The sequence below is a fragment of the Salvelinus namaycush genome, chromosome 40 (genome assembly GCF_016432855.1).
Source record: "Salvelinus namaycush isolate Seneca chromosome 40, SaNama_1.0, whole genome shotgun sequence".
NCBI lineage: Eukaryota > Metazoa > Chordata > Actinopteri > Salmoniformes > Salmonidae > Salvelinus > Salvelinus namaycush.
Genome location: NC_052346.1, coordinates 11,979,083 through 12,121,340, shown reverse-complemented (window position 1 = coordinate 12,121,340; position 142,258 = coordinate 11,979,083). Strand labels below are relative to the sequence as shown.

Here is a 142,258-nt window from a genome sequence, read left to right as displayed (position 1 = left end):
TCTCTATCTCCGCGTCCACCTCCCATACCACCGGTGCCACGAGACATGAAGGAGGAAGGATGGGGGTCGGTTCGATGGACCGCTCCTCGGTATCATATAGGCGGGACAACGCGTCGGCCTTGGTATTTTGGGAGCCTGGCCGGTACGAGATGGTGAAGCGGAACCGGGTAAAGAACATGGCCCATCTAGCCTGACGCGGGTGTTTCGCACCCTCAAGCCAATGTCTCCACACCTTCAGAGCCTTGACTACAGCTAACAACTCCCTGTCCCCCACATCATAGTTTCGCTCCACCGGACCGAGCTTCTTCGAAAAAAAGGCACAAGGGCAGAGCTTTGGTGGCGCACCCAAGCGCTGGGACAGCACGGCCCCTACCCCAGCCTCGGACGCGTCCACCTCCACTATGAACGCTAAAGAGGGGTCCGGATGCGCCATCACTGGCGCATTGGTGAACAGCTCCTTCAGACGACTGAAAGCTCTGCCCACCTCTGCTGACCAGCGCAAGCGCGCCGGTCCTCCCATCAGCAGTGAGGTAATGGGAGCAGCCACCTGACCAAAACCCCGGATAAACCTCCGGTAGTAATTGGCTAACCCTAAAAACCGCTGCACCTCTTTTACCGTGGTCGGAGTCGGCCAATTACGCACGGCTGTAACGCGGTCACCCTCCATCACCACCCCGGAGGTGGAAATGCGATAACCCAGGAAGGAAACGGCTTGTTTGGAGAACACACACTTCCCAGCCTTGACATACAGGTCATGCTCCAGCAGTTGCCCAAGTACCTTACGCACCAGAGACACGTGCGCGGCGCGTGTGGCAGAATAGATCAGGATGTCATCGATGTACACTACCACTCCCTGCCCGTGCAGGTCTCGGAGAATCGCGTCTACGAAAGATTGGAAGACGGCTGGAGCATTCTTCAACCCATATGGCATGACGAGGTACTCATAATGGCCAGATGTAGTACTAAATGCGGTTTTCTACTCATCTCCTCCCCGGGTACGTACCAGGTTATACGCACTCCTCAGGTCCAGTTTTGTGAAGAAACGCGCCCCGTGAAATGATTCCACCGCCGTAGCGATGAGAGGTAGTGGGTAACTAAACGCCACTATGATTGAATTTAGACCTCTATAATCAATGCACGGACGCAGACCTCCCTCCTTCTTCTTCACAAAAAAGAAGCTTGAGGAGACGGGTGACGTGGAGGGCCGAATGTACCCCTGCCCCAGAGATTCAGTGACATATGTCTCCATAGCCACTGTCTCCTCCTGGGACAATGGGTACACTTGACTCCTAGGAAGTGCAGCGTTCTCCAGGAGGTTTATCGCGCAGTCCCCTCGACGATGGGGTGGTAATTGGGTCGCCTTCTTCTTACAGAATCGGCATATTCAGAGGGAATGCGCACGGTGGAAACCTGGTCTGGACTCTCCACCGTAGTCACACCTACGGAAACTCTTAAACACCTGCCTGAACACTCCTCTGACCACCCTCGAAGAGCCCCCTGTCTCCATGAAATCACCGGGTTGTGATGAGCTAGCCACGGAATTCCCAGCACCACTGGAAACGCAGGTGAATCAATAAGGAATAGACTAATCCGTTCCTTATGACTCCCCTGCGTTACCATGTCCAGTGGCACCGTGGCCTCCCTGACCAGCCCTGATCCTAATGGTTGGCTATCTAAGGAGTGCACGGGGAAAGGTTGGTCTAACGACACCAGGGGAATCCCTAGCCTTAGTGCGAGCCCATGATCCATAAAGTTCCCTACTGCGCCTGAATCGACTAGCGCCTTATGCTGTAGAGAGGGAGAAAACCCAGGGAAAGAGGTTAGCACAAACATATGGCCGACAGGAAGCTCTGGGTGAGTCTGGTGCGGACTCACCTGGGGTGAACGAGTAGTGCTCCGCCTGCCCTCCCGACTCCCAAACGAGCTCCTCCAGCACCGGTCGGCCGTGTGTCCTCGCCGACCACAACTGGTGCAGGAGGATACTCCTCCTCTGATCCCCCTCGATGCAGCCCCCCCTAACTCCATGGGGATGGGAGCAGGAGGGCCTGGGGGTGGAATCAACCGGGTCCGTTCTGGACGCCCGCAGGCAGCCAGCAGGTTGTCCAGATGAATGGACATGTCTATCAGTTCATCCAATGAAATAGTAGTGTCCCGACACGCTAGCTCCCTGCGGACGTCCTCCCTGAGGCTACAACGGAAGTGGTCCATCAAAGCCCTGTTGTTCCACCCCGCTCCTGCGGCCAAGGTCCGGAACTCCAGGGCAAAGTCCTGCGCGCTCCTCGTCTCCTGTCGCAGATGGAACAGCCGCTCGGCCCTCCGGTGGGTGATCGAACACAGCCCGGAATCGGCGGGTGAACTCGGGGTAGTGATCCCTCGCTGAGTCTGGGCCATTCCACACTGCATTGGCCCACTCCAGGGCCCACTCCAGAGGACGCTCACGCTCTCCTCCCCTGAGGGAGTCGGACGGACGGTAGCTAGGTATAATTCCAGTTGGAGGAGAAACCCCTGACACCCAGCCGCCGTCCCATCATACTCCCTGGGGAGCGCCAGACGCAGGGCCCCGGAGCCGGATGCTGAAGCAGGGGTAGGTGGTGCTGGTGGAGGGGGAGCTGGAGATGAGGTGAGAAGGCCACTCCTCTCCCATCGGTCCATCCTCTCCATCATCTGATCCATGGCGGACCCAATCCGGTGAAGAACGGTGGTGTGATGGAGGACCCTCTCCTCCATCGATGGGAGAGGAGGTGTGGCTGCTCCTGCTGATTCCATTGTACAGGTGCGGGGAAGTGTTCTCTTAGTTTTGCCGGTGCTAGACTAGAATTGCTCAACTTGGCATTGCAAATCATGCAGTTAGGACGCTGACTCCCATCACGTTCCGTTATACATGTGAATCCATATTGTACATATTCGTCCGACCACTTTCTTTTTTTGCTCGACATAGTAGGTATGAAGGGATTAAAATATTAAGAAAGAAATCACAAGACGTACCATCACGACAGTCACAAGTCGACTACTGAGCGCCCCAAATTCCCTGCAGCACAGATAGGCCAAGCGATGTAGCGTGATCACCTGCAGCCAATGATGGCCAAGCGGGGCGTGTCATCACGAATCATATGAGTCGGATGTGTGTCTTGACCTCCGCCGAACCCCTGAGACTGACTCACCGAACCCCTGGAGTTCGATCGAACCCAGGTTAAGAACCACTGGGCTAAGGTGTATGTAAACGTCTGCCTTCAACTGTATGTATTGAGGAGGAGGAGGGAGGGGAGGAAGAGGAGGAGGAGGAGGATGAGGAAGTCAGTGTGTTCTTACTCCCATAATTGTACAACCATCATTATTTCTTATCAAGGGAACCCAGCAACAGTGAGATAAGTTGTTTTTCTCCGTAACTAATACCGTGCACTACTGTGAATAACACTTAGAATGTGAAGCTTTCTTTGAAAAGCAGTGTGATCCCAGTAGAAATCCATTGTTGCAAGAATTCAGACCAAAATTAACCTCAGTGTCAAGTCCACCGCTTCCCCAAATGGCACTTCTTCTAACCATAGGAGCTCTTATACTTTTAGAATCATTAACATGAGCGAGCACTGTGAAATGGTTAGTGACAGTCACGTATACTTCCTCTCCGGCCTCTAGGTCATCAGGCTGCTGATTATCCCGCACACCTGTCACCATCGTCAAGCACACCAGCACCTCATGACACTCACCTGGACTCCATCACCTCCTTGATTATCTTCCCTACATCTGTCCCTCCCCTTGGTTCTTTCCTCAGGTGTTATGGACTCTGTTTCGTGTCAGTGCGTTGTTTGTGGTTTGTTTATTTATTAAAACACTCGCTCCCTGTACTTGTTTCCCGACTCTCAGTGCACTCATTACAGTGACGCATGAAGGGATATGACATATGGCACTCAGTAGAATCGTTTGGTGACATCATTTCTAAAGAACAAACAATCCAATCACTCCTCTTTTCTGAAGAAGATCTCTCACTGTTGATTGAAATGGGCTGTTCGGGTTGACTAATTTACCTTAAATATACATTGAAATGAAGACAGCCCTGAACCACATGGAGTCCTTATACTCAGTACACTTATGTCATATTCAACATATTATGTAGGATTGATGTTTGGGAATGATATATATATATTTTTAAATAGAAAAGTAGCTGTGGCCTGTAGAGACACCTGTAAAACAGTGGCTTTGTTAACTTACATTCCAGTTGACTTATATGGGAAGGGTGGGTGCTAATAGAAAGACAAGTGGTTAATCGGGAAACATGAAAATATACAGATAGAAAGGGAGGCGTGGAGGAAGGAAGAGACAGGTTTACCAGACAGGAGAGGGTTTACCAGACAGAAACAGTTACTTCCTGGTTCCCAGTCAGTGTGCAACACAGCACTAATCTGTACATCTGAACACCTCTGAATGACAGTAGATAGTATGATAGGAGAACACATGCTCCTGTTGGCATACACCTGTACATTCTCAAAATGCATTAAACACTGCTTCTAAGGAAATTCTCAACAATGTTTACTGGAACGGGAGAGGAAGAGATTGAAAGGTTGACAAGAAACAATAGCCAACAATCAATTGCAGCTAGAGACAGGAGGAAATTGTTACACGCATAGGCCTACTCGTTTATATTCATATTCAAGTTTCCATCCTAGCCTATCACTCGTCTTTATTGTTCTCATTGTGTTATGGTAGCAAGATACCATACAGAGGTCTTTTTTACTGTCAGAGAGTTCACTCAAGTGTTTCTTTGCGTTAGATGCTTTCTTTCAGCTTTGAATCTGAAGTGAGGTCTGGGCTCCCACAAGGTAGGGTGGACAGTAGACATTACCAGCCGTTGATGTGGGACTCAAATAGTACAGCCTCAAATAAACATTTAAGCACCACTAACCTGACACTAGTTTGTTAGCTATTTGATACTATCAAATGATGAAATGAGTTGAAATTAAATTGGATGAGTAATGTATTATAGTAAATAGCAGGAAATCAGGAAACTTTCCCCCCTGCCACTCCTTTATCCCCCAGCCAACCTGTTCCTTATTCCTGAGAAATGCGTACCTGAGAGAGTGCCAACACTGGGTATAGAAGTGAAAAGATTTGGTGTCTGAATCATGTTGACATGTTTCTGGTCCTGGGCCAAGTGTATCATGTTCTTGTTTCTCTAAAGTCATGCCAGAACAATGCATCAAATACCCACCGAGCTCTGAGACGGATGTTGGATTGTTAAATGTTGATTGTTAAACGTTTATTTATAATGAAGTGATATGGCAATATCAATAAGAGTATACAGTAGATATAGTATCTACTATATTTATAGAAACCACATCGATATTGTAAACCTCATATTGGCGTATAATAAAATCTGATAAAAGGTTTTCTATTTACAGGATCACAGTACAGTATATACAATATTGTAGGACAATATATTGCCATGATAGTAATGTCCACACAGAATGACACAGAACACTGTATTATATCTCATGTCCTTATTTCATGCCATATCCTTGGCTGCTGGCCTTTCGGCTGAAGCTGTGTTACTGGGCTTACTGACAGCAGCCAGGCTGAGTTTGAGGTGAGTCCTGAACTTGGTCCACCAGGGGCCCCAGGGGAACACACTGAGGAAGGCCTGCTGGAACTTGTCCCCGGCCAGGGTGTACAGAGCCAGGTTAAAGAAGGTGTTGAGCCCCGCTACGGGCCTGGACAGGATATAAGCGGCGTGGACCCAGTGCACCAACATACATGACGACTCAGGCTTCCTCCTGGTGTCTACTCTTAGGATCCTCAGGACGTGGTACGGCAAGAAGCATACCACGAACACCACCAGGATCAGTACAGTGAGGCGGCGTGCCCGTACCCGGCAAGGGTTGTGGGGCCCCTTGGCTAGTTCACGGACCACACCGGCGTAACACACCACCACCACCACCAGGGGCAGCAGGTAGCCCAGCAGGGTCAGCAGCCAACCGTACCACCACAGGACATCCGGGTCGCCGCTAGCAAAGTCCAAACACTGGGTCTTGTTGTCTTTAGTCTCCATGGTGATCATGGTGAGCATGGGCACGATCTCTGCCACGGCTATAGCCCAGACCGCAGCGCACGCCAAGATACCCCACCTCTTCTGCTGCACCTGCGCCGCCCTCAGAGGATGCGCCGCCACGACATATCGAAACACAGCCAAACAGGTGAGAAACAGTATACTACCATATAGGTTAAAGTGGAACCCGAAACGCAGAAAGCGACACATGAAGTCGCCCAGGGTCCAGGATTCACCGTTGGTGTAGTAGTAGACCATGAAAGGCAGACTCAGAACATACAGAAGATCCGTCAATGCCAGGTTGAACATGATGATACTGCTGGACTTCCAGGGTCGTAGCTTGGCCAGGTAGATGGCGATGGAGGTGACGTTACCCAGCAGCCCCACAACGAAAATGACACTGTACATGACGGGCAGGTAGTAGCGTTTCATCAGGCTGTCCACGCTGGTGCAGTTATCGTCGGATTTGTTCCCGCCGTAGATGGCGCTAGACATGACCGTGATGTGAGTGTTGTTATAGGCCTAGAAGAGGAACCCAAGTAGAGACAGACAGTTATATAATTATATACAATACCAGTCAAAAGTTTGGACACACCTACTCATTCAAGGGTGAAGACATCAACACTATTAATTAACACATGGAATTATGTAGTAACCAAAAAAGTGTTAAACAAATAAAAATAAATGTTATATTTCAGATTCTTTAAATTAGCCACACTATGACAGCTTTGCACACTCTTGACATTTTCTCAACTAGCTTCATGAGGTAGTCACCTGGAATGCATTTCAGGTGTGCCTTATTAAAAGTTAATTTGTGGTATTTCTTTCCTTCTTAATGCGTTTGAGCCAAACAGTTGTGTGTGACAAGGTAGAGGTGGTAAACAGAAGATAGCCCTATTTGGCAAAAGACAGAGTACAAGTTAATGTCAAGAACACCTCAAAAAGGCAAAGAGAAACGACAGTCCATCATTACTTTAAGAAATGAAGGTCATTCAATCGGAAAATGTCAAGAACTTTTCAAGTTTCTTCAAGTGCAGTCGCAAAAACCATCAAACACTATGATGAAACTGGCTCTCATGAGGAACGCCAGAGTAAAGGAAGACCCAGAGTTACCTCTGCTGCAGAGGATAAGTTCATTAGTTACCAGCCTCAGAAATTGCAGCCCAAATAAATACTTCAAAGAGTTCAAGTAACAGATACATCTCAACGTCATCTGTTCAGAGGAGACTGTGTGAATCAGGACTTCATGGTCAAATATGTGCAAAGAAACCACTACTAAAAGACACCAATAATAAGAAGAGACTTACTTGGGCCAAGAAACACGAGCAATGGACATTAGACCGGTGGAAATTTGTTCTTTGGTCTGATGAGTCCACATTTGAGATTTATTTTTCCAACCCCGTGTCTTTGTGAGACGCAGAAAAGGTGAACGGATGATCTCTGCGTGTATTTTTCCCACCGTGAAGCTTTGCCGGTGACACTGTTATTTATTTAGAATTCAAGGCACACTTAAAAACTTGATGAAACTATCCAGGACTGTAGAACCCACCAACAGGAACTATCTCTGCTTTTAGGCCTACTTCTACCACAGTCAAAACTATTACTACTACTATTACTACTACTACTACTACTACTACTTCTTCTACTACTACTACTACTACTACTACTACTACTACTACTACTACTACTACCACTACTATTACTACTACTACTACTACAGCTACTATTTCTAAAACAGTCACTTACGCTCACCTTTTCAACACTAGCCTCTAACAATTTCAACTTCTAAACATATTATACTACGACTAATTCAAAATGATCATTTCTAGTTCCCTCTGCTCTCATTATCACAAAAGGTGTGAGACAGTCTCAGGTTTGTTTGGCAGCTTACACGAACAAAAAAATCTACACCATGCCAGTGCAAAGTTTACACCTCAGGTCTGATTATTCCTTCTCATCTTGTTCCTTACTTTTTTACTCTCCACTTCATGTATTCTTACTTTCAGAAAATACTGTAACATGTGCAGCCACCTAGTAAGTATGATCAACGCTAGACTAGAATAAAGAAAAATCATCCTTAGTTTCTTTGTACTATACACATTGAGTCAGAAGCCCCGTTTATACCTGGTTCTAACATGTGTCCTTTGTTCTGATTGTGCCCACATTTTTAGACTGGTGTAGACGATTAAAAGACGCATTGTGATCTGATCACAATCAGATCTTCACCCAGAGTATTTGGATATTATCATTCAAGTATAAACCGATTTGGATGGTCAAATAATTTAAATCATCACTATACCGGTCTCTAAAATCATTGACAGGTAACACCATGTCCTAAAATAAATAAATAAATATTATTTTGAATGAATATCTGTCAAATAACCTGCAAACTGGGAGGCACCAGGGAATCTGGTCACAATGCAGACACAGTGGAAGGATAGGAGACACATTTTAATACCGTGTGTAGATGCATCAGCTACAATGTGGGCACAATCAGAATGTGGATAAGATCAGGACAAAAGACGTATGTTAGTACTAGGTATAAACAAGGCTAGAGTACAGTTAGGGATATGGAAACTTACAGTCAGTCAGTCAGTCAGTCAGTGCTGTTCCCTCAGTCATCGATATCCTGTCTGAGACTTTCCTCCTCTTCTCTCTTATACATCAGCCACCTCTAGTCCCTCCTTTCAGCTACTTTAACCTCCTACATCACTGTCTGGCACCCACTACAGGAAAACACAAGCATGTCACGCACTGTGCCTTTGTTGGGCGTTACCTCATTGACTTCTGCATAGAACCCGTATTCACAAAGAATTCAGATCCTATTTCAGCTGTATTTGACATGAAACTATTAAAAATATACGAGAAGTACAATACTACTTCCTCTTCACTATGGGTACAGTACATCATTCCTGTGCAGCAGTTATATAAAGGGAGGAATAGCGTGGAGTACATTGAGCGGCGTTATTCCCCCTCAGTGCTAGTGGTTCAGTGGCTTAGTGTTACTGTACTGTACTATGATGTCACATGTCCTGCATTTGGCATCAGCCTGCAGGTTGATATGCTTGATACATGTTGATGACAGACATTAGTGAACTAGAAATGGATGCCGGTGAAAACGGTCAAAAGCTGTGGTGGTTATAAGTATTTAGTAATGTTACAGTGCAAGTTCAATTCATGAATGTAAAGGGTATCTAGAGGTAGTTACGATATAGTGAAAATGCCCACATTTACAATAGTACAACATATGCTCCTAAAATTCTTTGTGGTGAATGTGGATTTTTTAACATTTTATTTTTGGTGTAAAGTTCACCTACATTTCATATCTAGGTCAGACTGCGTAACATAGAGATTTCCAGTTCTGGGTCACCAGGGGTGTAAAGTACTTAATTAAAAATACTTTAAAGTACTACTTTACTACTTTTAGTTTTTGGGGGTATCTGTACTTTACTATATATTTTTTTGATAACTTTTACTTCACTACATTCCTAAAGAAAATAATCACTTTTTACTCCATACATTTTCCCTGACACCCAAAATTACTCATTACATTTTGAATGCTTAGCAGGACAGGAAAATGGTCGAATTCACACACTTATCACGAGAACATCCCTGGTCATCCCTACTGCCTCTGCTCTGGCGGACTCACGAAACCCGAATGCTTTGTTTGTAAATTATTTCTGAGTTTTGGAGAGTGCCACTTGCTATCTGTAAATAACAAAGAAAGAGAATTTTACCATCTGGTTTGCGTAATATAAGGAATTTGAAGTGATTTATACTTTTACTAAGGTATGACAATAGAGTACTTTTTCCACCACTGTGGGTAATGGAGATCAACCTCCTGTATGTCAAACCTACTGTGGAAATCTACTGGTACCTACAGTGTTGGTATGACACATACTGTGGTGTACATAGTATATGCATAATGCAGGACAGTTGTTTAAACCGGACAATGAGTTGGTGTTTAACCTGTTTGTTTTTACTTTACGAACTGGCTCACACCTATATTTATTTTCCTTATTTACCATATCTTCGACCTTAATCTAGTAAAACATGCGTGCTATTCGCAGACAAATATTTAATCGGGATAGGTGTCCCTTCCACGGGACGGTTGAGCTACCATAGGCTAATGCGATTAGCACGAGGTTGTAAGTAACAAGAATATTTCCCGGGACATAGACATATCTGATATTGGCAGAAAGCTTAAATTCTTGTTAATCTAACTGCACTGTTCAATTTACAGTAGCTATTACAATGAAAGAATACCATGCTATTGTTTGAGGAGAGCGCACACTTTTGAACATGAAATGTTATTCATAATCAAATTAGGCACATTTGGGCAGTCTATACCAGAATATCAATGGTTCTTTGGATCAGTCTAAAACTTTGAACATACACTGCTTCCATCTAGTGGCCAAAATCTAAATTGCACCTGGGCTGGAATAATACATTATGGCCTTTCTCTTGCATTTCAAAAATGATGGTACAAAAAAATACAAAAGAACGGTTGTTTTTTTCATTGTATTATCTTTTACCAGATCTATTGTGTTATATTCTACTACATTCCTTTCACATTTCCATAAACTTCAAAGTGTTTCCTTTCAAATGGTACCAAGAATATGCAAATCCTTGCTTCAGGGCCTGAGCTACAGGAAGTTAGATTTGGGTGTCATTTTAGACGAAAAGGAAAAAAAAAGGGTTAATCCTTCAACTAAACTAGCCATGAAAAATGGCGACTACTGTTACTCCAAATTCAAATCAACCATAACAGGAGTTTTTTTTAACAAATGTTTACTTTACAAAAAAGCTAGTTAAATACACGTTGTGGGTTACTCTATAGTGAGGGAAACTAATATACTAATGTGGTCTTCACTGACGCAAAGTAGATGTTGTTTTTATTGTATAGAAAATCACCTGAGATCATAAAGAGACAAAAAGAAACTCTTGACACATTCAACCAATAAGAGTCCACATTTGAGTTGTCATGTGACGGTGACACCCCCTCTATTACTGAAATGGAAAGACTACCCAGAGAAGATGATGATAATCTGGGCAGACAGAGGGCATCATGGGGAATCATGATGGCGCAGCGAGGGTCTAGAGTTTGGTCATCTTGGCAGCATTGAGGCGCAGGGACACGCAGGAGGAGCCAGCGGCATAACGCATCTCCCTCAGCATCCCGCTCCATTCCTTCTTGTCCTCCTCGTACCTAACACAGGGAAAAAGAAGATACAGTGATGAGGAACAAACCAAGACGTAGTTGATTGTTTGTACAGTACCACTGTAATGGGTGCGTACTGGCGGCAGAGAAATCAGGCGCAGGAGAGCAAAGTCTTTGGCGCTCTGCCAAATTAAAAAGCGGTTGTTTACGAAAATGATCCGTGCGTCAAGAAGTTAATAATAAAAACAACCGGAATCAGAACAAACAATAAATGGGTATAAAACCCGTCGCACACCAGAATAAACGTGCACATGCACTTACAATAAACAATTCCGGACAATGACATGGGGGGAACAGAGGGTTAAATACACAACATGTAATGATGGAATTGAAACCAGGTGTGTGGGAATACAAGACAAAACAAATGGAAAACGAACGCCGCCCGAACAAGGAGAGGAACCAACTTCGGCAGAAGTCGTGACAACCACTGACCAAGTAGGGCCCTCTCATTCCTTTTTCATTCAGCTTTACCTTTATTTCTTATCATACATTTATATAACAAATTATTATAATTGAACTAAGATGAATATGTTCTACTTTTTTGTCCACAGGAATGGAAATGTAAGCCATCTAAAATAACAAACCCACATCAAACAGAGCTGAACAAGGTGAACTTGTGTTATCTCACTTAGTTACTGTCTAGGTTTTAGCATAATGGGCTAACACAGTCCTGTGGCATGCATGAAGACGACCTGGGTTCAAATCCTGGTTGATGACATAATAACATTAAAAGAGGGGTCTTACTGCCAAACATCAGTGACCTCTGCGGGGACCACCTCCTTGTTGTCATTCTGGATAATGGTGAAGCCCCCCACGGCGTACAGGGCCCCCTCATTGCTCAGCAGGTTCACTGAGCTCCTCTCCTGGGGAAAGTCTGTGAATGTCTCCCATCTGTGAAAGAAGGTCATTAGGGATAGCATCAGGGGGACTCTTTATAATTAAGGCCATCCTGACTCAAGATAACTAATAACGTTTACCCTCCAGAAACAGCAAATGGTATTATTATGGTGAATGATATTAAAAGGTGTAACAAGTTCTTAAACTGTTTTATCACCAAAGAAAATTCTACATACTTGTTTGTTCCAAAGTCGTAGACTTCAGATGCAGCAGTGAGGCCTTCCTCATTGACTCCACCGGCCACCACAATCTTTCCGTTGTGAACGACGGCTCCGAACATGGCTCTGGCTGTCTTCATGGCAGCCAGCTCCCTCCACTCTGACTGCTTGTGGTTGTATACAAACATCTTGTTCAGGGCTTTGCTGCACGGGAGAATGATAGACAGGGTTGTCAGATCTCAGGAATTGTCCTTCTGGCAACAGTATAGAAAGACTGTGATGGAGCAGTGGAGGCTGCTGAGGGGAGGATGGCTCATAACAATGGCTAGAATGGAGTCAATGAAATGGTATCAAAGACATGGTTTCCATGTGTTTGATGTCATTCCATTGACTCCATTCCAGCCATTGTTATGAGCCATCCTCCCCTCAGCAGCCTCCACTGCTCACATGAACACATTACATTATTTTCACTATGGTCACATTTGAAAACTATTTACTTAACCATGTGTACTTCCATAATGAAAGTAATGACTTCTACACTAGCTCTATAGTCTAGCATGCTCACATCTTAGAATTATAGACTACAAACAGCTGCAGCTCACACCAATTCTTTAGCAAAATGCACGCACGTGCACGCACACACACACTACAAATTCATTTTCAATTGTCGAGGGGACCAAAAATGTATTTCCATTCAAAATCTTATCTTCCCTAAATAAGGAGCTTTTCAACAATGTTTACTGGAATGGGAGAGGAAGAGATTGAAAGGTTGACAAGAAACAATAGCCAATAATCAATTGCAGCTAGAGACAGGAGGAACTTGTTACACGCATAGGCCTACTCATTTATTTTCATATTCAAGTTTCCATCCTAGCCTATCACTCGTCTTTATTGTTCTCATTGTGTTATGGTATACAGAGGTCTTTTTTACTGTCAGAGAGTTCCCTCGAGTGTTTCTTTGCGTTAGATACTTGCTTTCAGCTTTGAATCTGAAGTGAGGTCTGGACTCCCACAAGGTAGGGTGGACAGTAGACATTACCACCCTTTGATGTGGGCTTCAAAATAGTACAGCCTCAAATTAACATTTAAGCACCACTAATCTGACACTAGTTCGTTAGCTATTTGATACTATCAAATGATGAAATGAGTTGAAATGAAATTGGATGAATAATGTATTATAGTAAATAGTTTCAGAGGAAAAGCAGGATCATAGAGTTTATTGTCAGTTTCCTTATTAGGAAGTGGTTCTGTGATTCTCCATAATGTCATATGTAAAACAAACTTAATAGCAGGAAACTTTCCCCCCTGCCACTCCTTTATCCCCCAGCCAACCTGTTCCTTATTCCTGAGAAATACGTACCTGAGAGAGTGCCAACACTGGGTATAGAAGTGAAAAGATTTGGTGTCTGAATCATGTTGACATGTTTCTGGTCCTGGGTCAAGTGTATCATGTTCTTGTTTCGCTAAAGTCATGCCAGAACAATGCATCAAATACCCACCGAGCTCTGAGACGGATATTGGATTGTTAAATGTTGATTGTTAAACGTTTATTTATAATGAACTGATATGTCAATATCAATAAGAGTATACAGTAGATATAGTATCTAATATATTTATAGAAACCACATCGATATTGTAAACCTCATATCGGCGTATAATAAAATCTGATCAAAGCTTTTCTATTTACAGGATCACAGTACAGTATATACAATATTGTAGGACAATATATTGCCATGATAGTAATGTCCACACAGAATGACACAGAACACTGTATTATATCTCATGTCCTTATTTCATGCCATATCCATGGCTGCTGTCCTTTCGGCTGAAGATGTGTTACTGGGCTTACTGACGACAGCCAGGCTGAGTTTGAGGTGAGTCCTGAACTTGGTCCACCAGGGGCCCCAGTGGAACACACTGAGGAAGGCCTGCTGGAACTTGTCCCCGGCCAGGGTGTACAGAGCCAGGTTAAAGAAGGTGTTGAGCCCCGCTACGGGCCTGGACAGGATATAAGCGGCGTGGACCCAGTGCACCAACATACATGACGACTCAGGCTTCCTCCTGGTGTCTACTCTTAGGATCCTCAGGATGTGGTACGGCAAGAAGCATACCACGAACACCACCAGGATCAGTACAGTGAGGCGGCGTGCCCGTACCCGGCAAGGGCTGTGAGTGTGGGGCCCCTTGGCTAGTTCACGGACGATACCGGCGTAACACACCACCACCACCACCAGGGGCAGTAGGTAGCCCAGCACGGTCAGCAGCCAACCGTACCACCACAGGACAGCCGGGTCGCCGCTAGCAAAATCCAAACAGTAGGTCTTGTTGTTTTTCTTCTCCATGGTGATCATGGTGAGCATGGGCACAATCTCTGCCACGGCTATAGCCCAGACCGCGGCGCACGCCAAGATACCCCACCTCTTCTGCTGCACGTGCGCCGCCCTCAGAGGATGTGCCACCACGACATATCGAAACACAGCCAAACAGGTGAGAAACAGTATACTACCATATAGGTTAAAGTGGAACCCGAAACGCAGAAAGCGACACATGAAGTCGCCCAGGGTCCAGGATTCACCGTTGGTGTAGTAGTAGACAATGAAAGGCAGACTCAGAACATACAGAAGATCTGTCAACGCCAGGTTGAACATAATGATACTGCTGGACTTCCAGGGTCGTAGCTTGGCCAGGTAGATGGCGATGGAGGTGACGTTACCCAGCAGCCCCACAACGAAAATGACACTGTACATGACGGGCAGGTAGTAGCGTTTCATCAGGCTGTCCACGCTGGTGCAGTTATCGTCGGATTTGTTCCCGCCGTAGATGGAGCTAGACATGACCGTGATGTGAGTGTTGTTATAGGCCTAGAAGAGGAACCCAAGTAGAGACAGACAGTTATATAATTATATACAATACCAGCCAAAAGTTTGGACACACCTACTCATTCAAGGGTTTTTCTTTATTTGTACTATTGTCTACACTGTAGAATAATAGTGAAGACATCAAAACTATGAAATAGCACATATGGAATCAAGTAGTGGCCAAAAAAGTGTTAAAGAAATCAAAATATATTTTATTAAGTAGCTACACTTTGATTTGATGACAGCTTTGCACACTCTTGGCATTCTCTCAAATAGTTTCATGAGGTAGTCACCTGGAATGCATTTCAGGTGTGCCTTGTTAAAAGTTAATTTGTGGTATTTCTTTCCTTCTTAATGCGTTTGAGCCAAACAGTTGTTTTGTGACAAGCTGGGTGTGGTAAGAAGATAGCCCTATTTGGTAAAAGACCAAGTCCATATTGTGTCAAGAACAGCTCAAAAAGGCAAAGAGAAACGACAGTACATAATTTCTTTAACAAATGAAGGGCAGTCAATCAGAAAATGTCAAGAACTTTTACATTTTCATCAAGTGCAGTCGCAAAAACCATCAAGCGATATGATGAAACTGGCTCTCATGAGGACCGCCACAGGAAAGGAAGACCCAGAGTTACCTCTGCTGCAGAGGATAAGTTCATTAGAGTTACCAGCCTCAGAAATTGCAGCCCAAATAAATGATTCAAAGAGTTCAAGTAACAGACACATCTCAACATCATCTGTTCAGAGGAGACTGTGTGAATCAGGACTTCATGGTCAAATTGCTGCAAAGAAACCACTACTAAAAGACACCAATAATAAGAAGAGACTTGCTTGGGCCAAGAAACACGAGCAATGGACATTAGACCGGTGGAAATCTGTCCTTTGGTCTGATGAGTCCACATTTGAGATTTATGGTTCCAAACCTGCATCTTTGTCAGATGCAGAGTAGGTGAACGGATGATCTCCGCATGTGTGGTTCCCACCGTGAAGCATGGAGGAGGAGGTGTGATGATGTGGGGATGCTTTGCTTTTGACACTGTCTGTGATTTATTTAGAATTTAATGCACACTTAAAAATGTGAGAAAAAACTGCAGGACTGTAGAACCCACCAACAGTAACTATCACTGCTTTTAGACCTACTTCTACCACAGTCAACACTATTACTACTACTATTACTACTACTAATACTGCTTCTGCTACTATTACTGCAACTACTACTAGTACTGCTACTGCTACTACTATTACTACTATTACTACTACTACTACTACTACTAGTAGTAGTGTACTGCTACGACTACCACTATTTCTACTACTAGTGTAACGGATGTGAAATGGCTAGCTAGTTAGCTGTGGTGCGCGCTAATAGCGTTTCAATCGGTTACGTCACTCGCTTTGAGACCTTGAAGTAGTGGTTCCCCTTGCCCTGCAAGGGCCGCGGCTTTTGTTGAGCGATGGGTAACGACGCTTCGTGGGTGACTGTTGTTGATGTGTGCAGAGGGTCCCTGGTTCGCGCCCGGGTATGGGCGAGGGGACGGACGTAAAGTTATATTGTTACATTGGTGCCGTGACCCGGATCACTGGTTGCTGCGGAAAAGGAGGAGGTCGAAAGGGGGGTGAGTGTAACGGATGTGAAATGGCTAGCTAGTTAGCTGTGGTGCGCGCTAATAGCGTTTCAATCGGTTATGTCACTCGCTTTGAGACCTTGAAGTAGTGGTTCCCCTTGCTCTGCAAGGGCCGCGGCTTTTGTGGAGCGATGGGTAACGACGCTTCGTGGGTGACTGTTGTTGATGTGTGCAGAGGGTCCCTGGTTCGGGCGAGGGGAAGGACGTAAAGTTATACTGTTACACTAATACTGCTACTGCTACTACTACTGCTACTACTTCTACTACTACAACTACTATTTCTAAAACAGTCACTTACCCTCACCTTTTCAACACTGACCTCTAACAATTTCAACTTCTAAACGTATTCTACTAATACTAATTAAAATTAACATGTTTAGTTCCCTCTGGTCTCATTATCACAAAAGGTGTGAGACAGTCTCAGGTTTGTTTGGCAGCTTACACAAACAAAAAAATCTACACCATGCCAGTGCAAAGTTTACACCTCAGGTCTGATTATTCCTTCTCATCTTGTTCCTTACTTTTTTACTCTGCACTTCATGTATTCTTCCTTTCAGAAAATACTGTAACATGTGCAGCCACCTAGTAAGTATGATCAACGCTAGACTAGAATAAAGAAAAATCATCCTTAGAATTTCTTTGTACTATACACATTGAGTCAGAAGCCCAGTTTATACCTGGTTCTAACATGCGTCCTTTGTCCTGGTCTTGTCCACATTCGGATTGGGCCCACATTTTTAGACAGGTGTGGACGATTAAAATACGCATTGTGATCTGTCTGTGATCAGGTCTTCCTGACCACCTCCGGAGGTAGTCAGGGACCCAGAGTATTTGGATATTATCATTCAAGTATAAACCGATCTGGATGGTCAACTAATTTAAATCATCACTATACCGGTCTCTAAAATCATTGACAGGTAACACCATGTCTTAAGTTAAATAAATGCATATTATTTTGAATGAATATCTGTAAAATAATCTGCATACTGCGAGGCACCAGCGAATCTGGTCACAATGCAGACACAGTGGAAGGATAGGAGACACATTTTAATACCGTGTGTAGATGCAATGGCTACAATGTGGGCACATTCAGAATATGGATAAGATCAGAAAAAAAGACGCATGTTAGTACCAGGTATAAACAAGGCTAGAGATAGAGTTAGTGATATGGCAACTTACAATCAGTCAGTGCTGTTCCCTCCGTCATTGATATCCTGTCTGAGACTTTCCTCCTCCTCTCTCTTATACATCAGCCACATCTGGTCCCTCCTTTCAGCTACTTTAACCTCCTACATCACTGTCTGGTCCCCACTACAGGAAAACACAAGCATGTCACGCACTGTGCCTTTGTTGGGCGTTACCTCATTGACTTCTGCATAGAACCCTTCTGAAAAAATAATTAACATCCCATTTCAGCTGTATTTGACATGAAACTATAAAAAATATACGGGAAGTACAGTACTACTTCCTCTTCACTATGGGTACAGTACATCATTCCTGTGCAGCAGTTAAATAAAGGGAGGAATGGCGTGGAGTACATTGAGCTGCGTTATTCCCCCTCAGTGCTAGTGGTTCAGTGGCTTAGTGTTACTGTACTGTACTATGATGTCACATGTCCTGCATTTGGCATCAGCCTGCAGGTTGATATGCTTGATACATGTTGATGACAGACATTAGTGAACTAGAAATGGATGCCGGTGAAACCGGTCAAAAGCTGGGGTGGTTATAAGTATTTAGTAATGTTACAGTGCAAGTTCAAATCATGAATGTAAAGGGTATCTAGAGGTAGTTACGATATAGTGAAAATGCCCACATTTACAATAGTACAACATATGCTCCTAAAATTCTTTGTGGTGAATGTGGATTTTTTTACATTTTATTTTTGGTGTAAAGTTCACCTACATTTCATATCTAGGACAGACTGCGTAACATAGAGATTTCCAGTTCTGGGTCACCAGGGGTGTAAAGTACTTAATTAAAAATACTTTAAAGTACTACTTTACTACTTTTAGTTTTTGGGGGTATCTGTACTTTACTATATATATTTTTGATAACTTTTACTTCACTACATTCCTAAAGAAAATAATCACTTTTTACTCCATACATTTTCCCTGACACCCAAAATTACTCATTACATTTTGAATGCTTAGCAGGACAGGAAAATGGTCGAATTCACACACTTATCACGAGAACATCCCTGGTCATCCCTACTGCCTCTGCTCTGGCGGACTCACGAAACCCGAATGCTTTGTTTGTAAATTATTTCAGAGTTTTGGAGAGTGCCACTGGCTATCTGTAAATAACAAAGAAAGAGAATTTTACCATCTGGTTTGCGTAATATAAGGAATTTGAAGTGATTTATACTTTTACTAAGGTATGACAATAGAGTACTTTTTCCACCACTGTGGGTAATGGAGATCAACCTCCTGTATGTCAAACCTACTGTGGAAATCTACTGGTACCTACAGTGTTGGTATGACACATACTGTGGTGTACATAGTATATGCATAATGCAGGACAGTTGTTTAAACCGGACAATGAGTTGGTGTTTAACCTGTTTGTTTTTACTTTACGAACTGGCTCACACCTATATTTATTTTCCTTATTTACCATATCTTCGACCTTAATCTAGTAAAACATGCGTGCTATTCGCAGACAAATATTTAATCGGGATAGGTGTCCCTTCCACGGGACGGTTGAGCTACCATAGGCTAATGCGATTAGCACGAGGTTGTAAGTAACAAGAACATTTCCCGGGACATAGACATATCTGATATGGGCAGAAAGCTTAAATTCTTGTTAATCTAACTGCACTGTCCAATTTACAGTAGCTATTACAGTGAAAGAATACCATGCTATTGTTTGAGGAGAGCGCACACTTTTGAACATGAAAAGTTATTCATAATCAAATTAGGCACATTTGGGCAGTCTTGATACAACATTTTGACCAGAAATGCAATGGTTCTTTGGATCAGTCTAAAACTTTGAACATACACTGCTTCCATCTAGTGGCCAAAATCTAAATTGCACCTGGGCTGGAATAATACATTATGGCCTTTCTCTTGCATTTCAAAAATGATGGTACAAAAAAATACAAAAGAACGGTTGTTTTTTCATTGTATTATCTTTTACCAGATCTATTGTGTTATATTCTACTACATTCCTTTCACATTTCCATAAACTTCAGTGTTTCCTTTCAAATGGTACCAAGAATATGCAAATCCTTGCTTCAGGGCCTGAGCTACAGGAAGTTAGATTTGGGTGTCATTTTAGACGAAAAGGGAAAAAAAGGGGTTAATCCTTCAACTAAACTAGCCATGAAAAATGGCGATTACTGTTACTCCAAATTCAAATCAACCATAACAGGAGTTTTTTAACAAATGTTTACTTTACAAAAAAGCTAGTTAAATACACGTTGTGGGTTACTCTATAGTGAGGGAAACTAATATACTAATGTGGTCTTCACTGACGCAAAGTAGATGTTGTTTTTATTGTATAGAAAATCACCTGAGATCATAAAGAGACAAAAAGAAACTCTCGACACATTCAACCAATAAGAGTCCACATTTGAGTTATCATGTGACGGTGACACCCCCTCTATTACTGAAATGGAAAGACTACCCAGAGAAGATGATGATAATCCGGGCAGACAGAGGGCATCATGGGGAATCATGACGGGGCAGCGAGGGTCTAGAGTTTGGGCATCTTGGCAGCATTGAGGCGCAGGGATACGCAGGAGGAGCCAGCGGCATAACGCATCTCCCTCAGCATCCCGCTCCATTCCTTCTTGTCCTCCTCGTACCTAACACAGGGAAAAGGAAGATACAGTGATGAGGAACAAACCAAGACGTAGTTGATTGTTTGTACAGTACCACTGACCAAGTAGGGCCCTCTCATTTATTTTTTCATTTAGCTTTACTTTTATTTCTTGTCATACATTTATATAACAAATTATTATAATTGAACTAAGATGAATAAGTTCTACTTCTTTGTCCACAGGAATGGAAATGTAAGCCATCTAAAATAACAAACCCACATCAAACAGGGCTGAACAAGGTGAACTTGTGTTAGCTCACTGAGTTACTGCCTAGGCTTTAGCACGATGGGCTAACACAGTCCTTTCGCATGCATGAAGAAGACCCGGGTTTGAATCCCAGTTGATAACATAATAACATTAAAAGAGGGGACTTACTGCCAAACATCAGTGACCTCTGCGGGGACCACCTCCTTGTTGTCATTCTGGATGATGGTGAAGCCCCCCACGGCGTACAGGGCCCCCTCACTGCTCAGCAGGTTCACTGAGCTCCTCTCCTGGGGAAAGTCTGTGAACGTCTCCCATCTGTGAAAGAAGGTCATTAGGGATAGCATCAGGGGGACTCTTTATAATTAAGGCCATCCTGACTCAAGATGACTAATAACGTTTACCCTCCTCCTTTGTTCCAAAGTCGTAGACTTCAGATGCAGCAGTGAGGCCTTCCTCATTGACTCCACCGGCCACCACAATCTTTCCGTTGTAAACGACAGCTCCGAACATGGCTCTGGCTGTCTTCATGGCAGTCAGCTCCCTCCACTCTGACTGCTTGTGGTTGTATACAAACATCTTGTTCAGGGCTTTGCTGCACGGGAGAATGATAGACAGGGTTGTCAGATCTCAGGAAATGTCCTTCTGGCAACAGTATAGAAAGACTGTGATGGATTTACAGTTACGGTTTGGATTCAATAAATCAGACAACATGTATTACAATACGTGCTCACATGCTGTTGAGGGGAGGACAACTCATGGTAATGGCTGGAATGGAGTTAATGGAATGGTATCAAACACATCAAAGACATGGTTTCCATGTGCTTGATACCATTCCATTGACTCCATTCCAGCCATTATTATGAGCCATCCTCCCCTTAGCAGCCTCCACTGCTCACATGTGACCCAAAGAATACATTATTTTCACTACGGTCACGTTTGAATAACTGTTTACTTAACCATGTGTAGTTCCATAATGAAAATAATGACTTCTACACTAGCTCAATGGTCTGACATGCTTAGGTCTTAGAATGTTAGACTACAAACAGCTGCAGCTCACACCATATCTTTAGCACGACGCACGCACGCACACACACACACACACACACACACACACACACACACACACACACACACACACACACACACACACACACACACACACACACACACACACACACACACACACACACACACACACACACACACACACACACACACACACACACACACAAACTTGATTTTCTATTGTCGAGGGGACCTAAAAATGTATTTCCATTAAAAATCTTATCTTCCCTACATAAGGAGCTTTTCAACAATGTTTACTGGAACGGGAGAGGAAGAGATTGAAAGGTTGACAAGAAACAATAGCCAATAATCAATTGCAGCTAGAGACAGGAGGAACTTGTTACACGCATAGGCCTACTCATTTATATTCATATTGAAGTTTCCATCCTAGCCTATCACTCGTCTTTATTGTTCTCATTGTGTTATGGTAGCAAGATACTACACAGAGGTCTTTTTTACTGTCAGAGTTCACTCAAGTGTTTCTTTGCGTTAGATACTTGCTTTCAGCTTTGAATCTGAAGTGAGGTCTGGGCTCCCACAAGGTAGGGTGGACAGTAGACATTACCAGCCGTTGATGTGGGATTCAAATATTACAGCCTCAAATAAACATTTAAGCACCACTAATCTGACACTAGTTTGTTAGCTATTTGATACTATCAAATGATGAAATGAGTTGAAATGAAATTGGATGAATAATGTATTATAGTAAATAGTTTCAGAGGATCAGCAGGATCATAGAGTTTATTGTCAGTTTCCTTATTAGGAAGTGGTTATGTGATTCTCCATTATGTAAGATGTAAAACAGACGTCACTTAATAGCAGGAAATCTTTCTGCCCAGCCACTCCTTTTCGCCCTTAGCCAACCTGTTCCTTGTTCCTAGACTCTAATTTTATTGTTGCTTGCGTTAAGAAATACATACCTGAGAGAGTGCCAACACTGGGTATAGAAGTGAAAACATTTGGTGTCTGATACATGTTGACATGTTTCTGGTCCTGGGTCAAGTGTATCATGTTCTTGTTTCTCTAAAGTCATGCCAGAACAATGCATCAAATACCCACCGAGCTCTGAGACGGATGTTGGATTGTTAAATGTTGATTGTTAAACGTTTATTTATAATGAACTGATATGGCAATATCAATTAGACTATATAGTAGATATAAAGTCACTCTTTACAAGTATCTAATATATTTATAGAAACCACATCAATATTGTAAACCTCATATTGGCATATAATAAAATCTGATAAAAGGTTTTCTATTTACAGGATCACAGTACAGTATATACAATATTGTAGGACAATATATTGCCATGATAGTAATGTCCACACAGAATGAAACAGAACACTGTATTATATCTCATGTCCTTATTTCATGCCATATCCTTGGCTGCTGGCCTTTTGGCTGAAGCTGTGTTACTGGGCTTACTGACGACAGCCAGGCTGAGTTTGAGGTGAGTCCTGAACTTGGTCCACCAGGGGCCCCAGGGGAACACACTGAGGAAGGCCTGCTGGAACTTGTCCCCGGCCAGGGTGTACAGAACCAGGTTAAAGAAGGTGTTGAGCCCCGCTACGGGCCTGGACAGGATATAAGCGGTGTGGACCCAGTGCACCAGCATACATGACGACTCAGGCTTCCTCCTGGTGTCTACTCTTAGGATCCTCAGGACGTGGTACGGCAGGAAGCATACCACGAACACCACCAGGATCAGTACGTTGAAGCGGCGTGCCCGTACCCGGCAAGGGTTGTGGGGCCCCTTGGCTAGTTCACGGACCACACCGGCGTAACACACCACCACCACCACCAGGGGCAGCAGGTAGCCCAGCACGGTCAGCAGCCAACCGTACCACCACAGGACAGCCGGGTCGCCGCTAGCAAAGTCCAAACACTGGGTCTTGTTGTCTTTAGTCTCCATGGTGATCATGGTGAGCATGGGCACGATCTCTGCCACGGCTATAGCCCAGACCGCAGCGCACGCCAAGATACCCCACCTCTTCTGCTGCACGTGCGCCGCCCTCAGAGGATGCGCCGCCACGACATATCGAAACACAGCCAAACAGGTGAGAAACAGTATACTACCATATAGGTTAAAGTGGAACCCGAAACGTAGAAAGCGACACATGAAGTCGCCCAGGGTCCAGGATTCACCGTTGGTGTAGTAGTAGACCATGAAAGGCAGACTCAGAACATACAGAAGATCCGTCAATGCCAGGTTGAACATGATGATAATGCTGGACTTCCAGGGTCGTAGCTTGGCCAGGTAGATGGCGATGGAGGTGACGTTACCCAGCAGCCCCACAACGAAAATGACACTGTACATGACTGGCAGGTAGTAGTGTTTCATCAGGCTGTCCACGCTGGTGCAGTTATCGTCGGATTTGTTCCCGCCGTAGATGGCGCTAGACATGACCGTGATGTGAGTGTTGTTATTGGCCTAGAAGAGGAACCCAAGTAGAGACAGACAGTTATATAATTATATACAATACCAGTCAAAAGTTTGGACACACCTACTCATTCAAGGGTTTTTACTATTTTCCACATTGTAGAGTATAGTGAAGACATCAACACTATTAATTAACACATGGAATCATTTGCACACTCTTGACATTTTCTCAACTAGCTTCATGAGGTAGTCACCTGGAATGCATTTCAGGTGTGCCTTATTAAAAGTTAATTTGTGGTATTTCTTTCCTTCTTAATGCGTTTGAGCCAAACAGTTGTGTGTGACAAGGTAGAGGTGGTAAACAGAAGATAGCCCTATTTGGCAAAAGACAGAGTACAAGTTAATGTCAAGAACACCTCAAAAAGGCAAAGAGAAACGACAGTCCATCATTACTTAAAGAAATGAAGGTCATTCAATCGGAAAATGTCAAGAACTTTTAAGGTTTCTTCAAGTGCAGTCGCAAAAACTATTAAACACTATGATGAAACTGACTCTCATGACGACCGCCACAGGAAAGGAAGACCCAGAGTTACCTCTGCTGCAGAGGATAAGTTCATTATTTACCAGCTTCAGAAATTGCAGCCCAAATAAATACTTCAAAGAGTTCAAGTAACAGATACATTTCAACGTCAACTGTTCAGAGGAGACTGCGTGAATCAGGACTTCACGGTCAAATATCTGCAAAGAAACCACTACTAAAGGACACCAATAAGAAGAAGAGACTTACTTGGGCCAAGAAACACAAGCAATGAACATTAGACCGGTGGAAATTTGTCCTTTGGTCTGATGAGTCCACATTTGAGATTTATTTTTCCAACCCCGTGTCTTTGTGAGACGCAGAAAAGGTGAACGGATGACCTCAGCATGTATTTCTCCCACCGTGAAGCTTTGCCGGTGACACTGTCTGTGATTTATTTAGAATTCAAGGCACACTTAAAAATTTGATGAAACTATCCAGGACTGTAGAACCCACCAACAGTAACTATCACTGCTTTTAGGCCTACTTCTACCACAGTCAAAACTATTACTACTACTATTACTACTACTAATACTGATTCTGCTACTACTACTGCTACTACTACTAGTAATGCTACTGCTGCTACTACTACTACTACTGCTACTACTACTACTACAACTACTACTACAGAAACAGCAAATGGTATTGTTACGGTGAATGATATTAAAATGTGTAACAAGTTCTTAAACTGATTTATCACCAAAGAAAATGCTACATACTTGTTTGTTCCAAAGTCGTAGACTTCAGATGCAGCAGTGAGGCCTTCCTCATTGACTCCACCGGCCACCACAATCTTTCCGTTGTAAATGACAGCTCCGAACATGGCTCTGGCTGTCTTCATGGCAGCCAGCTCGCTCCACTCTGACTGCTTGTGGTTGTATACAAACATCTTGTTCAGGGCTTTGCTGCACGGGAGAATGATAGACAGGGTTGTCAGATCTCAGGAATTGTCCTTCTGGCAACAGTATAGAAAGACTGTGATGGATTTACAGTTACGGTTTGGATTCAATAAATCAGACAACATGTATTACAATACGTGCTCACATGCAGTGGAGGCTGTTGAGGGGAGGACGACTCATAGTAATGGCTGGAATGGAGTTAATGGAATGGTACCAAACACATCAAAGACATGGTTTCCATGTGTTTGATGTCATTCCATTGACTCCATTCCAGCCATTGTTATGAGCCATCCTCCCCTCAACAGCCTCCACTGCTCACATGTGACCCAAAGAATAGATTATTTTCACTACAGTCACCTTTGAATAACTGTTTACTTAACCATGTGCAGTTCCATAATGAAAATAATGACTTCCACACTAGCTCTATGGTCTAGCATGCTCAGATCTTAGAATGATCGACTACAAACAGCTGCAGCTCACACCATATCTTTAGCACGACACGCTCACGCACGCATGAACACACACACACACACACACACACACACACACACACACACACACACACACACACACACACACACACACACACACACACACACACACACACACACACACACACACACACACACACACACACCATCACACACATACACGAAAACTTCATTTTCTGTTGTCAAGGGGACCTAAAAATGTATTTCCATTCAAAATCTTATCTTCCCTAAATAAGGAGCTTTTCAACAATGTTTACTGGAACGGTAGAGGAAGAGATTGAAAGGTTGACAAGAAACAATAGCCAATAATCAATTGCAGCTAGAAACAGGAGGAACTTGTTACACGCATAAGGCCTACTCATTTATATTCATATTCAAGTTTCCATCCTAGCCTATCACTCGTCTTTATTGTTCTCATTGTGTTATGGTAGCAAGATACTATACAGAGGTCTTTTTTACTGTCAGAGAATTCACTCAAGTGTTTCTTTGCGTTAGATACTTGCTTTCAGCTTTGAATCTGAAGTGAGGTCTGGGCTCCCACAAGGTAGGGTGGACAGTGGACATTACCACCCTTTGATGTGGGACTCAAATAGTACAGCCTCAAATAAACATTTAAGCACCACTAATCTGACACTAGTTTGTTAGCTATTTGATACTATCAAATGATGAAATGAGTTGAAATTAAATTGGATGAATAATGTATTATAGTAAATAGCCTTCAGAGGAAAAGCAGGATTATACAGTTTACTATCAGTTTACCTCTCCTGTCTGGTAAACTACCTCTCTTATCGCCACTCAATGCCTAGGTTTACCCCCACTGTACCCGCACCCTGCCATAGCCCTGTCTGTACGTTATGCCCTGAATCTATCCTACCACGCCCAGAAATCTGCTCCTTTTATTCTCTGTCCAAAACGCACTAGACAACCAGTTTTGGTAGCCTTTAGCCGTACCCTCATCCTACTCCTCCTCTGTTCCTCGGGTGATGTGGAGATTAACCCAGGCCCTGCGTGTCCCCAGGTGCTCTCATTTGTTGACTTCTGTAACCTTAAAAGCCTTGGTTATGTGCATGTTAACATCAGAAGCCTCCTCCCGAAGTTTGTTTTACTCACTGCTTTAGCACACTCCGCCAACCCTGATGTCCTTGCCGTGTCTGAATCCTTGCTTAGGAAGGCCACCAAAAATTCTGAGATTTCCATCCCCAACTACAACATTTTCTGTCAAGATAGAACTGCCAAAAGGGGAGGAGATGCCATCTACTGCAGAGATAGCCTGCAAAGTTCTGTCATACTTTCCAGGTCTATGCCCAAACAGTTCGAGCTTCTAATTTTAAAAATGAATCTCTCCAGAAATAAGTCTCTCACTGTTGCCTCCTGTTACAGACCCCCCTCAGCTCCCAGCTCTCACCCATCTGTCTTCAGAGTTGGTTCTGTTACGTGACATAAACTGGGATATGCTTAACACCCCTACAATCTAAGCTAGATGCCCTCAATCACACACAAATTATCAAGGAACCCATCAGGTACAACCCTAAATCCGTAAACATGGGCACCCTCATAGATATTATCCTGACCAACTTGCCCTCCAAATACACCTCTTCTGTTATCAATCAGGATCTCAGCGATCACTGCCCCATTGCCTGCATCCGCTATGGGTCCAGAGTCAAACGACCATCCCTCATCACTGTCAAACGCTCCCGAAAACACTTCTACTAGCAGGCCTTTCTAATCGACCTGGCCCGGGTATCCTGGAAGGATATTGACCTCATCCCGTCAGTAGAGGATGCCTGGTTGTTCTTTAAAAGTAATTTCCTCACCATCTTAAATAAGCATGCCCCTTTCAAAAAATATAGAACTAAGAACAGATATAGCCCTTGTTTCACTCCAGACCTGACTGCCCTCGACCAGCGCAAACATTTCCTGTGGCGGACTGCACTAGCATCGAATAGTCCCCGCGTTATGCAACTTTTCAGGGAAGTCAGAAACCAATACACACAGTCAGGAAAGCAAAGGCTAGCAAAGGCTAGCTTTTTTTTCATTTTTTGTTTTTTTCAAATATAAATATAAATTTTGGGACACTGTAAAGTCCATGGAGAACAAGAGCACCTCCTCCCAGCTGCCCACTGCACTGTAGCTAGGAAACACTGTCACCACTGACAAATCCACGATAATCGTGAATTTCAATAAGCATTTCTCTACGGCTGGCCATGCTTTCCTCCTGGCTACCCCTTCCCCGGCCGACAGCTCCGCACCCCCCGCAGCTACTTGCCCAAGCCTCCCCAGCTTTTCCTTCACCCAAATCCAGATAGCTGATGTTCTGAAAGAGCTGCAAAACCTGGACCCATACAAATCAGCTGGGCTAGACAATCTGGACCCTGTCTTTCTAAAATTATCCACCGCCATTGTTGCAAACCCTATAACCAGTCTGATCAACCTCTCTTTCGTATCGTCCGAGATCCCTAAAGATTGAAAAGCTGCCGCGGTCATCCCCCTCTTCAAAGGGGGTGACACTCTAGACCCAAACTGTTACAGACCTATATCCATCCTGCCCTGCCTTTTGAAAGTCTTTGAAAGCCAAGTTAATAATCAGATCACTGACCATTTCGAATCCCACCGTACCTTCTCCGCTGTGCAATCCGGTTTCCGAGCTGGTCACAGGTGCACCTCAGCCGCCATCGATAAAAGACAGTACTGTGCAGCCGTCTTCATCGACCTGGCCAAGGCTTTCGACTTTGTCAATCACTATCTGTAAACTCTCCTTCCAGACTCATATTAAACATCTCCAATCCAAAATCAAATCAAGAATCGGCTTTCTATTTTGCAACAAACCCTCCTTCACTCACGCCGCCAAACTTACCTTAGTAAAACTGACTATCCTACCGATCCTCGACTTCGGCGATGTCATCTACAAAATAGCTTCCAATACTCTACTCAGCAAACTAGATGCAGTTTATCATAGTGCCATCCGTTTTGTTACTAAAACACCTTATACCACCCACCACTGCGACCTGTATGCTCTAGTCGGCTGGCCCTCGCTACATATTCATCGCCAGACCCACCGGCTCCAGGTCATCTATAAGTCCATGCTAGGTAAAGCTCCGCCTTATCTCAGTTCACTGGTCAAGATAACAACACCCACCCGTAGCACGCGCTCCAGCAGGTATATGTCACTGATCATCCCAAAAGCCAACACCTCATTTGGCCGCCTTTCCTTCCAGTTCTCTGCTGCCTGTGACTGGAACGAATTGCAAAAATCGCTGAAGTTGGAGACTTTTATTTCCCTCACCAACTTTAAACATCTGCTATCTGAGCAGCTAACTGATCGCTGCAGCTGTACATAGTCCATCTGTAAACAGCCCACCAAATTTACCTACCTCATCCCCTTACTGTTTTTAGTTATTTACTTTTCTGCTCTTTTGCACACCAGTATCTCTACTTGCACATGATCATCTGATGATTTATCACTCCAGTATTAATCTGCTAAATTGTAATTATTCGCTCCTATGGCCTATTTATTGCCTACCTCCTCATGCCTTTTGCACACAATGTATATAGACTAATTTTTTTACCCCTACTGTGTTATTGACTTGTTTATTGTTTACTCCATGTGTAACTCTGTGTTGTTGTCTGTTCACACTGCTATTGTTTATCTTGGCCAGGTCGCAGTTGTAAATGAGAACTTGTTCTCAGCAAGCCTACCTGGTTAAATAAAGGTGAAATAAAAAATAAAAAATAAAATTCTTATCGGCAGACTCAACAGCTTTTTTTTCTCAAATTACTGCCTCGCCTTGTTCACCAACTACTTCTCCGATAGAGTTCAGTATGTCAAATCGGAGGGCCTGTTGTCCGGACCTCTGGCAGTCTCTATGGGGTACCACTGGGTTCAATTCTCGGGCCGACTCTTTTCTCTGTACATATCAATGATGTCGCTCTTGCTGCGGGTGATTCCCTGATCCACCTCTACACAGACAACACCATTCTGTATACGTCTGGCCCTTCTTTGGACACTGTGTTAACAAACCTCCAAATGAGCTTCAATGCCATACAACACTTCTTCCGTGGCCTCCAACTGCTCTTAAACACTAGTAAAACTAAATGCATGCTTTTCAACCGATCACTGCCCACACCCACCCGCCCGACTAGCATCACTACTCTGCACGGTTCTGACTTCTGATGTGGACAGCTACAAATACCTAGGTGTCTGGCTAGACTGTAAACTCTCCTTCCAGACTCATATTAAACATCTCCAATCCAAAATTAAATCTAGAATCGGCTTCCTATTTCGCAACAAAGCCTCCTTCACTCACGCCGCCAAACATACCCTCGTACAACTGACTATCCTACCGATCATCGACTTCGGGAGTGTCATTTACAAAATAGCCTCCAACACTCTACTCAGCAAACTGGATGCAGCCTATCATAGTGACATCCGTTTTGTCACCAAAGCCCCATATACCACCCACCATTGCGACCTGTATGCTCTCATTGGCTGGCCCTCACTGCATATTCTTCACCAGACCCACTGGCTCCAGATCATCTATACGTCTTTGCTAGGTAAAGCTCCGCCTTATCTCAGCTCACTGGTCAATATAACAACACCCACCCGTAGCACGCGCTCCAGCAGGTATATCTCAATGGTCATCCCCAAAGCCAACACCTTCTTTGTCCGCCTTTCCTTCCAGTTCTCTGCTGCCAATGACTGGAACGAATTGCAAAAAACGCTGAAGTTGGAGACTTATATCTCCCTCACTAACTTTAAACATCAGCTATCTGAGCAGCTAACCGGTCGCTGCTGCTGTACACAGCCCATCTGTAAATAGCCCATCCAATCTACCTACCTCATCCCCATATGGTTTTTATTTACTTTGCTGCTCTTTTGCACACCAGTATCACTACTTACACACCATCATCTGCTCATCATCATCTGATCATCTATCACTCCAGTGTTAATTTGCTAAATTGTAATTACTTCGCTATAAATGGTCTATTTATTGCCTAACCTCCTCACGCCATTTGCACAGACTGTATATAGACTTTCTTGCTGTTGTGTTATTGACTGTACGTTTGTTTATTCCATGTGTTACTCTGTGTTGTTGTTTGTGTCGCACTGCTTTGATTTATCTTGGCCAGGTCACAGTTGTAAAAAATAACTTGTTCTCAACTGGCCTACCTGGTTAAATAAAGGTGAAATAAATAAATAGAATAAATTAAAATCAGTTTCCTTATTAGGAAGTGGTTCTGTGATTCGCCATAATGTCAGATGTGAAACAGACGTCACATAACAGCAGGAAATCTTTCTGCCCAGCCACTCCTTTCCCCCCAGCCAATGTGTTCCTTATTCCAAGACTCTAATTCCATTGTTGCTTGCGTTAAGTAGGTGAGAAATACATACCTGAGAGAGTGCCAACACTGGGTATAGAATTGAAAACATTTGGTGTCTGAATCATGTTGACATGTTTCTGGTCCTGGGTCAAGTGTATGATGTTCTTGTTTCTCTCAAGTCATGTCAGAACAATGCATCAAATACCCACCGAGCTCACAGAGATGGATATTGGATTGTAAATGTTGATTATTAAACATTTATTTATAATGAAGTGATATGGCAATATCAATTAGACTATATAGTAGATATAAAGTCACTCAATACAAGTATATAATATATTTATAGAAATTGGCATAATAGAATCTGATAAAAGCTTTTCTATTTACAGGATCACAGTACAGTATATACAATATTGTAGGACAATATATTGCCATGATAGTAATGTCCACACAGAATGAAACAGAACACTGTATTATATCTCATGTCCTTATTTCATGCCATATCCATGGCTGCTGTCCTTTCGGCTGAAGATGTGTTACTGGGCTTACTGACGACAGCCAGGCTGAGTTTGAGGTGAGTCCTGACCTTGGTCCACCAGGGGCCACAGGGGAACACACTGAGGAAGGCCTGCTGGAACTTGTCCCCGGCCAGGGTGTACAGAGCCAGGTTAAAGAAGGTGTTGAGCCCCGCTACGGGCCTGGACAGGATATAAGCGGCGTGGACCCAGTGCACCAGCATACATGACGACTCAGGCTTCCTCCTGGTGTCTACTCTTAGGATCCTCAGGATGTGGTACAGCAGGAAGCATACCACGAACACCACCAGGATCAGTACAGTGAGGCGACGTGCCCGTCCCCGGCAAGGGCTGTGAGTGTGGGGCCCCTTGGCTAGTTCTCGGACCACACCGGCGTAACACACCACCACCACCACCAGGGGCAGCAGGTAGCCCAGCAGGGTCAGCAGCCAACCGTACCACCACAGGACAGCCGGGTCGTTGCTAGCAAAGTCCAAACAGTGGGTCTTATTGTTTTTCTTCTCCATGGTGATCATGGTGAGCATGGGCACGATCTCCGCTGCGGCTATAGCCCAGACCGCGGCGCACGCCAAGATACCCCACCTCTTCTGCTGCACCTGCGCCGCCCTCAGAGGATGCGCCACCACGACATATCGAAACACAGCCAAACAGGTGAGAAACAGTATACTACCATATAGGTTCAAGTGGAACCCGAAACGCAGAAAACGACACATGAAGTCGCCCAGGGTCCAGGATTCACCATTGATGTAGTAGTAGACCATGAATGGCAGACTCAGAACATACAGAAGATCCGTCAACGCCAGGTTGAACATGATGATACTGCTGGACTTCCAGGGTCGTAGCTTGGCCAGGTAGATGGCGATGGAGGTGACGTTACCCAGCAGCCCCACAACGAAAATGACACTGTACATGACGGGCAGGTAGTAGTGTTTCATCAGGCTGTCCACGCTGGTGCAGTTATCGTTGGATTTGTTCCCGCCGTAGATGGCGCTAGACATGACCATGATGTGATTGTTATTATAGGCCTAGAAGAGGAACCTAAGTCGAGACAGAGAGTTATATAATTATATACAATACAAGTCAAAAGTTTGGACACACCTACTCATTCAAGGGTTTTTCTTTATTTTCACTTTTTTCTACATTGTAGAACAATAGTGAAGACATCAAAACTATGAAATAGCACGTATGGGATAATGTAGTAACCAAAAAAGTGTTAAACAAATCAAAACATATTTCATATTTGAGATTCTTCAAAGTTGCCACCCTTTGCCTTGATGACAGCTTTGCACACTCTTGGCATTCTTTCAACTAGCTTCATGAGGTAGTCACCTGGAATGCATTTCAGGTGTGACATATTAATTTCCTTCTTAATGCGTTTGAGCCAAACAATTGTGTCGTGACAAGGTAGGTGTGGTAAGAAGATATCCATATTTGTCAAAAGACCAAGTCCATGTTATGTCAAGAAAAGCTCTAAAAGGCAAAGAGAAATGACAGTCCTTTATTACTTTAAGAAAGGAATGTCAGTCAATCGGAAAATGTCAAGATCTTTTAAAGTTTCTTCAAGTGCAGTCGCAAAAGCCATCAAGCGCTATGATGAAACTGGTTCTCATGAGGACCGCCACAGGAAAGGAAGACCCAGAGTTACCTCTGCTGCAGAGGACAAGTTCATTAGAGTTACCAGCCTCAGAAATTGCAGCCCAAATAAATACTTCAAAGAGTTCAACAGACACATCTCAACTTCAACTGTTCAGAGGAGACTGCGTGAATCAGGACTTCATGGTCAAATATCTGCAAAGAAACCACTACTAAAGGAGACCAATAAGACGAAAAGATTTGCTTGGGCCGAGAAACACGAGCAATGGACATTAGACTAGTGGAAATCTGTCCTTTGGTCTGATGAGTCCAAATTTGAGATTTATCGTTCCAAACCCGTGTCTTTGTCAGATGCAGAGTAGGTGAACGGATGATCTCCGCATGTATGGTTCCCACCGTGAAGCATGGAGGAGGAGGTGTGATGGTATTTAGAATTCAAGGCACACTTAAAAATTTGATGAAACTCTTCAGGACTGTAGAACCCACCAACAGTAACTCAGGTGACTAAAAGCCCTGTCCGCCTCAGGCGACCACTGCAAGCGTACCGGGCCCCCTTTCAGCAGTGAGTTAATGGGAGCCGCTACCTGACCAAAATCCCGGATAAACCTCCGGCAGTAGTTGGGAAACTCTAAGAACCACTGCACCTCCTTTACCGTGGTGGGAGTCGGCCAATTACGCACGGCTGAAATGCGGTCACTCTCCATCTCCACCCCTGAGGTGGAAATACGATACCCTAGGAAGGAGACGGACTGCTGGAAGAACAGACATTTCTCAGCCTTGACGTACAGGTTATGCTCCAACAGGTGACCAAGCACCCTGCGCACCAGGGACACATGCTCGGCGCATGTAGCGGAGTATATCAAAATGTCATCAATATACACCACTACACCCTGCCCGTGCAGGTCCCTGAAAATCTTGTCTACAAAGGCTTGGAAGACTGATGGAGCATTCATCAACCCGTACGGCATGACGAGGTACTCATAGTGCCCTGAGGTGGTACTGAAAGCCATCTTCCACTCGTCTCCCTCCCGGATACGCACCAGGTTGTAAGCGCTCCTGAGAACTAGTTTGGTGAAGAAGTGCGCCCCGTGCATTGACTCAATCGCTGTGGCTATGAGCGGGTAACTGTACCTTACCGCGATCTGGTTCAGACCTCGATAGTCAATACACGGGTGCAGACCTCCCTCCTTCTTCACAAAAAATAAACTCTAGGAGGCGGGTGAAGTGGGGGACCGAATGTACCCCTGACGCAGGGATTCAGAGACAAATGATTCCATAGCCTCCGTCTCCGCCTGTGAGAGGGGATACATGTGACTCCTGGGAAGTGCAGCGTCTACCAGGAGATTTATTGCACAATCGCCCCGTCGATGGGGTGGTAATTGAGTCGCCTTCTTTTTGGAGAAGGTGAGAGCCAAATCGGCATATTCAGGGGGAATGCGTACGGTGGAGACCTGGTCTGGACTCTCCACCGTAGTAGCACCAACGGAAACCCCTAAACACCTCCCCGAGCACTCTCGCGACCACCCCGTGAGAGCACTCTGTGGCCAAGATACAGTGGGGTTATGACAAGCTAACCAGTGTAGGCCTAGCACCACGGGAAACGCAGGAGAGTCAATGAGGAAGAGACTAATTATCTCCTAGTGATCCCCTGCGTCACCATGCCCAGAGGAGCGGTGACCTCCCTAATCAACCCTGACCCTAATGGTCGACTATCTAAGGCATGAAAGGGGAAGGGCACAGCCACGGGAACAATGGGGATCCCTAAACTATGGGGGAACGCTCTATCAATAAAATTCCCAGATGCGCCTGAATCGACGAGCGCCTTATGCTGGGAATGCGGGGAAAACTCAGGGAAAGTGACATACACAAACATATGGTGCCGGCTCACCTGGGGTAACACCAGAGCGCCCTGCCTGCTGCCTCGATACCTAGAGGAACCAACCCGGCACCGACCGGCAGTGTGACCTCTGCGGCCACAGATGGTGCACGAGCTGGAATCCCCTCCGGTCTCCCTGCGCACCGCCCCTCCCAGCTCCATGGGTATCGGAGAGGGGGTGCGTGGGGATGGAACCAACAGACCCCGATCTGAACATCCACAGGTAGCCAGCAGGTTGTCCAGCCGGATGGACAGGTCCACCAGCTGGTCGAACATGAGGATGGTGTCTCTGCAGGCCAACTCCCGACGGACGTCCTCACGCAGACTGCAGCGATAATGGTCGATCAGGGCCCTGTCGTTCCATCCCGTGCCGGCAGCCAGGGCTCGAATCTCCAGGGCGAACTCCTGTGCGCTCCTCGTCCCCTGCCTCAGATGAAAGAGGCGCTCACTCGCCGCTCTACCCTCGGGCGGGTGGTCGAAGACTGCCCGGAAGCGGCGGGTGAACTCCTCAAATTGGTCCAACGCCGCATCTCCCTCTCTCCACACGGCGTTGGCCCACACCAGGGCTTTCCCGGTGAGGCACGAGACGAGGACGGACACCCTCTCACGGCCCGAAGGAGCCGGGTGGACGGTTGCCAGGTACAAGTCCACGGTCCGGTTCCACAGAAGCGGAAGGATGAGCGTAGGGAGCGGTGGCTACGTCCCGAACCGGAGCCGCCACCGAGGGTAGATGCCCACCCGGACCCTCCCCTATATGTTCAGATTTGCGGCCAGGAGTCCGCACCTTTGGGGGGGGGTACTGTCACACCCTGACCTTAGAGAGCCGTTTTATTTCTCTATTTGGTTAGGTTAGGGTGTGATTTGGGGTGGGCATTCTATGTTGTCTATTTCTTTGTTTTTGGCCGAGTATGGTTCCCAATCAGAGGCAGCTGTCTATCGTTGTCTCTGATTGGGAATCATACTTAGGCAGCCCTTTTTCCCACTTTCTGTTGTGGGATCTTGTTTTTGTTAGTTGCTGTGTTAGCGCTACAATACTTTACGTGTTGTTTATCTTTGTTTTTTTTGGTGTTCATTTTAATAAATTCAAAATGTACGCCTACCACGCTGCACCTTGGTCTCATTCAGACGACAGCCGTAACAGCACGTTTGTTTATTCCATGTGTAACTCTGTGTTGTTGTTTGTGTTGCACTGCTTTGCTTTATCTTGGCCAGGTCACAGTTGTAAAAAATTACTTGTTCTCAACTGGCCTACCTGGTTAAATAAACGTGAAATAAAAAAATAGAATAAATAAAAATCAGTTTTATTATTAGAAAGTGGTTCTGTGATTCGCCATAATATCAGATGTGAAACAGATGTCACATAACAGCAGGACATCTTTCTGCCCAGCCACTCCTTTCCCCACAGCCAATATGTTCCTTATTCCAAGACTCTCATTTCAAAGTTGCTTGTGTTAAGTAGGTGAGAAATACATACCTGAGAGAGTGCCAACACTGGGTATAGAATTGAAAACATTTGTTGTCTGAATCATGTTGACATGTTTCTGGTCCTGGGCCAAGTGTATGATGTTCTTGTTTCTCTCAAGTCATGCCAGAACAATGCATCAAATACCCACCAAGCTCTGAGACGGATATTGGATTGTTAAACGTTTATTTATAATAAAGTGATATGGCAATATCAATTAGACTATACAGTAGATATAAAGTCACTCTTTACAAGTATGTAATATTTTTATAGAAACCACATCAATGTTGTAAACCTCATATTGGCGTATAATAAAATCTAATAAAAGCTTTTCTATTTACAGGATCACAGTACAGTATATACAATATTGTAGGACAATATATTGCCATGATAGTAATGTCCAAACAGAATGACACAGAACACTGTATTATATCTCATGTCCTTATTTCATGCCATATCCTTGGCTGCTGGCCTTTTGGCTGAAGCTGTGTTACTGGGCTTACTGACGACAGCCAGGCTGAGTTTGAGGTGAGTCCTGAACTTGGTCCACCAGGGGCCCCAGGGGAACACACTGAGGAAGGCCTGCTGGAACTTGTCCCCAGCCAGGGTGTACAGAGCCAGGTTAAAGAAGGTGTTGAGCCCCGCTACGGGCCTGGACAGGATATAAGCGGCGTGGACCCAGTGCACCAACATACATGACGACTCAGGCTTCCTCCTGGTGTCTACTCTTAGGATCCTCAGGACGTGGTACGGCAGGAAGCATACCACGAACACCACCAGGATCAGTACAGTGAGGCGGTGTGCCCGTCCCCGGCAAGGGCTGTGGTTGTGGGGCCCCTTGGCTAGTTCACGGACGATATAACACATAACACACCACCACCACCAGGGGCAGCAGGTAGCCTAGCATGGTCAGCAGCCAACCATACCACCACAGGACAGCCGGGTCACTGCTAGCAGAGTCCAAACAGTGTGTCTTGTTGTTTTTCTTCTCCATGGTGATCATGGTGAGCATGGACACGATCTCTGTCACGGCTATAGCCCAGACCGCGGCGCACGCCAAGATACCCCACCTCTTCTGCTGCACCTGCGCCGCCCTCAGAGGACGCGCCGCCACGACATATCGAAACACAGCCAAACAGGTGAGAAACAGTATACTACCATATAGGTTAAAGTGGAACCCGAAACACAGAAAGCGACACATGAAGTCACCCAGGGTCCAGGATTCACCGTTGGTGTAGTAGTAGACCATGAAAGGCAGACTCAGAATATACAGAAGATCTGTCAACGCCAGGTTGAACATGATGATACTGCTGGACTTCCAGGGTCGTAGCTTGGTCAGGTAGATGGCGATGGAGGTGACGTTACCCAGCAGCCCCACAATGAAAATGACACTGTACATGACATACAGGTAGTAGCGTTTCATCAGGCTGTCCACGTTGGTGCAGTTATCGTTGGATTTGCTCCCGCCGTAGATGGCGCTAGACATGACCGTGATGTGATTGTTGTTATAGGCCTAGAAGAGACACCTAAGTAGAGACAGAGAGTTATATAATTATATACAAGTCAAAAGTTGAGACACACCTACTCATTCAAGGGTTTTTCTTTATTTGTACTATTGTCTACACTGTAGAATAATAGTGAAGACATCAAAACTATGAAATAGCACATATGGAATCAAGTAGTAACCAAAAAAGTGTTAAAGAAATCAAAATATATTTTATTAAGTAGCTACACTTTGATTTGATGACAGCTTTGCACACTCCTGGCATTCTTTCAAATAGTTTCATGAGGTGTGCCTTGTTAAAAGTTAATTTGTGGAATTTTTTTCCTTCTTAATGCGTTTGAGCCAAACAGTTGTTTTGTGACAAGGTGGGTGTGGTAAAAAGATAGCCCTATTTGGTAAAAGACCAAGTCTATATTGTGTCAAGAACAGTTCAAAAAGGCAAAGAGAAACGACAGTCCATCATTACTTTAGGATATGAAGGTCAGTCAATTGGAAAATGTCAAAAACGTTTAAAGTTTCTTCAAGTGCAGTCGCAAAAACCATCAAGTGATATGATGAAACTGGCTCTCACAAGGACCGCCACAGGAAAGGAAGACCCAGAGTTACCTTTGCTGCAGAGGAAAAGTTCATTAGAGTTACTAGCCTTAGAAATTGTAGCCCAAATTAATGCTTCATGGACTTCAAGTAACAGACAAATCTCAACATCATCTGTTCAGAGGAGACTGCATGAATCAGGACTTCATGGTCAAATATCTGCAAAGAAACCACTACTAAAGGACACCAATAACAAGAAGAGACTTGTATGGGCCAAGAAACACGAGCAATGGACATTAGACCGTTGGAAATCTGTCCTTTGGTCTGATGAGTCCAAATTTGAGGTTTATGGTTCCAACCGCTGTGTCTTTGTGGGATGCAGAGTAGGTGAACGGATGATCTCCGCATGTATGGTTCCCACCGTGAAGCATGGAGGAGGAGGTGTGATGGTGTGGGGGTGCTTTGCTGGTGACACTGTGATTTATTTTACAATTTAATGCACACTTAAAAATTTGATAAAAATCTGCAGGACTGTAGAACCCACCAACAGTAACTGTCACTGCTTTTAGGCCTACTTCTACCACAGTCAACACTATTACTACTACTAATACTGCTTCTGCTACTACTATTACTACTTCTACTGCTACTTTTACTAGTAGTACTGCTACTACTACCACTATTACTACTACTAATACTGCTACAACTACTACTACTACTGCTACTTCTACTACTGTTACTACTACTTCTACTACTGCTACTACTTCTACTACTATTACTGCTTCTGCTACTACTATTACATCTGCTACTACTACTAGTAGCACTGCTACCACTATTACTACTACTAATACTGCTACAACTACTACTACCACTGCTACTACTACTACTTCTACTACTACCACTATTACTACTACAACAACTATTTCTAAAACAGTCACTTACCCTCACCTTTTCAACACCAACCTCTAACAATTTCAACTTCTAAACTTATTCTACCAATACTAATTAAAATTAAAACATTTAGTTCCCTCTCCTCTCATTATCACAAAAGGTGTGAGACAGTCTCAGGTTTGTTTGGCAGCTTACACAAACAAAAAAATCTACACCATGCCAGTGGAAAGTTTACACCTCAGGTCTGATTATTCCTTCTCATCTTGTTCCTTACTTTTTTACTCTGCACTTCATGTATTCTTCCTTTCAGAAAATACTGTAACATGTGCAGCCACCTAGTAAGTATGATCACCGCTAGACTAGAATAAAGAAAAATCATCCTTAGAATTTCTTTTATACACATTGAGTCATAACCCCGTTTATACCTGGTTCTAACATGCGTCATTTGTCCTGGTCTTGTCCACATTCGGATTGGGCCCACATTTTTAGACAGGTGTGGACGATTAAAATACACATTGTGATCTGTCAGTGATCAGATCTTCCTGACCACCTCCGGAGGTAGTCAGGGACCCAGAGTATTTGGATATTATCATTCAAGTATAAACCGATCTGGATGGTCAATTAATTTAAATCATCACTATACCGGTCTCTAAAATCATTGACGGTATCACCATGTCTTAAAATAAATAAATACATATTATTTTGAAAGAAATTGTCAAATACTCTGCATACTGGGAGGCACTAGGGAATCTGGTCACAATGCAGACACAGTTGAAGGATAGGAGACACATTTTAATACCGTGTGTAGATGCAACGGCTACAATGTGGGCACAATCAGAATGTGGATAAGATCAGGACAAAAGACGTATGTTAGCACCAGGTATAAACAAGGCTAGAGTACAGTTAGGGATATGGAAACTTACAGTCAGTCAGTCAGTCAGTCAGTGCTGTTCCCTCAGTCATCGATATCCTGTCTGAGACTTTCCTCCTCCTCTCTCTTAAACATCAGCCACATCTAGTCCCTCCTTTCAGCTACTTTAACCTCGTACAGCACTGTGTGGCCCCCACTACAGGAAAACACAAGCATGTCACGCACTGTGCCTTTGTTGGGCGTTACCCCATTGACTTCTGCATAGAACCCGTATTCACAAAGAATTCAGATCCTATTTCAGCTGTATTTGACATGAAACTATTAAAAATATACGAGAAGTACAATACTACTTCCTCTTCACTATGGGTACAGTACATCATTCCTGTGCAGCAGTTATATAAAGGGAGGAATAGCGTGGAGTACATTGAGCTGCGTTATTCCCCCTCAGTGCTAGTGGTTCAGTGGCTTAGTGTTACTGTACTGTACTATGATGTCACATGTCCTGCATTTGGCATCAGCCTGCAGGTTGATATGCTTGATACATGTTGATGACAGACATTAGTGAACTAGAAATGGATGCCGGTGAAAACGGTCAAAAGCTGTGGGGGTTATAAGTATTTAGTAATGTTACAGTGCAAGTTCAATTCACACACTTATCAAGAGTACATCCCTGTCATCTCTACTGCCTCTGATCTGGTGGACTCACGAAACAGAAATGCTTTGTTTGTCAATTATTTCTGAGTGTTGGAGAGTGCCACTGGCTATCCGTAAATAACAAAGAAAGAGGATTGTGCCTTCTGGTTTGCTTAATATAAGGAATTTGAAATTATATACACTTTTGATACTTAAGTATTTTTAAAAACAAATACTTTTAGACTTTTTCTAAAATAGTATTTTACTTGGGTGACTTTCAATTTTACTTGCTTCATTTTCTATTAAGGTAAGACAATAGGGTAATTTTTCCATAATTTTTGGTTACGGAGATTAACCTACTGTATGTCAAACCTACTGTGGAAATCTACTGGTACCTATAGTGTTGGTATGACACATACTGTGGTGTACATAGTATATGCATAATGCAGGACAGTTGTTTAGACCGGCCAATGAGTTGGTGTTTACCCTGTTTGTTTTTACTCTACCAACCGGCTCACACCTATATTTAATTTCCTTATTTACCATATCTCGACCTGAATCTAGTTCTAGAAAAACATGTGTGCTATGGACAGACAGATGTTTAAACTAAACTAAACTTACTCCAAATTAAAATCAACCATAACAGGAGTTTTTGAACAAATGTTTATTTTACAAAAAAAGCTAGCTAAATACACGTTGTGGGTAACTCGATAGTGAGGGAAACTAATATACTGATGCAGTCTTCACTGACGCAAAGTAGATGTTGTTATTATTGTACAGAATATCACTTTCTGACCATAAAGTGACAAAAAGAATCTCTCAACACAATCAACCAATAAGAGTCCACATTTGAGTTGTCATGTGACGGTGACACCCCCTCTATTACTGAAATGGAAAGACTACCCAGAGAAGATGGTGGTAATCCAGGGCAGACAGAGGGCATCATGGGGAATCATGATGGCGCAGCGAGGGTCTAGAGTTTGGGCATCTTGGCAGCATTGAGGCGCATGGATACACAGGAGGAGCCAGCGGCATAACGCATCTCCCTCAGCATCCCGCTCCATTCCTTCTTGTCCTCCTCGTACCTAACACAGGGAAAACGAATATACAGTGATGAGGAACAAACAAAGACGTAGTTGATTGTTTGTACAGTACCACTGTAATGGGTGCGTACTGGCGGCAGAGAAATCAGGCGCAGGAGAGCAAAGTCTTTGGCGCTCTGCCAAATTAAAAAGCGGTTGTTTACGAAAATGATCCGTGCGTCAAGAAGTTAATAATAAAAACAACCGGAATCAGAACAAACAATAAATGGGTATAAAACCCGTCGCACACCAGAATAAACGTGCACATGCACTTACAATAAACAATTCCGGACAATGACATGGGGGGAACAGAGGGTTAAATACACAACATGTAATGATGGAATTGAAACCAGGTGTGTGGGAATACAAGACAAAACAAATGGAAAACGAACGCCGCCCGAACAAGGAGAGGAACCAACTTCGGCAGAAGTCGTGACAACCACTGACCAAGTAGGGCCCTCTCATTCCTTTTTCATTCAGCTTTACCTTTATTTCTTATCATACATTTATATAACAAATTATTATAATTGAACTAAGATGAATATGTTCTACTTTTTTGTCCACAGGAATGGAAATGTAAGCCATCTAAAATAACAAACCCACATCAAACAGAGCTGAACAAGGTGAACTTGTGTTATCTCACTTAGTTACTGTCTAGGTTTTAGCATAATGGGCTAACACAGTCCTGTGGCATGCATGAAGACGACCTGGGTTCAAATCCTGGTTGATGACATAATAACATTAAAAGAGGGGTCTTACTGCCAAACATCAGTGACCTCTGCGGGGACCACCTCCTTGTTGTCATTCTGGATAATGGTGAAGCCCCCCACGGCGTACAGGGCCCCCTCATTGCTCAGCAGGTTCACTGAGCTCCTCTCCTGGGGAAAGTCTGTGAATGTCTCCCATCTGTGAAAGAAGGTCATTAGGGATAGCATCAGGGGGACTCTTTATAATTAAGGCCATCCTGACTCAAGATAACTAATAACGTTTACCCTCCAGAAACAGCAAATGGTATTATTATGGTGAATGATATTAAAAGGTGTAACAAGTTCTTAAACTGTTTTATCACCAAAGAAAATTCTACATACTTGTTTGTTCCAAAGTCGTAGACTTCAGATGCAGCAGTGAGGCCTTCCTCATTGACTCCACCGGCCACCACAATCTTTCCGTTGTGAACGACGGCTCCGAACATGGCTCTGGCTGTCTTCATGGCAGCCAGCTCCCTCCACTCTGACTGCTTGTGGTTGTATACAAACATCTTGTTCAGGGCTTTGCTGCGCAGGAGAATGATAGACAGGGTTGTCAGATCTCAGGAATTGTCCTTCTGGCAACAGTATAGAAAGACTGTGATGGATTTACAGTTACGGTTTGGATTCAATAAATCAGACAAAATGTATTACAATACGTGCTCACATGCAGTGGAGGCTGTTGAGGGGAGGACGACTCATAGTAATGGCTGGAATGGAGTTAATGGAATGGTACCAAACACATCAAAGACATGGTTTCCATGTGTTTGATGTCATTCCATTGACTCCATTCCAGCCATTGTTATGAGCCATCCTCCCCTCAGCAGCCTCCACTGCTCACATGTGACCCATAGAATAGATTATTTTCACTACGGTCACGTTTGAATAACTGTTTACTTAACCATGTGTAGTTCCATAATGAAAATAATGACTCCTACACTAGCTCTATGGTCTGACATGCTTAGGTCTTAGAATGATAGACTACAAACAGCTGCAACACCATATCTTTAGCAAACAGACATGTACACACACACACATACACACTTAATTTTCTATCATCGTGGCGACCTAAATTGATATTCATTCAAAATCCTATTTTCTCTAATCCTACCCTAAACCCCTAAACCTAATTGTAACCCAAACCCTAAACATAACCCCTAAGCTTAAAATAACCGTTGACATTTCCCATTAATTTTCCTTGTTTTACTATCCTTGTGTGGACTTTGGGGGAATTCAGGTCCCGACAAGGATAGAAGAACAAGACCACACACACACACACACACACACACACACACACACACACACACACACACACACACACACACACACACACACACACACACACACACACACACACACACACACACACACACACACACACACACACACACTTGTCATCAGTCTTTCCTCCAATGCAGTACACCAGGCCCTTATGGGAGACCACAGAATGGCCGTGGATCTTCAGGGGAAGCTTTTTGGTCTCACTCCACTTCATCTTCCTGGGGAAAGCCATCACAGAACAGGAGGGTCAAAACACACACTTGAAATGGTAGAGAGAAGCGCTGAGAAGTCCGATATCTTTCTACTGTACTGAGTGAACTAGTCATATTGAATCTAATCCACTCACTGGACATCATAGCACATCACAGAGTCTAAACACTCGTTGCTCTGGAGGTCTTTTCCAGCAATAGCAAACAGCAGGTTCTCGCACTCTCCCATGTTGAAAAGAGCTCTAGGGGAAGGCATGGGGGGCAGAGCTACCCAGTCAGCTGCAAGAGTGTCCAACTGAAATACACAGGGTTGGATGAATGAATGACTGATTGAATGACTGCACTCATCTATTATGAATAAGAGTTATGAATAAAAACAGTTTATTCTAACATCAAACAAAGACTTTGTCGATGTAACTTAGTGAGCTAACGTAGATTCTGAAAGGCAAATATTACCAATAGAAGATTTGAAACCATCAAAAGAAGTGACCAAAACTCTAAATGAACAATAATTGGTTACCTGATAAAAGTAGCACTGTAGGGGAGCGTCCTTGTCCTCCTCGTCCACAAACAGTCCTCCGATGAGGTAGAGCTGGTTCTTCTGTGATGCCAGGCTGACGTGGTTCCGGGGGATCTGTTCCGACATGGCCGCCAGGAAACACTCGTTCTCGTTGACGTCGTACGCCACCGCTGCCGTGTCGTTGATCATCAGGATCAGGTCGCGGACGTACATGCCGTGGCGACGGTTATCGTTTAGGAAACCTGGGAAAACATCCTCTGCCTCGCCACCCTCGCCATCCGCCCCCTTATCCCCAGCTACCTTGTCTTTCTTCTCTGGGAGTTTCCCCTGGAACGCGTCTTTGATAATCTGGACCTTCTTCAGAAGTTCCGGGTCGGCCTTGATGATTTCGTCTGTCTCCACTTTGTCGTGGAAGTACTTCTCAGGCATGAGGCGGAAGCGGATGCACTCGAAGGCGTCACCCAGTACCTGGACACGTTTGTCTTTGTCGTTGCGGACCCATTTCATGAGGGCTTCGAACACCATCTCCTCTTTCTCCACATTGAGCGAGTCGCCACCGATGACAGCGAACAGTTCATGAGCGGCCAGCTGGAGGAGCTCCTCGTCTTTAGAGAGGATATCAAAGCGGTCTGCGATGTAGTCACGGGCAGACACCGCCAACCTGGGCACGTTGAGGACCAGACCCATCCTGAAGATTGCCAAACAGTTGGTCACGGATAGCTTCTTCTGAAGATAGTTAACACACACGGTGAAGACTGAAGGAATCTGGAAACGATTGGCTACGGCAAATATGTCCTGCACATTTTCGTCGGTGAGATCGATCTCGGCCGAGTACAGATACGTGATGATCATGTCCAAGATGGCTGGATTGACATCGTCCAGGACCACCTCCTTGGTGGCCTCCACCTCCTTGCCGTCCTTGGAGAAGAAGATCTCTCTGAAGTATGGGCTGCAGGCAGCCATGATGAGTTTATGGCAGGGGAAGCTCCGATCACCCACTTTCAGAGTGCAGTCCACAAACTTGTTCTCGTTCAGCAGCTCCTTGAGGCCATCCTGGAGCAAGGTGCTCTGGAAGAGGCGCAGCTCCTCCTTCATGGCTTTGGGGTCCATGGTGTGGGGAAAAATTGGTGGCTTGCAGAGGGAAAGAAATGATGGCCACAGGTCCTCTTGGTACCCAGTCCAGGCTAGAAAAGGCTGAGCAGAGAAAAGGTTCCCAGCCTGAATCCCCCACTGCCTACTGCAATTTAATCCTATCCCCTCTAAATATAGCCGCCTGCCTGCCTGCCTCAGTCGGTAGGAATCTCAGCTCTGCCAAATCTGAATGCGGAGACAGACTCATACAGCTGTCACAGACTGAAAGAAGCAACTGGGGTGTTCCGGGCTATAGTCCACTACCATGATTCAGCCTCAACACTGTCATTGGTTTAGTAGTGGCTAAAGAGGGATAATGCGGTCAAAGCTAATGGTTATTAACCTAATATTGGTTGTTTTGACCAGTGGCTCCACCCTGTATCTCAGTAGCTTTAAATAATTTCAAAGGATGTTTCATGTTCTTTCATTCGTTCATTCCCATTCATTCATTTCCAAACAGCCACACAAGCTACTGTAATGCCTCTCAATTAAACTATTTAAAGTGGATTCTTGGATAATATGTCCCTATTTTGTTTGAATTTAGCCCTAAGACTGACAAGGCTTGAATTCTACTGAGGATGGTTGAGCAGCAGCAGCTGGCCTCTCCACCTATCAACACTCCTCATTTTCCCTTCATTGTTCTGTGGGTCATAGGACTGCTGACAGGGGGCGAGGCCTTCAACTTCAAGCCCTGAAAATAGCCACTTTGTCCTGAATTACACTGTACTATCAGAGTAGGCTTTAATCTCTGTAAAATTCAGGTGACTACAGATAAAATATATAGCAGGTAAACTTAGCTTGATTCTAAGTCAAAGTGTTTGGAGTTGGGTGGCAGTGTGGACCCGTAGTTGAGGACACTAAAGATAGACCATTTGGACAGGAGTGTCTCACACGTAATATAAATATAGTGTAGTGCACAGACCAGTGTCACCTCGCCAATATTAGAAATGGATACCTATGGATTGCTGTGGCTACAGGAAGAGGTTCCTAAGTTGATAGAAAGTGAGATTTAGAGAATACTTTCAAAGTACATTCATCTTGTTAGTATTGATGAAAATATGAAGTGGTTTAGTTAAATTCACAGACGTTTATTTACTCTCTATGAAAAGTCATTTTCTCAGAGCATGATACATTTGTAGATAGACACTATCCATATTACTAGGACAAGTTCCACAAATGGTTGACATCTCATTACGGTCTCTCAATCAAATAGATTGTCGTTTTAACTATGACCATTTCTTCTGACAATGTAAGTGTGATCTCTGTCAAACTTGATTGAATTTGCAACATGTGCACATATTATATTGTTAAGTTCTATAGGCGTTATCAAGTGAGCTACCACTGGAACAGCTGGGGGTCCCTGATGAGAGAATTGAGAACCACTGACGGATTCAGTCAACCGTTCTCAATTGACACAAGGCCATTCGTGAGTCTTTCACAAGACACTGCACTGGCCATAGACAATATTTAATAGCATAACACAACAGATTACATAAACTGGAATGACACTCACTCAAAAAGAGCTGTGAGCAAACCGCGCACCGGAATATTCTAATGAGCTGGCGCGCCTACATTTGAATTATCACTAAAAAGAGCAAAGAACCCTTTTGTGAACTGTAAAGAACCATTGAAGAGCTCAGTGTTTGAGTCATTATGGTTACACATAGAACCATCATCTTTCCCAAAGAACCCTTGATGAACCCTCGTTTCTGGTGTGTATCAGGCAAGGCAACTTTTCACCAGTAGAGGACACCATACAACTATAGTATAATCCATGTGAACCAGTGTGAAATAAATGGCAGCAATTGTAATGTAGAAAACTGTACGGCAATGTACTTGTATGATAAACATCGCAAATTCAGACAAACATAAAACAACCACATTTTTATTCAAAAAAATCTTGGTTAAAAAAACAACACATTCAAATGCATAAAACTGTCCCTATACATGAATGGTAGAGCACCGCTGTCATTTCCTAGCATGGTTTGTTGACAGCATTCTGAGTTGATACAGGGTTGGTACTTCTTGGATATAATATTAGTTGCTCATAGTTTCTGTAAACGTGTTAATACTGGGTCACAAGCTAGATGAATAGCATTATTGCAGGAACACGTTGTGGCACCAATGTTGTTATTCCTCAGTTTGAACAAAGCAGATATTACAATTACGTTAGCAGTATAAAATCAGTGATCAGCATAAAAGAGTTATGACGTGAGATATATATACAATACATACTGATGCTATCGAAAAAAAATCTATAGACCATTCTGATTTGGCACTGGAAGCATGTATGTATTAATTAATCAGAGAATCAGTGTCTAATACAGCAAGTGGTATTTTCTACTATTTCTTGACTACATTCCTTAGAGAGATTGACTGAATTGTGTGTTAAAAAGGATGTTATATGATGAGCTATCCATTCATTTTGAATGAAAATGGTCATGTTAAGTTAAAGGCCCAGTGCAGTCAAAAACGTGTTTTATATATACATGTCCACACTATAAGGTTGAAAAATGACTGTGAAATTTCAGACTGTTTTGGTGGGTTGGAGTTTTGGCCTTCCATGGTGACATCACCAGGCGGTAAATTAGTTAATAGACCAATACGAAAGAGAGTTCCAAACCACAGTAAGGTACTTAATTGTTACCCAGAAATGATTTGATAGAGATAAAAACGGCTGCATTGGACCTTTAAGGAAACATTATACAGAGATTGGCGGTAAAAAATCAAAAAAGCTCAAATCAGTCACTGGAATTAGTTTAGGAATATTTATAATAAGTGCGTAGAGTTTTTGGTCAAGGGTAGGAGAGAGGAACTAGGGAGTGTCAAAGGAGAATTTATTCAATAGGTACAACATAGTGTCATGACTTGACCTTCTTCCATTGTGAAGTACACGGTGCCATGGAACATCAGTTTAAAGACTGAATTGAGCGAGACAACGACATATGTCTTCTCAGCCTGTTGTGAAGAAACCACATGACAACATTCACACAAAACCCATACTTGATGAATATTCAACTGAAACCAAAGATCATTGAAAGATGAGCTATACAATACCGGCTCGTTCTTGCACACATGTCCTCTTGCACTCCTCCTCTGTGTCGAAGCGGTTCTGGTTCCCCTCACAGGCTCCGTACCAGAACTGGGCGCATGCGTTGGCCTGCTTGTCGTAGTACCAGCGCATTTTGTAATCCCGACATGGGCCCTGGTCTAGGACCAGTGCACAGCGAGGGTCCAGAGGCACAAACTCTGACCGGGCAGAACACAGAAAGAAGATTGTTAGTGAAGGCCCACTAAATAAATAGACATATATAAGGATGTAGGGGCCATGGCACACTAGTATACTGATTCTGTTCATTGGCAGATATAGCTAAAGCATCAACAAAATTAGGGTAAATTTCAGTTGGAATCATTCAGTAATTGATTTCGACAGGCTTTGTAGTAATCTGAACGGCTCATATGAATCAGACACAGGGTAGACTGCCATGACTACACAGATATAGCACAACTCTCAACTGTTGTTGGCAGTGGGTACAACATACCTTTGGGAAGTTTGGGTCGTGGTGCAGGCACTAACTGGACAGAGCCTGAGGACCCTGAGGATGAAGATGACGTTCCTGATGATGATGATGATGAAGAGGACCCTCTTATATTTGAAGATGAGGATTCCCTGGAGGAGGAGGACGTGTTGCGGTTCAACGTGGGAACGTCCCCGTGACCAGTCTCCCAATCTGAGGTGTAAATACCTCCATCCTGGCCTCCCTTACGCTGCTCCATCTGGAGCCGGAGGAATAGAAAACACACAAGGAAGAATATAAGGACCAACAAAGTCCTTACCCTATTGTCAATTAGTAACAAAACACAAATACACAGTTTAAAGCCTGAAACAGAGTAACAAGCCCAGTGTTACTATAGTGAGATAATGTACAGTAGGCTAAGAGGAGACAGTGTTACTATAGTGAGATAATGTACAATAGACTAAGAGGAGACAGTGTTTTCATTAGTTCAATGGAGCATGCAAGTCAGGTCAACTATACATTGACAGTAGGTTGTTTTCTGGCTAGTGCCTCTGCTAAATGTTTGTTAATGTGCTGTAAAGACCTGTACTGTGGCAGTGCCAGGGTTGATAGGCTGGGTTAGGTCTACCCTGCCACCCTGACTTTGAGTGCTGGTAGTGGTGACTGTTCGCCTCCCGTTGTTGAAGTCCCCCTGGTTGGTGGTCCCATAGCCAATGCCATAGTTCCCGTTGCCATAGTTCCTGTTCTTCCCGTTCCTGTATCCATTGGTGACACGGTTGTATATCGGACCACCGTTCTCGTCTTCACAGAACTTGCTGACAAGCTTGGACTCCAGAGCTGAGAGAGAGCGACAGAGTAACAGGAGTTGTGATGACGGAACAAGTGATGAATCGCATTGTACCGGTATTAGCCTTGGAGACTTCGCGGCAACTTGATGCAGTTAACTTGGTACATTAGGTAAATTTACAGACTACACCGTATAATAACAGTAGACCAACTGCTAACGTAGGGGCAGGAGTTTTTCTTCACTGTGTCAGCTGACCAGGAACAACTCTGGAGGACAAATATACCAGGGCCATTCAACATTCAGCTAACAGTGTAATGACCTAAAGCGTCATATGACACCACCTACAGATGAAACACTATGGTGTCTTAAAGGAGGCCTGGGTAAGGCCAAAATGTTATAAATATTTCTCATTTATGCTTTTAGATAGAAATGTCAAATATATGTCAACAATCTTTCCTGCAAAGGACTATTCTATGGATTATATTGAGTGATAATCCCAAATATCATGGTCTTTTTTGTTTGGGTTTCGTGAGGAATCACTGATGACTACACCAACACGATAAACCAAAACCAACTGAATGTAACACCAACCTTGGCGTTTTGCCTTACCTGGCAGCGTGTTGAAGTCATCAATGAGGTACATGTGTTCACTATCAGGGTCTGACGCAATCAGGTTGAGCTCCCTCAGGAACTCGGACTGCGTGGGGTCAGACGTATTCACGATCCCCAATGCGTACATCTCGATGTTGGCTGCGTGCGCCTCCCGCACCGCAATATCCAGCTTCACCGGCTCCCGCTTATCCGTCTGTCCGTCCGTAATAACTATAGCCACTTTACTGACCCCCTTGCGAGAGCTGTAGAAGGCATCCTGGGTGGCCTTGCGGATGGCGGTGCCCGTGTGGGTGCCCTCACCTATATAAGGGATATTTCGTATGGCCTGTTTGACGTCCTGCTTGGTCATGTAGCGCGCCAGGTTGAACTCTAGCTTGACCTCCAGGCTGTAGAGGACCAAGCCGATGCGGGTGGCGTTGCGGCCCACCGTCACGCGGTCCACCAGGGCTGCCACAAAGTCCTTGATGATCTCAAAGTTCTCCGGCCCAACGCTCTCCGAGCTGTCAATGACGAACACCAGCTCCATGGGCCGCTCCTTGCATTTGATTCCGCAACCTGGAAACAACGCAGAGGTATACGATTGGACGTAGAAAGGAAGTTTTCTAATGCACTCTCAACAAAGGCCTACTGTATGTTGCAATCAATGTTAAATTATACTACACAAGCACAACAAATAAATGTTTTATTTACCACAAATCTCCTTGATCAATGTAATGATCACTTCTCTCTGTGGGTCAAAATCCGGATTGACATGGTGACTAAATGGAATAAAAAAAGACTAATGTGAACTCAAAAGACGGCTAAAGACTGAGAACTTACTGAGATGCCCATGTCGCCTTTGAATCCTGGTGTGCCCTAAAAGGAAGCAGTAAAACATTGGTCTGATCAGTTTCTATTCTGATTGCAGTTAATTGTTTATTACAGCATGTATCCCTGTTATCAAATGAATCGCCCTGATTATAAAAGCGACCTATGACATGACTCACTGATTGGCCAGGAACTCCACGGTCACCCAAATCACCTTTGACCCCCTTCAGGCCCCTCTCCCCTCCAGAGCCACGGTCACCCTGTCATAGAGCAAGATAACACAAGATCAAAGGTCACAAAAGTTCAAATACACTGCCATATGCTTCAAACCACTGTGTCTGTCATCACCTTGGCCCCTGGGAATCCTTCCCCTGGTGGCCCCCGAGGGCCCGTCACGCCCTGAGACCCTGCCTCGCCCTGAAAGGGTCCACAAAATACAGAGAAGATTTGTCATGCTCAACTCAACATTTTAAAGAAACAAGAAAATGTTTATTTGCTTGCTTAGTTCGAATTACTAGACCTACCTTTGGGCCCTGAATACCCTGCCCAGGGGGCCCCGTTGGCCCTGGTGTGCCCGGTCGTCCAATGCCACCCTAGAAATGAGCAGAAGTTATAACCATATGTACAGTAGCAATTAAAAAGTGTCAGCACAACACAACACAGCCCAACCACACTGCACTACCCGTGTCAAACCTAGCTAGTCACGCAAAATAAGCTAAAACAAGGGACAAACCCGTCACTTTTCACTTAACAAACCTAACAAACCTAGACTTAAAAAGTGACCTGATGTCACAGGGAAGCCGTTTCACGAGCAGGCAATTTCACAGCTTGAGTGTCTCTGGCTTTACGGTTCATAGTCTGACACACATTAGCAAGCTTACTGTAGGAGACCAGACCTACTGATGTGACGGACAGGGCTACCTCAACCCTCAGGTCTGCCCGCTCCCTAGGGCTTCTGGGGCTATAGGAGATTTAAAGCCTGGAGAGAAACCTGGATGATATATTACAAGCTAGACTGCCGGCTCTGGGTATTGTGTTGGTTATAGGCACCCTGGCCCTAATGGTTCTCATTAGACCCTTATGTTGGGATATATTCACATGTTCTTGGAAGTGTGTGAAAATGATATATGTCCTGTAAGAATGAAACGCTGATTATCGCAGCCTTTGAATACAAGGTCCCTGGGGATACGTGTTCACACGTACAAGGTGGATCTGAAATGTGGAGTCTGCCTCAGCATGAGGTAATACTAGTAGCGATCACCATGAGTCAGTGGGTTTATGATGGCGCTGAACAAGGCTAAATCGGTTTCGCATCAGAGCTGGGATTGATTCTTTGCCAACTGTTTAGCAGATTAGCTTCTTCATGTCAGACTACAATACATACCGGTAGACCTTGTAGCCCCTCGCCGGGGGGGCCTGCTAAACCTGGCAAGCCCCTGAAGCCAATATCGCCCTAAATGGGAGAAAACACACGGATATCATGATGTCCTCTGCTAATTGAGGTCTTCTGTTCACCCAGGGCTGTTGTCACTATCCAAAATAACCCAGATCCGACACCCTCACACGGAACCATATCTTTACCTTTGGTCCAGGGATGCCCAGCCCCTCCAGGCCTGGTTCACCAGGAAGCCCCGGTAGACCAGGAGTTCCCTACAAACCACAGGTAAACACTGGGATCAACACTGGTACAACTCATGCAATAGCAACACATGAATAAGCAGCAGTGTTGCTCACCATAGGGCCAGGATAACCATAGCCTTTGGGCCCAAATGGACCAGACGGACCAGGACCTCCACGATCACCCTAAAAGTTTGTGAGAAAATAAAAGTACATCAAGATTCAAGTAAATAAATATCAGTACATCAATGAATTACGCTGATTATAAATCCGATGAATTATTCCCTATTATTCTAATAGTGTGACATAGTGTGTCTCACCTTAGGACCAGGCAGCCCGTAGCCTGTCTCCCCTAACGGTCCAGATGGACCAGGTGGGCCAAGATCACCCTGAGATAGAGTTATATGGTTAAGAGACAGTTATAACATGGTTATATGGCATAAACCTCATCTACATGGTGAATTATTGGCATTTTGGGACAGAGGGCTGTTACCTTAGGTCCTGTGATGCCCCGCCCTGGATGTCCTGGCATACCCAGTCGACCTGGTGTCCCAGGCTCCCCCTGGAAGAGGTCAGAAGTCAAAGATCGCAGTGTGACCACATTACACTACAGCACAGAGTGTTGACTGATGATAATTGAGGACAATGTCCTCACCTTTGCTCCAGAGGGCCCAGCGATTCCAGGAGGTCCACCCAAGCCCCGAATGCCCCTCTGGCCCTGGTCTCCCTATGTGGAGAGACATCATTCGTCAAAGATACAGCACAGTAAACCAACCTCAGAATACCACAGCTGTCCAGATTAATGAAGATGAAAATCTTGAAGCAGCAATGTGAGGAGAAAACCTGGGAATCTTCTTACCTTCTCACCCTGAGTGCCAATCCCCGCAGCTCCCTCTGGCCCCCTCAGACCACCAACACCTTGTTCACCCTATATAGACAAACACAAACAAAGCATATGAATCCAATGGTCACATTCAAAGAGGTACAGTATCAACCTATGGTGCCGGAGAGATGGCGGAAGATGAAATACCTTCTGTCCCGGGGCCCCATCCTCTCCTGGGAGGCCAGGAAAACCAGCCAATCCTGACGCTCCTGGCTCACCCTGAAGAGAGATCGTTGGTTGTCTGTCTCACATCGACTACATATCCAAATGTGACACCACAACGAGGACAAACTACACATTGCGTTTCCATTGGAGGAGGACTCACCTTTGCCCCAGGTTCACCAGCCCCTCTCTCTCCTGTTGAACCTAGCTCCCCTGGTAAGCCCTGGTCACCCTGTGGATGAGAGGAGCACCCATACACAGTCATTAGCATTAGCGATAGCCTAAACATACCATAACCACAATTGATCCAAAAGTAAAGTCAAGGAAGAAGCATTTAAACACAAACCTTGGGCCCTGGATAGCCATCTCCTTGTGGGCCCCTGCCCCCTGGTGGCCCCCGAGGCCCCTCTATACCCTGGTAGGACAGGAAGCACAAAGTAGTCACATTAGGACAGTAATCCATAAACTATGTATGGGTGATACTTGGTGAAACCTGTAATAATGAATAGGTGGGCCTACGTACCTTCTCCCCCTGAATGCCCAGCCCTGGCAGGCCGACAGGCCCTGGAAAACCTGGAGTGCCAAAGCCACCCTGAGGGTCACAAAGAGAAACGTTGTTGGCATCATAGCTATAATTACACCAACACAAGCTTGTGGATGCGTTACAGGAAAAGGGAATGAAATAAATATACAAAAAGTACATATACATACATATATATTGGTTTGGATATTCACCCTTTCATTAACTGTTATTAAATGAAGGGAAAGTAGTCAACATAACACAAATACTGTGCTAAAAATCCTCCTGCTAGTCACCTTGCTTTAAATATTGAGAATGTTCACACAATTGACTATTTTGATAGGCAATAAAGTAAACCAACTCCAGAGCCAATGACCCAGTAATACATGTATGCCTCATCTATAATCTAAAAAAATCCAGCTTGACTCACTTTATAACAACTCTGTTGACACTATAAAGTTACATGGCGTAAACACAGAATGTTAGCTAACTGCATTCTTGCTGAAGGATTGCCCTCAATATATGATGAAAGCACTGCCAATATCCCAATGATGAATTTCACCACAAGGCTTAACTTGCCAAGACTAATCGGGCCAAGAACAAACACCATTTTAAGGTCAATTAACGTTTAAATCTGTGAGAATGATCATCAGCTACCGGAATTCTATCGGTATTCATTCATAATGGTATAATTAAGCAATAAGGCCCAAGGGGGTGTTGTATATGGCCAATATACCACGGCTAAGGGCTGTTCTTACGCACAACGCAACGCAGAGTGCCTGGACACAGTCCTTAGCCGTGGTATATTGGCCATACATCACAAACCCCCGAGGTGCCTTATTGCTATTATAATCTGTTTACCAACGTAATTAGAGCAGCAAAAATAACTGTTTTGTGATACCCGTGGTATACGGTCTGATATATCACGGTTGTCAGCCAATCAGCATTGAGGGCTCGAACCACCCAGTTTATAAAGTCATCAATTCATATCCCATAATCAGTGTGGGACCGTGATTCTATTTCTGATAGTACACACGTTGTTCACGTAGAATGAGGCTGCATCTCAATAGTGTTAAGTAGCTTCCTCTCCTTGTCTCCTCCCCTTTATCTGAAAACTCAGACTAGGTGAAAGCAAAAGACAGGAACCCTTCTGAACCAGGACTTTCCGTCCACCTGTCAAGACCTTTAAAAAACAGTTTCAATGAAGGCAAAGAGATGAGGAGAGGAGGCCACTTTAGACAATTGACATGAACCCTTTACATCAGCCTTTACTTCACCCATGAACTTTCTCACAGCACAGCGTCCAGGCCTTGACCCCTGTGTGATTCATCACCACACAGATTCAATAGGGGCCTCATATATAACCTCAGTCTGAATGAGACCAAGACGCCAGTGATTCTGACCACTCCTTACCCAAGGCTCTTTATGTGTTCCTGGAGTACACTGCGTGTTTGTGTGAAGGCCATTCACCCAGATTTAGTTTTATAGTCTATACTGTACCTCGTCTCCTTTGATTCCAGCGCCGGGCTGTCCTCTGGGCCCCCTTGGGCCCTCCAGACCCCGGTCCCCCTGTGGAGGGACAAACACAGCTCTTTACAATTCTTTTCAGTCTCTCTCACACCAGAGAGAGATAAACTCACACCAGCCATACAGTGAAGGCAGAATCCCAATTTGAGTTCTGTGCCCATAACTCAGACTTTCATCTACTGATGTCAATGAGAGATTTAGATTTCAGATTAGGATTCTGATCTAAGAAAGAAAACAACCATGATCCCGCTAACCAACAACCACAAGGCTGATAAGAACAACGGAAAATTATGAAAACGTTAAACTGAGTTTTTCCTTCCGTCTTGGCAAAAGGTTCAAGCATTCCGTTGTAATGTCTGTTTACGTCTATCCATGGGCCACGCCGAGGATGGTTCGCAAGGTGACAACGGACGTCCGTTTACTGTGTCTGTTCCTGCGTGAGAGACAGGAAGTCTAAACAGGAACGTGAAAGGGGTTCTGGAAACTTCTTCAGATATCTTCCCAGCCTTGCATGCATCCACTCTGGACCTCCAAGGAACGTTCCAGGGAGATCACGCGGTCGAGGCGGGTTCTGACGGATGTTGAGATGCCGGAGGACATGTTTAGTGTTACTCTCATAATTCCAGCGAAGGGGTTTGGCACCGAGCGATAGTAGATCAGCACTGGTGGAGAAGGAAACCACAGCGACCAGCTGAATGTCGTTGAAGGTTCTGTGTACTTAGTTACTGCAGGAGTCAGGCTCCGACTTGAAATGATAGAAGACTAAAATAAATAAACATTGTGAAGGACACAATAATCAAATTTGAAGCAGAGAGAGTGAGGGAGAGATGTGTGTAAAACATGTCCATTACCTCAGAGGTTACCTCAGGTCTGGGGAGAATACACTCTAGGTATTGCTAATGCTGTAGCTGCAAAGACAAACCAGCAACATACCTGCAACGGAGCTTAGATATAATGTACGCATTAATCCCCCATAATCCTCAATTTCTTCACCCCAGCAGGTGATGACAACAAGGGTAGCAGTAAAAATCTTTTCAGCTCTCGTGAATCTGGAACTTGTCAGAACTTGTGACTAGCAACAGAGCACTGCTGCTCATAACCAGAGCTGTGTGTCTGGGGTCAGTCTCAATGCAGAAAAGTAAAAGCCTCGAGGCCATCTCTAATAGTAGAAGCTTCTAGATGACTGGTGGAAACTTACACCGTCACTCTCTCCAGGGTAAACTGCCAGATAAATATCTCTAATGATAGGATCTTTGAGTGGACTGAGGTATCAATGGAATAATGCAATAAAGGATACGTCTCTTCAGTCAGTTGACTGGACTATTATGAGTCGAAGTTGCGACTTCGCTAAACAGAGATTACATTTGGCATGATGTTACTTAAGTGCGTTCCCAAAACGTAATCAAGCGTTGTTTACCCAGACCGTTCAGGAATGATCAAAACAATTGTGTATCTGTGTTACCTCACCTGCCACTGGAAGCCTAATGTTTTCCTTGGCGCGAAGTAGGCAATATATATCTATATAAAACTGGCATTACCGTAACGCAGCTCTCTCTCTAAAGGAATGGCATGTTTGCATTGTTGCATTTACAACCATTCTCTTACAAGTCCCAACAAGGGCGTAGGCTACAGTATAACATAATATCTTTGAAGGCAAGACACTCACTGCAATTCAAATAGCCGTATCCTGGTAACACTTGAGTTCAGAGGATATGTTAGAGCAGGGAGAAAGAGAGAGGTCTGGTTTGGGCAGATGTAGCCCATGTGTGCCTGAGCAACCAAGTGAAAAGCAGATGGACTCATTTCTTCCTTCTGGTCTCAGTTGAATGACTCACTCCTTTCATGTTCTACAGGGATTCTGGATAGCTTCTGGGTGTTTCCCAGCCCAGGGCCCAGGGGCTGTATGGGTTCACCTGACGTCCATTTGAACTCTGAACTTCGACACCCTGCATGCTGGAAGTTACTCCGTAGTAGAACAAGAAGAAGAAATCACTGATCTATAGATCCATTGTTTGGACACTGTGATACCAAATAGAGGTGTAATTCAGATGGACTTTTACAGTGCTGTGTCTTCTCCTGCAACCATCATCCATGTGATGTTGCTGGTTTTACAGCCACAGATCTGGAGCCCAGACCGGGACACATCTCTGCAGACGCTCAGTCATACCTTTGGCCCGGCGAAGCCTTCTCCTATAGGACCCTTCTCTCCTTGGACGCCCTGTGGCCCTTGAGTCCCCTGTGAAACACAAACAAACAAATCAACCAATGGTGAACAGACTTGAATAACCATAGAATCCGTACACAGCTACATGAACACCCATTTCACTGAGTCATTTATGAGTATTCATAAATGCATGCATACATTGTGGTCAAGTATGTGTACATTGTGGTCGTGCTAACTCACCGGTAGTCCAGGTTCCCCTAAGCCAGGTGGTCCTGGAGGCCCCAGTCGCCCCTGGAACCCCACATCACCCTGCAGAGAGAGTTGAACACCCGCGAGGTGAGATACAACAGGTGGTTGGGGGAAAATTTAATTTTTCAAACAATGGGATGATGGAGTGATACCTTGGGTCCAGGAAGCCCGATCCCAGTTTCTCCTTGGATTCCAGGTGGCCCAGAAAGTCCCCGCTCACCCTATAAAACACACACACACGTAACCATGCAGGAACAGACACACTTCAGTATACAGGATATTCATATCGAAAAGTGTTTGGCACAACAGCAATTCATAACTCTGTCTCTCCCTCCTTTGCCTCCACCATGGGCCAACAAGAGCAGAACTCTTTGAATGAGGTGACAATTTCCTTTGAATTCCTCTTATCTCTAACCATCTCCATCACTAACCCAGCCATTACCTCACCACACACACACAGCACCACACACCAAACAAATCACACACACTGACCTCAAACCTTAACTTTTTTCCCCCTCACACATCTTCCATCAATCAAATTCTACTGGGGGTTCAGGCTAGCACTAGGTGTTCTGAAACTCCTGGAGAATTCCCTCATAGTCAAATCACTATTGTTAAAAGCCATTATTCAAACACAGTGCCCTCCGTAATTATTGGGACAGTGAATCATTTTTTTCTCTTATGGCTCTATGCTCCAAAAGTCTGGATTTGAAATCAAACAATGACTGTGAGGTTAAAGTGCACTGTCAGCTTTAATTTGAAGGTATTTTCATCCATATCAGGTGAATTGTTTAGAATTTACAGCACTTTTTGTACATAGTTCCCCCATGAGAAAGTTAGACACACAAATATCATACCCCCCCAAAAATGCGAACCTTCCCTGCTATTGTTATGGTGAAAGGTTAGCATGTCTTGGGGGTATGATATTTGTGAGTCTTTCTCACTCATCATTATTGATGATTCACTCAGGATGATCCGTAATCATGGTAGCTTCCGCATTAACGTGTAAGTGTTTAGAAATAAAAGTGACTCCAAAATTACACAATACATTATTTAGCATTCGTTTTTTGGGGGCTCAAAATAATCTGAAACACAACCAAAACAAAGAGCAAATGCATTCAACAAATGTGTAGAGCTACAAGCTTGATGTAGTCATTGTGTGCTATGAATATGGGACCATATCCTTAACATTTATTACACATAAGTGAAATGGGGGGACTATGTACTTAAAGTGCTGTAATTTCGAAACGGTTCACCCAATATGAGGGAAAATACCCTAAATTTAAAGCTGACAGTCTGCACTTCAACTTCATAATCATTGTTTGATTTCAAATCCAAACCTTTGGAGTATAGAGCCAAAAGAAGACAACATGCTTCACTGTTCCAATAATTATGTATGGCATTCTAATAGCAGTGCGAGAAGAATGATAGTCTACATACCGCACATTTCTTTCTGTTCTCTTTCCAACATGTCGTGGGAAGCTAAATGTCAGACATTAGTCTGCCATTCATTTGATCTTGGATGGCAGTCAAACAAGCAACATGAACATTCTTTCAAAACAATTAAGCCTCTGACTGCCTGACTGAGTGTGGGCATATGTCAGACTTGGCAGGAGTGTTGCTGAGAGAAGTTTGAAAAACAAACTGACAAGATAATAACATGATTACAAATCCATCAAAGTTTCTGTGGCGTTCGTGCAATGACTGATGATACTTAGCAAGTAATGTATCCCATTCAAAACATGAATGTACACATACTTGGTCAATCGTCTGCCATCTGCTTTTGGGCCACACTTGAATCTGTCTGTCAGTAGCTCTGGTCCAGGGCGTGACGTGCGGCTTGCAGAAGGCTCAGCATCGGCAACCCGCACGGAACACACTGGACCAGAGCTAGTCAGTCTACTCAGTGGGACTGATACCAGCGTAGTACTCGATACTGTCACGTCCTGACCATAGTTCTTATGTGTTTTGCTTGTTTAGTGTTGGTCAGGACGTGAGCTGGGTGGGAATTCTATGTTGTGTGTCTAGTTTGTCTGTTTCTGTGTCCAGCCTAATATGGTTCTCAATCAGAGACAGCTGTCAATCGTTGTCCCTGATTGAGAATCATATATAGGTGGCTTGTTTTGTGTTGGGGATTGTGGGTGGTTGTTTCCTGTCTCTGTGGTCTGCACCAGATAGGACTGTTTCGGTTTGCCACACTTTGTTATTTTTGTTCGTTGTAAGTGTTCACTGTTTTTTGTTTAATTAAACATGTTGAGCACTGGCTACGCTGCGTGTTGGTCCGATCCCTGTTTCACCCCCTCTTTTAGTGAAGAGAGGGAAGGCTGCCGTTACAGAACCACCCACCAATCTCGGACCAAGCAGCGTAGCAACGGGCAGCAGTGGCAGTAGCAGCAGCAGCGGGACCAGGAGAAATGGACATGGGAGGACGAGCTGGACGGAAAAGGACCCTGGGCAGAGCCAGAGGAGTATCGCCGCCCCAAAGCAGAGCTGGAGGCAGCAAAAGCAGAGAGGCGGCGTTTCGAGGAGCTAGCTCGGCAGCAGGAGCCGTATCTGGGTTACACCACTTGGGAGGAAATAGACAGGTGGTCGGTTGACCCAGGGAGAGTGCCGGAGCCCGCCTGGGATTCGATGGAGCAATGTGCAGAGGGATACCGGCGAATGAGGTTAGCACGACGACGCGGTAAGAAGCCCGTGAAGAAACCCCAAAAATGTATTGGGGGGGGGGGGGGGGGCTAAAGGATAGTGTGGCGAAGTCAGGTAGGAGACCTGCGCCCACTTCCCATGCTTACCGTGGAGAGCGGGAGTACGGGCAGACGCCGTGTTATGCGGAAGAGCGCACGGTGTCTCCTGTACGTGTGCATAGCCCGGTGCGGGTTATTCCACCTCCCCGCACTGGCCGGGCTAGATTGAGCATTGAGCCAAGTGCCATGAAGCCAGCTCTACATATCTGGCCTCCAGTACGTCTCCTCGGGCCGGTGTACATGGCACCAACCTTACGCATGGTGTCCCCGGTTCGCCAACACAGCCCAGTGCGGGTTATTCCACCTCCCCGCACTGGACGGGCTACGGGGAGCATTCAACCAGGTAAGGTTGGGCAGGCTTGGTGCTCAAGGGAGACAGTACGCCTGCACGGTCCGGTATATCCGGCGCCACCTTCCCGCCCCAGCCCAGTACCACCAGTTCCGGCACCACGCACCAAGCCTCCTGTGCGTCTCCAGAGCCCTGTACGCACTGTTCCTTCTCCCCGCACTCGCCCTGAGGTGCGTGCCCTCAGTCCGGTACCACCAGTTCCGGCACCACGCACCAGGCCTATAGTGCGCTTTGAGAAACCAGTGTGCCCTGTTCCTGCTCCCCGCACTAGCCTTGAGGTGCGTGTCTCCAGTCCGGTGCCACCAGTTCCGGCACCACGCACCAGGCCTACTGTGCGCCTCAGCAGGTCAGAGTCGGCCGTCTGCCCAACCCCGCCTGCACTGCTCGTCTGCTCAACGCCGTCTGCACTGCTCGTCTGCCCAGCGCCGTCTGAGCCGCCCGCCTGCCCAGCGCCGTCTGAGCCGCCCGCCTGCCCAGCGCCGTCTGAGCCGTCCGTCTGCCCAGCGCCGTCTGAGCCGTCCTTCTGCCCAGCGCCGTCTGAGCCGTCCTTCTGCCCAGCGCCGTCTGAGCCGTCCGTCTGCCCAGCGCCGTCTGAGCCGTCCTTCTGCCCAGCGCCGTCTGAGCCGTCCTTCTGCCCAGCGCCGTCTGAGCCGTCCGTCTGCCCAGCGCCGTCTGAGCCGTCCGTCTGCCCAGCGCCGTCTGAGCCGTCCGTCTGCCCAGCGCCGTCTGAGCCGTCCGTCTGCCCAGCGCCGTCTGAGCCGTCCGTCTGCCCAGCGCCGTCTGAGCCGTCCGTCTGCCCAGCGCCGTCTGAGCCGTCCGTCTGCCCAGCGCCGTCTGAGCCGTCCTTCTGCCCAGCGCCGTCTGAGCCGTCCGTCTGCCCAGCGCCGTCTGAGCCGTCCGTCTGCCCAGCGCCGTCTGAGCCGTCCGTCTGCCCAGCGCCGTCTGAGCCGTCCGTCTGCCCAGCGCCGTCTGTGGCCTGCTGGAGGTCATTTTGCAGGGCTCTGACAGTGCTCCTCCTGCTCAAAGGTGGAGGTAGCGGTCCTGCTGCTGGGTTGTTGCCCTCCTACGGCCTCCTCCACGTCTCCTGATGTACTGGCCTGTCTCCTGGTAGCGCCTCCATGCTCTGGTTACTACGCTGACAGACACAGCAAACCTTCTTGCCACAGCTCGCATTGATGTGCCATCCTGGATGAGCTGCACTACCTGAGCCACTTGTGTGGGTTGTAGACTCCGTCTCATGCTACCACTAGAGTGAGAGCACCGCCAGCATTCAAAAGTGACCAAAACATCAGCCAGGAAGCATAGGAATGAGAAGTGGTCTGTGGTCACCACCTGCAGAATTACTCCTTTATTGGGGGTGTCTTGCTAATTGCCTATAATTTCCACCTTTTGTCTATTCCATTTGCACATCAGCATGTGAAATTTATTGTCAATCAGTGTTGCTTCCTAAGTGGACAGTTTGATTTCACAGAAGTGTGATTGACTTGGAGTTACATTGTGTTGTTTAAGTGTTCCCTTTATTTTTTTGAGCAGTGTATATATATATACATACACACACACACACACTACCGTTCAAAAGTTTGGGGTCATTTAGAAATGTCCTTGTTTTTGAAAGAAAAGCAATTTTTTTGTCCATTACAATAACATCAAATTGATCAGAAATACAGTGTAGATATTGTTAATGTTGTAAATGACTACTGTAGCTGGAAACGGCAGATGTTTTATGGAATATCTAAATAGGTGTACAGAGGCCCATTATCAGCAACCATCACTCCTGTGTTCCAATGGCACGTTGTGTTAGCCAATCCAAGTTTATCATTTTAAAAGGCTAATTGATGAGTAGAAAACCCTTTTGCAATTATGTTAGCACAGCTGAAAACTGTTGTCCTGATTAAAGAAGCAATAAAATTGGCCTTGTTTAGACAAGTTTAGTATCTGGAGCATCAGCATTTGTGGGTTTGATAACAAGCTCAAAATGGCCAGAAACAAAGATCTTTCTTCTGAAACTCATCAGTCTATTCTTGTTATGAGAAATGAAGGCTATTCCATGCAAGAAATTGCCAAGAAACTGAAGATCTCGTACAACGCTGTGTACTACTCCCTCAAAACACCAGTCTCAACTCCAACAGTGAAGAGGTGACTCCAGGATGCTGGCCTACTATGCAGAGTTTTTAAAAAAAGAAGCCATATCTCAAACTGGCCAATAAAAAGAAAATACTAAGATGGGCAAAAGAACACAGACACTGGACAGAGGAACTCTGCCTAGAAGGCCAGCATTCCGGAGTCGCCTCTTCACAGTTGATGTTGAAACTGGTGTTTTGTGGGTAATATTTAATGAAGCTGCCAGTTGAGGACTTGTGAGGCGTCTGTTTCTCAAACTAAACACTAATGTCCTTGTCCTCTTGAGTAGTTGTGCACATGGGCCTCCCACTCCTCTTTCTATTCTGGTTTGAGCCAGTTAGCGCTGTTTTGTGAGGGGAGTAGTACACAGTGTTGTACGAGATCTTCAGTTTCTTTCTCGGTAACCGGGAGGGTAGGAAAGACGTTTCAACTTATATCTACCAGTAAATGCTAACTAAGGAAACGTTAGGTTTGCAAACCAAGTTTGGTCCGAAGTGTTGGTTAGTAGGCCATTTGTGATGCGCAATTGTCATCATGTGCTGTTTGCATCTGGGGCGTAGGCATGGGTGGGCCTGGGTGGACATAGTCCCACCCGCTGGGGAGCCAGGACCTGCCAGGCCAAGTGGTGTGTAATCATGTTTGCCAAGGGAAGCCAGGCTTCCCTAAATATTTGACAAATAAAAACATTTAAATGATAAAATCATGTATCTTTCGTCTCTCTCTGTGTTTTCATAATTTTCAGTCAATTCACAAGTGGCTGAGTCTCACCGGAGAAATCATCCAAGAAAGGGAAACAGTGCCCCTCCGTCTCAGTATGTGTAGCTCATGTATCTGATTCTGTCTGGACCAAAAGAGTATAACATGTTGCCGCCGTACCATTTGATTGATGCCAGCAAGCGTTTGAACTCAGCAAAACGCCCCCCAAAAGGAGGCCAGTTTGAATTTCGCTTCAGACTAATCAAATCACTTCCTTTGCAATAGTCATTTTCAGAAAAACATGTCTGTTTCTGGTCTGCCTATGTTGATGTCCTGCAGTAGCTAGATTGCTAAATCTGCCCTTTGGCAAGCCATGGATGAAGATGGGGATTTGGACTTGTGGTTTTGAATTAATTGTCTGCACAGGCCAATGATTATGATGGCGATTCTGATCTAACCATAAATTAATATGTTGTTCCCACAGGCCTGAGATGATTGAAGTTCAATATGTAGACTAGATGTAGCCTAGTAGGCTCACATTAACTAGCTAGAAAACTTAGCTGGTTCATTGTTGCCCATGCAAGGAGGTCAGGCTAGCAAGCATTTTTGCTAGGTAGCATATGACAGCAAAAACTAAAAGTGTACTGTATGACAGAGCCATAGACCGTTTTGCCAACATGAAAGAGAGGAGGATGGCATTGGTGTTCAACTAGTGTGAGTGCAAAAGAAAATGCACACACACACACGAAATTCAGAACCAGGGACAGCCACATGATATTTAGCAACATTGATTGGACTAAATTGCTTTTGGTATCCTTACATTTGTTTTCAGTATATTAAACTAAGCATATATAGCCTTGTTGATTTGATGATGTTTAAATGTTTAAGTTGAAATGGTGCTGGAATAGCGGAGACAGGGCTCCTGTGGTCTTTGTGCTGACTTGCGGTAACTTTGTGGTTCTAAATCAGTAGCTGTTTAGTAAACTGTCAAAACATTAACTTGCTTGACCATGCTGCAGGTGATATAACTGTTTGTATGCAATATTAGCTTTCTGGACTACACTGGACAGATGTTGCTCTCTGGTTTTGTGATGAAACAAACATGTGTGTAGCTGAATTTATGCCACCACTGTGTGACTTGTCTTTTTGTTGTCACAACCTTATTGTATATCTTGGTGGCGCATGAATGAATGGGTTATAGAGCAAACAAGGCAATTATCACAACATAGGTTGTAATTTGGCTTTTTTACTGGCTTGGCTTGCTCAGTGATTTTTCCCACCCACTGCTACTGGCCAGGCCCACCCAGATATGATCTGGTTTAAGCATTGTTGTGGACTTAGAACATAACATTTTAATATTTTTTCTATACAAAACAAATGTGATTTTGAGAGTGAAAATCTGAAAAACCTATAGGAAAACTCATTAAAAAAAACGTAGGAAAACATAGGATTTTTCACACAGGGTGCCTTTCCTTTCCACTCTTTGGCAAAATTAGAGTATACCTGCTTCTCCAGGTACCACTGCACCACTGCATAGGGCCGATGGAAAGACAAATCACACACAGCATGATGTTAAAGGATAAGCAGTCCATAAACTCAGACATAATAAGCCAGTAGGTCCCAATCATAAGCATACAAAAACACAACATTTCCCAATCAAAATTACTTCCCATTGCAAAAACATTTGAAGTTTAGCACACAAAGTAACTGGTAAACTAAAGTTCAAATGCAACAATGTTTCATACACATAAGTTATTTTCAAAGAGATGGCTAACAACAACAAGCGCGCTGCAATAAAACAACAATTCCACTCACCAGATGACGATAATTTGAAACATAACTTCTTGTTAAAGTTATTATTGAAAAGGGGGAAGCTAACAAATTAGCAACAACATCTTCTTCGATAACACCTGCTGCTGCAAACTAGCCTACAACAAAAGCTAGCTAGACCTTGGGAAAACTACAGCTCGCTATTGCACAGTAACCTCTTGGCATTCAAGAAGGCTTTTGTAAAAAACGGTCTCACACATTAAATCAAAATGTGATTGGTTGATTCCACTGTCATTCCAAAATGTTGCCAAATTACAGTTTAATGGCAGATGCCTTCTATCTCGCTTCTGATGGCCTAGCCAATGGCTGACTTAGTTAGCTAGATTGATCTCCCCAGAGACCAGCAAAATAAAAATCGTGATTGGATGTTGTTTTCTTCACTTCAGTTTTAACCCTCTCCTTTCCAACAAAAACTGAAGAGATTAAATCAGAACATCATTGAAAATAATAATATAATTATATAATTATAATGATGATTTTATAAATCCTTAGCCATTCTTTGAAGTTATAGAAGGCATATTCTTCCCCACTGTAATAATTTGTAGAGTGGCTCTATTTTTCCTCAGCATGCATTTTTCCACTATTCTGAATGTCGAAAGAATCCATATGTTGTTCTGAAATATGAACAGAGAAACACTCTTATTATGGTGGTGATTTGACAAAATGACTATCTTCTGGTCTCGGTCTGGACTTGGTGTCAGATCTGATCCAAACCAGATTCCATACACCCAGACAGAACTGATGTAGTCCAGCCAATAAACTATGATCTAGTTTATTAGTTATCCGTATGGATTTGAGATAGAAGGTCACATTTGATCAATGGGTTGAAACTAAGGAGTGGGGGAAATTCTGGCACGTAAGCCAGACCAGTCAGTCAGTCAGTTAGTCAGTCACAAAGTAGTTGCTTTCTCTTCCATCCTATGGGCAGATGTGGTTCATCTAACTAATGGCTTTCTGTGAATGACACTGTTAATGAAAGGTATTGGGTATGAAGTAAAACTCACCTTTTTCCCCATGAGACCCTCAGGCCCGACATCGCCATTTGGACCAGGTAACCCCTGTGAGAAGACAGAATAAAGTAGTCTACAAATGGACAGGTATACAAACACAATTGAGTTTTAAACTTAGAGGACAGCTTGAAGGACATGTTTTACTTATATAGTAAACTGGGGTCTGTCAGTGAATAACCATTGAAACTACCTAGCTTGTGACAGTCTTAACAAAGATGGCCGACACAAAGGATTCTAGAACAGAGGCTTACCTGTAGCCCTCTGTTTCCCCTGATGCCAACTGGCCCCTCAGGCCCCTGGAGAAGGAGGGGGTCAGTCAGTTCATGTCAAAACATGACAAACAAACAGGAGGCACAGTCAACACATAGTAGTATGGGTTTCACACTGTCTGCATTCATCAGTGCAACATCATAGCCCAGACAAACAAAAACTAGCCAGCAACACAAAAAGTTGGCTAAAGTATAAACAGACGGGTATGTACTGACACTAAAGCTAAACACATAAAATACCATTAAACAAAAATACACTGCAGCTCGCATTCATGGAGCTAAAGAAGACACTTTGACCCAATGGTCCCTTAGGTCAGGGGTGTCAAACTCATTTAGTTCATAGTTTAAATATCTTTTTTGAATTACTCAAACCACCCAAGGGCAGGATTGGACCCCGTCGCGGGCCGGATCCAGCCCGCATGCCATATGTTTGACACCCCTGCCTTAGGTCCTTGGTAGGGGTGCGATTGGGATGAGGGCAGGGGAGTTGTAACTTAATTTGACTAAATAAAAAAACATTTGATGACAAAAACTAAATAAAAAGACACTGTACCCTGTCTCCTTTGGTTCCAGGCGTGCCACATTCTCCTCTCTCCCCCTACAAGGAAAATGAGATAGGTACATTGTGTCATATTTACTAAATACTAAGACACCCAGGAGGGATATTGATCTGGAGATTCATACTCTACCTGCTCTCCTTTGTAGCCCGGCTTGCCCTGAGTAGAAACAACACAATCTTGATTAGCGAGGAGACAGTGATCAAAACATTGTCACAGACCGCAGAACAGAATCCTTGTCTTTATAGTTAGCAATGCTGAGTTGTTGAAGTCTGTTTCAATAGCTGTGTACATTCATCTAATAATATAACAGCAGGTGTTTTGGGTATGCCCTCTGTACTGACCTCTTCCCCATCTTGACCAGGAAGTCCACTGAGTCCGCTCTCACCCTGTAAGAAAGAGAGAAGTAAGGTTTTGAAAACAGAATGACAGACTAATTGGAAGAGACACACACAGGCAAAGCAAATCACCAATACCTTTGATCCTTTAACACCTGGGTTCCCATCATCTCCAGAATTCCCCTTCTTGCCCTGTGGAGGGAAGGGAAATCACATCAGCATGGTATGGAGAGAAACATCTCATTTGTGGTGTGTGTGTGTACTCCTCAACAGCATCTGATCAGTGTGTGGCAGCTGCTTCTGGTTTGAGAAACTGCTCTTTTGGGCTGTTGAAGGATAATGGCGGTGATTACTGTGTACAGGCCCTAATACTAAAGTACATCAAAGTACATCCAGTGGGGATTCCTGGTTTTGACCCTCTAGATTATGATACTCTACAATGTCTGGTCACCAAGGGAACAGTCTACAGTAGTAATGGTCAGTTAGGTAAAACGACTACAATGACCTATTTACTGGTGAGGATATCGTGACTGCCTTTGTCTCCAAAAATACGAATGCATCCTTATTAGATATCCTGGAAACATACATTTTTATGTAACCTACAACAGCAGAATTCTGAAGATTTTCCCAATATCTGTACCAGCTTGCTGATCATAAAGTGAAGTAGGGAATGTTAAGCATTTGCTACACTATCACTGCTTCAGGGAAGCAGATATGAATCGCCTCTAACCACACAAATCACTAAAGCCTACCAAAGCCCCTCAATTATCTCACGTGTAAGCATCAAGGCAGGCTTTGTGTGTTGGTACTGTACAGTCCATCAAATTGGAAGTAATCGCCTACTACAGGATGTTCAGTTCAAAGGGGGCTGTGATCTCAATGTATTGATGTCGAGGGGAGCTTGAGGGTGATGCTGGTCATGTTCAGACACTTACCTGGAGGCCAATGGGTCCCCTCTCTCCCTTGTCACACGTACAATTCGGGGCCAGAGGACACTTAAACCACAGGGACACAACATAGGGGGTCAGACAGGAGTTCAGACTCCTAAAGAGGGGAGTTCATTGACTAATGTGTGAAAAGGCTGCAGTATTTTAAGATTAGTAGGTCTAGATAACTGGGACTTACCCCCTCATCAGCCAACTCTGTCTGTGAAATGAGAAAAACAAATCATTGGTCAAAATTTAGTCCACTTCATATTTATTCTACACATATCTCATGGCGAGAAAGTGATTGTTGAACAAAGTCAGGACATTCCTCTCCCCACTTGGTGCAGACATACCTCTAGTTTTGATTTAAGTTTGGTTGAGATTGTCACGGATTCCCCCGGTACTGCTGCTCATTCTGTGCAGGCCTACGTCACCGGCCTCTAGGCGTCACTGAACTGTCTCATTACGCACACCTGATTACAATTCCCTCCTGATTAGTAATTGTATATATGTGCCCTCTATTCACCACTGTGTTGTGGGTTATTGTTCCCATGTCCATTGGTCTTGTGAGTACATGTGTGGTGTAGTTTTGGCTTTCGGGCTGTGTGTATTGTGTACTTGTTATTATGGGTCTCATGTATTGTTATTACAGGTCTCATCCTGTCTATTTATTAGAGGTTTAACCTGCTCTTTTGTTTGGGTTACATCCCTGTATTTTATATACCTGTTTGTTTTGGGCTTTGTCCCCATACCTTTTCATGGCATGTAGTCTTTTTGGGTGGAGTTTTAAACCCCCCCCCCCTCCCTTATTATGAATTCCTTTGCCTGTCTCCAATCATTTATACTATGTGACAGATGTCAACTAGTGTGAATTCAATGTTAAATCAACAAATGTCACTGGATTTAGGTTAAAAGTTGGGTGTAAAAAATGCATTCCCCTCATGTTGATGACTTTTTTTAAAAATCCAATCAGTTTTTCATGCTAATTCAATGTCATCACGTTGAATTGTATTGTTAAAATGATGTGGAAACAAATTTGATTCAACCAGTTTTTGCCCAGGGGTTCATTTCCCTAGTTTTGGCCACAAACACAGATTGCTTATGTTTATTCGTGTTGCTTGCTATTTCAATCAAATTCCTACTGCTAGACATCTCTCATATTGTTATACAGAATATCAAACACAAGTAGCCAAGCTTTAATGTTTAACAATGTTTATTAGAGTTTAAAGTTACATTGTATCACTGATGTGTAGGCTACACCAATGCAGATTGTTTGTAGACTGGTTATTTTAATGTTGATTGCTGAAATACCTGTTTAGGTGCATTTTGGATTATCCCAGTGATATGGGGTTGGGCATTTAACCTGTTAAAGTTGCTCATTTCAGGAAAGTTTAGGCGGGAGTGCTAAGTTTTCCCAGGGCTCTCTAAACTCAGCTGTGTGACCTAGTTCTTAGTCCATCTCAACCTCTGCCTCCACCTCACCGTACAAGTCTACTACAACCGCCAGCCCCTGATCCTGTCAGCTGGAGGCCTAATCCAAAAAAACACTGGTACAAAACTTCTCCTGTTGCCCAAAACTTGCTATTGCTTTTTCTGTCTGGACATGCAAGCCAGCCACATTCTTTATGGTGGGAGAATGGTTGAAATTCCACAAAAACAAACATAAACCACATGCAATGGTCAATAAAATGTCTCGGAGCAGCCAAAGTATATTTCCGCTTGCAGAGAAGCACCTGACGCCACCACAGAAGGTCTGCTTATTCTTACTGTGAGCGGATTGGAGCTGAACCAGCCGGAGACAGAAGCATACAAGAGATAAAAGACAAGCTAATGGGACAGACAGTCTTATGACATACAGATGCTGCCTGAAACAGGATGAAAGCCTCTGTCTGGACTGGGTGCTATTGGGTACCCGAATGCAACTCGAACCAGTCCATAAGGATCTAGCAGTAGAGCGCGTAACTAATGCAAGTGCTGCTGGTTAATGTGGATTTGATGATCAGATTTTCTTGATCATGTTATGTCTAACACCTGCGTCAACAATTGGTTTAGAAGTCGAGTGGTGTGCATGAGACTCATAGAGCTACTCAGCCATGCATGATCTTGCTGAGCTTCCTTCCTACTCCTTTTCCACAAAGAGTTTTAACGTAGAACTGATTTTATAGTTAAACAGGTCCTGAACTCATATTGTGTCTCCAGACCTACTGTACTGTTTCATGCCCTAATTAGTCTTCTTGGAGAGACATCAATGGGTTAATTTCCCTTAATACTTACACCTGATGTTTCAGTTAAAAAGAATGTGGTTAAAATAGTTTCAAACACCAGAATGGTTTCCAACAAAATGCCTAAGGAACACCAGCCAGGGGACACAGTCAAAAATAGTGATGTCTGCATTTCCCCATGTCAAGTGAAGACTAAACAAGGTGCTAGAGCGATAACAGTATGATCATAAAGGTACTGTGTCTGTGATGACAGAGGGGGGGCAAATCACCAGGAACTATGACAACTTAGCAGGTGCAGTGAGTTGAAACCACACAGGATGCCCCCAAAAAGTATATAAATTATTCTCAGTCCTAAACTGAATGCTTAAACACTAAATATACATGAGTCCTTTCCAACCGACAAAGAAAAAGCATGCGAGTCTTGACATGAGTAAACCTACATAATATTGTGTAATCCAAATATATTTGCATCCATTTCTTCTCAACACATTGTCAAGGCCCAGCTTGTTGTAAACATGGTAATATCCAAAGAGTGATGAGCAAACTATGGCGCGGTTTTGACAAAGCCTGATTTGTCCTTCTGATGGTGGATGCTAATTCCCAAGAGGGAGGAGTCCACACAGATTTAAAATGCTCTACCGTCAGCAGTTATACAGCCATGAGACACATGCAGCAAACCACAGAGACTTCTTCTCTAGACACCTAAAAAATGTGGACTGAATTTACATCTCAACAAACCACCACCTGAACCAGATGATGAAACGTGATGACGTTGCACTTACGATCTCTTTGATGACCTTGTCCACGATGCCCCTGTCCTGAAGGTTATGTAGGTAGCGATTGGCTGGGGAGCTGGCCAGCTGGCGAAGCTGTGCCACGTTGGAGGCGTCATTGGCTGCGGGCGTGATGCCCACCATGAAGAACTTCACGCCCTGGTTTTTGGCGTCAGCCACGGCGGAGAAGATGTCTGGGTTTCTGGGGTGGGGGATGCCGTCCGTCAGCAGTATGGCCACCCTGATGCTCCCCGGCCCTGACTCCTCCATGTAGATCTTGGTAAGGTTGGTGATGGCATAGGTGGTGTAGGTGCCGTGGCCGATGTATCTGATGGGCGCGATGCGAGCCTTGAAGTTAGCCACCCCCCTCCACTGCTTGAAGGTCTGCTCAATGATCACATGGCTGCTGAACTGCAGGAGGGCGGCTCGCGAGCTGAGAGCCCGGCCCATCTGGAGCTTGACCTCCTGCAGGCGTTCAACCACATCTGTGGCGAACATCTTCTCCTGGGCGTGGTTGTCCTTGGCGCTCTCCGAGCTGTCCACCAGGAAGGCCAGCTCCAGGCCACAGCCCTCGTTCAAAAGTGCTGAGAACATGAAAAAAGGATTAACCAATTGTTAATTTACCATTACACAAGAGGTACTGCTAATTTGTCAGTCTTTGGTTGGCAGAGGGCAGAGCTGGGGTCAATCCCATTTCAAAGCAGGAGATCCGATATGGGTAAAACTGGATATTTTCTCATGTCCACCACCAACAACAAAGAAAGTTAATTCATCTGTTCAATCATCATGTACATACCGGGTACAACATTAGCTAGCTACATTACATGGTTCACAGAGATGGGGTCACTACCATTTCAAAACAGGAGATCAGACCTGGGTCAAACTAGTTACTTTCTCAAGACCAACATTGGCCAGCAACTGACCACAAGTCAGAAGGTTAAGTTCTGAGATACTGAACCTTAATGACCCAGAGAGAAGATTGAACCCAGAAAAGGTCTGATATGATTTATTGATCAAGGTGGAAGTGAAGCTTGGAGGGGCGCCATGACTTGAACTGTGAACTGATGTTCCTGATTCCTGTCTGATATCTAAAAGGCTCTAGGAGACACGACTCACACGAGGCATCCTAACCTACAATATTTTTAAAGAAGCTAGGGCACAGATCCAATATAAACCGGGAATAAATCACATTTATGTTCAAAGAAACGTGTCCGAGAGAATATGCCCGGGGATACATAGCTCTTGTTCTGTTCAAGGAACAGAACAGTTGCCACTGAGATGGATGGGTTTCTAAACCTGGCTGTGAGATATAATCATTTTTTAAGTGGGTCCCATCTTCTGCCAAAGACTCTTTAAAATGAGATGATTGCAAGTTTTTCTTGTAGCCACACATTTTTTCAGTGATGGAAGCTTTACCTATGTATTTTCTGAAGTGAAGATATCCTACCAATTCTAGCCAACACTATGTCTCAGAAAAGCTTTTCTGTGTCTCTCCTTTCAAACTAATAAACACTTTTTTAACTCTTACATTGGCCATTCTTGGGTATGACGTTGGTTGTCAGTAGTTTGTTCTTGCCTCTCCTGTCCCCGGTTCTCTCATCATAGTCATCCTGAGCCCAGAGACTGTGGAGTCTACACAGCAGCAAGAACCAGTACAGAGAGGGGAACATCACCACCTGTTCTCCTCCTGAATGAGAGAGAGAGAGATTCATTTTGTGTTCAGGTAGAAACTCACATGAACATCTGCACACCAACACAGAGGTGCAAAAGTCCACCATTGACTGAAACCCATAACCTGTATCATTTTAACTTGATCCTGCACATACTCACGATACAGTGCTGCAGGCTCAGGTCTCCAATATACTCAGCTCAGTACAGTGTTCAGGACAGGGTAAGGTGAACGTGAGCGAAAGAGAGAATTATAGGGAAAAAGACTGTTTCAGGTGTTGTTCAGGTTAAGTTCCACTTAGACTCCGCATATTGTCCTGCTCCTGTGGTGGTGATGTTGTCCAGTCTGCAGGATGGGAGCTGGTCAGGTCAGGTAGGATGTCTGCTGTACGGCAGCAGTGAGGGGAGGGTCTGTGGAGGGCTGCGCTCTGGCTCACACTGGGTTCCCTGAGGGCTCTTTAGTTGCAACCATCCTCACACAGACACAGTGAATAACAGTAGAGGCAGAACCAGCCCCTTTTCACTCACAGCCACTCCATGTTTGGAGAGGGGTGGGGCAGGGAGCTCTCGTGGGGCAGGGCTAAGCTGTGGGGGTGAAATGTTATTTTTTATAATAGTTTTTGTTTTTATAAATATGGGATGGCACATCTGGGCTGTAATAACAAAAATCATATATATATATATATATATATATATTTTTTTTTATGGGCCTTTGTCCATTCTTGCTTGTTGCCTTGTAACTTTTACTATTATTCACTGGTGAACCAGGGTAAATTCCCATATTCACCTGTCATTCTGGGGATAATGGCTTCCGGAAGCCTCACCCACAGAACAAAGCAGAGCCTTTCGGAAGGAGACTGGTATAGATTTACTTCTAGGGCTCTAGGCAGCGCACCTTGCTAGCACAGTTTGCCATGATTCACATTCATGTGAATGCACTAGTCTTTGGCTGCAGCTGCAGGGGGTGAGGCAAGACTATAAAATATTTAAAAGAATAGCTGTAGCTGCTCCTCCAGAGAATTTAGCACTCCAACAACCAGTTTCAGTTCACAATACCCCGTTCACCTTGTCATTTTTAAATAGGAAAATATTTTTTTAAACTTTTGATTAAGTCCACTGTGTGAAACCAAATCTGGAATACAGAGCTCATGCAAAGGTAGTGAAAATCCAAACCCATATCCCTGGCCGCCAGACTTCTGGCCGCCAGAAAGAGAATCATGCAGCTCTGCTCCAGCTGTGCACTTGGTGGTGACAGCGTGTTTTTTTTTATAGCCCACAGTATTCCAAACCTGGAGGCAGAATGCAATCAGAGGTGAGCTGCCACTCAAAAATGCCATTGTGAGAAATAGTCCTGCTCAAATCTGGTTCAGATACCTCCCCCTTTCATGGTGAGACAAATAAAACATGGTGTGGATCTCGCTGTAACTTATTATATGGTGCTGATCAGCCCAAAATGATCTCTGCTCAGTTCAATTCAACCATCGATCAACTATAATGTTTCACGGTTTGGTTCATTTCAAGTTGAATTCATGCTTGATGACAAGGTGGTGATCTGACGTCTTTTCCCAGTGGGATGTACATATCGTGTGGTGCATGTACACCTGTACAGTACATTGAAAAGGGGTTTGGCAAGGACATCAATTCACCTTTTCCTGATAACTGATGACATGATTTTGACATTAAGTTGAGCAGCCAGGTGGTTAATCTAAAGCATCTCTGTACATTCTCAACACACACTTAATGTAATTCACAATGTGCTTGCAATCTGTACAGAGTTGGCGTTCTTTTTTATTTCCTAGCAGGTTAGGACTTAGTGTAGGGATGTCCCAAGGATCCCGGATAGCACTAACCAATCCAGAACGTGTCTGTGAAAGGTCAAAGGTCTCTTGTAGATCGTCTTTCATCAAAGTGGTCATGTCACGGACTGTCATGAATCGCAGTACAAGCTGCTTTCATTATGATGAATGGCCGAGGTTTCGGCTGAAACCGCCACGGACATTGATGTGAAGAAGAGCATGAAACAGCCAGTGAAGGATTTCCAGAGAGGTGTGGCAAACATATGAAAACATAAATTGTAGTTGACAGGGAAAGTTGGATGTTGTAGCATCCAATCTAGTCCAATGTCTGTCTTCTGATCCTATACGTACTTATGAAACTAAGTATCTGTGTTTGTTTCAGTAACACTTTCAGGTATACTGAAAATTATTTATAAAGGGTTACAAATGGTTAATTATCAGTTTATAGATACCAGATATACCAAATACCAGATAGATAGCCCCATAGAAAGCACAAGGCCACTGAAAATAATTTACGCTGAGTGTACAAAACATGATGAACACATGCTCTTTCAATGACAGACTGGTGAATTCAGATGAAAGTTATGATCCCTTTTTGATGTCACCTGTTAAATCCACTTCAATCAGTGTAGATGAAGTTGAGGAGACAGTTTAAATAAGTATTTTTAAGCCTTGTGACAGTTGAGACATGGATTGTGTATGTGTGCCACTCAGAGGGTGAAAGGGCAAAACAAAAGATTGAAGTGCCTTTGAACAAAGTATGGTAGTAGGTAACAGGCGCACATGTTTGTGTAAAGAACTGCAACTCTGCTGGGTTTTTCACGCTCAACAGTTTCCCATCTATATCAAGAATGTCCACCACCCAAAGGACAAACAGACAATTTTGTGACAACTGTGGGAAATATTGGCGTCAACATGGGCCAGCATCCCTGTGGAACGCTTTTGACTTCTTGTAGAGTCCCCATGCCCCGACGAACTGAGGTATAGAGTGTGTATGTCTTTCTTAACCAGACAAAACCATCTTAAGAATGTTGAAAAGCCCTGACTCATGTGTAGACAAAGCCTGAGGAGACAGGGGCATGAAAATAATTACCACAGTACTTCAGTAACATTCATCCATTTTCGTATTTAAGGACAGAAGAATGTTTATTTTGGAAGTTGTTGTGACAACCTTGTCATGTAAAAGGCTTAAAAGAGGAACTGAGAAATAAAAGTACTAATTTTAAAAATGCAGACTTACAAAGTAAACGCACATGGCTGGTGTCTAAAACCAATGGCTCTTCCATGTCAGTAAACACCTTTTCAAGATAACACAGGCCCGGTTAAACATTGCAGGCTCCTGTGCCGATTAGCCACTCCCACAAATGAGGCAATACAATGAGCAATGCAATTTAACAGGAAATGTTTGGAGATGATAGAAAGTGCAGGTTATGGATTCAATTAATTATAAATAGATACAGAAAATAAATAACATTGCATCACAATAATCTACAGTTTAAAAATGTCAATAAACTATTTTAATCTATATATAAAAAAAATTGTAATGTAGTCCATAGGGAAGGCTCTCCTTCACAGTTGGCATGTAGCCTTCTTCACTTTCCATAACAGGATATTCCAGCTATTCTATACTGGAATTCTAACACTGAGTGGTAGCATTCACAATCACACTTAATTCCACGTTGCAACAATAAAGAGAGGATTTTAAATTATTTTTTAAAATGTCATTCAATCAATCAAATGTATTTATAAAGTCCTTTTTACATCAGACAATGTCACAAAGTGCTATACAGAAACCCAGCCTAAAACCCCAAACAGCAAGCAATGCTGGTCATCTATGATGAGATGTAGAAGCACGGTGGCTAGGAAAAACTCCCTAGAATGGCAGGAACCTAGGAAGAAATCTAGAGAGGAACCAGGCTCTGAGGGGTGGCCAGTCCTTTTCTGGCTGTACCGGGTGGCGATTATAACAGTACATGGCCAAGATGTTCAAACGTTCATAGATGACCATCAGGGTCAAGTAATAATAATCACAGTGGTTGTAGAGTGTGCAAACAGGTCAGCACCTTCATTTAACTAGGCAAGTCAGCTAAAAACAAATTCTTATTTACAATGATGGCCTACCGGGGAACAGTGGGTTAAGTGCCTTGTTCAGGGGCAAGACGACAGATTTTTACCTTGTCAGCTCAGGGATTCAATCCAGCAACCTTTCGGTTACTGGCCCAAAGCTCTAACCACTAGGCTACCTGCCAAGGATGAGGATGGAAAGGAAGCACCAACATTTCTAGTGCAGACCCACACTCTAGTGGAAAGACAGTGTATGTGCTGAAATTGAGCTTGTGCACAGTGTATGTGTTCTCAACACAGTTTGGGGTGTGGAGCTGTGTATGTGTGTGTTGCTGTGTTTTGGGAAAATTAATATTCACTTGCTGCATTATGCAGACTCAAATCAAATCAAACTTTATTAAATGCGCCCGAATATAACATGTGTAGACTTTACCGTGAAATTATTACTTACAATGTCACACCCTGACCTTAGTTATCTTTGTTTTCTTTATTATTTTGGTTAGGTCAGGGTGTGACGAGGGGGGTATGTGTGTTTTTTGTCTTGTATAGGGTTTTTGTATGTCTAGGTGTGTGTGGTTAGTCTAGGCATATGTAGGTCTATGGTGGCCTAGATTGGTTCCCAATCAGAGGCAGCTGTTTATCGTTGTCTCTGATTGGGGATCCTATTTAGGTTGCCATTTGCCAGTTTGGTTTGTGGGTGATTGTCTATGTGATGTTGCATGTCTGCACTCGTTATATTTAGCTTCACGTTTGTTTTGTTATTTTGTATTAGTTTGTTTATTGTTCTTCATTGTCATTAAAGAAGATGTATTCACATCACACTGCGCTTTGGTCTCCTCACTACGACGAACGTGACATACAAGCCCTTAACCAACAGTGCATTTCAAGAAAGAGCTAAGAAAATATTTACCAAATAAACTAAAGTTAAAAATAATAAAAAGTAACACAATATAATAATTTGGACATGTACAGTCGTAGCCAAAAGTTTTGAGAATGACACAAATATTAATTTTCACAAAGTCTGCTGCATCAGTTTGTATGATGGCAATTTGCATATACTCCAGAATGTTATGAAGAGTGATCAGATGAATTGCAATTAATTGCAAAGTCCCTCTTTGCCATGCAAATGAACTGAATCCCCCAAAAACATGTCCACTGCATTTCAGCCCTGCCACAAAAGGACCAGCTGACATCATGTCAGCAATTCTCTCGTTAACACAGGTGTGAGTGTTGACGAGGACAAGGCTGGAGATCACTCTGTCATGCTGATTGAGTTCGAATAACAGACTGGAAGCTTCAAAAGGAGGGTGGTGCTTGGAATCATTGTTCTTCCTCTGTCAACCATGGTTACATGCCGTCATCATTGCTTTGCACAAAAAGGGCTTCACAGGCAAGGATATTGCTGCCAGTAAGACTGCACCTAAATCAACCATTTATCGGATCATCAAGAACTTCAAGGAGAGTGGTTCAGTTGTTGTGAAGAAGGCTTCAGGGCGCCCAAGAAAGTCCAGGAAGCGCCAGGACCGTCTCCTAAAGCTGATTTCACTGTGGGATCGGGGCACCACCAGTACAGAGCTTGCTCAGGAATGGCAGCAGGCAGGTGTGAGTGTATCTGCACACACAGTGAGGCGAAGACTTTTGGAGGATGGCCTGGTGTCAAGAAGGGCAGCAAAGAAGCCACTTCTCTCCAGGAAAAATATCAGGGAGAGACTGATATTCTGCAAAAGGTACAGGGATTGGACTGCTGAGGACTGGGGTAAAGTCATTTTCTCTGATGAATCCCCTTTCCGTTGTTTTGGGGCATCTGTAAAAAAGCTTGTCCGGAGAAGACAAGGTGAGCACTACCATCAGTCCTGTGTCATGCCAACAGTAAAGCATCCTGAGACCATTCATGTGTGGGGTTGCTTCTCAGCCAAGGGAGTGGGCTCACTCACAATTTTGCCTAAGAACACAGCCATGAATAAAGAATGGTACCAACACATCCTCCGAGAGCAACTTCTCCCAACCATCCAGGAACAGTTTGGTGACCAACAATGCCTTTTCCAGCATGATGGAGCTCCTTGCTATAAGGCAAAAGTGATAACTAAGTGGCTCGGGGAACAAAACATCAATATTTTGGGTCCATGGCCAGGAAACCCCCCAGACCTTAATCCCATTTAGAACTTGTGGTCAATCCTCAAGAGGCAGGTGGACAAACAAAAACCCACAAATTCTGACAAACTCCAAGCATTGATTATGCAAGAATGGGCTGCCATCAGTCAGGATGTGGCCCAGAAGTTAATTGACAGCATGCCAGGGCGGATTGCAGAGGTCTTGAAAAAGAAGGGTCAACACTGCAAATATTGACTCTTTGCATCAACTTCATGTAATTGTCAATAAAAGCTTTTGACAATTATGAAATGCTTCTAATTATACTTCAGTATTCCATAGTAACATCTGACAAAAATATCTAAAGACACTGAATCAGCAAACTTTGTGAAAATTAATATTTGTGTCATTCTCAAAACTTTTGGCCACGACTGTAGGTAGGGGTGAAGTGACTGTGCATAGATAATAAACAGTGAGTAGCAGCAGTGGGGTGGGGGGTCAATGTAAATAGTCCGGTGGCCATTTGATTAATTGTTCAGCAGTCTTATGGCTTGGGGGTAGAAGCTGTTAAGGAGCATTTTGGTCCTATGCTTGGCACTCCGGTACCGCTTGCTGTGTGGTAGCAGAGAAAACAGTCTATGACAATTTTTGGGTCTTTCTTCTGACACCTCCTAGCATATAGGTCCTGGATGGCAGGAAGCTTGGCCCCAGTGATGTACTGGGCCGTATGCACTACCCTCTGTAGCGCCTTACGGTCAGATGCCGAGCAGTTGCTATACCAGGCGGTGATGCAACTGGTCAGGATGCTCTCGAGGGTGCAGCTGTAGAACTTTCTGGGGACCCATGCCAAATCTGGAGACCCATGCCAAATCTTTTCAGTCTCCTGAGGGGGAAAATGTGTTGTTGTGCCCTCTTCACATGCTACACACACATACGCGCACGCACACACACACACACACACACACACACACATATGACTCCAGACTGATTGTTATTGGTTAAACATAATTTATACCAGATCCTTCCAGAATCCTCACAGTGTTCTCCCATTTAGTATCTGTATTCTGTAGTGACCTTGAGTTTGTATCTGTTGTTGTCTGGGTTGTTAGAACACTGTGTATGATTATTCTTGCTGCATTGACATGATAAATCATTTGTAACGTTTGAAAGACAATCACTATGTATTGTATAGTAGTAGCTTATGACAGTCATATCAATACAATACTAATCAGCTGGACGGATGTCACGAAGTGCGCCTGCTCAGTTTGTCCCTGACGTTGCGCGCACGCTCAGTTCAGATCACATTCATTCATTATAAAGGCACAAGTCGTTTCGTCTCTTTCCACCTTCAGCCATTTTGACAATGTTAGGAGCTGTGGGACGCTGCTGCACCGGGGCTCTCCAGGCACTTAAGCCTGGGGTCCAGCCCCTGAAGGCCCTTGTTGGATCGCCATCTGTCCTTGGACGTAAGTTCTGCAAGCACATTTAATTTTGCAGGGGTAACTAATTCATTGGAAAAAACATCAGTTCGGAGCGGACCTGGTATTAGGCTAGTTAACGTTAGCCTAAAGCAACAAGCTGGCTTCCTTCAGTGTAGCAGGCCTCACCTTTTTAAAAATCTATAATTTCGTCTACTGATTTAATATTGAGCGTGAAACTTATGTAATGTATTCAATTTAATTGCTGTAGTCCTATGTGACCCAAGTACATATAGCTGCGTGGCATGATTTTTGTGCAAATAGAAATGACCTTAGTATGACATGAGGTTTGGAGGCTCGCGCTAGCGAGTGCATACTGTGGCTGGCTAGCTAGCTTCAATGACAGTCATTCAATGCCAGTTAACTAGTCAAATAGCGTTGGAGTAGAAATTAATTTCTAAATGTTTTGCTTTAACTAGGTATCAATTTGCCAATTTGTTTTCGTCATACGTTGTCTGGCTAACGTAGCTAGCATGCTATCCATCTGTCACCTAGCTAACGTTAGTTAACTGATTAGGCCAAGTTGCAGAAGTACAACTCACCTTAGCGTAACGTTACTTGGTTGCCTAGACATTTGTCGTTTTCTATGAATTTGGTAACTAGCTGACGTTAGTTGATTACTTATGGCTGAGCTGTAAATAATGATCCTACTCAACATGGCCGAAAATACTTGACATTGAGTCTGGTTCTTTGCTCTTGCGCACATAGCTAGCAACACAGGTGATATTATTAAATGTATATCTCTGCATTTTGTAGGCTAGCTTGACAATGGTCAGCAGACATCACTGCGTGTTATTGATAGTTCATTCACTGCAAGGTCATGTGGTTCTGGGTCAATGCATGCTTACATTGGTTTACTTTTACAGGCAGAGACTACTCTGCACCTGCTGCTGCTGCCGCCTTTGCCCATGGCAGGATCGTAGCAGTCATCGGTGCCGTCGTCGACGTCCAGTTCGATGAGGGCCTCCCACCCATCCTCAATGCCCTGGAAGTCGCTGGGCGTGAGTCCAGGCTAGTCCTGGAGGTGGCACAGCATCTTGGTAATTAATTTAGCCTATGTTTAAAGGCAGCCTAATTCATATATTTTTTACTGGTCTTTTGAACAATCAGATTGGCCCTTTTGCTAATAATTGGGCAAAATATCCTAATTGTGTAAATGCAGCCATTGTTTTGCAGAGGCGTTGTACCTGCATTGCATAATCAGTAACGTCCAGCTCAGATTTGATTTGAATTGCACCCCAATAAGTTGTCGACTTTCAGGTGAGAACACTGTGCGTACCATTGCCATGGATGGTACAGAAGGTCTTGTCCGTGGACAGAAGGTTGTGGACACTGGCGATCCCATCAGAATCCCAGTGGGTCCCGAGACCCTAGGCAGAATCATGAATGTCATTGGAGAGCCCATTGATGAGAGGGGACCAATCTCCACCAAGCAGTAAGCACTTTGTCTATCAGCCAATTCCTAATAGGTTTAGAAAATGCAATCGCAACATTTAAGTAAATCAATCTTTTTTTTTAATGCATGATTCAAAGAATGGTCTCGAGTCTGTCTGAAAGATAAGCAATTGGAAATTGCTTGTTCAATTCAAGTATTGTCTCTAATCTTAATTTTTTAAAATTAGGACCGCAGCCATCCATGCTGAGGCCCCAGAGTTCACTGACATGAGTGTGGAGCAGGAGATTCTGGTAACTGGCATCAAGGTGGTAGATTTGCTGGCTCCCTACGCCAAGGGAGGCAAAATTGGTATGTGGGACAACTGACATCATTGTTTCACATTTTTGCAAATATTTAGATACTGTTTAATGAAAGAAAATTGTGCCTTTTTCTATAGGTCTGTTCGGTGGTGCTGGTGTGGGCAAGACTGTGTTGATCATGGAGCTGATTAACAATGTGGCCAAGGCCCATGGTGGTTACTCTGTGTTTGCCGGAGTGGGAGAGCGTACCCGCGAGGGAAATGACTTGTACCACGAGATGATTGAGTCGGGTGTCATCAACCTGAAGGATGACACCTCCAAGGTGAACAACTGGCCACATTTGATAGTCATAAGCAGGTGCCTCTATTTAACCCTTAAGATTAAGTGATTTAAAAAAAATTTTTTTTTTTACCTGAAGGTCAACTCCCGCATGGGAATCTAATTAGCATTTAAAATCCCCATAATCTGTCAGTTTAAGCTAGAGATCAGTTTTTTTTGCATTAGATGAATCAATCCGCCTATGTAATACTTCTGCAACTGCAGTGAAGGGTGACAAAGCTAGAGCGGTGTTTGTCAGACCATGAGCCATCCTGAAAATCGGTCTTCTCACAATCGTCTGTAGTGTCCCGACTGGTTTGGCCTACATACTATTATGACCCCTCTATGGAAAGATGAGACTAATGAACACTGGTTTGGCCTACATACTATTATGACCCCTCTATGGAAAGATGAGACTAATGAACACTGGTTTTGCTCTGACCCCCCCCCCCCCCCCACAAGTGTTTTGGGACTTGTCTGAAGTTGGTACAGCAGATCTGCTAACTGTCTAAACAGTTTGGGCTACGCACTAGTACGACCCCTCTAAGGGTGAGACTCTCACAAACAAGTACATGTTTTGCTCTAGGATGGCCTCAAGACTCATCTGAAGGTCCCCTGATACCAGTCAAATACAGTTATGGTAGTGTATATATGGAGACAGTCCTGAAAACTAAACAATCTGTTTTCAATGCGTTTGTATAACCTAATAGCAATAAGGCCAACATTTTTCATCTCTTGTAATATATATTTTTTTATACTTCAAGGAGTTACAATTCAAAATCAAATGGTCTGTGGCATGACCATAAAACAACTCCATATAACTTAGCAGTCCCCTGGCTTGGACTCCTATGGGAGTCTTATGCAGACTGATGGCATTTTAGTGTCAGTCACAGGAAAGACAACCCACTGTTAAATGTCAAAATTGAATGTGCAATATGTAGAAATCGCTCTGTTTCCTGGCTCTAAATTCGAGTAGTCAGTCTAATTTCAGTTTGTGACAAAATAGCATAGAGAATCATGGTGCCATCTAAACCGCTATGAAATATATTTTCCATAACGAAAACATTTTCAGCTGTTTGAAGTTGGTGTATCAAAGTAAGATGCAGAAACTTAACAAAGCATAGAAATGGAGCGAATAGATCATATCTACTGCTTCTTAGACTGGCTTTCAATGAAAATGACTGGTCTCTTACTCACATTTCTATGAATTGTCACCCAAAAAGTTACATTGTAGCATATCACCAGTCTGGAAAGTTGACTTGATGTTCACATCAGCCTTTCCCCTCTAGTTTCTATTATGGTTTGACCTAGATGTGTTTTCTAATGGTGCCCTCTCCTCCAAACCCCTAGGTGGCTCTGGTGTATGGACAAATGAACGAGCCCCCAGGCGCCCGTGCCCGTGTGGCTCTGACTGGTCTGACTGTGGCTGAGTATTTCCGTGACCAGGAGGGTCAGGATGTGCTGCTCTTCATCGATAACATCTTCCGCTTCACCCAGGCTGGCTCCGAGGTGTCTGCCCTGCTGGGTCGTATCCCCTCCGCTGTGGGTTACCAGCCCACCCTTGCCACTGACATGGGTACCATGCAGGAGAGAATCACCACCACCAAGAAGGGTTCCATCACCTCTGTGCAGGTAAGCTGGAGTTCAAGCAGCATAGGCCTGTTGGAGGACCACGCTAACATGGCAATCTGTAGCACCCAATAGTCTGACATGGCTTCAAGACTGAAACGCTGCCTGTGAATGTAACAACCTTGTTTCTCTAAGGCCATCTATGTGCCGGCTGACGATTTGACTGATCCCGCCCCTGCCACCACCTTCGCTCACTTGGATGCCACCACTGTGCTGTCCCGTGCCATCGCTGAGCTGGGTATCTACCCCGCTGTGGATCCCCTGGATTCCACCTCCCGTATCATGGACCCCAACATTGTCGGCGCTGAGCACTATGACGTTGCTCGTGGCGTGCAGAAGATCCTCCAGGTTAGTGTCTTAAGCCCTCCTAGTGTACCAATCACCCCGACCTTTGAGTTTATTTTTACAGGGACAGTGCACATTAATCAATGTTTTGGGCAAAGTGCTGGATTTAGCCACCTGGCAAATTTTCAACTGCACACCCTGGGCAGGTTATTAAAAACCATTCCCATGACAATGAGCAGTGAGCACATGCAGAGCAACATAGGACAATCAACACGTAGCATGCAGCCAGCGCAATAACAATAGTGTAAAATGCTTAAATGTAACTGTTACACACTTCACAAGCTAGACATGGAAAGCGGCACTACACAGCTAATGATGAATGACCGACCTTGCCCCTAACATTATGCCTATAACTCTCCCCTCAGGACTACAAGTCCCTGCAGGATATCATTGCCATCCTGGGTATGGATGAGTTGTCTGAGGAGGACAAGCTGATTGTCTCTCGTGCCCGCAAGATCCAGCGTTTCCTGTCCCAGCCCTTCCAGGTGGCAGAGGTATTCACCGGTCACGCTGGCAAGCTGGTGCCACTCAAGGAGACCATCAGTGGCTTCCAGAGCATTCTAAATGGTAAGTAGTACTTGTGATTAGGTTTTAAATGTGGACTCTGCGATATGATGTATATGCGTGAAGTTAACAACTTAGCGGGTCAATTTCTGCAACTACTAAGAGCGTTGAAGCATGAGGTTAAACTTGGCTGTGTTGGTGCCGTGGCTCACACGTAACAATCGAATCCATGCGCATAGTCTTGCATCTCGCTCATTGCAATATCTGCAGTTCTGCTCGTGGCAACATTTTGGTCCGTATACCTTTTAAACTGATGAATTTCCTTGGTGTTGTCGGTGTGACATTCTGATTGGAGCGTATGGTCATTCTTTCCCTCCAGGTGAGTACGATGCCTTGCCCGAGCAGGCTTTCTACATGGTCGGACCCATCGAGGAGGTGGTTGAGAAGGCTGCACAGATGGCGAAGGATCTCGCATAAGTTCATCTTTAATTGTGAGGAGGGAGAGAAGCAAAGAAATGGAGGGTTGTGTAGAAGGAGCACTTGATTTGTAATGTCACATGCAACAATTCCCTGTCATCCTGTGAAGTTATATTTAATCTTTCCAGTGAAAGATGGAATAAAGATTTGTTTGGTCTCTTGTATGTTTTGGCATTTTTCAATGTAATGTTGCAATGCTATTCCTGTCTGGGTGCTGTCAGACTGGTTGTAAAATGTAATCCTACAGCACTGAGCCACTAGATGGGGTTCAAAGGCTTTGAGGAGTGACTAAATAAAACGGCTGTTAAAGTTGAGGGAAGTTTGTCATTCCTTGTGCAGTGATGCATTTTATAAGACCTAACTAGAGTAATTGTAAAATGTTTAAGTATAGCTTACTGCTGAGATGTGACAGTCATGTTATTAAGTTGCAAAATGCAGAAATCGCTCTGCCGTTACCTGTTTGCTAGTAGTTCATTTAACTTCATTTGTGATGAGAATCATTGTACAATCTAAACTGCTGTGACACCTCTTTCAGTAACCAAAAAGTATTGTTTGATGCTGGTGTATAAAAGCCTCACACGAATGGGAAGCATAACAATGGAGAAGAGCTACTGCTTTTTAGACTTGCTTTCGATGAGTGGTGGAGGTTATAACTAACTTGGTTGGGTCACCACAAAGTTACACATTGCAGCTTTAAGATATAGATGTCTTCAAAAGGACCCAACAAACTAGACAGCACTAACAAATGCAAACCAGATTCCTACCACAGCTGACAGTACTCTGATACTAGACAACTTTTCTTTGCTGCAGATACATTTTGACTGGGTGGAGGGTCAAAGTTGAAACTCAATAGCCCTGCTGAGCAGAGAAATGGTCAAGTGGACATGTTAATGTTAGTACCAGTCAAGTTTGGACACCAAGGGTTTTTATTTTTACTATTTTCTACATTGTAGCATAATGGTGACCAAACTATGAAATAACACAAGGATTCATGTAAAATATATTGTATTTGATATTCTTCAAAGTAGCCACCCTTTGCTTTGCACAGTATTGGCATTCTGTCAACCAGCTTCATGAGGTAGTTACCTGGCATGCATTACAATTAATAGTTGTGCCATGTTAATTTGTGGAATTTCTTTCCTCAATGCATTTGAGCCAATCAGTTGTGTTGTGACAAGGTAGGGGTGGTATACAGAATATAGCCATATTTGGTATAAGACCAAATAGGGAACAGCTCAAATGAGCAAAGCAAAATGACAGTCCATTAAGACATGAAGGGCAGTCAACCTGGAAAATGTCAAGAACTTTTACGTTTTCTTCAAGTGTTGTCGCAAAAACCAAGCGCTATGTTGAAACTGACTCGTGAGGACCACCACTGGAAAGGAAGACCCAGAGTTACCTCTGCTGCAGAGGATAAGTTCATTAGAGTTACCAGCCTTAAATTGCAGCCCAAATAAATGCTTCGCAGGTTTCAAGTAACAGACACATCTCAACATCAACTGTTCAGAGGAGACTGAATCAGGCCTTCATGGTCGAATTGCTGCCAAGAAACCACTACAAAAAGGACACTAATAAGAGACTTGCTTGGGCCAAGAAACACGACCAATGGACATTAGACCGGTGGAAATCTGTCCTTTGGTCTGATGAGTCCACATTTGAGATTTTTGGTTCCAACTGCTGTGTCTTTGTGAGATGCAAAGTAGGTGAACGGATGATCTCCACATGTGTGGTAGCCACCGTGAAGTATGGAAGAGGTGTGATGGTGTGGGGGTGCTTTGCTGGTGACACTGTCAGTGATTTATTTAAAATTCAAGGCACACTTAACCAGCATGGCTACCACAGCGTTCTGCAGCGATACACCATCCCATCTGGTTTGTGCTTAGTGGGACTATCATTTTTTTTTCAGAAGGACATTGACCCAAAACACACTTCCAGGCTGTGTAAGGGCTGTTTGACCAAAGAGAGTGATGGAAAGCTGCATCAGATGACCTGGCCTCCACAATCACCCGACCTCAACCCAATTGAGATGGTTTGGGATGAGTTGAACCACAGAGTGAAGGAAAAGCAGCCAACAAGTGCTCAGCATATGTGGGAGCTCCTTAAAGACTGTTGGAAAAGTATTCCTTATGAAGCTGGTTGAGAGAATGCCAAGAGTGTGCAAAGCTGTCATCAAGGCAAAGGGTGGCTACTTTGAAGAATCTCAAATCTAAAATATATTTAGATTTGTTTAACACTTTTTTGGTTACTACCTTATTCCATATGTGTTATTTCATAGTTTTGATGTCTTCTCTATATTCTAGAATGTAGAAAATAGTCAAAAATAAAGAAAAACCCTTGAATGAGTAGGTGTCAAAATTTTTGTTTGGATTGGTACTGTATGTATTTAAGGTAGAAATCTGACATGGGCTGCAAGATCGAAATAAAAGGGTGTAAATATTTCATAGACGTACTTATCTCCTACCAATATTTACAATTGTTATAGAATTTAATATTTAAGTTGTGAATGTGGAGGTATTTGAATCATAGCTGCTCATATCAGTGAAGTTGAGAGAATCTGAATGATTCAAATCTTGTGAACTTCCTTTTTGGTCACTTATTACAGGTTATCCTTCAACATACCAATATCAACACATCAAGGACAAAGACTGTCAAACCTTGACCTTAATCCCCATTTCTCTTGTAAAGTTTTCAAAGACCAACCCAACACTGCCCATGTCATACTGGCCAGAGATGGAAGAGGAAGCGAGACATCCCACAAATGTTCTGTTTCAATGGAAGTCAATGAATTAAGTAGACCAGACCCAGCTGCGATTGAATTGGTGTCCATGGTAGAGTCACTCCCTTAAGTAAACTGTAACATAATTTTTTTCCCAATGATGAACGGCCTGAGTGAACTGTCTTCAGTTATCCACTCTATTTGATACTGGCATAGAGAATGCACTGAATAAAAGAGGGGAAACAAGTGGAACCAAATAGCAATTATGGCTTTTATTTTTTGTTACGGGTCAGAGGTTAAACAATGTCTCTAGCTAAGCTTACATCATACTGTATTTCGGCCTGCAGACCGTAGGGTACAAAAGTGTTATATTCATTAAAGACAATCAGTAGCACAGCACAATCAAGTATTTGTTCTGACAGCATAAACACTGACAATCTTGCGTCAGCCTTAGTTGACAGCCTTGGCTGGTAGGATGGCTTCCTTGAGCAGTAGCCAGTCGGCAAACCCGGTTGGCATGTAGGACATAGGGATCCAGAAGAGCTTGGCGTCCCACCCTGGTGAGTAGCGGGTGCGAGGACGGACTGCAGAGATAGCGTGCTCCATACAGCTCACCACCTTCATCAGGTCAGCGTCAGACATCTTGGCAAGCTTCTCCCTCATCATCACGTCCACTAGAAGGGACAGGGAAGGTTAGGAACCATGTTACATGTTTGTCTTTAGCTATTCAAGATGGCCACTTTCACTAGAACATCGGGGTGAATAATGCTTTCTGAATAGATCAAATCCTTTGAAAGACTGGATGTCAGTGGGCAGACAGAATAAAAAAAATGGCCACATTTTGCATAGGATAAATAAAACACTTGTGTAAATTAATACATTCCAGAATGTAGGAAAATAAAACTTTTATATTTACCCTTGTCCAAATAATCAGGTCCATAATCATCTCTGACTTCTTGTGGCATCTTCTCCCACAGCTGCTTGATGCTTTTCCCCAGGACTATCGAGTCAGTCACGGTGGTCTTGAAAAAGCCTGGCTCAATGCAGAGGACTTTGACTCCGAAAGGTACCATGTTTCTCCTGAAAAACAAGGTAACAAAACTTCTGTTTACAAATTTACTTCTGATATGTTACAGATTTTTATAGTTTCATCAAGTCAAACAGTCAAAGTTGTATTGCTTATGGTTCACCATTGCTAGATTACTGAATATATGTAAAAAATAATAATAAAGAAACCACTGATAAAAAATATGGCATGGATAGGATGATGTTCTTGTTTCACCTGAGACTGTCATTGAAGGCCTCCACTCCATACTTAGACACGGTGTAAGGTCCTCCGACTGGACTGATCCTGCCGAACACACTGGCTACGTTGACCACACGACCCCTGGCCTTCTTGATGAGGGGCAGCACACTCAGGGTGACTGCGATGACCCCGTTCAGGTTCACGTCCAGCATGGACTTGTAGTCATCAATGGTCAGCCAATCACAGGGGGCCGAGGGGATGGCCACACCTGCGTTGTTCACCACAGCCCACAGGCCTAGAAGGTGACAGGTCATTAGGTAGCTCTATGAACAGCCATTATATTCACAGGTGTTTGGTAAGAAGAGGACATAAGGACAAAGATACCGGCACTAACATGAATGTCAACTGAACTGGTAATATTGCATAATTTGACTGGTATGACTTGAAACAAATGATGATGATAGGACTGTTTGCTTTTCAATATAAACACTGACACTCACCCCTAGCCCCAACTTTGTCTTTAATCAAAGCAGCTGCTTTGTCGACGCTCTCGTTCTTTTTGACATCCAGGTGGAGGGTGGTGAATCTGTCTGAACAGGCCTTCCTCAGATCTTCCTCTCCCTTCTCTGTGAAGCAGGATGCGATCACACAGAAACCCAGCTTGTCCAGATGTCTGGCCAGTAGGTTGCCGAAACCTGAGTCACACCCTGTGATGTAGACATATTTGTCTCCTTTGTCTGGGACTCTGGGGATCTCCCGGAACCAGCGGTACAGGTAGTAAAACACCACCAGCCCAAGGAGGTACAGGAACATGTCTAGGACTGGATGAGACAAACAGCCTTTTAATAAGTCATCTCTAGTTTATCAATATTTTAAGCTAAATGTTCTGATCTGTTGTGTCAGCCACATTGCATAAAACAGGTTTTTAGATGCTAGTGGTTGTATTAATTTGGGATCAATCGCATCCCACAACTGTCCCAGACTATGTTTTGAATATTTATTTCTCGCACAGAATTGAATAGTCGACTATTGTACTATGGGGGATAGTAGACATAGGCTAGTGATTTTGCTGTTTGTTAGGCCTACTCATCTTGTTGGCTGATGAAAAGTAAATGTGGATAGTTCTTCCAAAATCTTCAATATGCACCTTCGGAATTGGATAAGGATGCACGCAGTTGCGTCCCCGATGGGTCTGTCTTAACTTGTAGCCTGTGAGAAAGACCCGATCACGTGACGGAGAGCCGTGTAGATTGCGCAGCACACTCAGGGAGTAGGGCACAACGCAGCACTCTTGGCATGGATTTTTTTAGGGTTCATTACAGTCACAAAGGGGATGCCGCTGTGAAATTCGAGGCCTTATCAAGTGCTTGTCATATTGGGAATGAGTTACTATTGGAGTGTGTACAGCCTGCGTAAAAAACAAAGCAGAGCTCATGCCTTTTAAGCGACTTTTTTCAAATCATCATTAGAGTCTCATCATGCAACCTTACCATGTATTAAAAATCTAAACAAATAGCCCAACATTTGTAGAACAATTAAAGTTACATTAATAACTCTAAATTAACCATATAGGAGTACCTATTTCTTTGTTAACCACTCAACATGTGCGCACTCCGTCAAATCATTTGCAAAAAATATTTATATTTTATTCAGCTTTGTTCAATTGTATTCTTCATAATATAAAACAATGCCACAGAATTATAAGTAAATCTTGTCTGCTAAATTAACTACTGTAGCCCACAGCCAATTGGCATAGCCTCAGGACCTAACATACATGAAGGGACCCTTGCGGCATCTCCCGTATGATCGATGAGGATTTCCATACGGCAAATGGACGGTCCCTTACTAGACGTCCGCAGGGGTTATGTTAAAATAGGCCGACAGCCTCGGGTCACCCTCCGGGGCCCGGTCTTCTGGGAAATCCAAAAATAAAGTTTCCAGGACACTCGGTTTCCGCAAAAAAAAAAAAATGTATATAGAAAATGTTCTCCTGTACTGGAAAATTCCACTAGATGGCGACTGGCTGTATATTGCAAATGGACATTTCATCACCAAATGGACATGGCCGTTTCTCGTAAACGGAAAAGACTTCAAAGACGAAACTCGGTGAGCAGTGGTGGCCAAATGTACTTTTAGCCCAGAAACAAGATGGCGTCGAGGCCACAACGATCCTTGAGTTAATGCACATTTTGTGGTATTAAAGGTTGAAAACGGTAATACAGCGCTAATTTGACCACTTCACATCAAAGTACATAAACTTACGGTGTAAGGAAAAAAAGAACCAGCCATTTATCTATCGTAGTTTACGAGAAATCGTACAACGTCCATTTCATGATGCTAAAACAAACATGGTGTGACACAGTGTGGGGCTTACAGACACACAGAGCCTGCAATAGTTACCGGCATTCGAACCATCAAAGTACTGCTAGACCTAGAGCTCTGAAACTTTATAAACCTGTTCTAGAGCTTAAGCCGGTAGTGCACAGTGAGTTATGTAGCTCTAGAAGGTTCTCAGCCCGAAAAACAGCCTCGTCCATTTGCAATATCTTCAATTAAAAAATGACGACATTTAGAAAAGTCCCAGAATCACAAGACTAGGTGCATTGAAACCGCCTCGGCCCATAGAGACGGACCCTACACATTTCTGTCCGATAGCTCTTTCAGGGATAACGTAGCAATGCCCGAAAAAGTGCATTTTCAGCACTAATTAAGGTCGCTGCTCGGGCTCCGAATGACCTATAGATCCGAAACTCAGGATTCATGGTCACCTCAGCTAGGCCTACACATAATGTCAGAACTGGACCCACAGCTCGAATGTAACTATGTTTTTTATGTTTTTTTGTGGCTTTAACAGAAGGAGCAACGAATTGTGGGCCGGCTCTGAAATATGTGATAGTTGGCTTCTAAAAGATTTGGACAAAGTAAGTTTGGTGTCAGTATGTATAAGTTTGGTGTCAGAATGATATCTTATTGACTGATGGCTGACTTGATGGCAGTATAATATATTGGCATTGTACATTTTATATTGCAAATGGACCGTGTACATTTCCAATGTATTTAATGAGGGATTTACCATCACCAAATGGACAGGCTGAAATCAACACCAACGACCGATGGAGTGGAACCACTATCGCTGCTAGGCCATCCCGAGTTCCACGAGCCAGACAATTGGGCATTTCAGCAGTATATTAGAGCATGTTCAATTCGTGATGGTAAATGCCTATTGTAATACATTGCAAGTGGACAGTGTACATTTGTACACAATTTTTAATGAGGGATTTACCATCACCAAATGGACGGGCTGAAATCAACACCAACGAGAGAATGAACTGTGTCCATTACACATATGCTATAATGTCAGTGTGAACATGCTCTTCTGCAAGTTGACAGTGTCCATTGCCAATATCCAAGGACTTCCCATTACAAAATGGACATGCTGAATCAACACCAATGAGAAATTCTGACTTCCTATGACTTCCTATGATCAAACATGACCAATAGACCTTATAGGTTGATTCAGGGCTTAAAATAGTGATATATATAATTTGGTCAGTATATAGGCCATCTCGACATTATATATACCATTTGCACATGGTTCACTGACTTTTGGGTTCGGAAGCCGACTTCCTATGATCATATATGGCAAATGGACAAAACATAGGCCTTATGGACAAACTCAATAAAATAAGACAAATGTACATTTGAATTCGGAAGTTTACATACACCTTAGCCAAATACATTTAAACTCAGTTTTTCACAATTCCAGACATTTAATCTGAGTAAAATGTCCCTGTCTTAGGTCAGTTAGGATCATCACTTTATTTTAAGAATGTGAAATGTCAGAATAATAGTAGAGAGAATGTATTTATTTATTACAGCTTTTATTACAGCTTTTATTTCTTTCATCACATTCCCAGTAGGTCAGAAGTTTACATACACTCAATTAGTATTTGGTAGCATTGACTTTAAATTGTTTAATTTGGGTCAAACGTTTCGGGTAGCCTTCCACAATTTTCTCACAATAAGTTGGGTAAATTTTGGCCCATTCCTCCTGACAGAGTTGGTGTAACTGAGTCGGGTTTGTAGGCCTCCTTACTTGCACACGCTTTTTCAGTTCTGCCCACAAATTTTCTATAGGATTGAGGTCAGGGTTTTGTGATGACCACTCCAATTCCTTGACTTTGTTGTCCTTAACTTCTCTGGGATAGGTGGCAGTATTTTCACGTCCGAATGAAAAGCGTGTCCAAAGTAAACTGCCTGCTACTCAGGCCCAGAAGCTAAGATATGCATATCATTAGTAGATTCGGATAGAAAACACTCTGAAGTTTCTAAAACTGTTTGAATCATGTCTGTGAGTATAACAGAACTTATTTGGCAGGCGAAACCCCGAGGACAAACCATTCAGAATTATTATTTTTGAGGTCACTCTCTTGTCAATGGGTTTTCATTGGGAATCCAGATGTCTAAGGGACCTTCTTGCAGTTCCTATCGCTTCCACTAGATGTCAACAGTCTTTAGAAATTGGTTGAGGTTTTTCCTTTGAGAAGTGAAGAACTAGCACTGTTCAGAATGAGGCTCGAGGGAAGTGTACTCTTTGTTAGAGGCGCGTGACTTGAAAGCTAGCTACAATTTGTTTTCCTCCGGTATTGAACACAGATCATCCCGTCTTAACTTTGATCGATTATTTACGTAAAAAAATACCTAAAGTTGTATTACAAAAGTAGTTTGAAATGTTTGGACAAAGCTTACAGGTAACTTATGAGATATTTTGTAGTCACGTTGCGCAAATTGGAACCGGTGTTTTACTGGATTAAACGCGCCAAATAAATGGACATTTTGGATATATATCGACGGAATTAATCGAACAAAATGACCATTTGTAATGTTTATGGGACATATTGGAGTGCCAACAGAAGAAGCTCGTCAAGGGTAAGGCATGAATTATATCTTTATTTCTGCCTTTTGTGTCGCGCCTGGAGGGTTGAAATAGGATTGTCTGTGTTTGTTTACTGGGGTGCTGTCCTCAGATAATAGCATCGTTTGCTTTCGCAGTAAAGCCTTTCTGAAATCTGACATGTTGGCTGGATTCACAACAAATGTAGCTTTAATTTGGTGTATTGCATGTGTGATTTCATGAAAGTTAAATTTTTATAGTAATTTATTTGAATTTGGCGCTCTGCATTTTCACTGGATGTTGGCCGGTGGGACGCTAGCGTTCCACATATCCCAGAGAGGTTAAGCCATTTTGCCACAACTTTGGAAGTATGCTTGGGGTCATTGTCGATTTGGAAGACCCATTTGCGACCAAGCTTTAACTTCCTGACTGATGTCTTGAGATGTTGCTTCAATATATCCACATAATTTTCCTCCCTCATGATGCCATCTATTTTGTGAAGTGCACCAGTCCCTCCTGCAGCAAAGCACCCCCACAACATGATACTGCCACCCCCATGCTTCACGGTTGGGATGGTGTTCTTCGGCTTGCAAGCATCCCCCTTTTCCTGCCAGGACAGGAAAATGGTCTAATTCACGCACTTAAAGAGAAAATACCTGGTCATCCCTACTGCATCTGATCTGGAGGACTCACTAAACACAAATGCTTTGTTTCTAAATTATTTCTGAGTGTTGGAGTGTGCCCCTATCCGTACATTTTTAAAAACAAGAAAATCGTGCCATCTGGTTTGCTTAATGTAAGGAATTTGAAATTATTTATACTTTTAATTTTGATACTTAAATATATTTTAGCAATTACATTTACTTTTGATACTTAAGTATATTTAAGTATACTTTTACTCAAGTAGGATTTTACTGGATGACTTTGTCTTTTACTTGGGTCATTTTCTATTAAGGTAACGTATCTTTACTTTTACTCAAGTATGACATTTGGGTACTTTTTCCACCACTGGCTATATTACATGGATTTATTAGGCTTTTTAAATTGTATGGAAGCCAGGAGATGTTAAATGTGTTCATGTTTAATTAATGGTCAATTATGGTGAGACCAATAGTTATTTGCTTAACAATCACTGGCTGACGAAATTTCGTGACCGCCACAGCCCTAGTCACATCTACCCAGCTCCACCCCCCATTCCTCAGTATACCAAACAAAGTGCCAGGGTCATCACGGGAAGTTACAGAAATACGCACATTACACAATATGAGGTTAGACATAAATCAAGTGGGATGATAGCGTCTGCCTTTTACAGTTCATCACTAATATGCATCTTATAACAGTAGCTTATAGTAATAACATTATTGTAGCTATAAGATAATCAGGAAAATACTTTGAAGATCAACCACATTCAGGGAGAGTTCATTGAAGCGCATGGAATGACAGAGACAGGGTTGAACAGAGCATTGAACAGTTATTAATGGTTATTAATGCCGGTGTTGTGCCTAAAATCTCCCCCCTGCCAGAACCTCCCCCCCTTCTTCATTGCTGCGACTTGCTTGCTAGTTGAGATTTCTGCTCTTCACTCCATTGTCAGTTTAGCCTAAATTTCACTGATCTTAGTAGCAGAAAGCATTTTTGTCTGCAGTTTTCATTTAGGCTATTTGTTTCAAGTGTATGTGGCGGTTCTGGCTTGTATGGCGACCTGGTCGAACCTCCTCTCCTTCAGCGCCCGCTCACACCCGGGGGCGCCCCGTGCCATCCCCGGCAATGTGCCGCCCTGGAATGTTTATTTACATTTTTTTGCTTGCCAACATTTTACTCCCTGTTTAATATAACACAGATACAGTAATGATTAATTTCGGTTGCCTATCCTGACGTGAAGTTTGTTTTATAGAAAGTATTTGACTCTGATGTGTGCCACAGAAAGTATTTGACTCTCGCCACAAAATTAAGGAAATTAGAAATGGGGGGGATTCTGGCAAGCGGTTGATTTCCGGCACAACAACGGTTTCAAAGTGCACTATAGGCTATCTTGTACAATTGCTCTTTGTAAATAATCAACTGCAAAATGAGCCAATGTCTTGACAAAGGTCATTTAAACCACAACTAACAAATACTATTACAAATGTGGTTCAAATAAACGAAGGAATATGTGCAACACTCCTACATTCTCATTTGAATGTAATATGAATCTCATGTTAAATGCCAGCTTTCGATGTTTCAAATAACACAATATGGAAAGTGAGGGCGTATTACAGAATTGAAAGCCCTGCACATTACATACTAATAAACATTTGTTCGATCAATTATGATAGATAGCCTATCCTCAACTTTTGCATGTTCAAGAAGATTACAGTCTGGTGGAATATTGAAGTCGTACCTGTTGGAGAGGTTCCTTACCAGCGCAACAAAGTAACAGTTTTCAGAAACTACGCAAGACCAAACTCTGCCCAAGGACGTCACATGTCTAGCACTGGCCAATCGGAGCCAAGTTATGTCGTTAGAGTTAACAAGGTCAACAATGATTTGATTAGATATCGTTTGGTAGGAACTTGAAACTACTTAACATACTCTTGACTTCAATATGGAATTCTTTCCTCCATAATTCATCAATGTCTAATAGATTACAAAAATGAAATTAGGCCGACATATTAAATTGCATATTAAAATCCTGATATGATTATAAAAAATATGATTTTTACAGAAAATGTGTTTTACATTTTAAAATATGGTTGTCATGGATTATCATGTCAAATAAACTGAACAAAAATAGAAACGCAACATGTAAGGTGTTGATCCTATGTTCCCTGAGTTGAAATAAAAGATCCCAACATTTTCCATACGTACAAAAAGCTTATTTATCTCAAATTTTGTGCATAAATTGGTTTTCATCCCTATTAGTGAGCATTTCTCCTTTCCCAAGATAATCCATCCTCCTGACAGGTGTGTCATGTCAAAAAGCAGATTAAACAGCATAATCATTACACAGGTGCACCTTGTGCTGGGGACAATAAAATGTCACTCTAAAATGTGCAGTTTTGTCACACAACGCAAGTTTTGAGGGAGCGTGCAATTGGCATGCTGACTGCAGGAATGTCCACTAGAGCTGTTGCCAGATAATGTAATGTTCATTTCTCTACCATAAGCTGCCTCCAACGTCATTTTAGAGAATTTGGCAGTACGTCCAACCGGCCTCACAACTGCAGACCATGTTTAACCACGCCAGCCCAGGACCTCCACATCCGGCTTCCTCACCTGCGGGATCGTTTGAGTTGTATTTCTATCTATAATAAAGCCCTTTTGTGGGGAAAAACTAATTCTGATTGGCTGGGCCTGGCTCACAAGTGGGTTGGCCTATGCCCTCCCAAGCCCACCCATGGCTGCTCCCCTGCCCAGTCATGTGATATCCATAGATTAGGGCCTAATGAATTCATTTCAATTGACTGATTTCCTTATATGAACTGTAACTCAATAAAATCTCTTGTATGTTGCGTTTATATTTTGGTTCAGTATAGTTCAACTCAATACTAACTCAAGGTCATGTCTTGTATTACAATGATCACTAGATGGTGGCAAATACTTGTAGGCTATTGAAAATGGGCATTATCAATAATAAAAATCATTTCTGCTCATCCTACAGATGTAGGTTGTTAATTTGAGGCTGTTTGCTACAGCAGGAAAAGGATCATGCAGCAACAGGAAATGTGAATTATTATGTGGATTATAATTAATGTAAATTTTTGTAGGGCTTGATACATTTTTTCGTATGGGAAAATCAAGTCTGAAATTTCAAAGTGTAAATTACAATCTTCAGAAGCCTTTTTAAACCTCAAATACACTACAAGTTGTACATTTCCTGTATTGCAGGAAAGTTCTCCTGCAACAGGGTGATCAAATTAAGATCCTACATCTGTACATTCATTGACCACAACCAAACCTGTATCAGTTAATTATCTATCACCTTATCTTCCACTCTAAGTTAATTTTGTATTAGGTTTTTAATTGACAGATTATGCTACATTAATTGATGAACTACTATGCCTGATCTAGGCAAGCTGTGTTAGTAGTCAGTAAACATGACTATCTGCCAATCCATTTGAATAGTCATAGTTTACAATAGAGCAGGAACAATGCTTGCAGTGGCCTGTAATGGTCTGCAATGTGAATTATCATAATGTTGCTATAATGGGCAACACTACTTACTTTGGGAGTTAATCATTACGTAACAAACTGTTCGCTTATTTGGGTATGTTTCACAAGCATGTTTCCAGAACCTTTTCCTCACCTGTCAGTAGCCTTCACAAGCACTGTGTCACAGGCCTATTCACCTGCTTCCCAATGGTGAGAGAAAACATACCATTTACAGTTGCAATTCACAAACAAAAAGGAAAATTGGTTTGAGTTAAAGTACTACTCCTTGAATAAGGTTGTGGTCTCAAATTGGAAGTATTGTTGCTTGTTAGTAATGGCTTCCCAACCCCATGAAAGCAAGTAAAAGCAACAGTGTTAAGGTAAAACATCCCAGTTAGGAGAAAACCTGTTATGACAAGACTGCTAAAATGCAAACGAAACAAATGTATGACCATAATTTCAGACAGATCATATTGGCTTGTTTAGGACTGAAGAGGACAGCAGCCCTGAGGGTGATGACCTGGAAGGTGTTTGACTTAGCTTCAACTCTTGGACAGTATCCTGTCTTCACACACTGTTTGTGTTCACATGCAGAAGGGTCGATAAACTGTAATATCTTTTAGAAGTCATCAATGTGATATGATGAATGTGTAACGCTGAGCCTAATCATCGATGGATGTCTTATAGATTTTGCCATGGTTTTTGATCACTTTAATAAAAATGCGAGAACAGTCCTTTAACGAAAGTAGGCATACCTCAGATTGTGATGGTGATTGTGGCTTAATATCATTACTTGTTATGTATTCTTGAAAATGATTATCTGACATTCTCATAACATCCATTTAGCCCTAATTTATGGTTGAATTTAAGAAAAACACATATCACCATGAGTGCAATTGCAAGTGTAAAACCCTGATATGCAAATTATTTGACCAGATTCCTTTTCATTGCAAGGAGAGCGATGTAGTAAAGGGTCTGGATTTGTTTTTGTACCATGCTCTCTCCTACTCTTTGCATAGCTGGGTCATCGGCCCCTAGGGCAGTACGAACCGACAGGACACTTACCTCTAAACACAATCGTATGACCTGAAGTTCCAGCGTGAACCTGGCTTGTGTGTCCAATAAGTACGTGGTGCAGAGGGCCTCAGCCTCTTCCAGCCCACAGTCACCCTATCAGTCTACTCTTTACCTACTATCAGTGACCACCTGCCATCTCTACAGACACACAGTGGTGGCACCAAGCTGTCAGGTGGACTCGGCAGCACGTCTTAGTACGGACTGGAGCACATCAGTGTACTGTACAATTGGATCGACTATAATGTAAAGAAGCAGAATCCAACAAGGATTTTAGTGCAAAGAGGAGATACGTTGTTTTTTATTGGATTTGGGAAACAAGTTGGTAGGTATCTCAGTGATAATACAATACATTTCAATTGGGATGTATTTTGGCTTTGTAATTCATTTTTATTATATATTTTTCCTCTTATAAATGTATTGTAGACAGTCCAGGATGCCTGCTGGATCAGTGAAATTACACAGCATCAAAAAGCTGGGAGAAGAAAACAATGGTTTTGATGATGAAGGTACACCTGCATGAATATGATTATGTTCAATGCATGATTTTGATGTCATTGTCCTGATATAAACACTGCTTTAGAAAAGTATAATATCTCTTTATCATCTCTTTATTACAGAACCTAACGATGCATACATGTAAGTGCATCTTTCTCAGATTAAAAAAAACAAACACTTGTCATGACTTATATTCTGTGTGGTTTGTGTTCTTGTTGGTAAAATTGATAAATTAAACAAAATAAGTTTGTGGATTTTTTTATTTAACCTTTATTTAACTAGGCAAGTCAGTTAAGAACAAATTCTTATTTACAATGTCGGCCTACCCTGGCCAAACCCGGATGATGCTGGGACAATTGTGCGCCGCCCTATGGGACTCCCAATCACAGCCGGTTGTGATACAGCCTGGAATCGAACCAGGGTCTGTAGTGACACCTCTAGCACTGAGATGCGGTGCCTTAGAACGCTGCGCCACTCCGGAGCCCATTTCTTATCATGTTTCTCAGAATTGTGACACGTAAAAACAAGGTCACATTTAATAACATGTTCTTTTTTTCTCCGCTGCAGGATGATGGGGAACCCGAAACAGGACACAAAGTAAGTCCATCTTCTCCCCCTACATTATTCCCCCTCATGTCCTTTAGGCTTTGACTAATTTCTCCGTGATTGTCCCAGGTCTCCAAACAAGAAGAATGAAGCTGCTATCAGGATTGGCTTCTTTCAGCTGGTAAAGTATTTTATGTGTTTCTTTTCATAGAGATGAAACAAAACAGTATCTAACTCTATGGTTCCTTCAGTGAATTCACTGTGCGGTTGTGTAGTGTAGTGTGAAGGTCACATGAATACGTTTTTATTTTATCTCATGTGTGGGAGAGCTGGTTCATAACTCTTGTACATAAGAACTTTAAACCACAACTGGACTGGAAATCTTCAGAAACGGGTACAAGAATGGTAGGTACAATATGAGAATGGAGCATCATGGGCCAGACTCATCACACACAGGCAGGTTCCCATGGGATGCCTTTGTTGTGGCAATGACGATATTAAAATCTACATGGTTACAGTGGTTAAAGCATGCATATTTAGTCCAGGTAGTACACTCTGAGATGATAGGTCAGATTATCAGAACACCTGTTGTGATGACTGACCCATTGGTTGGTTGTGTGTGTGTTTGTGTGTGTATGTTCGGTGTGTGTGTGTGTGTATTTGCAGTTCCGTTTCGCCACTTGCCGGGAGACCCTGATGATGGTGGGGGGTAGTGTGTGTGCCTTCCTCCACGGTTCCGCCCAGCCTCTCATGCTGCTGGTGTTCGGGATGCTCACCGACACCTTCATCGAGTATGACATCGAGTTACAGGAGCTCCTGGACCCCAGAAAGGAATGTATCAACAACACCATACAGTGGAAGAACCAGTCAGTATGGACAGACTGGCTGGACAGCAATAACACTGATAAGATGAAGAATTTAACTTGTGGGTAAGTCCTATTTGTTGCTGCGCACAAGAGTAGGACGTTGCTGTACATGGAATTTCTATATCAAGGATTAAGGATAGAAAAATTATTTTATTTGACAACTATAGTAGCCTACTGTCATGGGCAGGTTACACAGGGAAAATGGTCTCTTTATGTATTTTAGGGTAAGGTTAGGGTCTTCTTGTTGTCTCAAGCTGTTGTCTTTTGTAATTAGTTTACAGATGTAGACTCTTAATTTGATCACACTGTTGCAGGAAAACTTTCCTGCGATGCATGACATGTAAAACCTGTAGTGTATTCAAGGTTTAATAAGGCTTCAGATGGTTGTAATTCCACTTTGAAATGTCAGACTTGATTTTCCCTTACAAAAAATGTATCAACCCCTACAAAAATGTAAATGAATTATAATCCACATAATAATTCACATTCCCTGTAGCTGCAGGATTATTTTCCTGCTTTAGCAAACTGGCTGAAATTAAGATCCTACATCTGTATGACACTCATTTTCAGGCTTCTGGACATTGAGTATGAGATGACCAATTTTGCCTACTATTACGTTGCCATTGGATGCGCAGTTTTCTTGCTAGGATACCTTCAAGTAAGTATATAGTTTGCATCAACATACTGAGTTCAAGCAGTTTGATGACAGAGCGCTAGATCTTGATTGCTTTGAATGCCTTATTTCTCTTTTAGATCTCGTTGTGGGTGACGTCTGCAGCGCGACAGATCCAGATCATCAGAAAGATGTACTTCAGGAAGGTGATGAGGATGGAGATCGGCTGGTTCGACTGCAACTCGACTGGAGAGTTAAACACACGCATGTCAGAGTAAGAGAAAAACACAGACCAAATTCCCCTGTTAGGTTTTAATAGAAAAAGTTCTGGGAACATTTGCATTTCCTATCATGTTTAGGACCAGTACAGATGTAGGATCTTAATTTGGTTATTATGGTCCACATAATAATTCACATTTCCTGTTGCTGCAGGATTATTTTTCTGCTTTAGCAAACTGGCCCAAATTAAGAATATACATCTGTAGTTGTTCTTGAACTTGACCTGACCTGGAAAAATGCTAATGACTCTCATGACTCATGTCTGTGGTGTGCTCCGCTATTTCACAGTGACATCAACAAGATCAATGACGCCATTGCGGATCAAGTGAGCATCTTTATCCAGCGCTTCACCACCTTCGTGTGTGGTTTTGCGATGGGCTTTGTGAAGGGATGGAAGTTAACGCTCGTCATCATCGCAGCCAGCCCTCTAATTGGAGTCGGGGCCGCCCTCATGGCTCTGGTAGGATGGTCATCGTCAATCAATGTGGTCACTTCCTGTCCCAATAAACTGAAACGGTCCCTTTCCTTCCCTCCTCTCCGTTTAACTCTGTTAGGAATGGATAGATGAAAGCAATTTACTAGTGGACACTTAGTAAAGGAGACAATGAAAGTTAAAGGCGACAAGGAAAGCTCATTTATGAGTATTAGAACTAGGCCTATGATTTACATTATTCATTTACTATGTGTCGATTCTCATTGAGCTCCATTGAGGTGGGAGTTAGTAAGTGTACTGTACTGACTGCACCTTTCTACTTACCTCCTCTGCTCTCGTCTAGTTTGTGGCCAAGCTGACAGGTCAGGAGCTGCAGGCCTATGCTAAGGCTGGAGCCGTGGCCGACGAGGTGCTCACCTCCATCAGAACAGTGGCTGCTTTCGGAGGAGAGCTAAAGGAAGTGGAGAGGTAATATAATAACATGACAGAAACTGCCCCAACAATTTCTCCTTTAGTTATTTGCTGAATTTGTAAGTGTCAATACTCGCCAGACAAATTTGATATTCTTTACCTTGATCAGCCTCACTATATACTGTTTAATTCCATTAATTGTTTTCTCCTTAAGGGGCAACTAGTAGCACCACCTTACATATTATATTGCGTGCTGGGCCTCTATCCCAGTTTAAAGGGACGCTCCAGAACTTTTGTATAATTTCAGCAAGTAGTTTTGAAAGTAGTGCTCACGAGCCAAAACGGGTCCCTGTTTTTTGTGTACGATGTCATCCAATTGTGCAATTCCAATCCTGCAAAAAAAAATCACAATTGTTTGTTGGAATTCGTATGATATGTTACGATTTTGTCGTGCTTAAGATCCCGGATTGCATCTTTAACCCTCTGTCCCTTTCTCTCTCTCCCAGGTATGACAAGAATCTGATCGCAGCTCAGCGTTGGGGCATCAGGAAGGGCCTGATCATGGGCTTCTTCACAGGCTACATGTGGTTTATCATCTTCCTGTGTTACGCCCTGGCCTTCTGGTACGGATCCAGCCTAGTGGTGGACACACAGGAGTACAGCCCCGGAACACTGTTACAGGTACTATTTTGTAACCATACGGCCAACACCATGAAGGTATACTTTATAAAGAGTCCGTAAGTAGTTCAGCTATAGACTGTGAATCAAATGTATTTGATTTATGAATGAATAATAAACAGTAAGAGCTTAAAAAATAATGATCACCTCATCTGTCCTTTCCACTGTCTTGTCTGTCATCGCAGGTTTTCTTTGGTGTGCTGATAGCAGCCCTGAACTTAGGGCAGGCATCTCCATGTCTGGAGGCATTTGCTGCAGGAAGAGGAGCTGCTACCATCATCTTTGAGACCATCGACAGGGTAGGAAACTCAACATTGTTGGAGAATTTCATTGAGCATTCCATTTACTGTGTGTGCACGCTCACTTTAAACAGCCCTGGTGGTTAACACTTCCATTTGTCTGGCTGTGTCACTGTGCCTAGGAGCCGGACATCGACTGCCTCTCAGAAGCAGGGTACAAACTGGACAAGGTCAAAGGGGACATTGAGTTCCATAACGTCACCTTTCACTACCCTTCCAGACCTGAAGTCGTGGTACTGTGGCTTAGTATTTCCTATAACGACGACATGCATCTGATTATTGTATCTCAGGGCGATTGTGGAATATTTCCTTAAAGATGCAGTCTGTAATTTGCTTTGTGCCGTGTCAGATCCTGGACAAGCTGAGTGTAGCAGTGAATTCTGGCGAGACGACCGCCTTTGTGGGGCCCAGTGGAGCTGGGAAGAGTACCGCCGTGCAGCTCATCCAACGCTTCTACGACCCCAAGGAGGGCATGGTATGTTCTCTTCCTTGACATATATTTAACATGATGTAACACATTAGTAAAATAATACTACTTTTATCAGTACAAAAGTGCACCTCCACTAAAGTGTATCACTGAGAGAGTCTTTAGAGGAAATAGTGTAGAGACATTTTAAATGTCCCATTTTTCTCCCTCCCATTCTCTCTTTCTCCTTGTTTATGCCTTGTCTCAGGTGACCTTGGATGGCCATGACATCAGAGGCCTGAACATCCAATGGCTACGTTCGTTGATGGGCATCGTGGAGCAGGAGCCTGTGTTGTTTGCCACAACCATCGCCGAGAACATCCGCTACGGTCGCCCCGGAGTCACCCTGGATGACATCATCCACGCCACCAAGGAGGCTAATGCCTACAACTTTATCATGGACCTACCACAGGTGAGGTTGACAGCATTTAGCGCGCTATACATTGAGGGCTAGTGTAACCGGTGTGAAATGGCTAGCTAGTTAGCAGGGCGAGTGCTAATAGCGTTTCAATCGGTGACGTCACTCGCTCTGAGACCTTGAAGTAGTTGTTTCACGGCTTTTATGGAGCGATAGGTAACGATGCTTCGAGGGTGTCAGTTGTTGATGTGGGCAGAGGGTCCCTGGTTCAAGCCCAGGTAGGGGCGAGGAGAGGGACGGAAGGAAAACTGTTACACTAACATGACAACGATAGTCCGATCTGGAACCCAGACTACTTATTTGTGACTTTTGTCTCCAGTGTTTTTCAAAGGCTTAAAAACGTTCAAAACATTACTGACTCAACATCTACTGTCTACTGTCTGTCTACTGTCACATGGCCTTTCAGTTCAATGACATAAAGACTTGTGATTGGTGCAACAGAAATTTGACACACTGGTGGGAGAGGGCGGAGGTCAGATGAGCGGCGGTCAGAAGCAGCGCATCGCCATCGCCCGAGCTCTGGTCAGGAACCCCCGGATCCTACTGCTGGACATGGCCACCTCCGCTCTGGACAATGAGAGTGAGGCTGTGGTACAGGAGGCTCTGGACAAAGTGAGTGATTGCGTCCCAAATAGCACCATATTCCCAAAATAAAGCAGGAAGTGACCAGGAAGTGTCTCTGCTAGGATCAATTCATTAATAATAGTAAGGATAACTCTGATGATAGATTGTGTTCGTATATCATCTTTCATACAACATGATCAGACCTAAGTACGTGACAAATGGTAGAAAAACAATTATGAAAATAACCATATTCACCGTAGCCAGGTAGGATAACGTCTCATGTTTATCTCCTATAAGGTACGCAATGGCCGCACCACCATCTCCATAGCCCATCGCCTATCCACCATTAAGAACGCGGACGTGATCGTGGGCTACGAGCATGGGCGGGCGGTGGAGAGGGGCAAGCATGATGAGCTGCTGGAGAGGAAGGGTGTTTACTTCACTCTGGTCACCCTACAAAGCCAAGGAGACAAGGCTCTCAACCAGAAGGCCAGACAGAGTAGGTCTCTATGAGATCAATGCATCCCCATCCTCTGCCAAAATTCTAAAGTTGACTTGCACACACTTTTGTCAACATAAAAAGTATTAAGAGAGAAATGAATGTGCAGGAACACCTTTAACAAAACATTTCTTATAACATTTTGTATAATAACCTCCCTCCTTTTGCCTGTGTCAGTGGCGGGCAATGACGAGCCAGAGCAGAAGAGTTTATCCAGGGCCGGGAGTTACAGAGCCAGTCTCAGGTACTGTAGAACTACATCTCTCATGATGCACTTCACATCCTTTTCACAAGGCCTCACTCATATCTGGTTACAGTGAATCCGACACACATCTGGGTGAAGCATGGCAGACATTTTGTGCCAGAATGCTGACTGTCATTTTGCATCTCGGTAGTGCATTGACTTGGTGCTTGTCTGTTGTTGTACAGAGCCTCTATCAGGAAGAGGACCCGCTCACAGCTGTCCAACCTCATTCCAGAAGCAGAATCCTTCATATCTCAGGCAGACGCGGGCAAGGTCAGAGTGTGTGTGTATGTGTGTATGTGTGTGTGTGTGTGTGTGTGTGTGTGTGTGTGTGTGTGTGTGTGTGTGTGTGTGTGTGTGTGTGTGTGGTGTGTGTGTGTGTGTGTGTGTGTGTGTGGTGTGTGTGTGTGTGGTGTGTGTGTGTGTGTGTGTGTGTGAAGGAGGTTGGTACGGGAGTCATCAACAGAGTTAAACGGGGTTACTTGCCGCTTTCCCTTTCCAGGTAATCTACAGTTTACATGTGTGCATTTGTTATGCATGTATCCATAGTCCATACACGTGTGTGTATATATATGTCTTAATGTGTCCAGAGTGCCTTTGTGGAGGAGGAAGAGGTCGAGGAACAAGTTGAGCCTGCTCCAGTGACCAGGATCCTGAAGTACAATGCCCCTGAGTGGCCCTACATGCTGTTTGGAACCATCGGAGCAGCTGTCAACGGAGGAGTCAACCCAGTGTACTCCCTGCTCTTCAGTCAGATTCTGGCGGTAAGGTGGAGGGGTGTAGTATTGACAAGACAGTCTTCATTGAATATCGGTTCATTAGCTTAATCAGTGTATGTGTGTGTTCCTGTAGACATTCTCCATACCAGACCCAGAGGCTCAGAGGAGGGAGATCAATGGTATCTGCATGTTCTTTGTGCTGGTCGGAGTGACGTCCTTCATCACCCAGATGCTCCAAGTACATGTCCCTCCCTCCCTCCCTCCCTCCCTCCCTCCCTCCCTCCCTCCCTCCCTCCCTCCCTACCACCCTTCCTACCACCCTCCCTTCCTACCACCCTCCCATCCTTTATGTTCACCTTTCTTAATCTTCACATTAACCGAATCCATTCTCCTGCTTCTCTAAACTCTCTCTCTGTGTTTTTGTCATTTCCCTTAACCTGATCTGATGGTGTCGGTGTCTCCACCAGGGCTATGCCTTCTCTAAGTCTGGGGAGCTGCTGACAAGGCGCTTGAGGAGGATGGGTTTCCACGCCATGTTGGGTCAGGAGGTGGGCTGGTTCGATGACCACAGGAACAGCCCCGGGGCTCTGACCACACGGCTGGCCACTGACGCCTCCCAGGTCCAAGGGGTCAGTATGGACCTCATATAGTCCTAATATAGGGCAGTTACCAGACCTCAAATCAAATAGTATTAGTGTCTTTCAAATACTTGATTTAATGGAGTGCAATGGAACTAATGCAGCAGACCCAAAAGAAAACCTCACCCATCTGGCATTCTGGGTAAATAACCTATTCCAAACCCAAATGAATTGATTGATACCGCTCCCTCATCCTCTCCTAGGCCACTGGCTCTCAGATCGGCATGATCGTTAACTCTCTGACCAACATTGGTGTGGCCGTCATCATTTCCTTCTACTTCAGCTGGAAGCTCAGCCTGGTCATCCTGTGCTTCCTGCCATTCCTGGCTTTGTCTGGAGGATTCCAGGCTAAGATGCTCACTGGCTTCGCCAAGCAGGACAAACAGGCCATGGAGGATGCAGGACGGGTAGGCTACAGTACTCCACCGACTCACTGGCCAGGGCTGTTTGTAACACAGGCTGGAGTCACATGGTGCTACTGTGACTGGAAGTGAATTGTCATTAAAGCAAGGCTGTACACTAACTTCACACATTAGCTATCAATACGTTATCAACATGTTTCTCGAAAGCTTCTGTTAGGGTCATTCAAGCAAAGTCACTACCACAGAACTTCCCTTGTGTCATATTCTAAGATATTTCAGCCTGTAACTATTGTAATGTCTGTTATAGACATCAGGTGAGCGCTTCCTGAAACCTCGTCACAGTAAACCCACTGGAGAGCTTATCTTACAGTGTGGTAGAGATAATGCGTATAGTTCCTGTACTGTAGACAGTTCCTACTTCCTATTCTAGACTTACAAGGTGGTAGTGGTGGGTGGTTGTGACATCTCTGTGGTATCTTTTGTAGATCTCTGGCGAGGCCCTGAACAACATCCGCACCATCGCGGGGCTGGGAAAGGAACAGAGATTTGTGGAGATGTACGAGGCTCACCTGGAGGCTCCGTACCAGGCCGCCAAGCAGAAGGCCAACGTGTACGGTGCCTGCTACGGCTTTGCCCAGTGTGTCATCTTCATGGCCAACAGTGCCTCCTACAGGTTTGGAGGGTACCTGGTGCGCCAGGAGGGCCTCCACTTCAGCCTGGTCTTCAGGTGAGAGAAACTGTCTGCCTGCCTGTCCGTCTGCCTGTCTGCCTGTCTGCCTGTCTGCCTGTCTGCCTGCATACCTGTCAACAATATAAACAGACCATGAAATCACATTGTCCAAGATGTATTCCACTACCTCCACCACCTTTCCACGACCTTTGTTTATTTCTTTATATTAACTTAACTAAACCCCATTGTCTCTCTGTGATTGGTTCAGAGTGATCTCAGCCATAGTGACCAGTGGCACAGCACTGGGCCGAGCCTCTTCCTACACCCCAGACTACGCCAAAGCCAAGATTTCAGCTGCCCGTTTTTTCCAGCTCCTCGACCGCGTGCCAAAGATCAGCGTCTACAGCAACGAGGGGGACAAATGGGTACATGTCACCCACGCACGCACACACAAACACGCACTCACTCTCTCTCTCTCTCTCGCTCACGCCCCGCCCCCTCTCTCTCTCTCGTCCAGCCTGATTTCAGAGGGAACTTAGAGTTCATTGACTGTAAGTTCACGTACCCGACCCGGCCAGACATCCAGGTGCTGAACGGCCTCAACGTGTCGGTAAAGCCCGGCCAGACGCTGGCCTTCGTGGGCAGCAGCGGCTGTGGGAAGAGCACCAGCGTCCAGCTACTGGAGAGATTCTATGACCCCGACCAGGGCAAAGTGGTGAGTCCTCAGTTTCTCTCAGCAGCACGCAAAATCCCCATATATGTCTCTAGAGGTATAAAGACTGTAAGACAATGGGGGTATCCTGGGAGCTGGATTAGTTCACAGGATAGTTGACTGGATTTTCCACGTTGCATTGCAGATTATTGATGGCCATGACTCGACTCAGGTCAACGTCTCGTACCTGCGCTCCAAGATCGGCATCGTATCCCAGGAGCCCATTCTGTTTGACTGTAGCATCGGAGACAACATCAAGTACGGAGACAACCTACGCGAAGTCAGCATGAATGACATAATCTCCGCATCCAAGAAAGCCCAGCTCCACGACTTTGTCATGACACTACCTGAGGTAATGCTGCTGTAAGTGTACTAATTTAAAACAACACGGTCAGTGTACTAACTTAAAACAACACGGTCAGTGTACTAATTTAAAACAACATGGTCAGTGTACTAATTTAAAACAACACGGTCAGTGTACTAATTTAAAACAACATGGTCAGTGTACTAATTTAAAACAACACAGTCAGTGTACTAACTTAAAACAACACGGTCAGTGTACTAATTTAAAACAACACGGTCAGTGTACTAATTTAAAACAACACGGTCAGTGTACTAATTTAAAACAACACGGTCAGTGTACTAACTTAAAACAACACGGTCAGTGTACTAACTTAAAACAACACAGTCAGTGTACTAATTTAAAACAACACTGTCAGTGTACTAATTTAAAACAACACGGTCAGTGTACTAATTTAAAACAACACGGTCAGTGTACTAATTTAAAACAACACGGTCAGTGTACTAATTTAAAACAACACGGTCAGTGTACTAATTTAAAACAACACAGTCAGTGTACTAATTTAAAACAACACGGTCAGTGTACTAATTTAAAACAACACGGTCAGTGTACTAACTTAAAACAACACGGTCAGTGTACTAATTTAAAACAACATGGTCAGTGTACTAATTTAAAACAACACTGTCAGTGTACTAACTTAAAACAACACGGTCAGTGTACTAATTTAAAACAACATGGTCAGTGTACTAATTTAAAACAACACGGTCAGTGTACTAATTTAAAACAACATGGTCAGTGTACTAATTTAAAACAACACTGTCAGTGTACTAACTTAAAACAACACGGTCAGTGTACTAATTTAAAACAACATGGTCAGTGTACTAATTTAAAACAACACGGTCAGTGTACTAATTTAAAACAACATGGTCAGTGTACTAATTTAAAACAACACTGTCAGTGTACTAACTTAAAACAACACGGTCAGTGTACTAATTTAAAACAACATGGTCAGTGTACTAATTTAAAACAACACGGTCAGTGTACTAATTTAAAACAACATGGTCAGTGTACTAATTTAAAACAACACGGTCAGTGTACTAATTTAAAACAACACGGTCAGTGTACTAATTTAAAACAACACGGTCAGTGTACTAATTTAAAACAACACGGTCAGTGTACTAACTTAAAACAACACTGTCAGTGTACTAACTTAAAACAACACTGTCAGTGTACTAACTTAAAACAACACGGTCAGTGTACTAACTTAAAACAACACTGTCAGTGTACTAACTTAAAACAACACGGTCAGTGTACTAACTTAAAACAACACGGTCAGTGTACTAATTTAAAACAACACGGTCAGTGTACTAACTTAAAACAACACGGTCAGTGTACTAACTTAAAACAACACGGTCAGTGTACTAACTTAAAACAACACGGTCAGTGTACTAATTTAAAACAACACTGTCAGTGTACTAATTTAAAACAACACGGTCAGTGTACTAACTTAAAACAACACGGTCAGTGTACTAACTTAAAACAACACTGTCAGTGTACTAATTTAAAACAACACGGTCAGTGTACTAATTTAAAACAACACAGTCAGTGTACTAATTTAAAACAACACTGTCAGTGTACTAATTTAAAACAACACGGTCAGTGTACTAACTTAAAACAACACGGTCAGTGTACTAACTTAAAACAACACTGTCAGTGTACTAATTTAAAACAACACGGTCAGTGTACTAACTTAAAACAACACGGTCAGTGTACTAACTTAAAACAACACGGTCAGTGTACTAATTTAAAAGAACATGGTCAGTGTACTAATTTAAAACAACACGGTCAGTGTACTAATTTAAAACAACATGGTCAGTGTACTAATTTAAAACAACACAGTCAGTGTACTAACTTAAAACAACACGGTCAGTGTACTAATTTAAAACAACACGGTCAGTGTACTAATTTAAAACAACACGGTCAGTGTACTAACTTAAAACAACACGGTCAGTGTACTAACTTAAAACAACACAGTCAGTGTACTAATTTAAAACAACACTGTCAGTGTACTAATTTAAAACAACACGGTCAGTGTACTAATTTAAAACAACACGGTCAGTGTACTAATTTAAAACAACACGGTCAGTGTACTAATTTAAAACAACACGGTCAGTGTACTAATTTAAAACAACACAGTCAGTGTACTAATTTAAAACAACACGGTCAGTGTACTAATTTAAAACAACACGGTCAGTGTACTAACTTAAAACAACACGGTCAGTGTACTAATTTAAAACAACATGGTCAGTGTACTAATTTAAAACAACACTGTCAGTGTACTAACTTAAAACAACACGGTCAGTGTACTAATTTAAAACAACATGGTCAGTGTACTAATTTAAAACAACACGGTCAGTGTACTAATTTAAAACAACATGGTCAGTGTACTAATTTAAAACAACACTGTCAGTGTACTAACTTAAAACAACACGGTCAGTGTACTAACTTAAAACAACACGGTCAGTGTACTAATTTAAAACAACACGGTCAGTGTACTAACTTAAAAAAACACGGTCAGTGTACTAACTTAAAACAACACGGTCAGTGTACTAACTTAAAACAACACGGTCAGTGTACTAATTTAAAACAACACTGTCAGTGTACTAATTTAAAACAACACGGTCAGTGTACTAACTTAAAACAACACGGTCAGTGTACTAACTTAAAACAACACTGTCAGTTGTCACGAACCGGCTCAGAGCCCGTAACAAAAGGGAGACCACATGGAAATAAGGAGTAACAAAATATATTTATTAGATAAAGAAACTAGGTATAATATACAATGGTGTGTGTAATCAGTAATCAGTAGTGTAAGTGAATGTTTTGCATGCATGAATGTGATAATGCAGGGTGTTGAAAGATGCTAAAACAAACAACCAGAAAAAGCCCCATGAAACATAACCGAATCTATTAAGGTGTCTACATAGAGAGAGTCTCCTCCATGAATGGGGAAGTGGTGTATTTATCCTGGGAGAGTGGGCCCAGGTGTTTCCCATGTAACTGACGACCCTCCCAACTCCGCCCACCGGCATCCTAATAAGGAAACAAGAGCAAAGAGAGAGAAAACGGTAGACAGAGTGGGAGGGTCGTCACATTCCCCCCCATAAAACCGGGGACCAACAAGGACCCCGGAACATACCGCCCTCTGCGTCCCAAACTGACACAGCACTTGCGTCCCAAAGTTATGAGGGGTACGTGTTCCCACTTCCAAATTTGCCCCAGCCAACCTCCTCTCCAGACCTCAGCAACCTTTGTGCACGGGAAGCAACCTTTAAGAGGAAAGAAGACTTCCCAGACCTCAGCAACCTTAATACATAGGAAGCAACATTTAAGAGGAAAGAAGACTCCCCAGACCTCAGCAACATTAGTGCATAGGAAGCAACTTTTAAGAGGAAAGAAGACTCCCCAGACCAGGACGGAATAGACAGGAAAGACAGAACATGACCCTACAAACATTCAGGAAGAGGGCGCACGAGACCACATCAGCTACAAACTCCAACGAAAAGAACAAAGTCCTTAATTTTTTAATTCCCAACGATTCATAGCCACTTCCCAACGTAACAGACTACTCATTTCCATCTACCCTTTTTTGTACGAGGCAAAGGACCCACACAGTCAAGGATCAAATACTCAAAAGGTTGGCTGAGTACAGGAGTAGGAAACCGTGGTACCGGCTTAATAGCTTGATTAGGTTTACCAGTTAATTGACAGGTGTGACAAGTTTTGATGAAATCAGAGACATCCCTCTTTAATCTAGGCCAAAAGAAATGTCTTAATATGCGATGGTATGTTTTCCTCACACCCATATGTCCCGCAACACCATTGTGAGAAGTTGTCAAAACCAACTCACGAAGCTTTACTGGTACCACAACCTGACTAATCGCCTCCCCCAGAAAACGACTACCATGAGACACCCACTTTCTCATCAGGACATCCTCTTGGAAAAAATAGCAATGGGCGACATCTCCCAACTGTTCCACAGGCACAATTTGGTCACGCAACTCTTCCAATGTGGGGTCAGTCCGCTGCGCACTGACTAGATCTGAGTGGGTAACAGACAACGGAATAACAGGGAAAGCAGTGTCATATTTCTTTGTGGTATTCTCATCAGTCGGCACAGTGACCAGTTCGCCACGGCTCATAGAACGCGTCACTGCACACGCACGGAACATCCCTGGGGAGCTCTGTCCACTCTCATCTGGAATCTCAACAACTGACGGCTTTATGGAAACAACTCGAGATGGAAACACGACAGGCCATACACGATCACCAGCCAAGTTATTCCCAAGAACAACGTCAACACCCTCAATAGGCAACGAAGGACGCACCCCCACAACAACCTCACCTTTTACCAGCCCACAATCCAACATCATTTTATGTAATGGAACTGAAAGAGTGTTCAAACCTATTCCCCTAATTAGAACACTCTTCCCCGAATCAGTCTCAGCTGAAAAGGGTAACACAGACTCCAACACAAACGATTCGGAGGCACCTGTGTCTCTCAAGATCTTCACTGGCACCAATTCCTTACTCCCTAATATAGACACAAAACCTTCCGTAATGAAAGGTAAATAGCCTGGGTGAATATGGACTTTCACCTGCGCCTGAGACCATGGGTCATGAGTGAACTGATGTGAAACAGGCGCAGCTAACGCCGTAGGCTTAGATTTAACGTAATCACGCGTACTGAATTTGTCCTTTTCCCTGAGAACCGGACATTCGTTTTTCCAATGACCTGAATCATGACAGTAATGACACTCTTGCCCAAAGTCAGCTTTTCCACGGGATTCAGGCTCAACCCTAGTTGAATTGAACTCTGCCCGTGAACCAAAGTATCTCGGTGAGCGAAGCCCAAATCTATCCGAACGCCCCCACTCATTCCGAATACGGGGCTCTGCAAAGACACTTTTGTGAGTCAACACATACTCATCCGCCAAAACCGCAGCTTCAACGACATTCTTTACTTTTCGTTCGTTAATATACGTGGCAATACGATCAGGTATTGTGTCCTTAAATTGCTCTAACATAATCAGATCACACAGCCCTTGGAAAGTCACAACTTCAGAGGCGGAACACCAGCGATTAAACTGTAAAGATAATTGTCGCGCAAACTCAACATGAGTCTGTTTATCATCCTTTTTTAAAGTTCTAAATCGTTGGCGGTAAGCCTCAGGGACCAATTCATAAATTTGTAACACAGCCGTTTTAACCTTATCATAACTGGCACTGTCGTGTACACTAAGAGCTGAATATGCTTCCTGCGCTTTACCAGTCAGCACACACTGCAACATTAAGGTGCGGTCAGAATCAGGCCAACTCCTAGCGTCAGCAACACGCTCAAACAATGAAAAGAATGTCTCAGGGTCCTTTTCATTAAACTGAGGCAATAACCTTAAGTTCCCAATAATATCAAATGTGTCCGGGGCACGACCAATAGAGGAACGACCCCTAGGTAAATCTGGGTCACCTTCCCAGAACAAACTCTCCCCTGAAATCTTTCCTTCCCTAACCAACTCTATCCGTTCTTGTTGCAACTTGATTTTAGCATGCTCCATATCTAATTCCTTTTCATACTTTACACGATCATACTCTAGCTTCTCACGATCATGCTGCTGCTGTAACAGAAGCAGTTCTTTCTGCTGTTCAAAAAGAAGACTACTAGGACTAACCGATGGAATGGCCATTGTAACATTACGGGGAGATGACTCCTCAGCAGAAGCTGGCCCAGTGGTAACTTCAAGAATACCACTCTCCATCAGATTGGCCTTCAATATCAACCTAATAGAATTCTTTAGACGTTTATCACTAATTTCAATCTTGTAGTATTCAGCGACTTTCAACAGCTGTTCTTTAGTACCTAATTCTAATAGTTCCTCTGATGGAAAGCGAATGAACTCATCTACAAAAGATGCCATAGTTACAACAAAAATTCTCACTCTTCCCCTCTGCTGAGCACACCAGACCACAACTCAAGAAATGACAATCACCCTGAGCACCACAGAAGAGAGATGAGATACGGAGCTTCCCCAAACCTACATTAACTCAACCCTAGTCTTCGTGCGGATTTGCGGTGGGTATTTACGCACTGTAGCCCGCTGGCATGGAAATAAACCCCCCAGCACGCTGGTAGATTCCACCAAGCCACGGATGTGCCCCCGAGACAACTGCTCAGTCCACAGACACCACACAAAAATAACAAACATTAACCATGCCCAACATATTTCAAAAATGAAACAGGTCGCTAAGCCTATCAGGGGTAAAAGGCTATAGCTCCGGGTAGCAAGTTCCACTACCCTACCCAAATCTCCCACTGAGGTACACAGCCGATTACTCACCTCAGACCGCTATCCCAACAGAAAGTAGAACAAGAGTTTCCAGGCTGGGCAGGGCCTGGAAACTAACCATTATACTCTCTCCAACGCAACACACAAACCAAACAACAAAGGCCACCAATACTGGGCCTATCAAACTCAAACAAAATACGCAAACCAAACACGTACCTCCACGTTCTCCCAAACCAATACGTTCAAAAATCCCGGATGAGCCCCCACTTGTCACGAACCGGCTCAGAGCCCGTAACAAAAGGGAGACCACATGGAAATAAGGAGTAACAAAATATATTTATTAGATAAAGAAACTAGGTATAATATACAATGGTGTGTGTAATCAGTAATCAGTAGTGTAAGTGAATGTTTTGCATGCATGAATGTGATAATGCAGGGTGTTGAAAGATGCTAAAACAAACAACCAGAAAAAGCCCCATGAAACATAACCGAATCTATTAAGGTGTCTACATAGAGAGAGTCTCCTCCATGAATGGGGAAGTGGTGTATTTATCCTGGGAGAGTGGGCCCAGGTGTTTCCCATGTAACTGACGACCCTCCCAACTCCGCCCACCGGCATCCTAATAAGGAAACAAGAGCAAAGAGAGAGAAAACGGTAGACAGAGTGGGAGGGTCGTCACACAGTGTACTAATTTAAAACAACACGGTCAGTGTACTAATTTAAAACAACACAGTCAGTGTACTAATTTAAAACAACACTGTCAGTGTACTAATTTAAAACAACACGGTCAGTGTACTAACTTAAAACAACACTGTCAGTGTACTAACTTAAAACAACACAAAATTGCAAGTTTGTAGCACCATTAGGAAGGAAACGCCAATGATTTAGATATGTCATTTAAATCAGTTGTGGCCAGTTACTCTAACATCTTCGTTTCTATCAAAGATACCCGTACACTAAGATCCAAATACAAATGTCCAGTTTTTGTGTCTTTAAAGTTTGAATTTCTCCCTTTAGAAATACGACACCAACGTGGGTTCCCAGGGCTCCCAGCTCTCTCGGGGACAGAAGCAGCGCATAGCAATCGCCAGGGCGATTATCCGCGACCCTAAGATCCTGCTACTGGACGAAGCCACTTCAGCCCTGGACACGGAGAGCGAGAAGGTAATGTCTCCATGACAACCGCCTGTCATCACCACAAGCAGTAGAAGAAGTCCTGAACCTGATAAGGATAGATTCAATTTATACAGATCTTTCAATTCCAAATAGCTTTAGAATTGGTACGAGGCAAGGCAAGCATGCAATTTGCCTGAGCCTTAGGTCCATTGTATGAGGCAGAGGCAGTAATCAAGTAATCATGGTGAGTCATGGGTGATTGTGAAACCAGCTCAAAGCTGTGTGTGTGTGTGTGTGTGTGTGTGTGTGTGTGTGTGTGTGTGTGTGTGTGTGTGTGTGTGTGTGCGTGCGTGTGTGCGTGCGTGCGTGTGTGAGCGTGCGTGCGTGTGTGCGTGCGTGCCTGCATTACAGACGGTGCAAGAGGCGCTGGATAAAGCGAGGGAGGGCCGAACCTGCATCGTCATCGCCCACCGTCTCTCCACCATCCAGAACTCTGACATCATTGCCGTTATGTCCAGGGGCTTCGTCATCGAACAGGGACCACATGACCAGCTCATGGCTCTCAAAGGGGCCTATTACAAACTTGTCACCACCGGTGCACCAATCAGCTAACTCCTCAGGGTTATAGGAGCCAAACCAGGAAATGCCTGTTCAGGTCATCACACCAGGTCATATAGTATTTATTCTGCAGAAGGAATCCTGTTAACCGTCACACATTCTTTAGTTTTAATTGGTCATGCTGTGTATTCATTTGTTGTCGTTACATTTAAACAGAACTATGGCTGGTATGCATTCATTACTTGTATATACTGTGGTGTACAAAATGAAGGATTAGTTAAATTACTTTGTTGAGTACATGTATTCAAGGTGGGCTTTCAGGTGTTCATAATTATGCTCTATTAATTGTCTTACGTTGACACAGGTCAGTGTTAAGTATGAGACATACTGTAGGTCTGAGTGGCTACCTTTTATATTTGAATTTTTACTTTTTGTAATTAACTGTATTGCATAAGAATACATTGAATCCTAATATCTACATTGAGGGTATAAAGTAACTGTTTACGATTGTCTACCGTTTGTGCTGTGCTTACCATTATACATTTATGATTTTAAAATGTTTTGGATTTTAAATTGAACCTTTATTCTTTGAACCAAATATGGTGCATTTAAATTGCCTGCAGACGATAATACATTCTACAACAGTTGATTTTCCTTAGTCAAAGGTTAAGATAACAGATTCATTGAAGAGCCTGGGACAGACTAGTACTACAGACTAGTACTACAGTATTCTCTACATCAGGTCTTGTTGATGCTTCCATGACTGACACTGTGACACACTGACCTGAGACCAGGATGAGATGCTGCATCCATCCATCAGCGGTAATGTGTGATCACACCACTCTGACCTTATGGAATGGAGTCTTCATCAGTGCATCCCAGATTCCCAGCACCCAGACATGGGTGAATTAGTATGCTGGTGAAGCAATATAATCTCTCCTGGCTTTCTGCTCACAATCCGTCCGCTTAGAGGACACTGTTTTACTTTGTGCCATGTAGCGTCAATACAATATTGATTGATACCGGCGCGCCTTAGACAGGTCCTGGAATCAAGTGTGGTGGTGAGTGTCTGGGTCTCTGTTGACTTAGTGGGTGAGAAGTAGGGCTAACGTGCTCTAATAAGTATTGCCCAGTGCGGAAGGACTGAGTTTGAGCCGCGTGTGTGTTTTCAATCTCAGGTCATCGACCTCCACGATGTTATCCACTCCTAAAGATGAGTCATCAACCTCCACAATGTTATCCACTCCTAAAGATGAGTCTTCAACCTCCACAATGTTATCCACTCGTAAAGATGAGTCATCAACCTCCACAATGTTATCCACTCGTAAAGATGAGTCATCAACCTCCACGATGTTATCCACTCGTAAAGATGAGTCATCAACCTCCACGATGTTATCCACTCGTAAAGATGAGTCATCAACCTCCACAATGTTATCCACTCGTAAAGATGAGTCATCGACCTCCACGATGTTATCCACTCGTAAAGACGAGTCATCAACCTCCACGATGTTATCCACTCGTAAAGACGAGTCATCAACCTCCACGATGTTATCCACTCGTAAAGACGAGTCATCAAACTCCACGATGTTATCCACTCGTAAAGACGAGTCATCAAACTCCACGATGTTATCCACTCGTAAAGACGAGTCATCAAACTCGTCATCAAACATCAAAAGTCCTATACTGTCGCTGTCCTACTAGTCCTATACTGTCTCTATCCTATTAGTCCTATACTGTCTCTCCTACTTGTCCTATTCTGTCTCTGTCCTACTTGTCCTATTCTGTCTCTGTCCTACTAGTCCTATTCTGTCTCTGTCCTACTAGTCCTATACTGTCTCTCCTACTAGTCCTATACTGTCTCTCCTACTAGTCCTATACTGTCTCTGTCCTACTAGTCCTATACTGTCTCTGTCCTACTAGTCCTATTCTGTCTCTGTCCTACTAGTCCTATACTGTCGCTGTCCTACTAGTCCTATACTGTCTCTGTCCTACTAGTCATATACTGTCTCTCCTACTCTGCCTCTCCATCTGCCTCAGCCTCCACCCTGGTGAAAAGTCAAGCCTCAGAAGATTTAACACACTTACCATGTCATTACTACCTACTGGGTGGCTGGTAGCATAGCGGTTAAGGCACTGGGCCAATAACCGTAAGGAACCTAGTTTGAATAAAGGTGAAAAAGCTGTTGACGTGCCCCTTAAGCAAGGCACTCAACCCTAATTGCTCCGGGGTCGCCGTTGATAATGGCAGACCCTGTCTCAGGGAGAGCAGGATATGAGGAAAACACATTTCCAATTCACACATGCGTATTTGTACATGTGTGAAATAGGACAAGGACCCACCAAGTTATTGTTATTACCTACTGGGGGGTTGAACAGTAAATAAGTTTGTATTAAACAGCGACAGTAAATGTGATTTAGAGACCACTGTATTTCTAATGCTCCATCATCCATCGGTGACACAAGTGGCCTCAATGAGAACGAGGAATGGGGGTCCAACTAATTCAAAGATGATAGGTAGGTCTGCTCCAAAATGGCCTTGTCAGAGATTGAAGTTGCTTTGGTATTGAATAAAAAATATCTAAGACCATGTCCACGGTTGGAATTGGTTGGAGATGGAATTTGATTCACTTGGGAGTGCATTACATGAAACTTTAGTGGTAAACTCAGTGGCATTAGTTGACCACTTGGTGGCATTGTATCCTATTCTCTTCATAAGTATTATAGTGAACTGAAGTGGTAATGTAATAACAGAGTGTAGACCATGAGTAGAAGCACGGTAGAACATGTACTATATGCAGGATGGAGTACTGAACTGCGGAGGTAAGATACCCTGCTGAATTCTACCTGTTGTGTTGTCATGAACTAATAGAGTGCCATTTGGGTAGAGTAATTTGGTTAAAAAAATGTTTTAAAAAAATTCAACATTCTGTCAACTTCATTAAAAAAACATTTCCCATTTCAAGACGTTAAATTCAGAAAAATGACTATAGTGAAACAGATCACCTGCTTTGACACTATGATTTTACTATTTGACGTTCAATTTAAAAAGGAATAGTTTCACAGTTTTTAAAGGAGAGTCCAGTTCACATAACAGGGTTGACCTTAAAATGTAAATCACGTTAAATAAATTATAATCTTCAGAAATGACTTTGTCAAAGCAAGAAAATAACTAAGGCTTTACAAAAAACAATAATAAGATATAAGATCAATAATAAGATAATAATATTTGGGCTTCACAATGAGGTGAAAAGTTGGGGAAATGTTTGGGTTAAGTGGATTAAAACTTCCTAGAAGTCAGAAAAACAGGAGGGATGTGTCAAAATGCTGATTTGGGCCTAACCCTTGTCGTGGAAATTCTACTCCATGTGGTGGAAATTACCACTAGGGACACTCGAAGTCTATCTTAAATGAATCATTGTTTATTAACAATCACCTGGAGAGGTTCCAACCAACTCAATGCACCATGTACACATGTTGATCAGGAGCTCCAACTGGGCAGTCCCGTTAATAATGTATGATGAATAAGCTAAATCATGCAAACATGATCTGTCTGCAGTATATAAGAGAACTAACTGATAACGTTTGGTTCATTCATGTCACCAACCAATACTGGTTCATTCATGTGACAGACCAATACCTCACAAGGCTTCTTCTCTCCAAGCTGAGACCTTGAAACTGAGATATCTTTCATTCTCAAAACAAGGTCTGGGCGTACTGCCAAATTGCAGATGCTGATAGTGAGGATTTGTTCAATCAGTCACTTGCATGAACACAGAAATTGGTTATTAGAACAGCACATGAATAGAACACAGAAATGAGTTATTAGGAAAGCACAAACATTAAAATTCCATCACACCTTAAATCAGATTTATTAAATTTTTCATGTGGTCTATATTAAAGGGCATTTCATTTAATATAACAGGCTTTTAAAATTCAATATTGGTGCACCATTTCAACTTAAAATATCAAAATGCGGCCTCCCGGGTGGCGCAGTGGTCTAAGGCACTGACCCGCAGTGCTAGCTGTTGCACCAGAGATTCTGGGTTCGAGCCCAGGCTCTGCCTCTCTGCCGCGACCGGGAGGCTCATGGGGCGACGCACAATTGGCCTAGCGTCGTCCGGGTTAGGGAGGGTTTGGCTGGCAGGGATATCCTTGTCTCATCGAGAACTAGCGACTCCTGTGGCGCAGTGCACGCTGACCTGTGGCGCAGTGCACGTGACTCCTGTGGCGCAGTGCACGCTGACCAGACCAGGTGTTTCCTCCGACACATTGGTGCGGCTGGCTTCCGGGTTGGATGTGCATTGTGTCATTGTGTCAAGAAGCAGTGTGGCTTGGTTGGGTTGTGTTTCGGAGGACGCATGGCTCTCGACCTTTGCCTCTCCCGAGTCCGTACGGGAGTTGCAGCGATGAGACAAGACAGGAACTACTACCAATTGGATACCATGAAATTGGGGAGAAAAAGGGGTAAAAAAATATATATATATAAAATACAAAAATATCAAAATGCACTATTTGTGGAACAACCCAAATAATGTGGACTATGCAATGAGCATGGAGTGGATTGTGAAATAGGCTAGTTGTTGTTTATATAACATGCTGTACACTGCAATAATCAGTGACATCTGTTAAAAGCCCTGTTTATACCTTGTGCTAATGTGTCCTGATCGTGCCCACATTTCCAGAAATGTGACTACACATGGTATTAAAATGTATATGTTATCCCTTCCTGGCGGTGGCCAGGAAGATCTGATCACAATGTGTCTTTTAATCGTCTACACCTGTCTAAAAATGTGGGCACAATCAGAATATGGACAAGATCAGGATAAAGCACACAAGTTAGAACCAGGTATAAACAGGGCTTTAGATGGCCCTCAGGATCCAGATGTATCCAGATTTAGCAAGTCTCCTTATAGTATATAAATTGTATGCCAAATTTATGATATTAATTATAAATATGTACATTTCATGTCACTATCCTAGTTGCTGTCCAAGTTACTTTTAGTATTGGAAGTCGCAGATTTTTAAAGGAATCCAACTGCCGTGAGTTATTGTAGCTGGGCTTTTGCTTGACCCCTTTTTGAACAGAGAAACTGTAAAGTGATGAGGAATTAACCTACCAGGTGACTTCGAATCAAGATGAGGTTAGATTAGGAAACGTAGGGTTAATTTTACTTCTCAGAAAGGCTGTTTTGAAAGTGATTGTGAAAGACAGCATTGTGTGCTTGTGCAATGTGATTTTGAAAGAGGTACAGAGTTCATCTGTTTTGTTTGTCTACTGTGTCACTGGTGGCTATAAAGTGGCAGTGTGCAGTGGTACAACGCACTGTGAGTCTACGATCACAGGGAGAAGGTACAGTTAAACATCGCTGTTGTGTGTGTGTGTGTGTGTGTGTGTGTGTGTGTGTGTGTGTGTGTGTGTGTGTGTGTGTGTGTGTGTGTGTGTGTGTGTGTGTGTGTGTGTGTGTGTGTGTGTGTGTTGTTTTGCTGAACCAATGGGAACTTTGAACTGTTTGCACACCTTCCGTATGGGGATGTCATGACTAACTGGGGACAAAACCTTGGTCCCCACAAGGCTGACCGTATGTGTGTGTGTGTGTGTGTGTGTGTGTGTGTGTGTGTGTGTGTGTGTGTGTGTGTGTGTGTGTGTGTGTGTGTGTGTGTGTGTGTGTGTGTGTGTGTGTGCGTGTGGTTTGGGGGAGAAGTCAGAGAATGTGGATAAGCCTTTGAGTGTATCAATATCAATATGGCCTATTTGAGTATATTGAGCTGGACCCAGATCTTTCCATGTGTTTTCTACCTTAGCCGCTCATCTCTAGAATGAAGTCTCTCGTGCTCCTGCTATTGGTGGCTGTTACTGTATCATCTGTGGTGTCTAAACCCCTTCCTGAAGACTCTGAAGCAGAGGTTCACAAGGAGTTTGAGACATGGAAAGTTAAATATGGTAAAACTTGTTCTGTACTAGTATTTCACCAATGGATATTTACACTGAGTATACAAAACATTAAGAATGCCTTCTCTTTCCATGACATAGACTGGCCAGGTGAATCCAGGTGAAAGCTGTGATCCCTTATTGAACCATTCATTGTTAAATCAACTTCAATCAGTGTAGATAAAGGGGAGGAGACAGGTTAAAGAAGGATTTTTAAGCCTTGAGACAATTGAGACATGGATTCTGTTTGTGTACAATTCAGAGGGTGAATGGGCAAGACAAAATATTTAAATGCCTTTGAACAGGGTATGGTAGTAGGTGCCTGGTGCACTTTTTTGTGTCAAGAACTGCACCGCTGCTGGGTTTTTCACTCTCAACAGTTTCCCGTGTGTATCAAGAATGGTCCCCCACCCAGAGGACATCCAGGCAACTTCACAAAGGTGGGAAGCATTGACATCAACATGGGCCAGCATCCCTGTGGAACACTTTCGACAACTTGTAGAGTCCATGCCCCGATGAATTGAGGCTGTTCTGAGGGCAAGAGAGGGAGGGCAACTCAGTACTTGGAAGGTGTTCCTAATGTTTGGTATACTCAGTGTATAATTGTATTGACAATGAATTAGTCGTCAAAATGTCAACACAGAAAGATACATTTAGAGTACATTTGCAGGGAAGAGCTATCCGTCTACCGAGGAGGAAGCCAAACGTAAGGGGATGTGGTTAGCGACGAGGAAGAGGGTGATGGAACACAATACGAGAGCAGGAAATGGATTAGAGAGCTACACCATGGCGGTCAATCACTTTGCTGACCTGGTACGGTTCAATATTTACTGGTAAATTATTAACTTTCAATTTAGTTAGTTAGTTTAGAAATTCTAGCTCAGCCACTGGCTTTACAATAACATTCCAAATCCGTCTTAGGCCCATAGTTTTATAGTTAGTTACTACTGTGATATTTTCTTAGCAGCCCTGTTGAGTCTCTTTGTTGAGTCTCCGTGTCTTTGCTTCCTCTCACAGACTACTGAGGAGGTTCCTAAAGGACTTTTGCCCATGGTAAAGTGCCACAGTCTTTACAACACATTTCCCTATATGGTTAATCATAATAATAGTATGATGAAGAACTCTGTCTTGTGTCTCAGCCTCGACCTGAGGAAGAAGAGGTGGACAAAGAGTTTGAGATGTGGAAAACTGTCAATGGTAAAACTGGTTTAATACTAACTGAATGCAAAGGAGGTTGGTGGCACCTTAATTGGGGAGGACGGGCTCATGGTAATGACTGGAGCAGAATGAGTGGAATGGTATCAAACACATGGTTTCCAGGTGTTTGATGCCATTCCATTTGCACCATTCGGGCCATTATTACTAGCCTCCTGTGACTGAATGAGGCTTTATTTTAAGGCAGTGGCCGTGTCCGAATACCCATAATAGTGTACTACATAATTAAACTGCATACTCATTTCGGCATTTGATCTAGTAGAATTCACTTGTTTCTTCCGATTCACGTATTTGACAACAGCTGGTAATCAGATAAATTGTTGAGCTGTACCAAAATGAATGAATGGTGGGAATCAACGCAATTGTGCATTAGATTACATATTCAAAGTACTTTTTTCCCCGAAATGTCACATACCATAAAACTGTATTTTTTCGCATGCTATTTAGTATGCTAGTATGGGTATTCGGAGACGGCTACTGTTTCCACTGGTAGTAGTACAATGGCCCCTAAATAATTAAAGGGAAATAAGCTTTAAAATAAAGTGCAGCGTTAGCCTAGCATTGGTGAATGCAGATGCTAATATTTACTAAATGGACATGTTCGTAGGTAAGACCTATAACTCCACCGAGGAGGAAGCTAGGCGTAAGGAGATCTGGTTAGCTACCAGGGCAAGAGTGATGGAACACAACAAGAGAGCAGAGAATGGATCAGAGAGCTTCACCATGGGGATGAATCATCTTTCTGACAGGGTATGATCACTGTCAGGGAGAGGCCTACTATATAAAACAGTTCAACTTGGAGGTTGCTTACTTGGTTACTGATGATACTTTTCTCATAGGCTTTCTTGATACTATGCATGTTGCTTCCTTTCACAGACTACTGCGGAGGTTACAGGACAAAGGGTAGGGTCACGCACTTACTGCAATGCACTGCACTTATAAGGTTAATGAAAATATGAATCAATCATTTGTGGTGGTAATTGTATGATCAAGACCTCTCTTATTCCTTAGCTTCAAGATAGGGAGGAAGCAGAAGTGCACAAGGAGTTTGAAACATGGAAAGTTAAATATGGTAAAACTGGTTCAACAATAACTGAAATAGATATTTCCCGTATACATAAAGTCAAATTCATTAAACAAGTTGACGTTTTTCATGCTTGCAGGAAAGACCTATCCGTCCACCGAGGAGGAAGCTAAGCGCAAGGAGATCTGGCTAGCTACTAGGAAGATGGTGACGGAACACAACAAGAGAGCAGAGAATGGCCAGGAGAGCTTCACCATGGCAGTCAATCACTTTGCTGACTTGGTATGGTGTTATTATTAATAGTGAAATTAATTCAGATTAGTCTGAAAGAAATTGTTATTTCTAGTTATACATTATATTACTATGTTGATATAAGTTATAAGTTGATATAAGATTTCTCAAACAAGTCTAAAATTGTTTGTCGCCTTTTTCCTTCCAGACTACTGAGGAGGTTCCTAAAGGACTTTTGCCCATGGTAAAGTGCCACAGTCTTTACAACACATTTCCCTATATGGTTAATCATAATAATAGTATGATGAAGAACTCTGTCTTGTGTCTCAGCCTCGACCTGAGGAAGAAGAGGTGGACAAAGAGTTTGAGATGTGGAAAACTGTCAATGGTAAAACTGGTTTAATACTAACTGAATGCAAAGGAGGTTGGTGGCACCTTAATTGGGGAGGACGGGCTCATGGTAATGACTGGAGCAGAATGAGTGGAATGGTATCAAACACATGGTTTCCAGGTGTTTGATGCCATTCCATTTGCACCATTCGGGCCATTATTACTAGCCTCCTGTGACTGAATGAGGCTTTATTTTAAGGCAGTGGCCGTGTCCGAATACCCATAATAGCGTACTACATAATTAAACTGCATACTCATTTCGGCGTTTGATCTAGTAGAATTCACTTGTTTCTTCCGATTCACGTATTTGACAACAGCTGGTAATCAGATAAATTGTTGAGCTGTACCAAAATGAATGAATGGTGGGAATCAACGCAATTGTGCATTAGATTACATATTCAAAGTACTTTTTTCCCCGAAATGTCACATACCATAAAACTGTATTTTTTCGCATGCTATTTAGTATGCTAGTATGGGTATTCGGAGACGGCTACTGTTTCCACTGGTAGTAGTACAATGGCCCCTAAATAATTAAAGGGAAATAAGCTTTAAAATAAAGTGCAGCGTTAGCCTAGCATTGGTGAATGCAGATGCTAATATTTACTAAATGGACATGTTCGTAGGTAAGACCTATAACTCCACCGAGGAGGAAGCTAGGCGTAAGGAGATCTGGTTAGCTACCAGGGCAAGAGTGATGGAACACAACAAGAGAGCAGAGAATGGATCAGAGAGCTTCACCATGGGGATGAATCATCTTTCTGACAGGGTATGATCACTGTCAGGGAGAGGCCTACTATATAAAACAGTTCAACTTGGAGGTTGCTTACTTGGTTACTGATGATACTTTTCTCATAGGCTTTCTTGATACTATGCATGTTGCTTCCTTTCACAGACTACTGCGGAGGTTACAGGACAAAGGGTAGGGTCACGCACTTACTGCAATGCACTGCACTTATAAGGTTAATGAAAATATGAATCAATCATTTGTGGTGGTAATTGTATGATCAAGACCTCTCTTATTCCTTAGCTTCAAGATAGGGAGGAAGCAGAAGTGCACAAGGAGTTTGAAACATGGAAAGTTAAATATGGTAAAACTGGTTCAACAATAACTGAAATAGATATTTCCCGTATACATAAAGTCAAATTCATTAAACAAGTTGACGTTTTTCATGCTTGCAGGAAAGACCTATCCGTCCACCGAGGAGGAAGCTAAGCGCAAGGAGATCTGGCTAGCTACTAGGAAGATGGTGACGGAACACAACAAGAGAGCAGAGAATGGCCAGGAGAGCTTCACCATGGCAGTCAATCACTTTGCTGACTTGGTATGGTGTTATTATTAATAGTGAAATTAATTCAGATTAGTCTGAAAGAAATTGTTATTTCTAGTTATACATTATATTACTATGTTGATATAAGTTATAAGTTGATATAAGATTTCTCAAACAAGTCTAAAATTGTTTGTCGCCTTTTTCCTTCCAGACTACTGAGGAGGTTCCTAAAGGACTTTTGCCCATGGTAAAGTGCCACAGTCTTTACAACACATTTCCCTATATGGTTAATCATAATAATAGTATGATGAAGAACTCTGTCTTGTGTCTCAGCCTCGACCTGAGGAAGAAGAGGTGGACAAAGAGTTTGAGATGTGGAAAACTGTCAATGGTAAAACTGGTTTAATACTAACTGAATGCAAAGGAGGTTGGTGGCACCTTAATTGGGGAGGACGGGCTCATGGTAATGACTGGAGCAGAATGAGTGGAATGGTATCAAACACATGGTTTCCAGGTGTTTGATGCCATTCCATTTGCACCATTCGGGCCATTATTACTAGCCTCCTGTGACTGAATGAGGCTTTATTTTAAGGCAGTGGCCGTGTCCGAATACCCATAATAGCGTACTACATAATTAAACTGCATACTCATTTCGGCGTTTGATCTAGTAGAATTCACTTGTTTCTTCCGATTCACGTATTTGACAACAGCTGGTAATCAGATAAATTGTTGAGCTGTACCAAAATGAATGAATGGTGGGAATCAACGCAATTGTGCATTAGATTACATATTCAAAGTACTTTTTTCCCCGAAATGTCACATACCATAAAACTGTATTTTTTCGCATGCTATTTAGTATGCTAGTATGGGTATTCGGAGACGGCTACTGTTTCCACTGGTAGTAGTACAATGGCCCCTAAATAATTAAAGGGAAATAAGCTTTAAAATAAAGTGCAGCGTTAGCCTAGCATTGGTGAATGCAGATGCTAATATTTACTAAATGGACATGTTCGTAGGTAAGACCTATAACTCCACCGAGGAGGAAGCTAGGCGTAAGGAGATCTGGTTAGCTACCAGGGCAAGAGTGATGGAACACAACAAGAGAGCAGAGAATGGATCAGAGAGCTTCACCATGGGGATGAATCATCTTTCTGACAGGGTATGATCACTGTCAGGGAGAGGCCTACTATATAAAACAGTTCAACTTGGAGGTTGCTTACTTGGTTACTGATGATACTTTTCTCATAGGCTTTCTTGATACTATGCATGTTGCTTCCTTTCACAGACTACTGCGGAGGTTACAGGACAAAGGGTAGGGTCACGCACTTACTGCAATGCACTGCACTTATAAGGTTAATGAAAATATGAATCAATCATTTGTGGTGGTAATTGTATGATCAAGACCTCTCTTATTCCTTAGCTTCAAGATGGGGAGGAAGCAGAAGTGCACAAGGAGTTTGAAACATGGAAAGTTAAATATGGTAAAACTGGTTCAACAATAACTGAAATAGATATTTCCCGTATACATAAAGTCAAATTCATTAAACAAGTTGACGTTTTTCATGCTTGCAGGAAAGACCTATCCGTCCACCGAGGAGGAAGCTAAGCGCAAGGAGATCTGGCTAGCTACTAGGAAGATGGTGACGGAACACAACAAGAGAGCAGAGAATGGCCAGGAGAGCTTCACCATGGCAGTCAATCACTTTGCTGACTTGGTATGGTGTTATTATTAATAGTGAAATTAATTCAGATTAGTCTGAAAGAAATCCGGGTTGTTATTTCTAGTTATACATTATATTACTATGTTGATATAAGTTATAAGTTGATATAAGATTTCTCAAACAAGTCTAAAGTTGTTTGTCGCCTTTTTGCTTCCAGACTACTGAGGAGGTTCCTAGAGGGCTTTTCTCCATGGTAACGTACCAGCATTTCAAAATGTAATGTGTTTAATGCTACAATGTAATTTAACTGAATTTACAGTGATGTAAAGTTTGTGTTAACTCCCGTTTCTCTTTCCCATTCATCCTCCTGCCCCTGACCACTCATCTCATCACAGGGTATGCTTCCAGTCACATTAGTTACTAACATTGTACTCACTACACTCCTATTCACAATCCTTAACTACAATGACCATAGTCTTAAAAAAATATTAAAGAACCCTTCACATTTACTAATGTTACACTCCTAATTCACAAAACAATCAGATATTGACAGACTGTCTGTTTCCTCCAACAGAATGAAGACGACAAGACTCTATGAGGAATTAACTATTTTGCAATTTACAATATATATAAACACTACACTTTCAATTCTTGTGTCCATTTTTTCCTTTATCTTATATCAGCCCATATGGCAGGGTTCCCCAACCGAATGTGGACGTGGGTGGTTTTATTTGGCCCCCCAAGTAAAAAAAAATATATATATATACACTACTGTTCAAAAGTTTGGGGTCACTTAGAAATGTCCTTGTTTTTGAAAGAAAATCACTTTTTTGTCCATTAAAATAATATCAAATTGATCAGAAATACAGTGTAGACATTGTTAATATTGTAAATGACTATTGTAGCTGGAAACGGCAGATTTTTTATGGAATATCTACAAAGGCGTACAGAGGCCCATTATCAGCAAACATCACTCCTGTGTTCCAATGGCACGTTGTGTTAGCTAATCCAAGTTTATCATTTTAAAAGACTAATTGATCATTATGAAAACTCTTTTGCAATTATGTTAGCACAGCTGAAAACTGTTGTCCTGATTAAAGAAGGAATAAAACTGGCCTTCTTTAGACTAGTTGAGTGTCTGGAGCATCAGCATTTGTGGGTTCGATTACAGGAACAAAATGGTCAGAAACAAATAACTTTCCTCTGAAACTCATCAGTCTATTCTTGTTCTGAGAAATGAAGGCTATTCCATGCGAGAAATTGCCAAGAAATTGAAGATCTTGTACAACGCTGTGTACTACTCCTTTCACAGAACAGCGCAAACTGTCCAGTACTTTAAAAATATCCTCTCATGTTGTCCTGGTTTCCAGTGGTTTGCAGAAGAGGATGTCTTCCTTAATTGACTCCTGTCGTAGATGAATCAGAATTAGTTAGGTAATATAGATAAATAAGATGTTTTATTTACTTTCATAATATGCAGAATATCAGAAAGGGAGAAAGGCTCCACTATGTCTGTATGCTAGTCACTCCCTTCTTTTCCCATTGGGGGGAGGAGTATGGCAGTGTCTGGAATCATTGTATTACCCCTCTGATGTGTTGATGAATCTTGAGATAGTATATGACCTAGAGGTTCACTCCCCTTAGTGAGCTTCTCCAGGAGTGAGGAGAAGAGGGGGTGTATTTGAGATGGGAGTATCTAGAATTGACAATTGATATATGCCATTGGATGAGGTAATGTTTTGGTCCTAAGTGGTACCAAGAACAAGATTAGAATCTCGTCTAAAGAGACCAAACTGAACGATAATTTATAGCTAATGCTATCTGGCTATGGGATACTCCTCTTTCAAGTAAAAGGCCCCTTGTAATGTTCCTAAGATCTGTGGTTCGTCATGTGAGTTGAGAGGGGTGTATCTTGGCTATAAAAGATACTAAGAATTGTTTTGTAAGCACTCTCAGAGAATTCATTTATAGACACTGAATTGATCTGAGAGTCAAAGGGCTATGGTGAAGCTCATATAATTAAAGATGGACTTTAAAATATAACTCTGACTTGTGTGTGGTTTGCTCTCTCATCATTTAGTAATACAGGAAATTACCACGACACCCCCCATAAACGTAATGGACATATACCAGGAGCTGTGCCAGGCCCGCCATGTCTGTTGACTCATCCAGCTGTAACGCATAGAATTCCCTGGCAAAGCAGTAATTGTTTCAAAACATCTCCTGCCATGTTACTGATGCGTCTTGAAACAGTGTTGTTTGATTAAGTCATTGTCTGTATATTTTTTGAGGCCTTTTCCCCCAGCATTGTCCCAGCCATATCTGCGGCAGCAGGAAGAATTAAGTCCTCCACAATAGTATGGGGCTTCCCGTTCCTAGTCACTCGGTAGCTCACCCTATAAGACACTTCTAGCCCCTTCTTATTAATGGTATCTGTTGCTTTTATACATGTCTTACTACTCGAAAGTAGTCTTTATTCTTGCAAAAAAAAACTCCCGTGGCTTATTTTTCAAATTGTCATGTTGCATTTCTAAATTTCGGCGCAAGAGTGAAGGTTTCCCGCGACAGAGTAATGGTTAATGTGATTGGATGTTAATTATTTGACTAGGCTACCTGTGTTTGACATTGTGTTGTTATTTCGCTGAACACTAGATGGTTTAATTTTATTCTTGGCAGTGAAACGAGGCTATTCAGGTGAGAAAAAAACCTCACCCAAATGTATAGCCCCGTTGAAAAATATAAATGTACTGTTTGAAAATGTGAAGGCATTTTTTATAAACAAAAAATGAGGCGTACCCCCGATGGCATTGCACGTACCCCTGGGTATTCCAGTTTAGCCAAGAGAAAGTTATTCACAAGCTCTTACATCCTGACCAAACAGGGTTTATTAAGGGTCGTCAGGCAGCCAGTAACATGTGGTTGCTGAGGCTTCCATTCTGGATACCCCATGTGCTGTGTTATCATTAGATGCAGAGAAAGCCTTTGACCACTTAGAGTGGGAATATTTATGACATGATCTTGAACATTTTAGTTTTGGGGCTAGATTCATACATATGACTCGCACCATGTATGTGAATCTTTCTTCTATTATACCTGCAGGCACTACCCATTCTAATCCATTTACCATTCAACCAGGATGTATATCTACAGGCACTACCCATTCTAATCCATTTACCATTCAACCAGGATGTATATCTACAGGCACTACCCATTCTAATCCATTTACCATACAACCAGGATGTAAACAAGGCTGTCCCGCCTCCCCTATGCTATTTGCTCTCTCTCTTGAACTGCTGGCACAAAGCATATGTCAAAATTCTGCTTCCTCACATATCAAAATCAAACCGAACAAGCAATTTCTCTGTATGCAGATGACATATACGTCAGAAAATGTTCAGAAATCCCTCCAGCCAATAATGTTTATTTTCACAGCATTCAGCTCATGGTCTGGTTACAAGATCAACTGTTCTAAATCAGCTCTACTACCTCTTAACTCCGCTATGGGAAGCGTTCAACTACCACCCTTTATCCCAGTGAAGAAGCAAATCACCTACTTAGGCATTACATACAGTGGGGCAAAAAAGTATTTAGTCAGCCACCAATTGTGCAAGTTCTCCCACTTAAAAAGATGAGAGAGGCCTGTAATTGTCATCATAGGTACACTTCAACTATGACAGACAAAATGAGAAAAACAAATCCAGAAAATCACATTATAGGATTTTTAATGAATTTATTTGCAAATTATGGTGGAAAATAAGTATTTGGTCACCTACAAACAAGCAAGATTTCTGGCTCTCACAGACCTGTAACTTCTTCTTTAAGAGGCTCCTCTGTCCTCCACTCGTTACCTGTATTAATGGCACCTGTTTGAACTTGTTATCAGTATAAAAGACACCTGTCCACAACCTCAAACAGTCATACTCCAAACTCCACTATGGCCAAGACCAAAGAGCTGTCAAAGGACACCAGAAACAAAATTGTAGACCTGCACCAGGCCGGGAAAACTGAATCTGCAATAGGTAAGCAGCTTGGTTTGAAGAAAATCAACTGTGGGAGCAATTATTAGGAAATGGAAAACATACAAGACCACTGATAATCTCCCTCGATCTGGGGCTCCACGCAAGATCTCACCCCGTGGGGTCAAAATGATCACAAGAACGGTGAGCAAAAATCCCAGAACCACACGGGGGGACCTAGTGAATGACCTGGAGAGAGCTGGGACCAAAGTAACAAAGCCTACCATCAGTAACACACTACGCCGCCAGGGACTCAAATCCTGCAGTGCCAGACGTGTCCCCCTGCTTAAGCCAGTACATGTCCAGGCTCGTCTGAAGTTTGCTAGAGAGCATTTGGATGATCCAGAAGAAGATTGGGAGAATGTCATATGGTCAGATGAAACCAAAATATAACTTTTTGGTAAAAACTCAACTCGTCGTGTTTGGAGGACAAAGAATGCTGAGTTGCATCCAAAGAACACCATACCTACTGTGAAGCATGGGGGTGGAAACATCATGCTTTGGGGCTGTTTTTCTGCAAAGGGACCAGGACGACTGATCCGTGTAAAGGAAAGAATGAATGGGGCCATGTATCGTGAGATTTTGAGTGAAAACCTCCTTCCATCAGCAAGGGCATTGAAGATGAAACGTGGCTGGGTCTTTCAGCATGACAATGATCCCAAACACACCGCCCGGGCAATGAAGGAGTGGCTTCGTAAGAAGCATTTCAAGGTCCTGGAGTGGCCTAGCCAGTCTCCAGATCTCAACCCCATAGAAAATCTTTGGAGGGAGTTGAAAGTCCGTGTTGCCCAGCAACAGCCCCAAAACATCACTGCTCTAGAGGAGATCTGCATGGAGGAATGGGCCAAAATACCAGCAACAGTGTGTGAAAACCTTGTGAAGACTTACAGAAAACGTTTGACCTCTGTCATTGCCAACAAAGGGTATATAACAAAGTATTGAGATAAACTTTTGTTATTGACCAAATACTTATTTTCCACCATAATTTGCAAATAAATTCATAAAAAATCCTACAATGTGATTTTCTGGATTTTTTTTCTCATTTTGTCTGTCATAGTTGAAGTGTACCTATGATGAAAATTACAGGCCTCTCTCATCTTTTTAAGTGGGAGAACTTGCACAATTGGTGGCTGACTAAATACTTTTTTGCCCCACTGTATCCCCCTCTTTTCACACTACTTTCAGGAAGAACTACTTCGAAACTTTTCAAAAGATCCAAAAATACATAAAAAGATGGTCCGCTATGGCCACTTCTTTGCATGCTAGAAGTTAAATTATTAAAATGTATGTCCTCCCTCGTATCAATTTTATGAGTTCCATGTTACCACTGCCTCTTCCTATAAACTATTGGTCTAAACTTGACTCTTGGGAGACAGTATGGAAAAATATATTTGGATCATCTAGAAACCCCAATCACCAATTAATTTAAAAAAATGTTTGCCATAGAACCTATCTAACACCTCAAAAAAGACATCACATGGTATTAGTCCATCACCATTATGTGAGTTCTGCACCACAGGGGACCTTGGTACTTTTCAGCATGTGTTGTGGAAATGCCCGGGGGTGGTTGAGTTCTGGGGTAAAGTCAACGATGTCACCTCTGTACCTATAGATAAAACACTGCCATTAGATCCAATAGGGATGTTGCTTTGTGATGACTCTGATTTGCACTTGTCAGAAAGGCAACAGAGAGTGTGGTTGGTAGGCACAACAGCTGCTAAGAAAACGATTGTACAAAGGTGGATTCCACCTCATCACTTACACCATTGCAACAATGGCTGCTCACATTTAAGGAAATTGTACTTATGGAGCTCTCCATGGCCAGGATCCACAGGGCCAAAGGTGTCCACACTGGACACGTGGAAAAAAACAGCTACTCATAAAAGACTGGACAAAGATTTTAATTTTGGAAATCTGTTCCCAAGTATTCCCTATAGAGAGACATGTGATCGTATACAAATGTAATAATTAGAAAATATGATGTTTTAGTCAAGTATTATATCTGTGTGGGCTTCTTGCGGCCAATTTGCAATTTCCAAATTATTTGTAATTTTGCTCCGGTCCCCCAACCATCCGCTAAAGAAGAAATCGGACCATGGCTGAATCTAGTTCATGATCCCTGCAATATGGAATGTGGGTGGGACACTGACTTGACCATTTAAAAAATATATATATTTCACCTATATTTAACCAGGTAGGCTAGTTGAGAACAAGTTCTCATTTGCAACTGCGACCTGGCCAAGATAAAGTATAGCAATTCGACACATACAACAACACAGAGTTACACATGGAATAAACAAAACATACAGTCAATAATACAGTAGAACAAAAGAAAACAAAAAGTCTATATACAGTGAGTGCAAATGAGGTAAGGTAAGGGAGTTAAGGCAATAAAATAGGCCATGGTGGCGAAGTAATTACAATATAGCAATTAATCACTGGAATGGTAGATGTGCAGAAGATGAATGTGCAAGTAGAGATACTGGGGTGCAAAGGAGCAAGATAACTAAATAAATACAGTATGGGGATGAGGTAGGTAGATAGATGGGCTGTTTACAGATGGGATATGTACAGGTGCAGTGATCTGTGAGCTGCTATGACAGCTGGTGCTTAAAGCTAGTGAGGGAGATAGGAAAGACGATAGGAAAGACGACCAAAGGAGGAATTGGCTTTGGGGGTGACCAGTGAGATATACCTGCTGGAGCGCGTGCTACGAGTGGGTGCTGCTATGGTGACCAGTGAGCTGAGATAAGGTGGGGCTTTACCTAGCAGAGACTTGTAGATAACCTGTAGCCAGTGGGTTTGGCGACGAGTATGAAGCGAGGGCCAACCAACGAGAGCGTACAGGTCGCAATGGTGGGTAGTGTATGGGGCTTTGGTGACAAAACGGATGTCACTGTGATAGACTGCATCCAGTACGTTGAGTAGAGTGTTGGAGGCTATTTTATAGATGACATCACCGAAGTCGAGGATCGGTAGGATGGTCAGTTTTACGAGGGTATGTTTGGCAGCATGAGTGAAGGATGCTTTGTTGCGATATAGGAAGCCGATTCTAGATTTAATTTTGGATTGGAGATGCTTAATGTGAGTCTGGAAGGAGAGTTTACAGTCTAACCAGACACCTAGGTATTTGTAGTTGTCCACGTATTCTAAGTCAGAGCCGTCCAGAGTAGTGATGCTGGACGGGCGAGCAGGTGCGGGCAGTGATCGTTTGAATAGCATGCGTTTAGTTTTACTTAAGAGCAGTTGGAGGCCACGGAAGGAGAGTTGTATGGCATTGAAGCTCATCTGGAGGTTAGTTAACACAGTGTCCAAAGAGGGGCCAGACGTATACAGAATGGTGTCGTCTGCGTAGAGGTGTATCAGAGAATCACCAGTAGCAAGAGCAACATCATTGATGTATACAGAGAAGAGAGTCGGCCCGAGGATTGAACCCTGTGGCACCCCCATAGAGACTGCCAGAGGTCCGGACAACAGGCCCTCCGATTTGACACACTGAACTCTATCAGAGAAGTAGTTGGTAAACCAGGCGAGGCAATCATTGAGAAACCAAGGCTGTTGAGTCTGCCAATAATAATGTGGTGATTGACAGAGTCGAAAGCCTTGGCCAGGTCGATGAATACGGCTGCACAGTAATGTCTCTTATCGATGGCGGTTATGATGTCGTTTAGGACCTTGAGCGGGGCTGAGGTGCACCCATGACCAGCTCTGAAACCAGATTTTTTATTTTATTTCACCTTTATTTAACCAGGTAGGCTAGTTGAGAACAAGTTCTCATTTGCAACTGCGACCTGGCCAAGATAAAGCATAGCAGTGTGAACAGACAACAACACAGAGTTACACATGGAGTAAACAATAAACAAGTCAATAACATGGTAGAAAAAAAGAGAATCTATATACAATGTGTGCAAAAGGCATGAGGAGATAGGCAATAAATCGAATAATTACAATTTAGCAGATTAACACTGGAGTGATAAATCATCAGATGATCATGTGCAAGTAGAGATACTGGTGTGCAAAAGAGCAGAAAAGTAAATAAATAAAAGCAGTATGGGGGGTGAGGTAGGTAAATTGGGTGGGCTATATACCGATGGACTATGTACAGCTGCAGCGATCGGTTAGCTGCTCGGATAGCAGATGTTTAAAGTTGTTGAGGGAGATAAAAGTCTCCAACTTCAGAGATTTTTGCAATTCGTTCCAGTCGCAGGCAGCAGAGAACTGGAAGGAAAGGCGTCCAAATGAGGTTTTGGCTTTAGGGATGATCAGTGAGATACACCTGCTGGAGCGCGTGCTACGGGTGGGTGTAGCCATCGTGACCAGTGAACTGAGATAAGGCGGCACTTTACCTAGCATAGCCTTGTAGATGACCTGGAGCCAGTGGGTCTGACGACGAACATGTAGCGAGGGCCAGCCGACTAGGGCATACAGGTCGCAGTGGTGGGTCGTATAAGGTGCTTTAGTAACAAAACGGATGGCACTGTGATAAACTGCATCCAGTTTGCTGAGTAGAGTATTGGAAGCTATTTTGTAGATGACATCGCCGAAGTCGAGGATCGGTAGGATAGTCAGTTTTACTAGGGTAAGTTTGGCGGCGTGAGTGAAGGAGGCTTTGTTGCGAAATAGAAAGCCGACTCTAGATTTGATTTTGGATTGGAGATGTTTGATATGAGTCTGGAAGGAGAGTTTGCAGTCTAGCCAGACACCTAGGTACTTATAGATGTCCACATATTCTAGGTCGGAACCGTCCAGGGTGGTGATGCTAGTCGGGCGTGCGGGTGCAGGCAGCGAACGGATGAAAAGCATGCATTTGGTTTTACTAGCGTTTAAGAGCAGTTGGAGGCCACGGAAGGAGTGTTGTATGGCATTGAAGCTCGTTTGGAGGTTAGATAGCACAGTGTCCAAGGAAGGGCCAGAAGTATACAGAATGGTGTCGTCTGCGTAGAGGTGGATCAGGGAATCGTCCGCAGCAAGAGCAACATCATTGATATATACAGAGAAAAGAGTCAGCCCGAGAATTGAACCCTGTGGTACCCCCATAGAGACTGCCAGAGGACCGGACAACATGCCCTCCGATTTGACACACTGAACTCTGTCTGCAAAGTAGTTGGTGAACCAGGCAAGGCAGTCATTAGAAAAACCGAGGCTACTGAGTCTGCCGATAAGAATATGGTGATTGACAGAGTCGAAAGCCTTGGCCAGGTCGATGAAGACGGCTGCACAGTACTGTCTTTTATCGATGGCGGTTATGATATCGTTTAGTACCTTGAGCGTGGCTGAGGTGCACCCGTGACCGGCTCGGAAACCGGATTGCACAGCGGAGAAGGTACGGTGGGATTCGAGATGGTCAGTGATCTGTTTGTTGACTTGGCTTTCGAAGACCTTAGATAGGCAGGGCAGGATGGATATAGGTCTGTAACAGTTTGGGTCCAGGGTGTCTCCCCCTTTGAAGAGGGGGATGACCGCGGCAGCTTTCCAATCCTTGGGGATCTCAGATGATACGAAGGAGAGGTTGAACAGGCTGGTAATAGGGGGTGCGACAATGGCGGCGGACAGTTTCAGAAATAGGGGGTCCAGATTGTCAAGCCCAGCTGATTTGTATGGGTCCAGGTTTTCCAGCTCTTTCAGAACATCTCCTATCTGGATTTGGGTAAAGGAGAAGCTGGGGAGGCTTGGGCGAGTAGCAGCGGGGGGGGGTGGGGCTGTTTGCCAAGGTTGGAGTCGCCAGGAGGAAGGCATGGCCAGCCGTTGAGAAATGCTTGTTGAAGTTTTCGATTATCACGGATTTATCGGTGGTGACCGTGTTACCTAGCCTCAGTGCAGTGGGCAGCTGGGAGGAGGTGCTCTTGTTCTCCATGGACTTTACAGTATCCCAGAACTTTTTGGAGTTAGAGCTACAGGATGCAAATTTCTGCTTGAAAAAGCTGGCCTTTGCTTTCCTGACTGACTGCGTGTATTGGTTCCTGACTTCCCTGAACAGTTGCATATCGCGGGGGCTCTTCGATGCTATTGCAGTTCGCCACAGGATGTTTTTGTGCTGGTCGAGGGCAGTCAGGTCTGGAGTGAACCAAGGGCTATATCTGTTCTTAGTTCTGCATTTTTTGAACGGAGCATGCTTGTCTAATATGGTGAGGAAGTAACTTTTAAAGAATGACCAGGCATCCTCAACTGACGGCATGAGGTCAATATCCTTCCAGGGTACCCGGGCCAGGTCGATTAGAAAGGCCTGCTCGCAGAAGTGTTTTAGGGAGCGTTTGACAGTGATGAGGGGTGGTCGTTTGACCGCGGACCCGTAGCGGATACAGGCAATGAGGCAGTGATCGCTGAGATCTTGATTGAAGACAGCAGAGGTGTATTTGGAGGGCAAGTTGGTCAGGATAATGTCTATTAGGGTGCCCATGTTTACGGATTTAGGGTTGTACCTGGTGGGTTCCTTGATGATTTGTGTGAGATTGAGGGCATCTAGCTTAGATTGTAGGACTGCCGGGGTGTTAAGCATATCCCAGTTTAGGTCACCTAACAGAACAAACTCTGAAGCTAGATGGGGAGCGATCAATTCACAGATGGTGTCCAGGGCACAGCTGGGAGCTGAGGGGGGTCGGTAGCAGGCGGCAACAGTGAGAGACTTATTTCTGGAGAGATTCGTTTTTAAAATTAGAAGTTCGAACTGTTTGGGCATAGACCTGGAAAGTATGACAGAACTTTGCAGGCTATCTCTGCAGTAGATTGCAACTCCTCCCCCTTTGGCAGTTCTATCTTGACGGAAAGTGTTATAGTTGGGTATGGAAATCTCAGAATTTTTGGTGGCCTTCCTAAGCCAGGATTCAGACACGGCAAGGACATCAGGGTTGGCAGAGTGTGCTAAAGCGGTGAGTAAGACAAACTTAGGGAGGAGGCTTCTGATGTTGACATGCATGAGGCCAAGGCTTTTTCGATCACAGAAGTCAACAAATGAGGGTGCCTGGGGACATGCAGGGCCTGGGTTTACCTCCACATCACCCGAGGAACAGAGGAGTAGTAGGATGAGGGTGCGGCTAAAGGCTATCAAAACTGGTCGCCTAGAGCGTTGGGGACAAGGAA

The 142,258-nt window shown here is 43.5% G+C and overlaps 11 protein-coding genes and 1 pseudogene across 13 annotated transcripts; 3 read left to right on the top strand and 9 right to left on the bottom strand.

Annotated features, from left to right (window-relative positions):
- Nucleotides 1-5,497: 5,497 nt before the first annotated feature.
- LOC120033223 (2-oxoglutarate receptor 1-like) lies at nt 5,498-6,532 on the bottom strand. The gene has a single exon (XM_038979505.1). It carries the CDS (start codon nt 6,530-6,532, stop codon nt 5,498-5,500), a length of 1,035 nt encoding a protein of 344 aa, XP_038835433.1.
- A 4,602-nt stretch (nt 6,533-11,134) lies between these two features.
- LOC120033222 (kelch-like protein 41b) lies at nt 11,135-12,514 on the bottom strand. The gene is made up of 3 exons (XM_038979504.1): nt 12,332-12,514; nt 12,003-12,149; nt 11,135-11,246 (listed from the first exon to the last, which is right to left on the bottom strand). Exons 1-3 carry the CDS (start codon nt 12,499-12,501, stop codon nt 11,135-11,137), a joined length of 429 nt encoding a protein of 142 aa, XP_038835432.1. The 5' UTR covers nt 12,502-12,514.
- A 1,592-nt stretch (nt 12,515-14,106) lies between these two features.
- Nucleotides 14,107-15,147, bottom strand: LOC120033221 (2-oxoglutarate receptor 1-like). Its single transcript, XM_038979503.1, has one exon. It carries the CDS (start codon nt 15,145-15,147, stop codon nt 14,107-14,109), a length of 1,041 nt encoding a protein of 346 aa, XP_038835431.1.
- Nucleotides 15,148-21,198: 6,051 nt separating this feature from the next.
- On the bottom strand, nt 21,199-25,722 carry LOC120033220 (2-oxoglutarate receptor 1-like). Its single transcript, XM_038979502.1, has 4 exons — nt 25,534-25,722; nt 24,410-24,438; nt 23,271-24,254; nt 21,199-21,403 (listed from the first exon to the last, which is right to left on the bottom strand). The coding sequence occupies exons 1-4, from the start codon at nt 25,720-25,722 to the stop codon at nt 21,199-21,201; spliced, it is 1,407 nt and encodes a 468-aa protein (XP_038835430.1).
- A 6,313-nt stretch (nt 25,723-32,035) lies between these two features.
- LOC120033219 (2-oxoglutarate receptor 1-like) lies at nt 32,036-33,082 on the bottom strand. Its single transcript, XM_038979501.1, has one exon. The coding sequence runs from the start codon at nt 33,080-33,082 to the stop codon at nt 32,036-32,038; it is 1,047 nt and encodes a 348-aa protein (XP_038835429.1).
- A 4,374-nt stretch (nt 33,083-37,456) lies between these two features.
- Nucleotides 37,457-46,616, bottom strand: LOC120033218 (annotated as a pseudogene).
- LOC120033515 (kelch-like protein 41b) lies at nt 42,096-46,594 on the bottom strand. The gene is made up of 6 exons (XM_038979886.1): nt 45,278-46,594; nt 44,895-45,052; nt 44,659-44,766; nt 43,610-43,795; nt 43,281-43,427; nt 42,096-42,524 (listed from the first exon to the last, which is right to left on the bottom strand). The coding sequence occupies exons 1-6, from the start codon at nt 46,385-46,387 to the stop codon at nt 42,413-42,415; spliced, it is 1,821 nt and encodes a 606-aa protein (XP_038835814.1). The 5' UTR covers nt 46,388-46,594; the 3' UTR covers nt 42,096-42,412.
- Nucleotides 46,617-49,370: 2,754 nt separating the features above from the next.
- LOC120033217 (collagen alpha-1(XXVIII) chain-like) lies at nt 49,371-75,229 on the bottom strand. The gene is made up of 35 exons (XM_038979499.1): nt 75,195-75,229; nt 74,618-74,721; nt 73,099-73,673; nt 70,294-70,314; nt 70,104-70,163; nt 69,307-69,360; nt 69,175-69,219; nt 68,963-68,989; nt 68,827-68,871; nt 68,256-68,300; nt 67,999-68,052; nt 59,407-59,475; nt 59,246-59,314; nt 59,009-59,077; nt 56,815-56,883; nt 55,318-55,386; nt 55,141-55,209; nt 54,958-55,026; nt 54,780-54,851; nt 54,609-54,677; nt 54,405-54,476; nt 54,243-54,311; nt 54,070-54,138; nt 53,867-53,935; nt 53,714-53,782; nt 53,517-53,585; nt 52,657-52,725; nt 52,481-52,549; nt 52,312-52,392; nt 52,145-52,180; nt 52,016-52,052; nt 51,323-51,880; nt 50,516-50,763; nt 49,951-50,185; nt 49,371-49,657 (listed from the first exon to the last, which is right to left on the bottom strand). The coding sequence occupies exons 1-35, from the start codon at nt 75,227-75,229 to the stop codon at nt 49,455-49,457; spliced, it is 3,642 nt and encodes a 1,213-aa protein (XP_038835427.1). The 3' UTR covers nt 49,371-49,454.
- A 6,800-nt stretch (nt 75,230-82,029) lies between these two features.
- LOC120033344 (ATP synthase subunit beta, mitochondrial) lies at nt 82,030-87,465 on the top strand. The gene is made up of 9 exons (XM_038979639.1): nt 82,030-82,171; nt 83,050-83,223; nt 83,444-83,618; nt 83,806-83,927; nt 84,016-84,200; nt 85,547-85,828; nt 85,961-86,173; nt 86,536-86,737; nt 87,054-87,465. Exons 1-9 carry the CDS (start codon nt 82,069-82,071, stop codon nt 87,149-87,151), a joined length of 1,554 nt encoding a protein of 517 aa, XP_038835567.1. The 5' UTR covers nt 82,030-82,068; the 3' UTR covers nt 87,152-87,465.
- A 2,654-nt stretch (nt 87,466-90,119) lies between these two features.
- On the bottom strand, nt 90,120-98,503 carry LOC120033418 (retinol dehydrogenase 7-like). Its single transcript, XM_038979774.1, has 5 exons — nt 98,388-98,503; nt 91,614-91,934; nt 91,150-91,408; nt 90,784-90,947; nt 90,120-90,541 (listed from the first exon to the last, which is right to left on the bottom strand). Exons 2-5 carry the CDS (start codon nt 91,924-91,926, stop codon nt 90,318-90,320), a joined length of 960 nt encoding a protein of 319 aa, XP_038835702.1. The 5' UTR covers nt 91,927-91,934; nt 98,388-98,503; the 3' UTR covers nt 90,120-90,317.
- A 2,772-nt stretch (nt 98,504-101,275) lies between these two features.
- Nucleotides 101,276-119,959, top strand: LOC120033298 (bile salt export pump-like). Its single transcript, XM_038979575.1, has 29 exons — nt 101,276-101,537; nt 101,639-101,721; nt 101,833-101,851; nt 102,278-102,307; nt 102,386-102,437; nt 102,923-103,185; nt 103,693-103,780; nt 103,876-104,009; nt 104,303-104,474; nt 104,791-104,915; nt 105,365-105,539; nt 105,722-105,835; nt 105,958-106,068; nt 106,185-106,310; nt 106,510-106,713; nt 107,161-107,331; nt 107,581-107,782; nt 107,960-108,026; nt 108,212-108,299; nt 108,617-108,790; nt 108,879-108,983; nt 109,213-109,374; nt 109,587-109,790; nt 110,231-110,472; nt 110,684-110,840; nt 110,933-111,130; nt 111,273-111,479; nt 118,791-118,937; nt 119,301-119,959. The coding sequence occupies exons 2-29, from the start codon at nt 101,649-101,651 to the stop codon at nt 119,499-119,501; spliced, it is 4,011 nt and encodes a 1,336-aa protein (XP_038835503.1). The 5' UTR covers nt 101,276-101,537; nt 101,639-101,648; the 3' UTR covers nt 119,502-119,959.
- A 4,732-nt stretch (nt 119,960-124,691) lies between these two features.
- LOC120033578 lies at nt 124,692-131,813 on the top strand. 3 transcript variants are annotated; one of them, XM_038979986.1, is made up of 24 exons: nt 124,692-124,797; nt 125,250-125,388; nt 125,757-125,816; nt 126,047-126,189; nt 126,394-126,429; nt 126,516-126,573; nt 127,199-127,341; nt 127,468-127,494; nt 127,603-127,663; nt 127,755-127,897; nt 128,055-128,090; nt 128,177-128,234; nt 128,860-129,002; nt 129,129-129,155; nt 129,264-129,324; nt 129,416-129,558; nt 129,716-129,751; nt 129,838-129,895; nt 130,521-130,663; nt 130,790-130,816; nt 130,925-130,985; nt 131,077-131,219; nt 131,383-131,418; nt 131,739-131,813. In XM_038979986.1, the coding sequence occupies exons 2-24, from the start codon at nt 125,265-125,267 to the stop codon at nt 131,742-131,744; spliced, it is 1,773 nt and encodes a 590-aa protein (XP_038835914.1). In that variant the 5' UTR covers nt 124,692-124,797; nt 125,250-125,264; the 3' UTR covers nt 131,745-131,813. The 3 variants fall into 3 exon arrangements, with proteins under 3 accessions (XP_038835914.1, XP_038835912.1, XP_038835915.1); XM_038979984.1 differs by having other exon boundaries at nt 131,383-131,441; XM_038979987.1 differs by lacking the exon at nt 125,757-125,816 and having other exon boundaries at nt 131,383-131,441.
- Nucleotides 131,814-142,258: the final 10,445 nt, after the last annotated feature.

What these genes read in the sequence shown, in the direction of transcription:
- LOC120033418 (XM_038979774.1), bottom strand. Translation starts at nt 91,926, where the DNA reads ATGTTCCTGTACCTCCTTGGGCTGGTGGTGTTTTACTACCTGTACCGC. An exon ending in GCCTTCAATGACAGTCTCAG is followed by an intron (nt 90,948 to 91,149) that starts GTGAAACAAGAA and finishes CTTGTTTTTCAG; the next exon opens with GAGAAACATGGTACCTTTCG. An exon ending in ACCTGATTATTTGGACAAGG is followed by an intron (nt 90,542 to 90,783) that starts GTAAATATAAAA and finishes TGTCCCTTCTAG; the next exon opens with TGGACGTGATGATGAGGGAG.
- LOC120033222 (XM_038979504.1), bottom strand. Translation starts at nt 12,501, where the DNA reads ATGTTTGTATACAACCACAAGCAGTCAGAGTGGAGGGAGCTGGCTGCC. An exon ending in TACGACTTTGGAACAAACAA is followed by an intron (nt 12,150 to 12,331) that starts GTATGTAGAATT and finishes CTTCTTTCACAG; the next exon opens with ATGGGAGACATTCACAGACT. An exon ending in GAGGTCACTGATGTTTGGCA is followed by an intron (nt 11,247 to 12,002) that starts GTAAGACCCCTC and finishes TCCCTGTGTTAG; the next exon opens with GTACGAGGAGGACAAGAAGG.
- LOC120033223 (XM_038979505.1), bottom strand. Translation starts at nt 6,532, where the DNA reads ATGTCTAGCGCCATCTACGGCGGGAACAAATCCGACGATAACTGCACC.
- LOC120033220 (XM_038979502.1), bottom strand. Translation starts at nt 25,722, where the DNA reads ATGTTTGTATACAACCACAAGCAGTCAGAGTGGAGCGAGCTGGCTGCC. An exon ending in TCACTATACTCTACAATGTG is followed by an intron (nt 24,255 to 24,409) that starts GAAAATAGTAAA and finishes CTACGGCGGGAA; the next exon opens with CAAATCCGACGATAACTGCA. An exon ending in AACACAGCTTCAGCCAAAAG is followed by an intron (nt 21,404 to 23,270) that starts GCCAGCAGCCAA and finishes TCTCCCGTGCAG; the next exon opens with CAAAGCCCTGAACAAGATGT.
- LOC120033298 (XM_038979575.1), top strand. Translation starts at nt 101,649, where the DNA reads ATGCCTGCTGGATCAGTGAAATTACACAGCATCAAAAAGCTGGGAGAA. An exon ending in GAGCTAAAGGAAGTGGAGAG is followed by an intron (nt 104,916 to 105,364) that starts GTAATATAATAA and finishes TCTCTCTCCCAG; the next exon opens with GTATGACAAGAATCTGATCG. An exon ending in TTATCATGGACCTACCACAG is followed by an intron (nt 106,714 to 107,160) that starts GTGAGGTTGACA and finishes TTGGTGCAACAG; the next exon opens with AAATTTGACACACTGGTGGG.
- LOC120033344 (XM_038979639.1), top strand. Translation starts at nt 82,069, where the DNA reads ATGTTAGGAGCTGTGGGACGCTGCTGCACCGGGGCTCTCCAGGCACTT. An exon ending in GGACCAATCTCCACCAAGCA is followed by an intron (nt 83,619 to 83,805) that starts GTAAGCACTTTG and finishes TTTTAAAATTAG; the next exon opens with GACCGCAGCCATCCATGCTG. An exon ending in GCGTGCAGAAGATCCTCCAG is followed by an intron (nt 86,174 to 86,535) that starts GTTAGTGTCTTA and finishes CTCTCCCCTCAG; the next exon opens with GACTACAAGTCCCTGCAGGA.
- LOC120033578 (XM_038979984.1), top strand. Translation starts at nt 125,265, where the DNA reads ATGAAGTCTCTCGTGCTCCTGCTATTGGTGGCTGTTACTGTATCATCT. An exon ending in TCAATCACTTTGCTGACCTG is followed by an intron (nt 126,190 to 126,393) that starts GTACGGTTCAAT and finishes TTCCTCTCACAG; the next exon opens with ACTACTGAGGAGGTTCCTAA. An exon ending in GATGTGGAAAACTGTCAATG is followed by an intron (nt 128,235 to 128,859) that starts GTAAAACTGGTT and finishes ACATGTTCGTAG; the next exon opens with GTAAGACCTATAACTCCACC.
- LOC120033219 (XM_038979501.1), bottom strand. Translation starts at nt 33,082, where the DNA reads ATGGTCATGTCTAGCGCCATCTACGGCGGGAACAAATCCAACGATAAC.
- LOC120033221 (XM_038979503.1), bottom strand. Translation starts at nt 15,147, where the DNA reads ATGTCTAGCTCCATCTACGGCGGGAACAAATCCGACGATAACTGCACC.
- LOC120033217 (XM_038979499.1), bottom strand. Translation starts at nt 75,229, where the DNA reads ATGGTTGCAACTAAAGAGCCCTCAGGGAACCCAGT. An exon ending in TGGGCATTCAGGGGGAGAAG is followed by an intron (nt 55,210 to 55,317) that starts GTACGTAGGCCC and finishes CTGTCCTACCAG; the next exon opens with GGTATAGAGGGGCCTCGGGG. An exon ending in AGGGTATTCAGGGCCCAAAG is followed by an intron (nt 52,550 to 52,656) that starts GTAGGTCTAGTA and finishes GGACCCTTTCAG; the next exon opens with GGCGAGGCAGGGTCTCAGGG.
- LOC120033515 (XM_038979886.1), bottom strand. Translation starts at nt 46,387, where the DNA reads ATGGACCCCAAAGCCATGAAGGAGGAGCTGCGCCTCTTCCAGAGCACC. An exon ending in TACAGTGCTACTTTTATCAG is followed by an intron (nt 45,053 to 45,277) that starts GTAACCAATTAT and finishes TGTGTATTTCAG; the next exon opens with TTGGACACTCTTGCAGCTGA. An exon ending in GGAGGAAAGACTGATGACAA is followed by an intron (nt 43,796 to 44,658) that starts GTGTGTGTGTGT and finishes TCTCCTGCGCAG; the next exon opens with CAAAGCCCTGAACAAGATGT.